Source organism: Diuraphis noxia, unplaced genomic scaffold, assembly GCF_037042655.1.
Source record: "Diuraphis noxia isolate RWA-SAM2 unplaced genomic scaffold, SU_Dnox_SAM2 contig0005, whole genome shotgun sequence".
Taxonomy (NCBI): Eukaryota; Metazoa; Arthropoda; class Insecta; order Hemiptera; family Aphididae; genus Diuraphis; species Diuraphis noxia.
The window spans coordinates 13978243-14105405 of record NW_028301715.1 but is presented as its reverse complement, the minus strand read 5'-3'; the positions used below and the strand labels follow the sequence as shown (position 1 = coordinate 14105405).

Sequence of the window (127163 nt, the reverse complement as noted above, 5' to 3'; positions counted from 1 at the left end):
CGCGCAATATTATTGTAGTGTCCAATAAAAAAAAAATAAAAAATAAACAAACCAACAGGACTAATTACGTTCTTAGTGGGTTTATATATCTGCACGATGGTAATTATCTCATTATTTTCCAATAATTTTAACGCGATAAATAAAATTGTCGGTACACCTACGCTTTCGTTATTAAACGAGTTCGTTCGGTGTCGTCTCGTTTATTTATTGTCGTGCGATCAATTATTATTCTATTCCGACACGTAGAGTACCCACGTATCCGACTGGTTCCTCAAATCACGACACAATTATTTATACATTTTGACGTCGAAAAACAAATTAACCGTACATAACATTATATATTTAACGAATTTTCCCTCTCACGCACACACAATCGTGCACACCATATCTAAATAAATCAACTCGCATTTAATAATATTGTATTATATCGCTGAAGGTATACCACCTTTATTTAAACTGCAGCAGCGCAGACTCCGATGAGTAGAATGAGTAAAACATGATTGATCGCTCTCGCATCGATCAGTTTTAAACAATATTATTGAATAATAATTTACACCCTTATAAGGAAACATGACCTATATTTGTTGTAGTTCCTCGACGGTGAAATTATGAACACGGTGCAAAGCTCAACGCACTATTCGCGTGTGTGCGTGTGTGGGTGTATCATAAGGGTTGTACTCAGATGTTTCGGATTTTGTGTCTGTATCAATTTCCAGCCTATGGCAAAGCAACCCTCGCGGTGTGCTCAGCAACGTACAATAATAACCATAAATACCTATGTCCTGTGTAACCAAAATATAAATATATAATATGTGTGTGTGTTTAGAACCATACGACCTCAGCTGTTATTGTTTATTATATATTTATATGTATAACAATAATAATATATGGGTATAATAGATATACTGCAGTATTATTATTATTATTACGGTATACTTGTATATTCACGTGGAGGAGACGGTTATTATAGACGTTCGACAATAATAATAATATGAATCTTTTGTGATTCTGGCACAGTCGTAAAAATGAAGCAGAAAAAAAAAGTGAAATAAAATAAATAAATAAATCAAGGCGGGTAGGTAGTTAAAACGCGAGCGTATAATAAAATACTATATACATATTATTATACGAGTATTACAGGTAAAATATAATAATAATATTATATGCATATTGATATTATTATCCGTCTGCACCACGTCCGTTATGTCATAAGGTCGTGTTCAAAAGCCAAAATATTTATCGCCAATTCGATTGTGTGTCAAGAATAAAGGCCAGCAGCAGCAGCTCTGTTCGACGGCGGCGTGTCTCATAAAACATCGGAAAACATAGAACCCGCCCCTCCACCTTGGAGGGACGATGGCGCGAGACATGTGCCGCTGACCTCGGCGGCCGCGCGTAACGACAATGTTTGGGAACCTTGGGATGTTGGGTTTTGTCGTAGCCCAATAAACGTCACCGGTATTACAAAAATCACAATATTTATCACTTAACGTTAAATTTTACGAGTGTATCGGTTTTTTTTTTTTTGGTTTTTTTTTTTGTTTAATTCCATCAGCGTACGTGTTATTATACTACGGGGCAGGCAATAACAGACTATAAAGATAAATTCAGTCAATATCACAAAAGCCCGGGAATACCATACCTTTTCTCCGACGGCGGCTGTCTTTCATTCCTATGCGTCGTCGTCCTCCCCGCGTACAACACTGCGCCGCACCGTGCCATTACTAAATAAGCCTTCGAATTTATTGGGCAATAAAATTCCGAAATTATTTATCGAACTGCAGTGCGGGGTAAAAGGATCGAAAATTGCAGCCACCGGCAGCTGTCTCCGCCCATCATTTCCTCGCAGCGAAAACGAGAAATTTTTATAATTCATGTTCCCATCGCTGGTTTAAAGACTTACTCCACCTGGAGCCAAACTATCATTGTGCACTGCAGCAGATGTCAGACAACTGAGCGCATTTAAAATTATCGGTCTGCAAGTGTCGGCTGGTAGGTATACATACCTATATTACGCGTTATCCGGACAGATTTCGACGTTAAATTATTATCGCTGCAGTCCTAGCTGTGAAAGAAAAATCCCGACAAAAAAACCTCGTCGCTGCTGCAGATGAGGTAAGTGTATACCTACCCATAAAATCTGCAGTTTTTACTCTCGAGATTTCGTTCTTACGAAAGTAAATGGAAAAATAAATTACGTAATGTTCGTTTACGAACAGGCGGTACCTACAATGCTGCAGCTATTATATCGTTGACAATTTAATTTAATTTTTTTTTTTCATTTCGCAATTAAAAACAATTGTTTTCAAGACGTATGCATAGCGGAAAGAAAGAAAAAGTTCTCAAAAACACACAAACCTGTTGGGAAGACTGATAATTTTTATTAATTTCTTTTTCCAACTTAGTACACCTGTGATACCGAAATATTATATACCTATATATAATAGTACGCAGTGGGTACCGAATACAACAATAATTTACCATCGAATTAGCGTTTACTACTAATTCGCACTAAGGCGTCAGTTGGGCGGTGGTGCAAATGTATCACTACCACATTTCAAATATATTGCGGTGCTAGTTTATAATTTTTCACCGCCAGAAAATCAGGAAAATCCGTATGTCAACTACAGTTTCTATTTTCAAAAGCCCATATTTTTTAGTAGAACAATAGTACCTATCTATAAAGTCATAACTTATAACCGTCGAACAACAGTTTTTTTTTTATACACTAATAATTAATTACAACTATTTGGGACACTTTTCGTCCGGAAAACGTCCAAAGTTGAAGTATCGGTGGGTTTCAAATTAAAATATTTCCCCGCACCACCAGAAAATGAGGCCAATATGTACACCTGCACTGCACACAACTCATACATTTTATAGGTATATTATTGTAGTAAATATGCAATTGGCCCGTAGAAATACAGTAGGTGTATTGCAAACAATACGAACGTTATTGTATTAAACTTTTTTATTTTTGTAAGCATATAGTACCTAACCTACGACGTATTTATTTGTTTAAAAGTCAACAGAGGAAATAACATCTATGTACCTATAGTTATCAGTGTTTTTCAGGGTATACGGTTCAAAGTGTTCAGCGAAGGACGAAATAATTTTATTGTTAACTTTAATACCATTTGGAATTTACTCGGAATGCGTTTACCAGCGGCGGCGCGTTTTTATGTACTTCAGACCAAAAGTAATATGGTTAAAAGATCTTATAATGAAAGCATCGCTCGTCATCAAATTTCCCGATAAGTGATTTCTGCGTCACTTCCTAGGCGTGTTCTTATTTCCGTTTACGCGATAGTAATTTGAAATATATTATTATATTATTTCAACAAAACCGTCGGAGATTCGTATTATCATCATCGCCGTATCGAAATCGTTTACTGGATCAGTAAAATACTAATATTATATAATGTCATAAAAATGGGAAATTGATATTTTTATCTAGACAGAAGCCTAAACAATTCAATCCCGTAGCGCCATTATGCCAGTGAACACAGTGATACACTGAAATAAAATATACTAAAATTACATTTCGTATGCAAATTAAAAAAATTAATGACCAGTTCCACCGATCCGCTATAATCTTGCACACATTTTGTAAATAATCTTAGAAATAATCAGCGTGGTTCACGATAGAAGAATCACCTGGTGTACAATATGTTATCCTGTAAATTTCAACATTTTACTAACTATATAATATTATGTAATAATAATAAATTATACGTGTTTGAATTATTCCTGTACAAATTTGAATTGGCATTTTGAAATGCTCGTTAACAAAAAAAGGAAAAAAAAGGAATGGAGTTTTCTGGTATTTTTATCGTAACCAACTTAACGAAAAATCTTTAAAAGACATTTATGATCAAAAATATATAAAAAAAAGTTAGATCAGAAACGTCAATGGTATTATGTATACTCATTATAGTACATAGTCTATGTAAATCAATTTCCAATTAACCCTATAGTAGGTACTGCTCGTTATGTCATAAGTATAACTGATATATTATGCTGGTAAAAATTAGTTTTAGCCAAATAAATTGTTCGCATAATATTTATAAGCTATTACGTAACCATGTATAGTTAACCATTTGAAAAAAAGTAAAATTTAGAAAAAAAAACATAAACATGTTTCAACAATTTTAAACCTATTATAGTATGATCTAAACAAACTTTTATTATAATAATGACGTTGTTACTTACACTAGAACTTAATTTAAATATTTTTTTATTATTTTTGATATCAGTAATGATTTACTTTTATATTTTATGTGTTTATCGTGAAAGATCATATAATATATTATAAATATAATAACTAATGAACTGCAATTATTCAGATTTTTTTATAACATCATCTCTGCCATACAATGAAATCGAATGTGTGATGGAATACTATAGTGAACACTTTCGCAGTATACGCTAATTTATTGTTCGAATATCTGTATTAAGATTTAAAATTCGAATCAAGTATCAACTGGTTTGGCGTTAAGGTACAGGGTATCCAGGCAATTCGTCTTGGTATCCGACTATAGAGTTACAAATTATGAAATCCATAAATAGATTATATTATGATTATGATTCCATAGCCTATTATATACGATACATTGGTTAAAAAATTCTTGAATGATATAATATATCATTTAATAATCAGATATTATCTGAAAATTATAAGTTCTACGTTGGTATACATCTATAAAATATGTATACATTTTAATTTGATATTATTATAAAGTTTAGTGCAAATTATCATAAACACAATTCAACAACATTGATTTTTATTATGAAATTCCATTCAACATCGGATATTTTTTTCTAACAAAAAATAAAAATAAAATTATATTTACAATAAGTACTCCTCTCGTCCTTAAACACATTTTTGTAATGATATGTATTATATTCCATCAAAGTCGACTAAATATTTATGTACCTATATGGTTTTCTAAACATACAATATAATATAGAACAATGATGAATTTCGTATTAGTTCCCACTTAAAATAAACGGTTGGAAAATGTAATATTAAAAAATAATAATATATTAAAGTCAATTATTATTAAATTTTAGGAATTAGCATAAATGCACCCTAAATTGAAATTAAAATACATTGTAGTATGAACTTTATAATGACCTAGTTGCTGGGTTTTAATATTTTATACTTTTAAATTCTAGTCGGAGTTGTTGTTTCTAAATAGAATTTTTTACAGCTATTTAAATATTTTTTGTTTAACTAAAGTATTAATTATTTTTTTATAAAAATGACACTTTCCTTGCCTTATTGTTTTGCATGTCAACAATGTACGTATTTGTAAATTGTAATACATATAATAGTAATTATAATAGTATACATATTATAGTATATATAATAAGTATATACATGTAAATTAGGTACAATCAATTATAATACAATTAACTATTATTTTTATTATTGTTGTTGTTATACACAAATATAACGATACTACAATAAAAAGAAATCCTTTTTCTTTATCTTAATTTGATTCTTTTCTTAGACTCCTGCCGAGAAACAATTTTCTTTAATTAAAGGGTTGTGTTTATTTTAATTACTCGCTATCTGTATAAAAATAATTATGCAACAAACGTTTCTTTTTTATGGTGTAATTAAGGTGCTCATAAAAAACAAATGCCACTTTAATAAATTGTTGTGTATTATCTATCGAATAGTATAATATTTTGAAACGAAATCAAACCATCTACATGAAACTTTTTATAAGCTATGTATATAAAATATACTATATTACAAATGTAAATAAATTGTGTTTGGCCGTATTTGAATAAAAAAAATTTTATATTCCATCGAGATCGTTGCATTTTAATTTTAAAGTTATTTGGTTTTTAATTATTTTTTTTTTCATAATATATTGATGAAATACATAATAATATATAAGTGGGTAAGGTTATCAACATTTAAAGTAATCAAATAAGTATATTTACATCATTCTTGTTTTATATTATAAGATCAACAGATATATACGCATGCATACGAGAATTGTGTTCTTTGAGAAGACTCTCGGGACTATTTTATCAGACTCGAATTTCGGTGTATTTACATTTTGTTTGTATATTGTATATACAATACGGTTTTTATTTAAAAAGTTTTACTCTACATCCTCTTTATTTCTTTTGCCCTTTTCTTATTGTTTAACCCTCACGTATTTCGGGATTCACAAAAGTTTCACTATTTCGCAAAAAAAAAAAAAAAATAATAATAATAATAAAACCGAATGAATATAATGTAAATAGGGAAACTATACAATAAGAGATGCGGAAATTTTATTTTTCGATCAAGTGAATTGTAATAACATTAATGTTTCTTATTTCGTATCAATTACATTACGGTACGACTGCAGCAGTGTATTTTGTAAAACGTTTGATTTTTAAACACTCATAGATTTATTGCAACATAATCGATCACGTAAAAGTTATTTACATAAATTAGTTTTAAAAAAACACAACACATTCCCATGTACATTATATTATGTATGTTTATTTTCTATGCTATGCTTATAACGTTCGAATATTAATAACAAAACAATATGTTTCATGTAAGGTGAAAAATATGTAAAATCATAACCCCTATAAACTTTAATCGACGCTTCTCTATAAGAGTGTAGAGGACATTTAGAATATTTAAATTTTATTTTTATCACTTAAAATGTGTCAACATGTCAATATATTATTATTGTTATTGAATCTTTTCACCAATTAAATTCAAATCAACGTGACCACAATCGTCGTGTTCAAAACATAAAAATTAATTCCGGCAAACAAAAATAATCGTTCTGTTTTCTAACCTTGACTTTTGATCGGCGCCATTGTAGATAGAAATAAATATACGACAGATACTATGTATCTGCAGTATACCTATATTATACCTATTATCTGTGGACGGTGTAGCGAATCATAAAAAAACGCAGATTATATACCTAATTACATTTTATGTATCAGCTTCTTAAAATCTTTAGAAAAAACCACAGCGTTGTTTTTTCAATACAATATTGAAATAACAAATCAATATAAAAGCGTTTAAGACATAACATTTACTAATGGCAGGTTTTGTGATCGTATAGTGTATAATATATTACACAATCAATAACCTGTGTAAACATCAAGCGAAGCGAACAAGTTGCGTTGGTAGGTTGATAGGTACAATCGAGTGATTTTTCTTCTTTCGACCAAGACATTTTGTGGTATCAAAAAAAAATGTAAAAAGTTTCGAGCACAGCACTTCATTTATGAATTTCCCAAAAGCTTCCAAGATAATCACCAATTGATCGGAGCGCCCGTTAAAAAAAAAAATAATAATAATAACGTAAAATACTAATATCTTCTTCGGTTTCGGGTAGATTAGACCGTCTCTACTCGGTATAGCAATGTTTTTGGACGTGATTTACTATCGCTTTTAAATTTAAAGACAACACACGCCCAACTCGCTCGCATCTAATTTGTTTAAATTCACATTAAAAAACATATACATATTATGTACATGATATTATAGTTATATATTATATTTAAATTGTGTTACCCACTTATGACCCAACTAGACGCGAGCATATATAGCACACGAGAGGGGTAATCGCTCACTGTCCCAATATTCTAATTTTGTTTTTCCATGTGGCGCGATTGTATATAAATATATGACACAAACACAATAACTCAACAAGTATGTTATGAAGCCATATGCTTACCACGATGTCTTTAATTATATATGAATAGCATATTATACATGCGTTTACAAGGTATCATTGTCTAATATTTGTTTAGTATAATTTTTTTTAATTATGAAAATAAACAATAACCCGAGAAAAACAATCATACTCAATACAAAACATAGAAAATATTATATTTTATTTAAGCCATATGCAAGCTTATCGTGTACGATATTTATAATATTTTGTTGTAAGAAATTTAATGTAGCTATTAACCTATTTTAATTTTTTTTACTTTTATAGGTGGTAGTAACAGCTACTACTCTCTAATTAAACATTCAATTATTTTGAAAGGTTTAAATTTTGTAAAAAGTTTATATAACTGCATTTTACATTAATGATACAAGGAAAAATAAAGGTAAAAATAATAATTTATACGCCAATACGCCATATTACTCTAACTGAGTGGACATACTCAACACGTAGATAGAATGCTATAATATAATACAAGGTGATTTTTTTATCATGAACCACTCATTATTTCAAAAAGTATCAATGTTTTTGAAAATATTTTTTTTACAAAGTTTCATGTTGTTAAAAAAACAACGTTTTTATTAAAAAATTATGTTTTTTAATATTTTTTATCCTTATCAATTTTTAAGTTTTTCACTTTTTTGAATGACAACCTAGCTAGAGTTTTAATTTCATATTCCAAAGCAGAATATTTTGCTAAGTATTTTGATACGTAAAAATCGAATTTTGGACGAGTAGTTTATGAGTTATAAGTATTTAAAGTTTAGATTGGCGGAGTGGAGTGTTACGGGGTTACCCGCAAAATGTTTGTCCACTACTCCGCTTGTCTAAACTTAAAATACTTATAACTCAAAAACTACTCGTCCAAAATTCGATTTTTACGTATCAAAATACTTAGAAAAATATTCTGCTTTATAAATGAAATATGAAATTAAAACTCTAGGTTGTCTTTCAAAAAAGTGAAAAACTTAAAAATGATAAGGATAAAAAATATTAAAAAACATAATTTTTCAATAAAAACGTTGTTTTTTTAACAACATGGAACTTTGTAAAACATTGATACTTTTTGAAATAATGAGTGGTTCATGATAAAAAAATCACCCTGTATATACCTACACATTTATATTTGGGGTGATGTGGGGTGAGTTTAAATTTAAAAGCAATGATAAATCGTCACATTTGATATACAATTCTGAACAACGCCAAGTTTACTAATTATATTTTTCTTATCAATCTCGTAGTAATCGTATTACATTTTTTGTCTGAAATAAAATTAAGAATGATCGTAGAACAAATTATGTGAAGCCAAGATATTTTTAAACACAGTTAAATTAATAAAAAAACGATTTTAACTTTGTATTCAAATCACATTTTTTCAAAATTAAAATTGTATACTTTTTTAAATAAATATAAATCATGGAAAATAATGAAAATATGAATTATGTTTGAAAAAAAAAATGTAGGTATCTACCTAAAGTTCAGAAAGACTTTCTTTGTGTTTTCATGATCAGAAAATATTTCTAAAATATGATTTTTAAACCGTACAATACACGGCACGATCAATATAATTAATATACTATTTTGAAAAATATTTTATTAAAAATTGTGTTTGTACTTAAAATCCATAGTTCACGTTCCGCAAAACATATCGCATAAACGATTATAATAGGTATCGGGATGATAAATAATCACAACATTTTAAATTAAGCGGCACAAACGATGAGATTGTCATTAGAAATAATAAAGAATGAATAATTATTAATTGATAAGAACTACGCACGGGTATATTATTGTTTACAATAATACTGCTACTGTAAAAGCAATAAACACACAGGATAATATCGACGCAAGAAATGTTACGATTAAATTCAGAAGAAAAATAAAAATAAAAAGATTTTCTTTTTTACGTTTTTGGCAAATAACAAATAATTCATTAAATCAATGAACAACTTAACTGGTTTTGTGACTGCATTTATATCTAACTGCTCACAACTTAAGAATTACTTGGCTCAGAACTTAGTTGCCAACAATAACCAAGTCCATCCGTGACTTTACTTTGTGTAAGTTTGTTAGGAAATAATGATTAGACTTGAAAATGCTGATCTACCCAATGATACCGATTTTCACGAAATTTGCAATAGGTCTATACCTATAGAGCTTTTCAATCACTTTATAATTTTTCGTTTGAAAATTCATAGAAGTAGTCACCTACCTTATTCCTTAAATATTTTTTCAACATTTGTCATTATAACCAATTTAATATAAAGGAACACCACTAATTTCGATGATGACACAATTCGTTGTAATAAGAAATCAAACACCAGCGACGGGTGACGGTGGGACACATAAAATTAGATAAGATGAATTAATTTAAAAACACATATAGAAAAAAAAAATCAAATTCCAGAATTACTTTTGCTGATCTACCGAAAAATTTCAAATTTAAACATTACCAATTTACTCAAAATTTAACTGTATAATCTTATTTAATAGATAATTTAATAGTATAACTGGTTGAAAATATTTAATCAAAATAATATGCGTTCCTTAATCGTAATAGAACGATCATCTATAAAACTCAGTGAGATATTTTACGTTGCAGTTTGACGGGAATTATTATTGTTTTATTATTATTTTTTTTTTTTTCGACCACGGGAGGGCCGCACTCGCGCGAAGGTCAATCCGAAACCGTTAAAAATGTCGTAAAACAAACGCCCCCCCCCCCCACCAGTATTCCGGCACTTCGCCGTCACTATATCGATGACCATTGTTATAATGTGTAATTTTTTTTTTTTTATTCTACCATCGTACACACACACACACACTACGTACATTCGTTTCTCCCCTTTCATCGGTGCAGCATAATATAAAAAACCATCGGCGACAGAAGCAGCAGCAGCAGCTAGCAGCAATATATAGCGAACAGCAGCTGTACTGGAGGCCAGGTGGTGCGTTTACATAATATTATTTTGTCTCTGCGGCTGAGCATTTACCGTCCGTTCAACCGACTGCACAAACACCGTCCGTGGCAGTGGCGGCGGCGGCCGTCAGTGGCGTCGGGGCCGACCAGTGGCGGCGGCTGCCCGCAGCGATCGGGTTAAGCGGCCCGCGAGAGAGCGCGTATTCTGTGCAGGGCAACAATACCACATCCGAACAACAATAACGATAATGTCAGACTTAATTACCGGATATTCTTATAACCGTTACATAATATTATAACAGACATCGTACAGGGCTCGCCTGCATGATACATAAGCATTTTACAATATAATATATTATTATAATAATCGCATAATTATACGACACATACGCTGCAGTAGTGTAGTTCTACTATTATAGTTATTGTTTATTATTATTGTATCGTTAACAATTAGACTGTGTGCGCCTATTTACGGTGTAATATTCTCGCGGACAATGATGTCTGGAGCCGATTCGGTTCATTATATTATTATAAATATTGTAATATATTCTTGACCGCCGCGTCGTTTATGTAGAATAATAAACTAATTGCGGGTATACGCGCGCTCGGCTGGCATGCGTTAATTTAGATTTTTTTTTTTTAATTTTTTAACGACGACGACCTCGTTTCCAACCCTCGTAGCGTTTACCTCCGTATTTCGTACGTACAAAACGCGAGTAAAAAGTAATGATGATGGGCTACGAAAATTATTGCACCCACCTATATACGGACACGACTGTGAAATTCGACGAGGGGAGGACTGTGTCACGAAACGGCCGGAACGACACCATGGATGTGTAACACGAACGATGATGAATAATATTATAATTAATCAGCGTTGAAAAACACAATACGATACGCAGCACGAGACCGAACAAATTATTGATATTATCATTATCGCACGGTAACGTTTCTTCCCAAAGTCAGCGCAGCTGCAAAAATGTTTCATTTCGAATCAAAAATATTAATAATAACATCGTGTACGGCAGTGTACCCAATGACTATTCTATGACACCTATAATGGAAACTATCGGTTTTTTAACCGTGTAGGGATCTAATTTTTGAGAAATGTCTAAACAATATGTCGGTGCCTATACGTCAGTGATACAATACACGACTCGTAATACATTCCCTGAAATTTACAATATGTCCACTAAAATAGTTATGGTTTACTATAAATCGAATGGCCTGTGTATAATATATATAATTATTAGATCGCGGATTTATATGCATTAAAAATCAATCAAATATGCATAAATACATATATGCACTAAAATGTTAAAATTTATTTTGATATTTTAGAAAAAAATTACCTTTTTTTTTTCTAATAAGTGAAACGTAATACATATTATTTGTCATATCTACTCGACTGTAGTGAATATAATATAGTTAATCATACGAATAATTTTCAATACCAAAATCTATCTGGAAGTTATCATCGTTATGGTAGTTTCCGTTTTCTCCATAACCGTTGAAACAAGCACAACACTAAATTAATATTATAATATTCTTATTATTATAACATATCATGAAGAATATTAAAATAAATTATATTATGTATTATTTAATATGAACTGTTTAGATTTTTTAATGCTCCGGTGGCGCAGTCTCAGTAAACCAGTAAAATATGTTGAAGATTTCTGCGAAACACTTATACTAAACTACCCGTACACATAACATTATATTTTTTATAACGATGCAGCTGAGGTTATAACAATCGGCTGCACGGGTCGAATAATTCTGTTAAGTAAATATAATATACAGGCCGCGAGCACTATACTGTTTAAAACGTTTTTTTATACAAATATTTGATCGGAGGTAATTTTTCTTTACGGTATCTAATCGGGTTGCAAAAATATTCTTTTCGTTTTCAAAATGAATTTATAGAAAGCAAACACCAAGTGATAACCAAGTAAATGTAATACATTTTTTTTTTTAAAACAAATCCTTTGTATGAGTACAATAATTATTATTATACGCACGCACACACACATATGCATATTATATTATAATATAATATATTAAATACGTAATATTATTTTTCCATAATATTGTTATACTACAAAAAGCTTATAAAAAAAAAAATTAATAATATTTTTATTTGTTTATTGGGGGTTGAGGCTTAGACAACAAGGGCCATTCGAGGAACTGTCGGGGAGACGTAACTGTCATTATATTGTGTATACACCGTGATGGTTTAACTTTATTATTCAAATAATTTTATTGATTTCATATACAGCGTACCGTATCAGTAATAATAATTATTGTTCTTTGTATGAATTATTTTGGACTCAACTTAATTATAAGAGTACATGTACATAATTTAACATGATAATATTGAAGTCTAGGCATTATTGTGTATACTTTTTGACAGAAGTATAACTCGTATAAAATTGGCTCGCTGCAGTATATCTGCAGGGTTGGCAAATTATTTGAACGCTACGTGCCAAAAATTACCTATTTTTTTTTTCGAGCGTGCCATGAACAATATTTTATATCACATTATGCCCAATATATATTTTATAATAAAAATATTTTAATTCTTTGCGTGCCCTCAAAATCTTTACGCGTGCCACCTCGAGCACCTGTGTGATAGATTTTCCATCCTTGCTATATATAGCTATATTATACTCTTCTTTTACGATGGTGTGCCACATTTATTGTATTGGCGACAAAGTGATTTTTTTTTCAGAATAACACGAATATAATATATTAGGTAATAACCTACCGATATATATATATTTCTTCTACTCATATCGCGTACATCAAATACCTACTTATAATAATTATGCGCGTATCTAATTATAGACCATGGAAATGGCAGCCATAAGAAAAACGCGAATACATTAATTTATAGGTTCTAATTTGAATAACGCGCGTATTGTTTGTTTGTTTTTTCATTTCAATTATTATTATCGATACTAACTTATTTCTCTGGAAACCATTATGCACTCAGTTAATGCATTACAAGCGCAATGATGGACATACGCAATATTAAATCCTGCAAAAAAAAATCATCATAATAATATTATAGCGCTTACAAGACAACAGACATCGACGACTTCCTATGAAATCTCTTTCTACGATCTTACGAAAAATTGTTCGTTGTAGACGTCTACTACGTAGGATATCATAATACCATCCCTCGCCGTATTATTATCATAACAAACAACAGAAGAACTCGGCGGAAAGAATTATTATATTCCGATACGTTAATATTTATTGTATAATAAAGCATTATTATTATACATGATGTATATAAGTATAGTGTCGCATATATACAAACTTCGTGCTATCGCGTGCCCGTCTGTATTGTGTGCGAGTTTTCAGTGCATACTTATTTTGTATTATATTATTAACTATATTGTACGAGTAGCTTTGTTATCAACACGAATTTCTCCGACTAAGATAATAATAATATGGGTATTGAATTTATTATATTATATTATATTATAATAGAGCGTGAGCGACGACCGATTTGAGAATAAACTGCACGGAAAGCGTTCAGCTGGCGCGACGAATGCATTGCACACACTGACAGGAAATGCGTTCAGTTGCTCATAATAATATAATGCTGGAATTCAATCAAAAATTATTATAAGAATTATTTATCAATGGGCGTTGGAAATTCAAAAACATACTAGGTATTACACTGAAACCTCCATTAATGGACACCTCTCAATAGCGGACACCTCCAAATAACGGATGGAATTTTGGGAACGGTGAAATGTGTACTCACTGTATTTCCCCTCTTAATAGCGGACACCTCCAAATAGCGGACGACGTTTAAGCGACCGAGAGTGTCCGGTATTTAGAGGTTTCGCTGTAATACCTATACAATGATAATTGACGTTTGTTCGCGTTATACACTTATCGTCAAAAGTGAATACTATAATATATATTATACTGTGGATATGTGCGCTGTACAAAAATCGTACATTACGAGTTTGGACGTTGCTTGATCAAAAATGTTTTTTTTTTTTTATTATTATTATTTATTGTGTATGAACGCACTCTGTTGATCTCTAAACGACCGTAATAATATTAGATATAGTACTCGAACCGAAAAGTATATTATCATCAAATGAATTCGCGCAACAGACTGCGCGTTTCTGCAGACAGTCCACTTAAAAATCCAGCAAACTATCAGCAAATGGATTTTCGTATAATAATGCTTTTTAATCCGCGGGATTGTTGTGCGCGCGCGTGTGTGTGTGTGTGTATAATATACTCGGCGAACCCATTAAACGAAATACGTTTTGTCGTATTCGAGGCGTATACACATAATAATAATATAATGTACACTATATACTATTATACGTCAATGGTCGATTTCACTCGGCACTCTTTCAAGAAAAATAAGCTTTCGCCTCCGCCAGTGCGTGCACAATCTATATAATATATACGACAGTCCGAATCGATTTCCGAAAACGGGTAAATTTAAAGCCGTCGGGTGTGACAGTAATAACACGCGGCTGCGTAATATAATAATGACAAGTTGCATATTTTCTTTTATTATTATTTATTTAATTGTGTCAATAATACACCAAGTATTCTTACAATTTTTTACAATTTATAATAATTATAATTATTATAATTGATGATGTGACTGTTTACAACAGCACTTATATTTACTACAGTATTTTAAAATTTTGGTCAGCTCATGATGAGAATCTGAGAGGTTTAGGTGTTTTCAATGGGTTCTAGTAGGACATTCTGAGGTAGCCGAGGTTTGAGTCTTAGATTGGCGGATCTTCTGCAGATTTTGTAGTGAAGCGCTCCGTCAACTTTGTGAAGTTTTTCGTGGACAATTTTAAATTGTTGTGTTATCCGGGTAAATAGGTGTGGTAGGTCCGTGTCGTTGTGTAGCTGTTTGTTTCTCAAGATGCATTTTGAAATATCACCAAAGTACATAGTTTAGATTATTATGTATACGTTTGAACTGTTAAACATCTGTTTGATTATGTTATATACTCGTAAAAATAACAATATAATATTCAGACGCCGTTGCAGCTGGAAAACCTGATTTGAATTTTTACGCTCGTATATAGTAAACCGTTTAATTAAAATATTAATTGTCTCAAACATTTTTATTTCTCTTACTGTTTTTTTTTCTTTCTTTAAACTTTTGTGCGATTTATCATGTTATCGTTTAAATATTATAATATACCTATTACTGCAGCGTCGTTTGCCGTATTAGAGGCAATTGATTTTATAGCTGTAATGTCGGGAATAAAATTATATTTTGACAGTGTGCAGACAACGATAAATATATTACGTACGAGACTGATTGAGTACAGTCGAAATGAAACTATATAATATAATATGTGAACCCAATATACCTGACCATATTATAACACGCATCGACGCTCCAGGATAATGGTCTATTATTAATTTTAATTTTACCTCGTCGCGACGTCTCGAAAAACGATGATTATATGAGCGCACAACAACTCGACGGCCGTGCGATAATTTTAAACACGAAACTTTTAGTAAACTTTCACCGCACTTATACTCTATAGTCGATAATAACAATATTGTTGAGATACTTTGGACGCATCGTATAAAATATGTTAAGCATTATAAATATTTGCGTTTTGTTTTCAAGTCCGAAACATAATAATATAACGGCTCGTTTGAACCAAAGAAAAATATTAACAGAGTATTATACTCATCTAATAAATAATATTAGTAATAACAATAGCGGCATGACTCGTTAAATCGATACACTTTTCCAACTTTTCGTTTTTCGTACACTAAATGATGATAAATCAAAACGTTTCAAGTACAATATTCCAATCTTTCAACTATAATATGGTATTTTATTATATTATAATAACAACAATAGGTATTTGAAATTCAATTTTTGTTTACATTATGACTTGAAATTAAATAAAATTTCATGTACAGAAACAAAGTCTGTTGATATGATGACGCTTACTAACTGGAATAATATAAATCACGTCTCTTATAATAAAACAAAATCCGATCCGTCAAGAATCTTCGAGTTATTTATTTTTTCCTAAAAAATAACTTATTCTACAAGATATGTTTTTTTTTTTTTAAATTGTTAGAATCGTAAGAGCTCACAAATGAAATAATTTTACGTTTAAAGCTTTATACATAGTAATCGAGAACCGAAATAACAAATGAAATATTTCGTTAACGTTACTTGGTTTATTATCTAAAAGATAATTCTACGCGGTATTGGAGAGGAAAGCTGATTTTATTCTTAAAAATTCAGTTGTACTAAATAGTTTTGAATAAAAATTTGAACTATGTATTTATCTTTGATTAATTTTTGTAGAATTTACATAAATACTGATGTATATATACTATCCTATGATTTATGATACAGATTAAATGAAGGTAATTTTATTTTAAAAAAAGGACGATGACAAGTTTGTTGCACTGCAGGGTTAGATTCGTCGAAGTGCGAAAGAAAAGATTGTCATATTTATTACATAACTCCAAGAGTTCTGAAGGTTTCCGTGAGATGTGCACTAATCAATAAAACGAAATAAAATGATATCATAGAGTTCGGGGAATGTTTTAGATTTCTTAAGTCATCGTAAGTTTGATTTTGTTTTGAATTTAATTATAGAGACGATTCGACTTGAACACAACGTCTTATAGCCTTATGATGCACAAGGAAAATGTCAATCTCGGCTGATGGAAAACTGGCAGTCGCGTTGATGTAAATAACGTTTAAAAATACTTAGAAATAATGAAAATTCGGATTTATAGTAATACAGTAGAACCTTATTAATCCGGACTAATAAGGGCTCTAGGTTGTCCGATTTAATGAAAGTCCGGATTAGAAAAAATAACCAAAAGACATGTATCTATTATAGATTTAAGAATATTATATTAAACTAATTACTATATATGATATATTGCAAAAATGCAACACAATATTAGATCCAGCAAAAACATTACATATCAACGTAATGCATGTAATCATAATTATTATATATTTAGGCACACTTTCATTATCTGAGTTGAAAAAACTGGTAGTCTTTTGTTGTCTTCCTTTCGCATTTATTTATCGTATTAATAATTCACGCAAATGTCTCAAATGTTCGTAATACACAGATATGTTTTCATCGTCGTTATCTCAACATATTTAAGGACAATATTTAGATGGTCTTTAATTTCACCAAGTTTTAGCTTAGACTTAATACTATCGTCTACTTCATCTTGTTCGTATATTCACCCGTTTCAGAGTTTTCTGCAGTGGTGAGGCTTTCAAAAATCTCATCTTCTGTTAAAATGTGATAACTATTATGTTTATTTTAATCTACGGCATATACTGCGTATTTTTCGTAATATTAGACAACTGTCCGGATTAAGCGAAGTCCGGACTAATGGGGTCCAGATTAATGAGGTTCTACTGTATATAATATGGAAATTCTCGTCGACGTCGCGTGTACCATCTCTTCTCTTGTACGCCGTCTTTAAACGTCTTATCGTTACGATATGTGCCTTGCCCACCCATTCACTCGCGGCTTAAATTTTCGTCACGCCACGTAGTCTGGTAATAATAATAATAATAATAATAATAATAATATAATGTAAGTTCACGCGCTGCGTATCTGCGGCGAAAACACTTTGCGGAGGAGAGCTGTACAAATCCGCGACAGCATTTGCGGCGCCCTCGAACGCTGTCGGGGTAGGAGAGAGGGGGCGAAAAAAAAATTACAATATAATAAATCGAATTTCAGCTGCACGCAAGTACATATACGGCGTGCATATTGTATACACGTTCGGGGGGTGGGGGGGAGGGATGAAAAAAAATAGGTATAATGTGTATACGCACATATATACACTCTGGCGCCGCCGCTGCAGCTTGTTTGTCGCGGCCTTTGAATTTCGGGCCGAGGGGGTGAACAAAAAAAAAAAAGAAAAAAAGTTGGCGCGCGGATATACGCTACACATGCGAGTAGACAACGAATAAAAAATAAAAACGTGCTGCGCGCCGCGAACACAATATAATGTTCCGCATAATACATATTATTATTATTGTATACGCGCGCGATAAAGGTGTGCGCGCGGCGTCCTCGGCTTTTGTGCAAAGGGTGCGCGCACCGGGCTTGGCGCGACGAACGATAGGGGTAGGTTGATAAGCTATTACGCATTATTATAATACCGCCGCCGTCGCCGCGCAGCCATCTGCGGCCCTGGTACTCTAAAAGGCTCGAGGGGTAGCAAAAACCTGAGCGAAACCTTTACCGCGCGCGCGCGCCGGTCTATCACAATATATGATATAATAATAACAATGCATACGTAATATTACATACGGAGAGGTTAGGTTAGGGTGCACCGCGCTACCGGTTTTCGACAAACACTCTCGCACCCTCCCCCCTCCCACCAAACCGGATGAAGCGATCGGATCCGAAATCACGACGACGACGACGACAATAGAGTAACGATTATGATTTATATTCCCCTTTTCTGCGATCACCCGTTTTTCTGTTATTGTATCCTTTAACTTGTATTGTATAATATTGTAGTACAAAAGCGATGAAATATTATATAATGCGTTTTTCACCTACCGCCGAAAGTGCATAATAATATCAGTCGAGTGCAGTACGAGTCTCGCGTGCGCCATTCGGACACAATACAATTAATATTATTATTTATTGTTATATAAGTAATTGTAACACATTTATACATACACTGACGTGTTTTCGCCGGCGGTGGTATATGTACCTACGTGTACGACCGGGGGCATGTTTAATTAGAGCAAATACTCACCCCGCGTGATGTAGACCCAACGGCGCCAGAATGAAGCCACGTGCCCAGTATAGTGAATTCAAGTGTGTGTGTGTGTCTGTGACCTTTTTTTTATGTATATATAACATTTTGACTGAATTTCCCTTTTCCCGATAAGCATTTGGGCACACACGCACTGTGTGTACGTGCAGAGTTTCGTGTAATGAGGATTTCTGTTTTTTCCGGTTGATGAAAAAATACATAAAATGCATTTTTTCCCCGCCGGTTTTTCACAGCCCATAGTCGTCGTGCATGTTTCATCGGCCGGAAATAGTAGTTCAAACAACTGAATAATTTCCGCGAATTCACACACTTTGTGCATGATTAACGCACCTTTTCCGCGACTTTGAAATTAACTTTTCGTGTACATATATATTACGCATAAGGACGGTCAAATTCCACAAATACAGGTCTAGGATTTCTTACGGGTAAAAATAAGTACGTTAAGAACACTTAATAATATTATAAAATAATAATACGAACTATTACTGCAGATTTATGTTTTTTCGTTTTATTTCTTCAAACGCTAAACACACGCATATATATATATATATATATATATATGATGTATGTATATACATGTTGTTATACACAATAACACGCATTGTCGATAGTCTCTATCTTGAACCGAGGTCGTTTTTTAGGCACACACGAAATATAATACATTAATGTCGTACCTATTTTACATAATATAATAATATATTTTATAATTTGATCCGACGAACGGACGTCGTCGACACCACTAAGAGTTGAGATTTTTTTTTTCTAGTTTATATTTTCATGCTGAACTCATTCATTGTGTACCGTCAAAGAATAACATGTGGTTTTGATCGGACGGTTATAATAATTATACAGCACTCTATATAATAGGCTCCGACTATTCTCAAATAGACATTCACAATACACGACGTACGGTGAACACGGCGCCATTAAATTATTATTTTGTTGTATCTACGTCTATTGTTTTCGGACGGTTTGGAAATCAAAAAATTACACGTATCGATATTATATCGTACAGCTGTTTATATACAGTTTAGGTACTTTGGACACGATCAAGATTACACAAACCTACGGACATCCTACCCGCTGCGCAATCTTCATTTCCGATCGCTATTATAATATCGACGTGTGCGTTACTAATAAAATGCATAATAATATCATATTAATGGCTGCAATCGAGCAAAAACATATTAAACAGTAGAATAATTAATATTTATTTACGGCATCACAATATAATATTGTAATATTATTATTATTATGATAATTATAATTATTATACGCATAACTCTTACACCGTATAGTAACAAAAAACCAATAAAGTATATTAAATCCAGTGGATTTCGCCGATGGCACTTTGAACCTATGAAATTAAAAATCTGCATATTGTTTTAATTCGTTCAGTTCAGTATTATGAAATAAACTATTGCCGCGCAACGCAATAATTAGATTCTTCGACGTTTTTGCAATCGAATGTGCAAAAACAATTGCTAAGAATCTTGATAACAATATTATGATTCATTAAATCAATAAAAATATTCAACCTAATAATATAAGATAAAATCAACAATAATTTTGATGTACATAAAGAACTAAATTGCATTTTAAAACTGCACTTACTTAACTATTTATTTATTCTTTTTATTTTTATTTCTATTATACTCTCATTTTTAATTGAATAAGTTATTATTAAAAATGTAAATATAATATATGTATTAATGTAAGGGCTTAGTTTTTGAAGTAAGAACATTTTAATTTCAGGACCAAAAAAAAAAAAAAACAATATTATTTAATATATTATATAAATTGTAATGTCTCTTTATAATAGTATATTTTGCATAACGTACATTTTTTGTATTTACTATAATGTATTCAGGTTTCTCTATTGTCTTCTATATATTTGTAGGATTGTCAAAACCACAACCAAAGAATACAATTTGAAAAGAATTCAATCATTCAGAATAAGGTCCTGAAAAGAAGAACGATTTTAATCAATATCGTCAGACGTCAGTTCGTATAGCACTATCACATATTGCACAAATTAATTTGATCTCTACATTTTACTTTTAAAACCTAACTATTAAGTCAACTAATACCCATTCCATATAAGCTATCCTAAGGTTATGCTATCTAATATTATTTTACATACAATGAATGTATTGTGTATTAAAATATTGTATTACTTCTTCGTTTTGAACAACTTTATTTGTTTAATAATAATTAATATGCATTGTATAACGAAGTATAAAACCAATTAAAAGTAAATTATTCATAATTGAAATTCATGTTTTTCATTGAAAACGTTGAACGAAAATTGTAAGAAACGATCCTAATGTTGTGTAAAAATACCAATTATACTTTCAAAACGTTTCTACTACTCTGCGTTTAGATAACTACAGTACATTCGATCATAATAAAAGTATATTCGACTTAAACAATTGAGCGCACTCACACTATAATTTCAATAATACAAGAATACATTTGTGACAAAATAAAACCGATAATTATGCTTTAACTTTGCAAAATAAATACAATTGAAATAAAAAATGTTTATTTTCTGTCGTATATAAAAATAAGTTGCAAATTACATAAAATTAAAAAAATAGTTAACCAAATTTATATTAACCAATAATTAAAAGTGAAGGACTCTATAAAAAAAAATATTTATTAAAACTGTAAATACCTACATATCCTTAAATTGTAAATATAGTGGCCATAGGTGTAGAGTTTACTTTAATTAATAAAAAAAAAAATAAAAAAAGCGAAGGACATACCTAATCACGTTTATCAATTATTTTATATGAAAATAATATAACCTTCTTAAATCTTAACATCTTGAGTTTTTAAACATGATATATATAAATATTAAAGTAATTATTTATAACTAATTACACGTAATCATACATCCATATATTTTAAACAAGATTACAAGTTTGACATAAGAAATACTTACTATAGTAATGAAAGTTATTCAATTATCAGTTTCCTAAACCTCTAAAATCAGCCGATATAAACACGTCATGTTTATTAATTTAGTCTGAATTATATCGTAGTTAAATATTATATTTAAGTTGCAATAAACGAAACGTAATATATTATGATTTTATTCATAAATACCTATAGAAAAAATGAAACTCGACACAAATGTACCTAAATTGCCTATACAAAAACGCCGCGTTACTTAATTTTATTGTTTTAATATTTTTTTTAAAGCATAATAAAATAATGAGTATGTGGCAACGTACACGAAGGTGATAGGTGTGTCCGTTATGATCCCTATCAGAATGAGTGAATTTACCGGTGCATTAGTTTATTACTAAATTAACTAATAAAAAAAACTATTATGAATGTTATTAATATGTCGATCGATTAAAAAATATTTATTTTTTTGTGATTTAATAGGTGGCATGATCGTCTAGGATTTTTCCTTAAAATCATGACACATTTCCGGATGTCTCGTGTTAAAATTTTCAAGCTAAAAAAATAATAGTATACTCATACGTCAAAATGAATACATAATTGATAATACACATAATATATTATTTCTTAAGAACATATTATATTCCAAATTTTTCATTAAACGTCAAGTATATTAGCTAGGGAATGGATGACCGTAAACCAAAGTCACTCCCACCCTAGTCAAAACCGGATGGAAAAAATATTTGAGTATTATGGGATTGGACAGTTTTTCAGTTTTTACGTTGGTTGCAAAAATATCGTTTAGTAATGCAACTGGCATCAAGTGTGCATAACATATTGCTTCACACGTTGCCAACAATTATATTGAGTTAAATGTATTCATTAATTTTTTATATTAGATTTTTACTCGTCTGATAATATTTTTATCGAATTCAATAATTTATTCCTGTTAAAAGTTTTTATATTACTGTTTTAATCAAGTTTACAGATGTTTTTTTAAACTTTTTTGAAAATTGTTTTTTGTTTGTGTACAATCTGATTAGTACAACGATTGTATCACAGTCTTATTATTTATATTGTGTTCGTAGCATTTATGAAACTAGGTTACATTTCCGTTTTATTATAGCACGATCATTTTTTTTAAACATTTGTTAATGAATAAAAATACTTCAATGCTATAATATAATATCGTCACAAAGGATTTATGTGGTGGTTTTAAAATATTTATTTATTTTAACATTTTCTTTTTTTTCAGTAATAAACAAAAACTGTTTTAAATGTTAATATTGAGGTGAATTTTTTATAGAATTTCTATCAACCATATTAAAAAAAAATATTTCTCAACTATGTAAATTATAAATGATTTTGTACCCTGAAATGGTGCAACGATTGTTTTATAAATGTTTAAATAACTTTTGCAGTTTAGATTTATGTATTTTATATACAACAAGTTTTTTCAATTTCAACACTTAAAGTTAAAACACCGTAGGACGTTCCGAGTATTTTCCGAAAAAATATATTCATGGCACATAATCTGAAAATTTCTGTTTGATTGCCAAGTTTTCAATTTAATTATCTAGCCATATAAATAGTAATGCGTTAACGAAAATAATGAAATAAATCAGCATTATAAATTGATATACATTTAATCTCGTTCCGACGTCAGTGTATATTCTATTACGCTGCAACAAACATTAAAATATATCTGTAAAAAATTTTAGATTTGAAATAAATATATTATTATTATTATAAGAGTTTTCTATATACTAACTAGAATTTCCAAAAATAATCTGTCGGAGAAAATTAAATAAAAATAACAAAAAAACAATACAAATACCAATTATTATTGTTAAAATAAAAATATTAAGATCGCGGTATTATTAAAATGGCACGCTAAATTATTTATAATTTATATAAATAAAAATGTATTTTATATTTATAATATAAGCAATTACACATTATAAACTTAGAACTCGGACAATACTATTAAACGATGCGATACCTACCTACTGAGTAGAGGAGGGAGGCTTAAGATTTCAGTTATTTCATGTATAACCGAATAGTTTACTTCTCGTATAGTCATAAATTATTATTTTGTTATTAGTTGGATTCACAGCGCCATATTTTTGCTATCAATTACTTTACTGTTTACCGTATTTCAATGTATTGTATAGGTAGGTACTTGAAACGAATGTTTGATATTATAATATAATATTGTACAATATTATAACACTGCTTTTGCCTTGGTATCCCTTGTAAGTATAATACAGTGTGATCTATATAGAAACAAGGAAACATAAAATACGTTTCTATATAATTTATTTAGGTATACCAAATTGTCTATGCTTAGTCATAACTCGTAGTGCCATTGTAGTATACGTTAATTCAGAGGTTCCCAACCAAGGCGCCGCGAACTTTATTTAGGGTTTTCGTGAAATGATTTGAAATATATTTTTTAAGAAAAACATAATTAAATATAAAAATATATATAGACAATGTCCTATGTCATCAATTGTTTTACAAAATTATGCACTGCTAAATAAAACCAAAGTAGGTTACCTGGGACAGTAGTTTTCAACTGGTACGCCACGAGAAATGTCTGATATTTGCAGCAAGTATTATGCTATTAAAAAATATTGAAAACAATACTTTATTTCATTACGTTTGTTTTGAGTGTGCCGCGAAAACTTGTGCAATATAATAGTGTGTCGTGAACCAAAAAAGTTTGAGAACCACTGCAACAAGGTGCCTCCGAATTTTTAGAAAATCCCTAAAAGTGTGCTGCCATGAATAAAAAAAATGTTGGAAACTTCTGCGTTAATGACATCAAATCCCCATTCAAACTTTTTATACGAATTGAAATCCGGAAATATCAATATACATATATAAAAAATATACATTCTTATTTTTTATCAATACATATAGCTGATTATCGGACATTTCTTACAATATTGTTTTGTCACGCCTACGATCCAATCTAATAATACGCAGTGATATTATTATACGTAATATTATAGTGGAAACTTTATGAAAAAAATACGAAGTAAAACTGCAGCTGTGATATGTTTACCGGTGGAATAAAATATATCACATTTTATTGACGACGGTGCCTCATTATAAACTCTGTGCATGTATAATAGTCGTTGAACGATACGCTCAATCGTTCTGTATAGTGTATAGAATAATATTATATTCTTTTATTAGGTACATATACGATATGTCATAACATATATATTAATACACGCGAGCATAATATATTTTATTCGTAAAAAATGAAGCGATAACAGATTTACAGATCGATGTGCACGATATCATAATAATATATTAAATCGTTATTTTGTATTTTTTTTTCAACAACTCTGTTCGGCTATTATTGGCGTCTCGTATAATATTATGCGTAGTCGTATGAGAATTCAGCGCACGTATGCGGTTTAAGTGCAATATTTTTCTAATATAAGAACTGTCCGCGTAATCACTCGTCTATATTTTATACTATATATATATTTACCAATCATTAATTATTGTTATTATTTTTTATCCGTTACCGCATTTATACTGGTTCTTTGAATCAATCAGTTTTTAATTAAAGGCGAACGTCAGTAAGTTTATAAACCATAAAGTACCTCATCACAGTCAACAAAGTATATATAATACGACAGGATATACGTAGAAAATTGTCAGCATATTAGATGGTTACGATGATATTATGTTCAACAAAGCTCGACAATAATTCGCTGCCGGGTACTTTTAATCGTGACACTATATATATATATATATATATGTTTATAAAATAATAAAATTACTCTCGTTTGTTTGAGCTGTGCAGAGAACTAAATTAGTGTGAAACTGCGTATAAAAATAAAAATTGAATAAATGATTTTAATTTACTCGTAATATATTATTTATATACCGGTATGGAACTCTTATTTAATCGTTTCATTTTTTTTCCAAACGATTTATTCGCATTAGTTTGTATACATAAGTTACTCGTATTTAGTTACGAGTGTAAATTATTTGAAATAAACAGTGATAAAGGGCAAAATTAATAGGTTTATTAACACACTAGCATTTTTTAATATATTAATATAGCTGTATAATAATTTTAACATTAACGAGAACAGACAACAGTTACAAATTTCTACACAAATATTATGTTCCAAACATTATAATATGACTATTACATTATTTACAAGGTATTATAGATTCTCGTGAAATCATAGATTAGTGTACTCGTATAAGGAATAAACTTAAATTGATGCTAAAGAAGTGTATGATGAAAAAAATTCAAACGAAAATTATTCTCCGATTTTAAGTTTGTTTTCATACGTAAAATGAATGATAGTGGTATAAAAATGGTTCGTTTAGAATTCAAAATGAAAAGTAACGAAATTTAATATTTTAAATATCTTTACAGTTCTTTACAAAATTTAACTTACTTGAAACTTGATGACCAGCACAATAGTATCATATTGTTACGTCACGTGTCGTCTAGACGTCTAGACTTCACTTAAATTATATTTTAAATAGATATACTTAAGTATACCTAGGATGAAAGCCATGAACACAGCGCTTAATAAAATCGTTAATTTAATAATACCTTCCAATTTATGGATATCATATATACTCGTATCAATAGTGTATACAATTTGAACCAATCGATAAATGTTATATGACCTATTTATATATATATATATATTAATAACGCAAATAATGTATTCAACAATTGTATTTTAAGTGATTAAAAATGATTTATTGAAGAAGAGATTAGCCTAGTATAGAAAAATTATCTTATATAGCTATTATAGTTTGAGAGGCTTCTCTGTATAATAACTAATAAATAATGGAATAATAACTAATTAATAATCTCTTTACAATAAAGACGAACTAAATAAAAAATAAAAACGGTGGAAAAACTGGAATACTTAAGCAACTTTAGTTTTTGAAAAATTGTCGCTGTTGTAATAAATTCAAAATGGAAAGACAGGCTAACGAATCTTCATTTACTTCGGAATTTAAATGTTACACATTCAATATATTATAATACGGTGTCCTACTCATCAAATTAAATTTATGCAATTTACAGTCACTGAATTGTTAAAAAAAACATTCATAATTTTTAATTTTTTTTTTCAATTCTTTGGCTTAATTTGAATTTATAATATTAACTTTTTCTTCGATTCAAATTAATTTAAATTACAATACTGTTTTTTTCTCGACTTCAGATAGAATCGAAAAATTGAAAGAAAATATTTTATGTTTTTTCGAAATAAATCAGTGATTTTATTATAATTCGCGTACATTTTTTTAATATTTTGATCAATCCTTTTTTCACCAAGACCTTGCCTCGAAGGTAGGTATTCGAAATTGAATTGAGTAAGGTGACAACTTCAGTTCTTGACAAGTACTTCAACTTGCACATCTGTGTGATTGATGAGATTTTACACAGTTCGTTAAAAAAAAAAAAAAAAACATTTCTCGACTTTTATGGTTTGTAGGTTTGTATACAATCAATATTCTGGTGATTTTTTTTTATTTTAACAAATGCCTCGGCAGCTATGGGCCATTGGCTACAAAAAAAATTACATAGTACTTATATAAGCAATAGATGAGTTACATTAAATATGGTAAGTACATTATATTTATAGTATATATTAAATTTTTTTATGAAGTTCTGTATCCCTTAGGAATTTGCGAACGTTGGTTGTATCGATGTTGAGGTTTTCAGCAAGATGGTGAGTAAGATTGAATTTTTGACGTTGTAATTCGTACTTTCTGCAGTCGGTGAGGATGTGTTTAACTGTCATGGGATATTCTGGTCATTTTTATAGCGCATTTATATATATTATGAAATATGAAGAGATAAATTATTTCGCACAAAATTTGAATTAAGCACACACCCCGAATGTTATTGAATTCTGTCGAATCGTGGCCGTGAAAATCGTTTTAACATTATATCACTGCGCAACGTCTGCACAAAACAAAAAAAAAAAAAAAAAAAATAGGAACAGTATTACAATTACTATAACAGGTACATTTACCGTGATAGGTAGGTACTATACTTGTATAGGTACATCGACGATAATTATTATTTATGTGAAAGTCGAAAACGTTATAAATCATTATTTCGTTTTTGACTCTGTTGCTGTAGAACAATACACTTAATTAATAACTACGCACTACCCATGTACTATTGTAACATTGTAACAATAATATAATAGCTGTACGACGTTTCGTATTCAACAGTGATAATAATAATAATAATAACACGTTTCGATGCATATTATATATATTTCGAACGGCACGTTGAAATTGATTAGTACAAGAGCTATTTATTTATTTATTTGTTTTTTAGTCTGATGGTAACGAATATAATATGCGTCGTATGATTTAACATTGTGTAATATTGTCCCGACTCCGACTACATTATATAAAATATCATAGAACTACGTCAGCTATACATTTATTATTATTGTTATTTACTTCAATATCATACACCTATAATTATATTGCCTAGCAAGTATTCGACGGACAACAAAAGAAGGTGATCGTATGGCTTTTGTTTTAGGCGGTTTTTTTTTTTTCATTTAATATCTCGTTGAAACTATCCTTTCGCCATTAAACAGCATATTAATATAATAATATGACATTTGCGTAAAACATTGTCAATATTGTATAAAATAATAATATATCGTCGTTATAAAATGCCCGAGATTAGACTCACTCGTTTCATTTCGTCTTGGCCTCGATGCTTCGGGATAGCAAAATAATCGTTATTAAATGAATTGATAATTAAATCGATTGTCGTGTAATATCGTTAAAAACGTATGCGCCTTTACATTATTTTAATGAGACAAGCGGCTGACGAGCAACAATAAAATAATAATAATATTGTTCTATAGTAAAACCGTAAAGTGTCCATTGAATGCTTTATAACCATATTTACGAGTAAAAAAACACAAAGCTGTTTCCGTTTCATAAAACGGACAACTGTTGGCGGAAAAGCCAACTTGGCCTGCATGATGGAACGGTGCAGTCGATATAGTTATCCTTACATTTCATATTATCCAAATGCTCATACCATATACATTTATGATATTATATAAACCGTACATAAGTCAACATCATGATATTATGGTCGAGAGAGACAGATTTTATGAAACTATTTTTTTCAATGACGTTATAAAATAACGAAAAATAGATGATTTTATGTAACTCGTGATATTTGTGATAAAAATTATTTACTCTTGAGTATTGAATATTGGCTTCGATTAAAGTCTTGCAGAAAACCGAAAACTGGTAGTAGGTCGTATTATACATATATGTTATGAGTCTATTTCTGGCAACTCTATTTAAAGTTACACGCTCAATCCCAAGTAAAGATTTTGACGGAGACGCGCTAACCAATGGCAAAATTATAAGTGGATAAGTTTGCCAAGTGAGACGTTGGGGACAATGATAAATCGAAAACCCCAAATTCAAGCCTGAATGGACAAACAATAAAAAGTAGTTTTACTATAGTCTTTCTGTTTTGTAATATTATTATTTTTATTGTCGACATCACGCGTGATTTACGCGTAAAACCACAATTTCTTAGGTTATTATATAGCCAAGCGATGATTGATGGACGTATTTAAGATTTCATAACAAAGTGTGCGTGTTTTCTTTTTTGTGATTGTGAAAGTATTTTGGTGCAGTAAAGTTGCTGCAGGAGAGGATTGGTTCTGATGGTTTCTAGTTTCAAAACATATAACGGTTATGGTTCGGTATCGTAATATAGATATAGGTATAGGTATTTCAGTACTTGTGGTATCCACATTTCCAGCACTGCTGTTGAAAATGTCACACTCGTTCCTTGGCAGAGACAAACTTTGAGCCGAACTACGTGATAACGTCTTGAACTTTGAATTTTGACGCCGAACAAAAGTCGTTCAAACTGCACGCTACGGCTGTACTCGACATTTTATACGGACAAAATTTCAACGGACTTGGAACTTACACTTTCAGTCGGGTTAGGTTACATAGAATCGACGACATTGAACCTATATATCAAATCCCTCGGCCGCAACAACGGTATAATATGATGGACTTGGGGCTGGGATCTTAATGCCTTAAAAAATCTAAAAAAAATGTGAAAATGATTTTAAAGACTCAAAAAATGCAATGAAATTATTATAGCTTAAACATTGGAAAAAAATTTAAAAATGATACTACTACAGTAGTGTATTTTTTTTTTTTTTTTGTTCTTTTATGTATGTAAAACTGTGTAATAAGATTAATAATTATAATTAGTATTTAACGGCGATTATATTAGTGGAAATGCCCAGCTATTATAAAATTTTTATCGGCAATAACTTGTCGAGCTATATAATTTACTGTTCGTACTGTCGGCAGTTTGTCAAAATTCACTTATTAATCGCAACAATTTGTTCGTTCATTTTATGAATAAACTGCGCAAAATGCTATTAAATTGTCAAAAAAATGCAAAAACATTACTATTTATAGGTTTAAAATGATCAAATATCGACCAAAACACATTTTATACTTACGGACCAACGTTTCAAAACGCCAGACAAAAAGATGCCTTTGCATCAGAATCCCAGCCCTCTTAATGATGGCAGTATGTATATACAGCTAGGTAATAAAATATTATAATGACACGTGCCAGGCTGGCCTCCTTTAACGCGTTGTTCGGGGTTTGAATGATTCGCCTAGAACGGTAGGTACAAAGCCTGATGCAGTGGTCGTGCCTGGGTAGGTCGCGTGGTATGAGTAGGTTAGCTTAATAACGCGCCTAAAACTACGACCGGACGACCATGGTGATTTTCTGGAGGGCGACTTCAGTGATGGCCCACGTCTAGTCCACGGTAAGTATATAATAGGCGTACGTGCTATTATTATTTGACGTTAAACGATCCGTATAATATTATATACTTATTGCACACATATTCGACGTACAGCGTGTTAAATATATATATAAATGTATGTATATACATAAGTACAGTATATAATGAAATAAAAAATATTTATACGTAAGGTTTTTTATGTACCTATTATTATTATATATATATATATATATATAAGTTCATTAAACGTATGTGTACGATACCTAACTACATTTTAATTACGGACGGCGGTGACCGTTTGACCGAACGTTTTTGGAGCTCGGCCTCGAAATTTGCGTTATTAAAAAACATTATCGTTGCCGCGCATTACACACACATAGGTTATATACGTAGGTATATCATTATTAAGGCAATAGAAACGAGCGTGTTTATATGTGTGCTCGATTCGTGTAGACAAAATAACATTTTTTTAAACAGTCCCCGTCGATGACGTTATATTGTATCGTTTCGCATAGGAAACACATTATTTAAATTTCAGAGTTTATTATATAATATATAATATAGTATGGAATTTTGTTAACCCTCTGCCACGCGTGTATTATATTCTTGTTGTGATTTGAATTCAAAAAACTTACTATTTTACTGTTATGTTGATATTAGCCATTAGGTACATACGTATATGCATTATTGCAGTGCGGTCCTTTGTTCGAAAGCACAGATATTGTTATTGACGTTTTTACGCCTTGTGGAGGAGATACTTTAATATTCAGTTTTGATAAAACAATGGCGGTCAATTCAAAATAACAGTACAAATCTTGTAGTTATCTTGATGACTTACATCCGTTTAAAGTTTATATATCGACCAACATTATGTGGTACCTGTACCTATCTCTGTGGAATTCAATCTCTTTTTAAATATACTAAGTGCTACTTATAGCACTTCCTTCGTTATGGATATATATGGATAGATTATAAATTGTTCGGTTTTCAAATGTCTAAAAACGAAAAGAGAAATACAAAACAACGTTATTCGAGAAACTAACGATAAAAATATATTAATTCGTGTGTGATATTATATGTTGGTGTCTACGTAGAATGGCGATGACCTCCAAAGCTCTAAATAACGAACAATAGACCCATATTATACTAAACTATACAACAATTAATATCGATTCGTGCCCAAAATTATTATCATTAACCTCTCGTTACCGGTTATATTGATTTGGAAATCGGACAGTTTAATTTTCAATTTTTCTGGTTGTGCGTATTACGCATATTTCTGTATTTTTTAATAAGTATTTTTTTTTTCAATTTCTCTACTTACCAATGTTGTACATCAACACCAATAAAATGGAATAAATCATCAGACGTTTCGTTTTAATACAGGGAATATGTTTTTACAATCACCGTTGAAAAACTAGACAACGGATAATAATCTTTCTTATTTTTTAATAATTGTGTCATCGCCTTTTTTCCTGGCATTTATAATAAACGCGTAGCTAGTTTTGTTGTGAATTAATACTGAATTTTTAATTGTGTTTAATCGATAAAAACATATCATTAATTTTTTTCCTATATGAGTACAAAAAAAACATTACCATTTGCATGGCTAAATCGCTTTAAGCGTATAACAAAAAAAATATATATATAATATATGTAAATACCCGAACGCGGTGGCTGTAGCACTTCAGTGTATTTTTTAACCGATGCTGCATAGGCACTTATTACTACATAATATACCCACATTTGTATAATAGGTAACCGAGATATTTTTTCTAAGTATTTTCTCGGTAGACATATATTTTTATGTCTGCGTGAATTTATCTTAATTATAAATGTATACCTACCTCAATTATTACGCTTAATCTGTTAATTCGTTCGCCACCACCACCGCCTAAAAAAAGGTCGTTAGCCCTTCCAAGAGACGAGTCGTAGGTACTTTAAACTTTACCACTGAATAATGTGCCTCGTTTATTATGTACAAGCGATTCCGAGGTTAAACTCTCCGACTAGCTCTCAATGACGAAAACAGAGCCTATGCAAAGACCACATTTTTCCATACCGTTAATAATTTAAGTAAAAATTATGTGTCAGATTTTATATATCTGACGCTCAATGTAGATGTGTTAACATTAGTACCACGACTTGCGCCCGTTAATAAAAATATATAGGGCGACTTATGAGTTATGGGTGAAGTGAATAACGAGTATTATTAATAACAATATAATATAAGCGTTTTATGATAAATAAAAAATGATAAAAAAATTAAGAAAATATGTGAATTATGTGATACTTACGTTACACACACCAAGCACAACTTCTGCCACACGCCTATTTCGTGAGATCGAATATATTACCAATTCACTCATCTAAACACATTTTTTGTTTTACTCAAATTCTTTTTTTTTTTGGGAGGGGGCGTAAAGATGTCAACACATCAATACAATTTATAAGCATCTGTAAATATTTAATTTTGTTTTTTTCTCAACTTTTCTATTCCTGTAATTGTATATAAGCTATAATAGCCCAAGATGTAGAAGCTTTTTATTTTATTCTAAAAAAAAATATCGTATTTTTAGTCAATATTTGTCGAAATTCGTAATGATAATATTAATATAATTTCATTATAAGTCTAATATACACAGTGTACCAAACATGATCATGATAATATATTACTATATTGTTTACGCGTAGGTAAGATATAAACACAGAACTCTTGAAAATCCCTCGGGGTCGACGGAAACAGTAATAATGATTATAATATTATAATATTATCATATTATCCGGTAGTCCGCAGTGGCGGTGTCGATGGTCGTGATGTGATGATCGTCAGCTGCTTCGAATAATTAATATATCGTAGTGGTGCTTGTCGATTAAATATTATTTTATGGGTTTAATATTATTAGCATTGTACACATTGTGTCGTCGCGTCGTATTATATTTTATAATAATATATTATGTAATAATAATATGAAATCTGCCAGTGATCCTAACCGAAAACATGGTGGACCGTGCCGCGGGAACTTTGTTCTAGCCGAAAATTGCTCACCTCAGAATTTCCCCCTCCCGAACTTAAAATAAAATTTATCATGTATAATACGCATCATTATGCCGACAGGGTGCGGGTCTATCTACATTTCAGCACAGTAGCCCGAATAAGGAATCTGTACTAGTTACATTTTCTCTTTTTAAATGGATCGTTTTCACACGAAAAAAAAGACTGCAGGGTCATCCGTCATCGTGGCGTTTAATATGGATATGTCTTCGAGTCATTGTATAAATTGAAGAATGTTGTGCGATAAATTTCACTCAATGATGCGCACTTATCGCTTATAGAAGATAAAATGTTGCCTGCAGCCTTGCACAACACTAACACTACTCACACACACAATTGGTTTTTTTGCGATTCAAACAATAACATTATTAACGCTGTAACGTCTTAGAAGGGTTGTGTTATTCGTCGAAATTGCATTTTGAAAATAAAATTATTTGGAAACATAATATTATTATAATATTTCACACGACAATGTACCCGCATTTCACATTTAATTTCGTGTGCAATTTGTTGAAAGAAAATTTAACGGCAATCCGATATCTGATACACATAATATGACATATGGTACACATAAAAGAGGGGTTTCATTATAATAGTACCTATATTATACAGTCCAGACCACATCACAATAACGATGATTATAATCTAAATGCATTTTCGACGCATTGTACTTTATTTTTATTTTTTTTATTAATATATTATACTTACGTTCATGAAATAACGAGCGTCGACTACTGCGAAGGGGAGAAAACAATACAGTTTACAATATTATAGTTGGTCTGTTTTGTTTACTGTCATTAGAGGCGTACCGGCGGCGGTCGGCGTCCTGAACAAAAATTCAAGGCCAAAATCAAGGCGTGTACAATAACAATATAGTAATATTTTATAATATTATGATCATTATATGCAGAACATCTGTACTGACCACGGAAATAGGTCCAATTTTGCAAATTTACTAATAAAAAAAACATAATCCGGGCTGCAGTGAGGACCATTAAACAAAATTTGCGCCCCTTCGACCAATTACGCTAAAAATAAACGATTTGATCACATTTGAAATGAGAATTGTGACTTTCGAATAACTGCAACCCTGGCAAATTCCTTCTTGTCTAGCTAAGGCTCTGAACATAATAGTATATAATATATATACTATAAGATGATAAATCGGGACGAGAAACGGCGAACGGAAAAGTGTCCGTGATGACTTAACTCGATTGAAAATTCTAAAATGCTCAATGCGAGTGGAGGTTTCACTGATAATAACAAAACGTGATAATATCGATTTGCCACGAGTAAGGTTTGACAATATTATAATATAATTGACGACGTACCCGCCGGTTAGGTTATCGAAATCGAATTACGAACGTCTCGAGGATGAGTCGTTATGTTATTTGTGTTGCATGACGCCGCCGTGGCGATGACCTAGGGCGGTGATTCATAACCGTAAAATGAATCATCAAGAGTGCTATATTGTACGCGATTTTATTTGTTTTTTTTTAAATTTGTTTTTTGTGCTCTGAACGACTCTGCGGAAACGACGCGATCGAAAGTTTTTGTTTTCGTTTCTGCAAAAAGAGGAAAAACAAAAGTGAAAGCGAAAAAGAAATAATGAATTCACAAGTCGTTTTGTTGTTCACCGCTCTACATCACGCCCGCCATCACTGTACTATGTTACGATTAAATTATATACACGACCGCATTGATGGTCTTTAATTTCTCATCCACACCCGGTGACCCCGTGCCACCACCACCTCCATCGAAATCACTCAAGTGCGGAGAGGAGTTCGACTTAACTCCAAAGGTATATTATGATAATATATTAGTAATAATAACGACGACGACGACAACAGTATAATATACCTATCCGTGTTTTTAGATTATTAGCGCGGCGGCGCGCCTGTACCTGACTTGTGACTTGTGGTGATTTTTCAACCTCCCCCCCTCCCCCCGCAGAACACCGTATAACGTTGATTTATTCCCAAAAACGTGCTGCCCCGTTGTGGGGGGGGGGGGGGGTTGAGGAAGACGCGAGAAAAATAGTCGCTATAAAACCACCCCCCTCCCACGGGAGACGCCTACAGTGACGACTACCACCTCCACCGCGCTGTATGTTGTATAAAATAGGTATGCGTGTCGCGCCGCGGTGTACGATGTACATCAATCGCGTCTTCCGCGATAGTGTTTTCGCCGGTTTTCAATATCCATCGCCGACGACGCACATAATACAATATATACATAGCGGTGTACCGTGTCGGCTGTCGGTCGATTTATATTTGGCGAGGGGTATAGTGTGGTTATAGTAGTGGTACAAGTGTTAAGCGTATTTGAAGTCGACGACTTGAACGCAATAATACTGCTGCAGATCTCTATTACACCATCGTTAGATTCGATTTTTTTGAACATTTAATAATCCCACCGTCCGCGAAATTCTCATATTATTCCCATGCCTCTAAGGGTGATATTCTAAAACCATATTATTTACTACACGCCACAAACGACTGTTCTGAAACACTATTAAACGCATGCCCAAACCACGTGTAACCTGCAAGATTCAAGTTGATAAATCCCTCGTGCGCAAAATCCATATTAATATTGGAACATATAGGTAGGTACATTTAAAAACTAATGTGCAAGCTATAATGTGCTGTATGTGGGTGTGGCATAATGACTCTGTTGCAATTTTAACGAAAAACGTAACGTGAACAACCTCCATAGTCTCCGGTCCCAAAACACTGACCACATGTCCGAACAGCTATCCGAATTGTTCACCCCTGCAGTTGCTATTATGCACTTTTAAATGATATTTTTAATTTTAAGGGTGTCGTATCAGTATACAATAATATTCAACGGCCGGTTGTCAAATAAAACGAAATTGTTTTAAACCGATGTGAAGCGGGACATTATAAAATGTAATATATATATCGTCCTAAAAGTGGTACAATATAATACAGTGATGATTTTGTAATAATTTTGAATCGACGACTTTCAATAATGAAATAAATTCGTTATCATACAGTATTATAACAATTGTCGCTTTTTTATTTTTTTTTTGAACAATTTATGACTGCTTCGAGTGTTACATTTGACTTACATCACTATAACGCTATAGATACACAAGAAAGTTCATTTGGATTTTTTATGTTTATTTATATTTTATATTCCCAATCGATTCGTTTCATACGGCGCTTTATGAGAGTTGAATCTTTTTTTCATATATACATGTATTATTTTATAGATACGATAGTGACGTAGGCATACTATAATATAATATCATACCAGAAAATCTGTTTAGGTTAGATTTATAATTCAAAAGAGTTGTACTAACATCATTATTATTTTTTATATTTTATATAAACTGTTCATTTTTCCGCTAGATGATTTCGGCAAGACGGCAGCAGTAAAACATGAAAACACTCTTGTCTCGCCTTTGCTCATCAACAGCCAACTTACTGGAAGTCCACATTTCGCTGAACATAGTTTTATCATGGCCCAAACGATTTTATTTTGAATATGTTGCGATGAAAGAATTTATTGTTTTGAAAACATCATTCGAGGATTCGACGCCGAACGCTATTCTCAATCGGATGAAAATAAAAAATACATTTTGCATACATTATTTACCGTCATGATTATTAATTTTTTATGTCCCAGTATTTAATTTTTAGCGTTATTTGTATTTATTTTTGACTGACGATAAAATAACGTTGGCATATAAAAAATCGTGTGTCAACAATCATGTTGAATATTGGTACCTACAATAATTTCATTTCCATGGAAATTATAATCTTCTGTAAACAATCAAACATTTAAAAGCCATCGAATACCATAAAAAATACGGTCTCCACTCCGAAGAAAATAAAAACATTTTTATAAAGTTTTTTTTTTTGCTTTTTATTTACCAAACCCTACTAAAAAACCAATAACAATTTTGGTAGAAATAATTATTATATTTTACAATATTATACTGATAAATATAATATTTTTATTTATAGCCTGTTAATCAAAATATCAAAAATTTTAGAACTTTTATACCGTTCTTAAATTGATTTTTTTCCATTTATTATGCAATACGAGAAATGTTTTGTGTATAAGTTGTATTGACTAGAGTTTAACCACATTTTTCGCGGTATCTCCAAAAAGCACAAAAGTTGGTAACATTTTTATGGAAATTTAAATAGCTTTTTGCAGATTTCATCATACATTTTAGTGAAAAAAGTTACTAGCAATCGATTAATTGTTTTTATCAGATAGGTAACAAATCATTTTCATAAAACAAAAAACATTTCACAAATATTTAGTAAGTTGACATAATTAATTAATTTAATGAAAAAAAAAAAATAAAAAAAAAAAATGAAATAGGTTTTTCAATATATTATGCATGTGGAGGTACGTAGACCACAAAGTGTTTATTGTAAATTTCATATTTTTTAAATTAATTGTTGACAATATTTCGATTGTTCAAATATAATTAGAAGTTTTGTGATAGCACGACACATTCTTCGTAATCAAAAATCAATAAACCAAAATTGTGAAAATGTAAAATTTATATTTCAAATAGAAAAATAATAAAAATCTAATTAAAAATCATAATATATGCAACAATATACAAATCGTAAAAGTTTAAAATCAATATGTTATTTTAAATTTAAATCAGAAAAAGCAAATATCAATGAGTGAATTTGAAATTATAATTATTATTCTTCGTTTTGATTCAAGCCCCACTCACAAATAGATACCTTGTCGGAAGGTCGAAAGTCCACCTTGCAAGGGAATAGCGAATAGCGAATAAAGATATAAATTGATAAGTATTTTTTTTCCGAATTCTTAATAAATGACAAAACGTTTGTTTATTTGACTGTTATTTCCAACCATTTATAAGAATTTATGCAATTCTTGTCAACTAAATGTTCTGCTAGTATAAAAAATTGTCTCAGCAGGATGCTATTATTATAATAAAATATTACCTTTTAAATTAACGCGTAAAAATGCGAGTAGGATACTAAGGTTCGTTTTTAATGGAAATCAAAGACTAGGGTGGCCGACCCCAAATAGTTGGGAGAGAAGGTGAAGGAAAAGAAGAAGAAAAATAATTAGGCTGTTCAATTATTATTTCGGTAAATTTATCAACGAAAGTCGAAGATCAACAAACCGCGTTCACCGTGGCGTGATAAAAGTGTCAAAACTGAAAAATAAAATAAAATGCCATTTACAATTTTATAAGTTTAATATTATTGGTTAGAATATGATAAACAAACAAGCATATAATATTATAATCATATCAATTATTGTGAATAATCCATCATCATGGACATGACAACTTTTAATATACCTATTTAGATTATACACCACAGAGTTTATATCATTGTAATAACGATAAGTATTATCTTTTATGTTTATCATTATTGTTTTATCCATATTATTATATTGATAAAAACTATTGTTGTTTTACAATAGAAATTGAATCATTGGTTCAGGTGAATATTGATTGTAATTTGTTACTATACCAATTATAGGTTTGTCTTTAAACTGCGAACTCTCGAATTTAACTACCACTGTACCCATTGTTATAAAACATGCAATAATTTAATTATTTATTTATCGAAGGGCGTCGACGTTGATTAACCGGCCCTTTGTATTTTTGTCAAAATTAAAATTTCCCGTTTATGATAAAACTACAACTATTGAAATGCATAAACATTAATTAGAAGTGTTCCCGCCAAAGTGCTTTGAATGATAAATTGCTTATATTACATTTCCTCTAAATATAAATGTATTATTTTTATAATATCACAACGTATAATTATTTCTCGTTAAAATAATATTATACACTTCATTATGATAAGGGATCGATTTTTCGATGAAAAGTATTTCTACACAGCTATATATCGATACATGAATTGTATATCGGGTACCTACTCAAGTCGAATAATATTTTTTACTCTAACCTTCGATTTTAACACGTTTTCGCGAAATGTTTACTTGAGCGATAAAATAATTAAAATCGGTGGCTTGGCGATGCGCGATCGTACGCTCAATCTGCGGAAACGCACTGAGCGTACGTACCGGCCGCAGTTGCTAGCTCCCGGATGGGTGACCACCCGGGGTTTTAACAACATATCCTTGCCACACATACACAAACACGTGTTACAACCCTACCCACTTAAAAACCTACACACAAATATACAAAAATAACCCCTACCGTACCACCCCACACCCAATGGCCTATGTTGCCGCGGGCTCCCCTGAAAAAAAAAATTAAAATCGATTGATTTGAATTATCAGTCTCTGAAAAAAAATTCAATACTTTTGACGTGAGAACATATGGCATTATCTGCGTTTGCGGGGAATATAATAATTCTTAAATAATCTACATGAGTGCACGCATTTAAAGTTTTCACGACATGAGTTTGAAAAATAAAAATAAAAGTCCTAGATGTAAATTGATATCAAAATCAATCATCCGGGTCAGTTATTTCAAAACGGTAAGTACACGATAAATCGCCGAACATTATAGTCTATTATGTTATACTATATATATATTTATAGCCTTTAGAGATTTCGTATATATATAAGAGTATATAAATATATATCTAAAGTTCTTTTTCTCAGACACTTGTCGTTATTTATCGTGAAAATAAATGAGGATTTACACTACTGCGAATCCTCCGTGAAAACTTTATCAGAATTCTCTACTGTAATTCACGGGAAAACGTCGGTAACTTATATTAGGCGTCCTGTTGCAGTTATGCACTCGCTCCACTCGTTCTAGGAGGCTAATATTTAATTACCGTCCCATGTAGCAATCGAAACGGAAATCTGCAAATTAGTTTTTACTTTTTAGTAAAGAAAACTGCAAACATGACAACATGAACTATCACTGTCTCGCACGACTCGTTTATGCATAATATTATTAAGACTTGAAAATGTCACCATCACAGTATGGGGCGGTAAACCAAACCGTAAAGATTTCCGAAACTTCATCACATTTTAAAAGAGGTGATGACAATATTAATAACATTTATTCGTAAAAGTGGATAAACTATTTATATAACCGGCCGTTCTAGAGCCCAACCCGTGAAAAAATGCTCGTTACAGTCACCCATTTCCGGATTCCGCCGCCGACGTCGGACGCGTTCTTGAATTCTCCAATGGACCTCTATATTATAACTTACTATATTCGTTCGTCAAACGCATTAAAAAAATATTTTCCATTCTATAACTTTGAACGAAAGTCAGCGGTTATTGGTCCGTGCGCTGCTGTCAGCCAGTCTGCAGTTTTCCTATTACCTATGTATTATCATAAAAAAAGAAAGAAAAAGAAAAAGAAAGGCGAATAACGGATAAATAAATCGGAACAACCGTTACAATTATGGAACTCCATCGAATACAATACACGATGGTAATATAATATTATTACGGAATTAACGTATAAGTGGAAATTACGTGCTATTTCATCCACGGGGTATATACACACAAACGTTTTCTATATATACACTTATTAGGGCGATGGTCGTTTGATAATGGCGCGATGTCCGTCTGGCGAAAACCAAAAAGAAAAACGGTCTTCGTAAATATATATATATATATATATGATATGGTGCATTGTATTATATGTGTTATTATTACGAGGGTGGTGTGATGGCTATGAAGAGGATTAAAGGATTTGATGTCGAGAGGAGATAATATAAAATTAATAGGACGAAATGACATAAAGTACCTCTGCTCGCGTCTATCTGCCAAAATCGATATACTTTCATTATTATTTATTATTGCTATTATTACTAGTTACTGCTGTACCATAACACATAGTCCACAACATAAGTATTTTACTTTCAAAGGAAACGGACGACGACCCAGTATTAAACTGTTTGTGCGCACGCTTTATGACTGTAATGTTGTATAATACGTACTTGTAGATTACTATATATGAATGGAATGTTATTAGATTGCTACATTATTATTACTTCAACTACTACTACAACTACAACTGAAACTGCTACTTTTTTCCCCTATAGCCAGACTCGAGGGAGGACTGCCTTTGGTTTGCTTTCCCACCGAACCGCCATCTTTTATTTATATAAATAATGTGATTTATACTGTTATGGTACTTATACTGAACATTAAAACGTCTGTACACTGCACCTGCAAGAATCTCGATGTATGGCATTGAATCCGTTAGCACCTTCGCCCGCCGCCTTTGACCGCTCGACCTTGACCAACGTTCTTCTTCCTTTTTAGCACCCGAGATTAGTGTAACACACTGTTTCACAGCTTCCCTGCAGTTTCTGTGAACACTGACGCTGCTGCTACTACTATTAAGCTCAGAATGAAACTAAGATTGGGGCAGGAGACTGATTCCTCGGACACTAACTTCTATTAGATATTTTCCAGGATACAACTTCAATTGAAACTAGGTCACTATAGGATTATAGTTGCAAAATACACAATTCAATTTATACATGTGCGATATACATATTATTTATTATTTCATACGTCATAATATGATATTGACAGAATATTTTTATTCTACTTATGAGATAGCATGTATAAATTTTGAATACTTAAGCAAAAAAAAAATAAACAACACGCTAGTCGATGTATTTCCTCTATAACGAAAATCTATGAATCTTAAATATGTTTATGTTAACAAGGTAATCACGTTTTAACGTGACAGCGAAAACCTTTAAAAAAATCTGTCAGAAATATAAAACGCGTGAATCCAGCCCAAAACTATATTTTTAATATGTCTATTGAATAATATAATAATTACGGAACAATTAAAAAATATCAAATAATATAATATGTTATGTATAAAAAAACATATGACTAAGTTTATGTTACATTTTTGATATGAAGTTAAGAATTATATGTCTTTAAGAATTACGATAATACTATTTAAACATATTATTGTGATACATAGTATAATTTTTTGCATTAATAAATAAATATAAAGAAAAATATTATTAATATTATTATCAATAATTGATCGTTATAATACGGTATACTATAAGTTTATTATTTATAGGAAGTTGAGTTCTTTTTAGCGATGTCGCGATGTTTTTGATAACTTCCTGTGGTTGTCGAATGCACATGAACACACTCTCGACCAAGTTATAAATGCGCCCCTAACTGTATTATATTATACATTTTCCGATTTTCCGATTTTCTTAACGTTGCACTTATTATGTGTAATATTGTATAGACATATATACAGTAAAGTATGTATAATTTAGAGGTATAGGTATCGTTAAATAAGCGTCTGCGCGAAATCAAATGCGTACCAAGTCATCTTTGACGAATCTGCACAACTGCGGAAACAAGCGTAATCTGAATCGGAAAGGAACTCATCCGTCAAGATTAACTTATCGAACAGGCGAGCGCTGCGTATACGGCGTGGCATGTAGTGTCGACGATGACAATATTCATCATAAATTCATAACGTACTGCACGTATCGCATACCATATAGAATAGAGCACGCTGTACAACATGTACGTATAACGAATATACATTGTGTGTGCGACGTTTATAATATTATATGACATTGTTTTGTCTGTTAACTTGGGTAGCACCGAAAATTCAAAGGTTGGTTTATAATTATAGTACCGTGCGATTCTGTTGTTGCGCACACAGCAGATGACGATTTTTGTTGAGACTGACCTATACTATACCTATATATACCGCGAATATTAGCACGTGATATATTCGAGCACGCTGTATAATATAACGAACATTCGCGTGTGCAGCATGCAACGTTTATAATATTGTATGATATTATTACGGGGAACTTTTCGATTGGCAGATGTTTTTCGTCGCGACAATAATAGGCGATAGGCCGCCGACGGACACGTGCAAAAGCACGCACAGTATATAATATAATATATATGTGTATACAACAATCGCGCATATAAGCTTTTCGGGGGCCTACTCCTCAGACTATTATTATTTTTTTTTTCTCTAGGCTGGCTTTTGAAAACTGGCGAAATGGGGTGGGGAAGAGGTGTTGGTGGTGAAGGGTCATACACGCGCGCGAAATTTTATCATTATTACATATTATTATATCCGGCCATAATATTAGCATCACAATGGATGCGACGAGCGAGCCTCCCTCGTCTAGCTCCAGTATTTATAATAATACGTATATATATATATATATAATATATATAATGACATTCTAAAATATAGTACGATGAAGATTTTTTTTTGCCAATCAAACACGCGACCTGTGTTGCTGTACATCTGCAGCCGGCCAGCGTGCGTTTAATATATAAATTGTATAATAGTAATAATATAATATATACGCTTTTGGATACGCACGCGGTCCTATAATATTATATCCTTTGTCCGCCGCCGCGGTCCTTTTTTTCGGTTCAATAATTATTAGGGTGAACCCGAGCTAAGGATTATGAATACATGCGACCACCACGCACACTACGCGTCGTCGTCGCAGAGGTTCGCCAATAATATTATATTTTTTAATAATAATCAAAAAACAAAAACCGACGGTTCCCAACCTCTTTAGTTGAGCGGACCACCAATAATGTAAAAAAAAAACATTGAGGCCCACTTACCTAATATGCAGGTATGAAATATAAATTATAAACACGCACAAATAAGACGATAGAAGAACTATAGGCGTGCGTAAAAATCATACAAAAATTTCGACGTTGATTCTGATTAAAATGTTCAGACCCTCGGCATAGACACTTGGCATAGACACTTGGCATAGACACTTGACCAGCGTCCGCGGCCCAGTTCCACATTGCTCGCGGCCCACGAGTGGGCTCAGACCATGGGTGAGAAACCGCTGGTCTATCTTCTCGTATTCGTCCGGAAACTTTTATGCACCAGTCCGCCACCACCACCGACGACGACGACGACAACGGTCGTGTTCCTTTGTACGTCGATATCACAACATATTTATTATTATCCATAATGATATAAGACATCGCACTTAACGTCGTTTCCGCCGAAGCTTATCGTCACATCATCGCATACTCTTTGCGCATTTTAATTCGTCCGAAGATATACGTGCCACGAGCGACACGATGAGTAGTACATTGACTCGCAGTGGCGTAATATAATAAATTATATAAAAAAATTGTATTATAATAATATAATATACAATATATACACCGCGGGATGCTCACCGGACGATTTGTGACGATGATGTGGATTATTCGTCGTATTGTGAGCAGTTCCATCGATAATCTGGACGTCCGACCGACCGACTGCGATGATCTGTGAACGTTGAGTCTCCTGCTGAAAAAAACCTAACCCAACCCAACCGTTATGGCTTTACTCGATGAATATAATAACGTATTTTTTACGTGTGAGCACTCGTCATTATATGAAGTGCATAGGTGTGCGCAGGCCTCTTTTTCAGGATATGCAGAAGGCTGACAATAGCGCGCCCTGAAAGTTATTTTAAGCTCGTAAATTCTGATAATATGTATACACAATTCACAAATATTGAAAAAACCTACTGTTTAATTAAAAAAATATTGCAATAAATACCATTATATAATACAAGAAGTATGTATTTTGCAAATACTTGGTAGTTGATAACTGATAACTGGATGTTTCAATTTTCCAGAGTCGATGTTCGCCCCTCACAGAACTTCAGGGTATGCAGCTGCATACCCCCTGCGCACGCCTATGATGAAGTGCAATCGCCTGTTAACTGCCGCGCTGCACAATACAACGGCCATTGTGTTGGGAATTTGCGAGACCATTACATGTTGGTGGGGGAGGTGGTGGATAGCCGGAATATGGCGAGAGATCATATGCATTGACTCGACAATACGCGATCGACACCATTCGTAATATTATGGTATACATATAATTATTTTGTTTTTTATTTTCACGTCCTCGCGATAACTTTTGATTTTTGTCTGGCTCGTTTTCTAAGCATACGTTTAGCTCCGAACGATGTCACGTGTCGGACGAATCTCGGATTTCTAAATACGCGCACGCTGACCGATTTTATCAATTTGGTGTAGGTCAGTGGCATACCTGTGCCTTTTTTTTTATTATAATTGCAAAATTTTTTATGATTATAAATTATAATATAATCTGAAAATGTATTATAAATTATTGTTAAATACTTGAATTATGTAATACATTGAAAAATATTTATTATTTACATTATTTAAGCTGAACTATAAATTTGCATTATGACATCAAAAAACTTCTCAGGGTGGGGGGGGGGGGACAAATGCCGATGTTGACCCCCACATGTACGCCACTAGTGTAGGTAGTAAAATTCGGGAATATGCACATGATCAAAAATCACGGACTAGGCAGCTCGTACAAAATATCTGATGATGGTAAACATTACTGCAGTATTACTTGTTAGAATATACAAACAAACCATACGATATCAATTTTCGATTTCAATTCACGTTGACAAAACTATATACAATATTATCTGAAAACAATGATTTATTAATTTAAAAATATAACGGTTAATAAGTTGATAAAAGGTTGGATTTGAATTCATTAATATAAATCGTGTATATTTTTAATATTTCCATATTGCTTAGAAATAATAACATTATCAACTCATACTTTCGGAGGAAACAAATCAAAATAAATACCAATATTATAAGTATGCATGATTGTTGTAATGTTAAAAATAATATTTATTTTAATACAATAAACTTTTAATGTACAGTCGTAATAAAATTAGGCAAGTATGCCAACAGTGGGCGAGGAAATTATAATAGTTTAGAAATATAAAAAATATTTCATTCAACTAAAAAAATATTGAAATCTAATACATTAAAAATTCAAAGTAAAATCATATTAATCTAATAAATTATTTATGTAATATATATTTTATAGATAAATCCAAAAACACATAAAAAAATAATTAAAACTACATCGGCATAATTTAATAATTTACTTCCATCAAATTTATAAAAAATTGCATTATAAATGTATTATGTAAATTTAGGCCCGGTGTTGCTAGGTGGTTGGCCTCAGACCTCAGCTACAAATGTGTTTCACCACTCAAGTATTTAGCGAATAATTCTCACCCCCACATACACATGTTCCTCGACCAACCGTAAACCACCTACAAAAAAATGCTCATGGCCATAGTTTCTGATGCTCGAGATAAATATTTAAAAAAAAATATTTATACAATTCCAAATGATCTAAAAACAAAAATATTATTTATTTATTTATTTATTTATTCGTTTACAATGTAATTATATATTCAAAAATAACAATTCATACTCAATTAAATGATTATGAGTATTGAGTATGTTTGTCACCGATACTATACAAAAAAATAGTTTCCATTATCACAAACTCGGTATCATATCTATTAATGGTAATTAATTAAACATACTGATACTGTTAAAATACAATATACATATTCACTATGTATGAATATTAATTGTTTAATAATAAAATTTCTTAAAACTTATAAGAGATACCGAAAAAATACAGAAATGTACCTAAATTGCCTATTTTTCTCGCCGTGTCACCAAAATAATGTTATTAAAGTGCATTAACATAATACAACTTATTCGAATTTATTATAATTGTTGGTACTTTCGAGTGGATTTATAATTTTTTTCGATTAGTTAAATTTTTATAAAATTTACGGAGTATCCAGAGGTTGATACAAATTTATTTTTTCCATATGAAAATCATCTTTTTTACAGTAAATACATAAGGGATTTTTTTTTTTAAATTATTTATGTATCTAAGTTAAAATTCGATCGAATTGTTTCTGAGTTATTAAAAGTGTATTGTATACTTAGAATAATAATCCCTAAAAATGGTTTAACAAACACATAAAATATTTGTAATATCGTGGGATTTATAGTATTATTGTTATAGTGGGATGATTTTTACTAATTATAAAATGTTGATAGATTAATGTAAAATTGATAATATTTTATAAAAAGACTTAGGAACTAAAATCTTTCGAATTTTAATTTAGATATTTACATCAACATTGAATAAAAATCATTCGATTCTGAATTTGTATGAAAAAAAAAAATGGTTTTCATTTGAAAAAGATATGACTATAAGATATTACGTTGTTTGAAAATTTTTAAAACCGAATTCATGCATAGATACACGTATTATTACAAAAAATTAAAATAATATGATTTAATATTTATCTGCGTTATGTTTTGTCATTGACCAGTTGGAGTTATTGTTAACGGTTAGTTCTATAACTTTAGTTTTTTGACGTTAATAAAACTATTGGCAGACGTTAACGACGTATATCAGTTCTATTTTTATATAATCTATCCGTATGCATTTACGTACAATCATCGGAGCTGGAAACATCGTCTAGCCGTTTCGTAGTCTTTCTATGAAATCCGAATATTTCACGTGGTCGTTGTGTAAGACTAGAGATTTTAATAGACATAATAGACAACCTACACAATCATCCTACAAATGTTATCTGGATGAAAAATACTAAAGACCTTAAAAGTCAATCAAAAATTTCGTCATGGGAAATTTTAGATGAAATTACAATACAACTTAAATTTATTGAAAACATTGTTTTTTATTTTTTTTTTATTCACACAAATTTGTATACACGGTAAGCCCCATTTTTAATTTTTTGTCTAGGAGGAAGGGTAGTTGCGCCATCTTTCCACCAAAAAATATACTAAACCTATACTATTATTGTAAAGAGGTGAAGTTTGTGAGGTTGTTGGAGGTAATCTCTGCATCTACGATACCGATTTTGAAAATTCTTTTATTAATAGAAAGCCACATTAGTGGTTGAAAGGGTTATAATATTATAAGAGATAAGATTTTTAACAGGCTACGAAGTGCACGGATTCAGCTATAGTAATAATTTATGTGTAAATATAATGCAAGTAGGACAAGTATATACGTCTTTATTGTTTCATTGTATTATTGCATCTATACAGTACTGCGCAACGCAAATTATTCATTTTAATCAACTAATATTGCAAAATCAGCTTGTTAATTTTTTTCAGTTGTAGTAATTGAATATTGAATTCAAATTCGAATCAAACACACGTTGTACGAAAGGTAAACGTGGTTAACAAGAACTCAAGAGTACTATACGTAAATATTAGTTTACCGTGGTGAATCGTTTTAATTGGTTTTCACACGTGTTTACAGAAATACAAATTATATAAGATCTGAAACTATACAGAGTGAATCCCAATAGTTTTACGAATCGTGAAAAAAAATTCCCAATAAAAAATAAACTCAAATATATTAGATATTATATTATAGAACCATACATAGTATACCTATACAGTGTGATCACGGTTTAAGGTAACACTAAATATTTCGGCCGGATGAACTTGTGTCGAAACAAATTTTTAGGGGAACCTAGGAGGTACTGAAATACATATTTTGTGAAATTTTGGTTACACCTATTTTAGCATACTATTTGGATTGTCCAATTGTTTTCATGTTGATTTGACTTACTTCGGTCTCAGTTAAAAATTGAATGAATGGCAGCCATTATTCAATTTTTGAAAAAAAAAATGTTTTCTTATGTAGGTAATTTATTAATTTTAGGTTCATGTATGTAGTTTTAATTTTTTTCATTAAATATTTCTATGCAAAAATTTTCATTTCGTTTATGAAAACTATGTTTTTAATTTTTATGATTAATTAATACGACCTCAAATTAAAAAAATGTTTCGTATCGAATATAGTATTATGATTGAATTTATTAGCTGAAGTACCCAAGTTAAGGTTAAATAAAGATAAGCCAATAACAATGATAATATCCATTGTGTTTTTATATAATTAAATAAAAAAAAGTAATCTCAAACTACAATCACTTATTGTCCCAATGACAATAGGTTCATTCAGTCGGCCTTACTAGTTACTATTACCTTTAGGTCACCATAACGAACAATATAAACGTTATGGTATATTACATGATTTCGTGTCGTCTCCATCTCACCGAGTCCTAAATGAAACGTGACCTGTGACTGTTACCAAGTCACAGATTTCACCTCAGAACATAATATAAGAACGGAAGATGATTTGTGTAAGCGACTGCAGTGGGCCGCACATCATCTCATCATCGTGTCACTGTGTAGGCCCTAGATTAAAGTTTCGGCTTGAGACATTTGACTTATAGTTTTATTATACGATACAATACACGAATGGTTAGGCACAGTTAACAGCCACGGCGAGATGAGGCCAAGTGTCAATCGTAAACAGTCATTGAATATAATATAATATAATATTATGCAACGTCTTGTCGTATTATATACATTCGCACCTCAGACCACTTGAGCTGTCGTCGTCTTGTCGAATTTCGAGACTAGATGTGTAACAAAAAGTTATATAATTTTTCGAATAATATATACAATATTTTTAATATTATTTGTATCAAAAGACTTCGAAGGCTTAAGTCATTATCCCTCCAGTTGTACAATATGGCTTATTATTTCCACTCGTATCGTTAGTGTTTTTTAAATTTATATAATTTTAACGATAATAACGGTAATACCTATTAATGCTTTAACCGTTGCCAGTCATATACTGGTGGTCGGATGGGGTCGCTCAGAACCCATTGGGTATAATGGGCACATTCAGAGTTCAGATTATCATCACCTTCTGCAATGCACGAAACCTCAAAAGGGGGAATCGATACTGGTTGTTTTTATACCGTTTGTATTTAAATTTGTAATGACGAAGACACCTTTTTTAACTATTTTTTTTTCATTTCAGTGCGATAAGTGTTGTGTTCTGATTATAAATTATCAAATCTTTAACGTCAGTTTTAAGGAAACGATAAGAATAGACATTTGAAAAAAAAAAGGGCTGTTCGATCTCAACTAATGAACTTCATAACGAATTAAAAAAAGTTTTCACTAATTTTGGAATTATTTTAACATTTCATTTTTTTTCCAATTCATTAAAATATAAAATGTATAATACCATTTGACCATTGAATAAACTTATTTGCTATATGACGAAGAAAAATTGTTCTGTTTAAATTTTGGCGTTCCCATTAAAAAAAGAAATTCATATGGCGCCACTGACCGTCTCCTAGCCGCAGCTTATACCCAACCTAACTATTATCATTCACGCGATAGCTGTATATTATAATGCAGTATGTAGTATGTATATAATGTATATAATGTATATTATACTATTATTTTGGAGATATCGTACGAAATGTTCGAAATTTCAGTAATTCGCGTGCAGTGACAATTCTTTAAACGTAATAGGTACAAAATAATAATATATAACATTATTAAATCACACTGTGGTCGGCTCGTGTCGTCGGACCCTGTGGTGATAACGAGACATAATAATAATTCGGCCGAGTTCGGAAAACATCATATAAACTGCCGACATAAATATATAATTTTAACGACACCGTTCGTTTGCGATACGTCGTTATTGGTAGTATAATATAGCGTAAATGGGTAATGTTATGTACACCTATACACTGCGTACCAAAAGTACCATCGTATCACCCCAATCATATCAAATCGATGTTTATAATGTGTAGTGTTTAAAATAATTATTTAGAACCGAACGGTTTGGGGGATATTCATCAGGTGTCGAATGTCGATTAATGAACCGCATTTAAAATATTTAATACTGACGTGTTGTGGTCTCTCACTTATATTGAGTGACGAGCTGCAAGTCTCTTGGAACACTCTGTATAAATGCCGTATTATATTATAACCTCATAACGTAATGAGGCGTGAAAAAAAAATATGTTAACTATTTTAATGGACGGCGTTCGCTGTGCTGGGTTCAAATGTGCACTGCACGAATATACATTCGGAATACACGCGAATTCGATTTATCCGTAAATGTGGGTCAATTCGGACTTCCCGTGATGAAAAAACCATCGCCACTTGCTATTATAGGTTATGGAATATATTACCATTATCAATCAGAGAATATCGTTAAAAATCGAACGTTTATGATCTAGTAATAATATGATGGTAGTATTACCAATAGGGCATAACCTTTTTTTCTGTTATTAAATATTTTTTGAAACTCTCATGTTTCCAACAAATAATTGATTAATAAATATTATTTTAGTGTACAAGTGTTGTGTATATTATATGTGTAACACCCCATCATTTATCAAAAGTATTTTAGCATTATTATGTCAAACGTATTTATAATTTTTTAATAAATAAAACTATAATAGTAAATCACAAACAATATTTTTTTAGATTTTACTATACGCACACATCACTAACGATACGTTTGATGGACGGTTAATAAGGAAAAATGGTTTTTTACTTTATTAAATGGGTTTTGCATAGCGCCATAGGCGGATATCGGGGGGACTTGGACCAGGATATCGGGGGGACCAGAATTTAAACGTCAAAATAAAAAATTATGTGTTTCAATATTTGATATTTCTAATTTTTATTTTATTTTGTTGAGGTACGACTATACGAGAATGATCTGGAATATTCACGGCTTATCGTTGTTGGGAAAACCATATTTTGGGATGGAACCCGATTGAGCACAGTTTACCTTTTTCATTACCCTATTGAGCATAGATACAATTAAACAATAGAAATCCAAAATATAACACGATTGAGCATAGAAATACGTACAACGTTGCCATTTCACACAGAAAAATAAAAATTTAAAAAAAAAATTGAAATTTTTACAGGAATTATTTTATAATAATGATCAAGCTATTAATTAGTGTATAAAAATATAAAATTAAATTATTTTACAAATATATACAATATACATAATTTATGTCCAATACAGATTAGTCTTAAAGTTAATAATAAAATAATAATTACATAATATAATAAACAATAGTTCATTTTTTTATAAATATATATAATATAATTCAAGTCCTATACGGATTAGTCTAAAAGTTAATTTACCTATTGATGTAATAAATTGAGTATAATTTTTTTTTAAATAAAAGTGTGTGTAAAAAAACGTTAATAATAAAATAATAAATAAAAGTTCATTTGTTCTATAAATATATATATATAATTCATCTCCTATACAAAAAGTTACTTATATTTTGCCATTTTGGCAATACAAAAGCCCACTTCTATATGACTATATTATATTATGTAGATAACAAATAATATCCAATCTTACAGTCGTACAGATAATCTTAATTGGCGTAATCGACAATGCATGAGTGTACCTATTTTGATTTTACGATTACGTCGATCCTAATTTCCTACACGACTCGTATATTATTTATCGATTAAACTCGTGCCGCTTTTCAAAATATGGGAAACCACGATTGAAAATAATCACCACGACTAGTAAAGCACACAGATTGACAAATATTTCCATTTCATAGTACTAGTATTTCAAAATACGCGTGTAGTCTAGCTGGTTGTAGTCGGACAAAAAAATTGGCAACGTTGCATTTATTTGACTGTGCTCAATCGGGTTGTTAAAAAATATGGACCGTGCTCAATCGGGTTTTTTCAAAATAGGGACTGTGCTCAATCGTGTTTCACCGCATATTTTGTAGGTATAATATATTGATAATCGCGAATATTCTAGAACTTGTTTTCCGATACCTGTAAAATTATAAATATGCAAGCTGCAGACCGCCACAGCATTAGTGTCGATTACGTTTTTGGAGCGTATACGGTGATCACCTTAATTTTTTTTTTTTGTGTTTTTAATACCTACGCGTGGTTTTCCGTAAGTGACGTGCTAAATAAATAAACAATATAGTTTTATATTATTTGTGTGAATTGTGTATTTATCTGAATTAATCAATTAATTTTAAATTTTAAATCGTAATTAATTCAATAATGGCTAAAAGAATGTTTGATGTCTTTAATATTAAAAAACAAAAATGAGTTGTTACTAATTCCTCGTCAACAACAACACTAGAATCTGAAAATGAAGATTTAAATATTGGTTTAGACATTGATATAACTACACAAAACAGTGTTAAAATATTGTAGATAAAAATGGCATTTCCTACTTGGGAACTTTATTAACAGGCCCTATGCGACTAATTTTAACAGTAAGTACAAATGTAGGTAAACACTAAGCATTGTTTAAGTTATTATATTATATTTAAATTAAGTATATTGCAGTCATATCCACTAAATAAATTTGGTACACAAAATCGCGCTTTCAATCATAAGCATTACAAAACATATGAATGGCTTGAATATAGTATATCAAAAGATTCAATTTTTTGCTTTGCTTGTAGAAATTTTAGTACTGGAAATAGTGTCAATTTTGAAAATAGCTTTCTAGTTGGTTTTAGAAATTGGAAAAAAGCAAGTGCTTTGTATTTATGCTTTATTTATAATTTTTCAATTATAATTATTAATATAAGTATTATATTATAATTTATAGTTGAGTGTTTGTAGTGGATCTAAAGGTGGGAATAAAAGTAAACTCAATAAATTGGATGCACATGCTAAAAGTAATTTACATCTTATATTTATGGTTAAATGGTCAGAATATCAGAAAACAAAAGAAACTGGTAGTGTTTATTCTCAAATATCTTCTCAGTATTCGTTGATGGTTGAAAGTAATAACAAATATATGAAAATGTTAGTTGATATTGTTTTATTTATAAGTTGTCAAGGAATTGGTTTAAGGGGACACGACGAGACAAAAGATTCTTTAAATCAAGGTATTGAACCAACAGGAAAGTCTTTTCTTTGTAGATCATTATAAAGTAAGTATTGTATCGGTTTCTGAAAATTAATTTTTACTTACCTATGCTCTAGTTTTCTAGTTTTATTAAAAGTGAACCTGTACTTTGTATATTTTTCAGGATTTGATGAATGTACCTAAAGATGTATTACAGTCAGAAATAGAAGTGGCAAAGAATTGTATATTGCAGTCTACTGATGAAAATTATATAACTTTAAATTATGTGAAAAAGGTTTTAACAAAACAGATTTTCCCTAATTTATTTAAACTATTTCAAGTTGCTTTAACAATTCCTATAAGTTCCTCCACTTGTGAAAGGAGTTTTTCGGCCATGCGTAGAATAAAAACTTGGCTTCGAACTTCTATACTGCAGGAAAGGTTCAACAACACCTCAATATTATATATTGAAAAATAAATTTTTAAATCTATTAATACTGAAACAATTGTTAATATATTTGCACAAAAAATAGATATAATAAATACAATAAAAATAAAAATTATTTAGTAGCTATTCAATATTTTATTTTTTATTTTTTGTTCCTATTACCTATATATATATTTGGTGCCTCGGCTAAAATCAAGTAGGAGTAGCCACTACAGTTAGTAGGTGGAAGCGTCGGAAGTGACTAAAAATATTTGTTTTGTTTCCGCTAATGAATAAGACAAAAATGTTAGCCCCCCCCCCCCCCACAGATGAAACCAAATATCCGCCTATGCATAGCGCATTTTAACGACATTTTCAATAAAATCAATCTATATTTGAATATTATTTTTAGATATTTTATAGGTGGGAACATGTCGTTATTATTGCAGTTGTTAATTTTTTTGTCAAATTACGTTATTACCGTATTAGTTACCTAATTAATAAAAACGTATCGACACATATCGGTTATTTCTTTTGCTCTTGGAGTGATTTTAGAGCTAAAAAAAAAAAAAACTAGTAATAAGATTGAAAGAAAGTAATGTTCAGGTCAATATTATTATAAATGCAGTTTTAAACATATTGATTATAAATTGTATTTTATTTTATTACACAGTTGTTTGAGTTTGAGACGCAATATTATGTGTTTTTAAAGTAAAATAACATTTTGCCATCTGAAAAATGCATAATATGTGAAAATATTGTTTACTCTATTATGGAGTAAACAACATTATAAATAATATTATAGAACATATTATGGTTATTTTTAGTCGAAAATACTCTCACCGTAAGTAAAATATAATGGAATTCGTGTTCTGAATCACACATTTTTTTTAAATTTATTCGATTATAATTATTTCGTTATTAAAACTCATATACGAATCTAAGTTAGGTACCTAGTCAGTAGTCTTGTTCTTAACAGGTTGGACCAGAGAGAAGATATTGCCACCTGGCATCCAGCACTCGACGTTATTGGTGACCGATTCATCGAGGGATTCTGAATGAAAGAGAATCGATAAGTGTGCATCGACCGCCGTTGAGCAAATATCGATCGATCACAGACTGCTCTGGCATTTGTGTTATCCCACAGGCCGTATCCATTTTCCTCCAAAAACGAGATACCGTTTTCCTCCACTGACCATTTTCCTCCAAAAAAATTAAAAATAATTCTTGACCATTTTCCTCCACTTTCCATTTTCCTCCAATAAATAATAAAGTAGGTAATATATCGCTTTTTCAGACATTTTTAAATTAAAATAAATGTAATATGAAACAAAAAAACTATAGTGACTAGTCGACGTACAGCTCGCTACTAAAAATATAGTCTTATTGATGCGAGTATATCGTATACATTCGCGGTGTGTCTGTCTCACTCAATGTGTGTAATCATAATAATCAGTGACAACTTTACTGATACACAATATAACAATATATAAGTTTATACGTATATATGCCCGTATGGAGTATGTACGTATCTTTATTAGATAGCCGATACCAGAGTGTAATCATTAACCGATAAGCGCAAAATGTGATCCTAGCTTTACTCTATATTTATAAAACAGAACGCAATATACTAATACTACAACAAAAATATTTGCTAAAATATTGGAGGAAAATAGACACAACTTAAGTCGAAAATAATGTGGAGGAAAATGGAAACCAACCCTTTTTTTTTGTGGAGGAAAATGGTCATTGGAGGAAAATGGTATCTCGTTTTTGGAGGAAAACGGAACCGCCCGCCCGCCCATCCCACACAGGTACTTGGATTGAAAATTACTCTTGGAAAAAAACTGCTTAGCAATAATCGCATTGAAACACCACTTGCGTGTCGTTTATACGAATTTTTATCGCCCGAAATCTAAAAACTATAGTTGCAGTTTAGAATTTTATTTAAATTTCCACGACCGCTTTATATAATTATTAGAAAAGTGTAATATTATGTTTTCGTCGATATTACATACAACCGTTTTACGTTTCGTAAAATAATAATAATATTAGCCATCATAAATATTTAATGTTGACAAGCCACAAGCGTACTTGTGTTTTCAAAAATTAACGATAAATAAAGTTGCTATATATCATGCGGGGTGATTTAACCGTAAATTGTATTTGTCGATCGTTAAAAAAAAAAAACTACTCGTCGGCGGTTGCTTATATTACAAACATTTTCGTGCAAATTCAAACAGTATTTTTAGCACGCGGAAAGTTTCGATCGAACTAAATAAACATACACACTCGTGATGACTACTGCGCCTACTGTCGTTTATTCAGAGCTTATTAATCGCCACTATTACAACTTGAATTTTGACTGGTTTTTTTTTTTTTAAATTTATTTCGCGGGTGTGAGTGCACGCAGGCATTAACCATTATTTCCACTCGAAATGTGTAGACGGAAAAATTGATAAAAATAAAGATTAGTAAAAAAAATCATAGAAATTATTGACCTACTATGATATTATGTTATCTTGACGCTGTCGGAGATTACCACGTCCGAACGCACTAATATTCGCCAGACACGAATCGAATATAATATAACGTCACATACCGGACACGATATCCGGATTTCCGGCCGAATTAGACAAATCGCACACACGAGAATAACCAACGGCGTATTAGTTTTGAGCTTTTCGCAGCCAGGTCTATGCTATATATATATATGTTAACGTAATAATACACTGAGCGTTTAATCGATACACTGTGATATTGTAATCCAGCCAACCCTCAGTGATCGAGAGCCACACCGTAACACTCAAATATGTTTCAATGTAGCGTATATTGCGTACTTATAATATACATATGTATAAGTGAATAATAAATTGGGTTATAATATTATTTGACGTTTGGAACGCTTCATAATATTTTGTTATATCAATCGTGCAACGCCATTTTGCTCGTATAACTGGACGTATAGCTGGACGTATCGCTGCAAAAGACGGTTTGTACAAGATTCCTGATTTTTGTTTTTATTGTTTTTTTCGGCCAAACAGTCGTCTGAAAAGCAATAAATTGATATCGTAAACTACCAGACACAAATACAATATATATTTCATATATAAATATTAAGTGCTGGTGCGTTATTAGTACTTCGCGAATAGGTGAAGGCAGCACATGTTTTTGACTTTTTTACCTGATTTGTAATAGCTTCTTTGGAGGTATGAAGTTTGTAGTGGACGTTTCTATTAATTGGACTTTGATTTAACCCAACACTACGAGTACACAATATGTATAAAACAATACGTCGGGAATGTAAAAAAATTTGATATATTATATACAAAATATAATAAAATATGAGTGTTGTATTATATTTTATGAAAGTAGAATAGTTTTTTTACGAGCTGTTGGCCCTTTAACAATTCATCTCGACTGTTGTTTACGTACCTATATTGTTCTTAAACCGTACGACTTGTACTTATCAATTTGAGTCGACAAATGAATATAATAAATAGTAAAATCTGTTTTTGATTTTATTATTCAAAGTCCATCGAAAATCTTTCATATTATGTAATAAAATATAATAATATTACGATCCGGTCTACAAATTGATTTCGGAAAATCTCCATTGTCACATATTATTGTACATTTGTACATGCAAGTTTGTAACGGAGCTACCGAAGACGATACTCCGTCACTTTTAATAATTTATGTAATTATCCTGTTTATTTCATATACAAATTTATTTATAACTTGCAGGGGGGGGAGGGGGGATTTGACTGCTCACGTTCCCTTGACTACCTGTATTAGTACTCGGGTATGAGGCGGTCTTACATAATCGGGTATTTGCTTTTATATATACATTGTCGGGACGGCCCGGGTGGCTATGATCAGCCCGCTCGAGAAAGTGGCGTCGATCAATAGTCCCGGGTGGGAAGCGTGGCCTAGGCAGGCGCGCTTGGGGGGACTATCTACGTGTCGTTCGTGGCCCTGATAAGGGCCGTTTAAATTTCCGCCGAGTGTACGGAGTGTGGTTCTCTGAATCCTCTTCGAAGCACTCCGGGATGGTTCTGGCTCGGCTCCTTGGATGATCGTTGGTGGTCAGGAGTTCGTATCGTCTCTGCGTACTGCGTGTCAGGATAGCCACAACACACTGTCCCAATCCGTCGGCGATGTTGGCGGCGCGAGTCGTATCGACGTGAGGTGTCCGTGAACGCCGTTGCTACTGTGGTTGATATGACCGGGTCACAATTACGTCGGTACGGCTTAGCCCGGAAACGGGCTGTTTTCATATGGTACGGTCGATGTCGGCAGCTGGCTGTATCGCCGTCCGGTGATCTGGATTGCACTGGTCCTGCTCGAAGTCAGTCTTCACTAGCGGCGGCCGGTTTTGGTGTTGCGGACGTGGCGGTGTTTATCTTCGGCGTTGGTTGTTCTCCTTTGATCCTTCAGTAGACGGCAGAGTATGTTGATTTCCTGAGGTCTTGGTGTTTTGATGATTGAAGGAGTACTGGTGATTAGTTGCTTTGCTTTGCTTGCTTTGCTTTGAGGGGGGTGGCTATGCCGTTATTTTTGGTAAAATGCATCCGTATATATACACCTTTCCGCTCTGGGTGCTGTTCTCATTGTCGGAGATTCTATGTTTTTGACGAGTGAAAGTGACATCGATCCTATAACCTGTTACGCGTCATCGATGTCATTTTCAATCGATATACTCGTCGAAAATCGTATTGTTTCTACCATATCGCATATTTGTTTGTGTTATGTTGTCTTGTCATACGTATTGAATTAGTGGCCGTGAGAACGGCCGTTTTAAGTGTGGTTGTCTGTGCCGTATCAAGTTATAATTAGTTTATCTGCCTTTGCACAATGTGCTTCCAATGTCCAAAGCACTATATGAAAAAAAACGTATACAATAATCCCATCACATATTATGACTCATACATACTAATTGCAAAAATAATTATTCATTTTATGTGTAGGAGATCGAACGAACTTTCAAACAACAATTTTTCTATTATTGAAACATCGAAAATCGGAGAACTTTGAAAAATATATTTGCTAATTTAGTTATTTCTATAAGTTATAATAGCATTATGGAGTGAGCCATTTTTCCACGCCATGTTTCATATGAAAATATTATAATGCATATAATGTAGTACTCCGGAGTAGTTTTTGTTCGCGTAATATTATACAGTACTTTGAATAGGAATAACTATAATAATTCCTACCTACTTTGAGTAGGATAACATGAAAGATATAGGTCACGCAAATACGCAAAAGTTGAAACACAGAGAACAAAAAAAAAAAATGCTGAAATAACAGCATAGTTTTAAACGCACGTATCACTCTTATAAAATATTTTAATAATATTTATGTGTGTCGTTAACGTATTAATTAGTTATTATTATGATATTTTTTTAACGAATCACCAAGAATATTTATATGAAACCGGAAATGTGGTCTTATAATAAATGTCACGTTTGTTTTACCTAAATATGTTGTTTTCGACGAGTTGTGTGGGTATGTGACCCATAATGGTTACAAAACAATTTATAATGTTAATTTATCACGACGTCCTTTTTTCGTGCTATATAGGTACCGCGCAAAACTTTTATTTTAAATAGTATTATAGTGTTCCAAATGGATCTCTGCGTTTGAGTAGACGATTTATTTGACGTCAGGTAACTTTCTTATTGCATAATGTATCAAACGTTCATGAATACGGCGTTACTATTATAATCATTGTTAACTTCATTTAACTTCATAACTTATTTAATTTTTAGATTCTGAGCGAGGCGGTGAATGTACTATAATCATAAAATGATGCGTGTTTTTTTGTGTCTGTGTACACGATGAGTTGTTGAAATAATGCTTCGATTTTCAACTTCAATAGTATTTTAGGTTGGAAAGTGAATCTAGTTGGTGAATTGCGAAGATGCACAGAAATTTTTTATTTCCCAGTAGTTTTCAAAAGCACCTGGAGAAAAAAATCAAGGAAAAATGAGAATTTCTACGCAAAATCAATTTTCGAGAAAATCAAATTTTGATATTGGTGTAACTTTAAGGCAAATTTACCGTAGACACATAAAATTGTCACTGAATGTTTATACTGACATTTTCTATACTTGATAAAATTTTCAAAATATTTCAAAAATGTTTAAGTTATTTATAGACATTTGAGATTTTCCGCTTTTTTAGTTTTTTATTCTATAAATGTGAATACAATTTTATTCATTGGGTCAAAAAACTTGAAAATTTAATACAAGGTTCACCATAAGTTGATATAATAGCAGTTAGAAAATGTTAAATATACATAAGTACGTTTTTTTATTTATAACAGCCTTAAGTTCAAATTTTGACAAAATTTATGTAATTGAAAATTCACAAATTATTTAATTGTTAAAAACTTATAAAACGTTTAATTTGTATAGCTAAGAATTGAAAATATAAAAAAAGGTTCCATGTAAGTAGTTAATTCTGCTGCAAAAAATCTAAAAACTATACAAACACAGTTTTTTTAAGTTCAAATTTTTATGAAATTACATATTAAATAACCAAGAATTACAATTTTAGACCTACTATATCATTACTTTGACGTGTACCTATACACTTTATGTGTTAAATGACTCACGAAGTTTGATAATCACTCCTATTTCATCATTGGGTTAAAAATTTTGTTTTTTGAAATACTTGAGAATTATTGCGACAGCCGACAGACAGTGTTTGAGTACAACACCGACGGAAAATTTTATTTTGGAAATGGAAAAACTCGAAAATACAAAGTAAATATGCACTCGTAATGAATTATAATGATATACGTATAAGTTATTCTTACCGAAACCCTTTTTATACCTTCGATGTCCCTTATCTCCGACCGTTCGAGTGTATGTTGTAATTATATTACGTGAACCTACATAATCATATAGCGCATTATATTTTATAATAAATAAATCAGAGTGGTTACTGGTTGGTTTACCACAAATTAACGACCGACTTTCCTAATACTTTTTGTTGTTTCGACATTACACACATTTTTCTCAGACCTACGTTTTCGTCAATTAATTGATCTTAATGTGTAATATTTGGTTAAAACTGTTCATCACAATTTTGCATAATCACATATACATTAACCAAAGAAACGAGAGAGAAATAACTTTAGACATTTTTTTCCACATTTAAAACTTTGAAACAAGCTCTCTCGATTATCGTTAAACTTTTACCTTTCAATTTTACTGTTTATTTTTATTGATCTATAAATACATTTTTCTTTTTAGAACTCGAGAATGAATACATGTGATATTGTTCAATTTCTATATGGTTCTAAATGAAAAATAAAAAAGGCAGTAAATACTCTGAATAAAAAATGTTTAAAACTTACCATATATCTACAACCTACAATAAATTTCATACAACCGTTTTTTTAAATTTATGTCGTGTAAATATTTAAATATTCTAAAAATATAGTGACCGACTTGGGACCTTTTAAAGTACCTTTAAATAATTGTTGATATTTAATATGCTATACGCATATAATTAAATTATTTTTATATAATTCACTAAAAAACATTTAATTTTTGTTTTAGGTTCATTAATCTCTGCTTGAATATTTAACAAATTGTTTTAATATTATAAATTAAAAATTAAAAACAGCACATGCTGTACAATACATTTTACGAACATAAAGCCAAAGGTTAAATAAAATCAGCTGGATTTTTCTTGATATGTAATGATATTTATAATTTTTGTATTTTATAATGTTTACTGATAACCATTTTTTCATAAATAAGTTTTCGCTGTAGAAATCTTTTTGATAAATTACAAAAGATCAAGTTCAGTCAATATAACAATAAGTATAATATTATATCGATAAAATGGAGTATAGATATCGATAAGTTCAATAAACAAATTTGAATTTTTATCTTAATAATGTCAATGTGATAGGTACATATTTTTATTAATTATTGTAAATAATACAAAATCAAAATATATTATATTCTTAGTCAGTGTAAGTTTATGTACTTCATGTACATACATTCATATTGCACTGCTTTTTAAGAATGAAAATGTTTTAAACCATTTATATCCATATTGATAGGTTTAGGGACAGTCAGTGTGAGTTTTTAAACTTTATCTATTCGTCTCGGCAATCAGATCAATTTTTCCGTTATTTTTAAAGTTGAAATATTTTTTTAAGATAATTTTTATTGAGATATTCGAAATAATAATTTGGGAATGAGCATGACGATTTGGCGGTGAATCACCCTGTATTGTGTGTCGATAGAAATCACGGCGGTCCAAGGTCACGTGGACAAATGAAAGCCGACGATAATAGTATAAAAACCTCACTCGTTTCAAATGTCACACGCGATCGTCTATACCACGGGGTGGTTTCTCATTTAATTTCGACTGCAATCGCGACGACGGCCATTAATGAGATTTGGCCGCCTCTGGTTCTCAATACAACACACACACGCGCGCGCGCGCGTGCTTATATATATATATACGACCCTTGACCATACAATATAATCTCTGGAGAAGATTTCGGTAGGGAACGAGCGGGCGTCGTCGTCATTTGTCAGAACGTCGAAACACCCTCAATTCTCATACACATATACAATATGGGCACGTCAAAACCAGAAATCCTCGACGGAGATCATAATATAATATCGTATTATATTATTATTAAATCCTACATTTATTGGTCACCGTCGCCGCGGTGCCATCAGCGTCATCTCTGCAAAGTCAGCTCAAATTGTATAAAATATAAATTATATAATATACGGCGCAAAACTATTGACAATAATTGTACGACACATATTAACTTATCGTTATTATTAAAATATTATGGACGCATGTAAACTCCGCCACAAGTACCTTTTTTTACTGTAAACTCCGCCAGAAAAAAAAATAGGTAAAATTGGGTTCATGTAAACTTCGCCACTGAAAAAAATCAGGTAAAATTGAGTTCATGTAAACTCCGCCAGTGAAGAAAATCAAATAAGTAGTATAAAATACTAGTATAAAATCAATATGATGTGTTATTAAAAAAAAAATTATAATATTATAATATCATATCATATCGTTCTCATTAATTATTTAAATCATAGCAAAAAATTATAATAAATAATCGTTATACCTAATAATATAAAATCATATTTTTCATAAAAATAATTAATAATGATGTGATACAATTTGCAAATATTCTAAGTCTTGTGTTTCTCTATTAGTTTATCTATTCATAGCATCCTGTAACACTGTCATTTTAGATTCTGAACGAAGTGATGAATGTATTGATTTTACAATGATGAGTGTGTTTTTTTTTTGTGTCTGTGTACAGCATAACTAGTCGAAATAATGCTTCAATTTCAAACTATGGGGGTGGTTTCCGATGTAAAAGTGAATATCCTTGGTGCATTATAGAGGTCAAAAGTAAACATTTTCCAAAAGTTTTCAAAAAAATCGAGAAAAACAAAAAAAAATGATAGAAAAACGGGAATTTTTACGCAAAACCAGTTTTCGACCAAATCGATATTTTTATATAGTTGTAATTCAAAAACTATTTTACCAGTAATTTAGATTGGCATTTAATTTTCAAAATATTTTGACTTTTTTTGATATATTTATAGACAACTAAAATTTTCAATTTTATTGAACATTTTTTTTTTTTGAAGTGTCGATAATTTTTTTTTGGCCCTATCAAAATACATGAAATTTTAATACAAAGTTTCTCATAAGTTATTCTTATAGTGATTAAAAAATTATAAGAATACATAGGCACAATTTTTTTTTATTAGCATTTTAAGTTCAAATATTGTCAAAAATTCGTCAAAACCATGAATATATTTTTTTTTATGTCTGTCATCTCGTTTTGGGGCAGTAAAAGTGCTTCGATTTTTGACTTCAGTACCTTATTCGATCAGAAAGTGAATCTAGTTGGTACTTTGGTGGTCAAAAGTAAAAACTTCTTATATATTTTCTAAATAATCGGGATAAACAAACTAAAAATTTAGTGAAAAACGGGAAATTTTACGCACAATCTGTTTTCGACAAAATCGATTTTGATTATATTGATGTAACTTTAAAACAAATGACCATTGATACACGAAATTTTCACCGAATGTTTTTATAAGGATATTCTATCCGCCATGAAATTTTCAAAAATTTTTTACTTATGTTGTACTATTCATAGGTATATACAATTTTCGATCATTATTAGTTTTTTTTTAAATTAATATCGATAAAAATTTATTTTTTGGGTAGAAAATATTGAAGATTTAATACAAGGCTCTTAATATATTGTTACAATAGCAATTGAAAAATAAAAGAAATTCATAGTCACATTTTTTTTTTTTACAAGCATTTAAATTTTAATTTTGACAACATACGTAAAAATCACGAAAATTCGCAAATTATTATAAGCTAGAAATTCATAAAAAATTTTCTTTTTAAATCTAAGATTTCAAAATTTAATACAAGATTCCTTACAAATTTGTCCATCTTTATCACAAAAAAAAAATGTCCACCGAAAATTCAAATTAAATTTTTATTAGCATTTAAATTTCAAATATTGACAAAAATTCGTCAAAACCATGAATATTTGCAAATTATTTTGTAGTTCAAAATTCATAATATTGTTTGTATTTATATCTAAGGTTATAAAATTTAACACCAAGTTTTCCATAAGTTTTGCTTCAAATAGCTATAGAGAAAATTTGAAGCGTCATTATAGGAAAAATGTTTTGAGCGTTTGAGTTTTAAATTTTATGAAATCGCGTAATGATAACGATTTATCCTCAAACCAGGTATATGTATATCTATGATAATATAAAGTATTATGAATTATGATAACTACATGCAATGTTTTTGGAAAAATTGATTAACCATGCCTTATTCAAAATGCGTCAAAATTTAAAAATAATTTATTTGTTTCAAAATAGATAAATATAATATATCCTAGACTGGCAAATCATCTTCGTTCAGAATCGTTTTTCATATACAATGATACATATCATTGCATTCAAATTTAATCCTATCCATTACAGCAGTAACCTACTGTACAGCAGAGCAACATCCTCGACTTACCCGCTTTTTTTTTTATGTTTGTTTTTGTGTCTGTGTACTGCATAACTAGTCGAAATAATGCTTCAATTTCAAACTTTGGGGGTGGTTTCCGATGTAAAAGTGAATATCCTTGGTGCATTATAGAAGTCAAAAACAAACATTTTCCAACAGTTTTCAAAAAAATAGAGAAAAACAAAAAAAAAAATAACAGAAAAGCTGGAATTTTTACGCAAAACCAGTTTTCGACCAAATCAATTTTTTTATATGGTTGTATTTCAAAAACTAATCACTGTAAATACTTGAAATTTTCACCAAATGTTAATGTTAGTGATATATATATATACAGTTTAATTTTCAAAAAATTTCAACTTTTTTTGAGTTATTTATAGACCATTGAAATTTTCGATTTTTTTGAGAATTGTTTTTTGAAGTGTCCGTTAAAAAATGTTAGACAACCAAAAAAACATGAAAATTTAATACAAGGTTCCTTATGAGTTTTTCTAATTGTAGCTAAAAAAATTAAAAATTCTTAGTCACAATTTTTTTTTATAAGCGTTTATATTTGCAAGTAATTTTGAAGATGAAAACTCATAAAATGTTTTGTGTTTATAACTAAGAATTAAAAATACAACACTAAGTTTTCCATAAGTTTTCCTTCAAATAGCTATAGAGAAAACTCGAAGCATCATTGTAGGAAAAATTTTAAGTAAGTTTGAATTTCAAATTTTTACGGAATAGTGTAACGATAACGATTTAACCTCTAACGATTTTAAATATTTGTTGTTATCAAAAATTATAAGTCGTAGATACTTGAAAATTTTACCAGTTATTTAGATCGGAAATTGAAAAATTGAAAATTGGTACAATGATTGTACCACAGATTATAATATATATGACGAAATGTTTTCATAGATATTAGAGAATAATAATTGCTGACATACCTATTTATTTTGTCTTGGATTAACCATTCCTTATGCAAAATGCGTCCTAATTGAAAAATAAAATATTTGTTTAAAATAGAATATTATGACAATATTTAAATATAATATATCCTAGACTGATAAATCATCTCCGTTCAGAATCGTTTTTCGTATACAATGATATACCTATCATTGCATTCAAATTTAATCCCATCCATTACAGTAACCTATACTGTACAGCAGAGCGAAATCCACGACTTACCCGCTTTTTTTTTATTTAATTATTTTCAAAAAAATTGAAGATAGCCATTTTGTAGAGTTTATTTTTCTAAAGATATCGATGTTTCAAAATTTTATTTTCATAATTTTCCTGATTTTTAATATTTTTTTTCGTTTTGAGAAAAGTTGCGAATTATTAATTAACACCGTAATGTTATCAAACATGTGACCCGCCGCGCCGCGCGCATTCCCATACATCCGGCCAAATACCTTCCGTGTTCCTAATAGTCATAGATTATAATCATATTTTATTTCTTCAAAACTAGAAAAAATATTAAAAATCAGGAAATTGATGAAAATAAAATTTTGAAACGTCAATATTTTCAGAAAAATAAACTCTACAACAAAATGGCTATCTTTAATATTTTTGTAAATAATTAAATAAAAAAAAAAACGGATAAGTCGTGGATGTCGCTCTGCTGTACAGTAAGTTACTGTAATGGATGGGATTAAATTTGAATGCAATGATAGGTATATCATTAGTATAAAAACTTTTGACATGTATAATGCACCAAGAATATTCACTTTCCCATCGGAAACCAACCCCAAAGTTTGAAATTGAAGCATTATTTCGACTAGTTATGCTGTACACAGACACAAAAAAAAACACACACACATCATTGTAAAATCAATACATTCATTACTCCGTTCAGAATCTAAAATATAAGTTAAAATATATATTACAATTATTATTTTTAAAATTATTAAATTGATAATATTTATTAGGTAAATTATTAAATATTCTAAAGAATTATATATTATACAGAATAAACTGAATAAAGGGTTAAATTGTATGGCAGTATTATAATATGATATAACTGATATTAGATTGATAACTTATAATCTACCTACTTAGTGTAGGAACTTACACATGTACCTTATTCTACCGAATCTATCGTGTAGGAACTAACATATGTATTTTGTTTACCTGCTAGGTCTCGTGTATAGGAACTTACATTCACCCAATAGTGATGCCCTGTTACTTTGAAACAGCTACGTAAATGCGTTTAAAATTTAAATTCTGAATAACTATAAACTCAAAAGTTGGATTACGTTTTAATTCTGAATAACGTTAAACTCAAAATTTGTATAACGTTTTCAAATTCAAGCCCTGGTTTGAATACTATAAAGCAATACCTACCTACTTTCATAAACTTTGAAGTATTTATATTATAATTTCAAAGCAAGTTATGAAAATATAATTGAGTGACAAATTTTACAGAAATCCCCAAGTAGCTGCTCATTATCCTTGGCCAAATGCTGAGCCCTCAATGCGCCAAGCTCGTAAGAAAACCGTTCCTCCTATACCAACAACTCTACGCGAATTAGGAGAGTTTTTAGATCTAAATAATGACCGGTTAGAACAATTAATTTGAATTATTAAGAATTGATAATTGATAAACTTTATATTTTGTTGGATAAATGTAACCAATAGATACCATTGCAGTAATCAACCATTTTATAAAGAATGGATAGTAGACAATCATGGGAAATTCAATATCATGTTTGCTTGTGATAATCTTATATATCTTCAGTAGTTCATGAAGGCAGTACCTCTTACTCCACATAGTAGACAGCTGTTTAAAATCCATCTAATTCTACAAAATCACGTGAGACATAATAATTATAATTTAAAATAATTACTTTAACTACCAAAATATAAAAATGTTTTACCTTAGTCCATTCCCGTTTGTTTTGTGTTAATGGAAACCAAGAGTGAGGCATCATATAAAAAAATATTGGAAAGATTTAGAGCGAAATACCCAAATGTAAGACCAACGTCCATCATTATTGATTTTGAAACTGGCCTTTGAAATGCATTTAATTTTATATACCCAGAAGCCATTGTGACATCATGTTGGTTGAAACTTAGATTATTTTAAATTTCAAAATTTTTAAATCCATATTATTTTAAAAATCCGATCTCAAGTAATAATAACGTACCTATTAAAAAAAATTTTGAATCCATATTATTTTAAAAATCCGGTCTCAAGAAATAAAAACGAATTAAATAAGTTTTTAAATGTCTTATCGCATTTTTAGGTTCATGCGACTGATGGACAAAAGATTGGTATGTTTTAGTCGAAAAAAACGGTCGGTATTAAGTCACCCTAATTTTTTTGTTCTGGCCTAACCTAACAGAAAAACATTGTATGATGGATTATAATTATAATAATACAAAATTGTTGTCAGGCATCATTCTATAAAATATATTGTTTATTGTTCGTTTATTTATTATTAGTAAAGAGACACAGTGATAGCGACCTAACTATGAATAATTGTCCTCATGTATATATAACTGTACGTAAATATTTAGTATTTCGAATAATTTATAATTGGAAATAATATTTTTTTGAATTCATTATAGATTTAGGAAGATTACATATTGTGTAAGGAAAATACTGGAGTTGAATTTGAACATAATAATAAGACACATACCATGTTTCAATTAAAAACATATTCTTGGAGAAAAACTAATTGTTGTGCTGCGTTACACAAAACACTAAATCCTTTTGTCATAGCCATTAATATGATGTATAAATATAGTTCCTAAAATTAAATATGTGCATTATATTTATTTCAAAACATTTTTAATGATTCGTAATGAACGTATATCTCAGTTTTTTATACATGCTGAAAGTATCGTATACTGATTACTCTTCGTATAATATCAATATATAAATATTATGGGTGTATGAGAAACTTTGTTTTTTTCGTTAGGTTTGGTTTAGGGTTTTTGTTTTTCATCATCATAACAATTTTATCACGTCGCTAATGCTTCCTGGTCCAATTTTCCGCCAAAATCGATTCAATGTTAGTCGTCGTCGACTCATGTTAAGTTTCAAAGTGGATTTAATTTACGATATTTCTTAACACCCTACACATTCAATGAATTTACTTTTTGATATACTTACGACCAAGTCGCTATTAGTGTTGACGATGCATGTGGCGGTGCCAGTGAATCCTGATAGGTTCACCCGAAAGTTACTAAAATAGAAATAATATAATTATTTATTTTTGATAGTTTTGTATTTATAATTGAATTCATGAACGTATTTATAGTTAACATTTAGGGAAAAGAGGCTGATATTTGACAATCTTTAACTATATTTTTTTATGTTACCGTCGTCTCAGGGTCCACCTTTTAAAAAATTAAAAAATCTTAATACATACTTAACTGACAGAATTCTTACTCAATGACAATGCGTCAAAACGTATAGTCTTAAACATAAACAAATTAATAACTTCAATGTGCACATGCGTATAAATTAACTGTCAAGTATATTAGGTAGGTACCTGCAGTATAAATCGTTAGTGCAATGGATAATGTCTATACTATACCTCACCAGTAAGTTGGATACATAATAATCGAAACTTTTCAAGATCTTGCACTAGGTAATAATATCAAAAAAAAAAATATTTTAAAAGACAATGGGAACTGGGAAGTTTCAAGTTACCATTAAAATAGTCGGACTGGGTTATTCCCATTTTAAATTTAATCCTAGCCATCGAGGATCCTCAACCCAGATATATTAAACAGTTTATCAAGTCTAATACTTAAACACAAGACATAATCCAAGAAATGGCAAGAATACTCTGGATATTGAAAAAAAGTATCTACTAACTAATCTAACCGCACTCATACAAAATCTTTTTTTCTAAGAAATTTTTTGAAGCTATTTCTCAATTTAATATTTTAATACTTAAGTAATTTAATTAAAATAATGATATAAATATTGAACCGTATTCCACATAAATGGTACTTATTATTATAAAAATGATTACTATAAGATATAAACGATGAGGCTTAAATATTCTCCGGGTGCTACGAAATCATTTCAGTTTAAATGATGTTTTTTAACGGCACCACATAAAGGCAGAGTCTGCAGTTTAACGGGGATTTACGAAACACGTGAAAAATAAACGTAGTTAGACTCGTCTCATTCCCATACGCGGTTTACAGTCCTAATCTCATGAGTTGAACTCAATGTCTCAAAAAGCATAACATATAGAATAGTAGGTACCTAAATAAATAATACCGACGGAGTTCGTTCAATTTAGTATATTAATATTAGTATTGTAAAATTATTTTAATAAATTAAATTATTTATTTTAATTATTTTAATATTTATTAATAATAATAAATAGCTATATCGATACAACTTGATCATTGTGATTGAAAGTGATAAGTGAGATCACTGATAGGAAAAACACAAGAAATTATGATATTAAAAAAATTAAGATAAATGATAGAACAATAAATACCTATGACAATCCTCAATTGGTATCAAATACATTCAACAACTTTTTTACTAATTTAGGCAAAAATCTATCCAATAATATTAAAAAATCGACTATGATGTATAAAGAAGATGTTTTTTCAGTTTCTTTTAGCCAATTTTTCACTGAAATTATTTGTGAATCTGAAGTTCTAAAGGTTATAATTTTAATAATCTATAATATATCCTAGACAGATAAACCGTCTTCGCTGAGAATCGTTTTTCGTATACAATGATATAATATCATTGGATTCAAATTTAATTCCATCCATTACAGTAACCCACTTGTGACCTACTGTACAGCAGAGCGACATCCACGACTTACCCGCCTTTTTTTTGTCTTTTCAACTACAATCAATTTTTAATATATAATTTAATAATTTTTTTCATTCTCGGATGAGCCGTGGCGCCCCTTAAACGAGCTCGCGGTGCACAGGTTATAAGCCGCCAACCTTTCCCCCCCCCGTTTAAACCGACAGCAGAGGAGGATCTGTATGAACACTACTACTCCTCTGCTGCTATCGTTTATTAATGTTTAATAAAAACGCACTAATACACATACTTAAGATATGAACCGCCGACCTAGACCAATGTATTTATTTTTTAATTTTCGCTAATTTTGAACGCGTCATAATCGTAATACATTAATATTATTATAGTATTGTAGGTCAGTGGTTCTCAACCGGTGTGCCGCGGCACAATACTGTACCGAGAGATCGACTAGGTGTGCCACGACAAGTTTCTGATATTTATAATTTATAATTAAGCTAGTAAAAATATTGAAAACAGTAATTTATTTCATTACATTTGTGTTGAGTGTGCCGCGAAAACTTGTGATGTATAATTATGTTGCCGTGAACCAAAAAAGCTTGAGAACCTCTGTTGTAGGTGCATGGTAATTTAAATAGTACAGAAAGAACAGCTGAGCATATATTTATTTATTTATTTATAAGACGGGTGGAAGCCCAATTTAGATATTAAAATAAAGTTAATATTTACATTATTAAGATTAAAAATGATATAGAACTAACGGCAATATATAAATACAACAAAAATTACAAATAAACTATAGAGTAGGTAAAAGAAATAGGGGTCAAGATTTGCATGTCTCATACAACGAGTAAGCGGTTCGTTAACCAGAGAGTCAGTGCCTAATGTCGGTATAGCGAAAATGGGCAACGTTTTACGAGTATGGCGTGCAGTCACCATGAAATGTTTATTTTGAAGGAGGGATGGTGATAGGATATTATACGTTCCTTCTTTGTGGACTGTATAGTGTATATTCGATATAGATGATTGAAACATGCGGTACATGACGGTGCCGAAAAGATGACATGAGTGAATCAGTAAAATCGTTTGTCGCTGCATGTTGACCCTTGGCTATATTATATATGTTACGCCGAATTTATGAAATTGCCGATTTCATGAAATCTGCAACGCTGTTGCCTGTCGGCAACTATACCACCAAATTCACATAATCGGCAAATTTTGATTGCTAATTTCATGAAATAGGCACACTTTTTTCTGCCGATTTCATGAATTCGGTAACACATTCCAAATATGAAATAGTGATACCTATATAAATAATCAAAATTTCACGCGTGTTCATTATTGGCATTACCAAGCCACTATCTTTATTCCCTATTATGACGATAATACGATGCCATCATATAGGTAAGTACAAACATTTTATCTTAGTTTGTATTGCTTTGATAAAAGTATAAATATAATATGAATATATAACTAAACATATTAATATAATTTCATAACTTTCGACTTTTTTTATTTTTTTTTACAACTTTTTACACATAATTTATTATTACAATATGATTTTATTATATTTCCAGTGTTTATGTACAATCATTATTTTAAGAATGATCTTGCCGATTTCACGCAACCGGCAGTATTATGCATTTAAAGTTGCCGATTTCACGTTGTCGGCAACAGCGATGCAGATTTCATGAAATCGGCAATTTCATAAATTCGGCGTAACAATACGGTGCCTATTAAACGAATAACAAATAATAGGTACCATTATTATCGTGACGTGATAATTAAATTAATAATAATAAAAATGAATATGGCGATAAATAATAAATAATAATATATAACACCAGAAACGCATCGTACGATGTCCGTTCGGAATAAAACTATTTACACAAATTCGCATAGCGGTGACAATATAAGTAATTAATTAAAACTGACGCTATTCATCACGGTTCGTACTAGCCCGAATAATTTTCATAGATCGTAGAGAACTTAGTTTAGAGTAGAGACGCATCGTTATAGTCCACTGACCACTGTGTTGAACGAACCAGTTATATATATAGTACAGCACTGTAACCGCACTATAATTAATACGAACGGAACAACTGTTACATAATAATTTACTATGGTGTCGAAAGTGTTAAAAATATCTCCATGCAGTATATTATATCTATAGGGTTCTGAATTTAAAAATTTAGATTACGAAAAATACATATTTCAATGAAATTAAGAAAAATATTTTCTTCGTTTAATACATATAATATTGTTATTTGGCCATGGTGATTATAATTAAACTAGATCAAGTCGTCAACCTTCAGATGGGATAATCCCAACCTCAATCGAAAAGACGAAACTTCTTCAAATCGTTTAAGAATCGGACACACTAGACTTACCCACGGATATCTCATGGCAAATGACGAACCCCCAGCTGAGAAGCCTGTGGTCAACGCCTCACCGTCAAACATATCCTGACCGAATGTCATATTTACGATCAGGAGCGAATGGACTTCAACTTGACCGAAACCCTTGACGAAACTCTCGGTTCATACCCAGATCAGAACAAAAAAATGGTGAAATTTCTAAAACTAACTAATTTAATTGACAAAATATAATTGTATAAAAGAACTTAATGCAAATAATTTAAATAGTAATTAAGAATTGTGAACTAATGGCCTATGTTTCCGAGTTGTATTTTTTTAAGATCAATAAAAAAAAAAAAAAAAAAAAAATGGCATTATATTTTTGGTTAATTTATTACCTGTCAATTGGATCCCCATAATTGGCTACTATTTATCAATATTTGATGCAATAAAATGAACCAACATTTAAAAATGTTGTCTTGCTGTATGCTTATGATTAGGGTTCGAGTTTTAACAACAAAATAATTTTATGAAACATTAAAATCCTAATTTATATATCGACGCAACAATAAAGTAGTACGAGCAAAATGGTTAGGTTAGCGCCGCAAAATGTCCGTAAATTATAAAATTTATTTTATTCTGCGTTCATCGGTGGACGTTTTTCAAACACGGCATTCTTCCCATCATTTGATAAGATAATATTGTAATATTTTTATATATGATAATGTCGAAAAACCACCACGACATTGGTGTAGCTAAATAGCCTATATCAAACGCCGTGTGGTCGTAATTTTACTATTTAAAAAATATTTTTATTAGATGTATGCGCAACTGAGAGAAATGAGATATGTCGATGACGATTCAAATATTTATAAACAAAAGTTTACTTAAAAATCTATACTCATTATGTAAGCAGACCAAAGAAATAATTAAATTAATATTAAATTCTTATACATAGCAAGAACCCGATATTAAACGATTTTCGATAGATTGTAAATCATACATCCTAAATTCCTATTATACGACAATATTGTGTATTTGTGGGTATAAAATAACCGAACAATCGAATCACCTTCCAGTAAACGAAATTTTATTAGATTATTAATTTCGATTTGATATTGCATCTTGTGAACTATACTTTTATTTTTTATTTGTAAAATAATGTCAATTTAGTAGTAGTTTTTTTTTTTATAAATACAGTTTTTCATTCAAAATATGTCTTGATATTAAAACATTTATTTCTGCAATATTAATTTTATAATTTTTCGTATCATTCTATTATTATGATAATTTACTGTAAAATTACGTATGACTTAATGCTTCCTCTTTCTAGTTCCTAGATGCCGAGCGTCGTAGCTGCATGCAATCACTTTAAAATTTAAATAAGTTCAACTTACTAAGACATTATTAATTGCTTCCTGATACAGCAGTTTAGGATATTACATATTTTTCTAGCATGATTTAACTCCAAGGAAATTCATTGATTGGATTTTTCATACGTCATCTCTTGGTAAGACTATTACATGCAGTTGTAGTATACCCATCACGTTTGTATTATGTCGTCAAAATAAAATATATCGATGGTGGCCGTTTTAAAACGCAATTGAAATTCGTCTAAAACCTCAGATGTATGTGGTATACCCGATACCTACGTTATGCAGCACGTGATGTGTAGGTATAGTAGGTACACAAACGATATAACAACTATGATACGTATATAAATATATATATAACTATAATTGCGTGCTCTGAATAATATGTATGAAAATAGAAATCTACGCCAAATCGATCAAAACGTATTTTCTCCTACGCGGATGAATAATTTTTAATTTGATCAAATGTGTTGTTTTTTTTTTTTTTGCCCCGATGTATAATATACACAGAATCCAAACAGATGACATAACGTACAATCAAAAAAAAAAAACAATTAGAAGCCAATCCAATTTATGTGGCTGCGGTAATGTTTTTAAATTGAATTGAACGCCCCGCTGCCGCCAAACTGTGACTGCCCGGTGCAGTTATTGGCTAATCCAGAGTGGGGGGAGGGGTTGCCTAACGTATCCCAGGCTTTTTCCAACGCCACCATTTGTATGAGACCTCCTGGAAATTGAATTTTTTTTTTTAAATACAAAATTGACGTGAACTACTACGTCCACCCACACTCTCTTCAAAATTGTGATTTTTCACTATTTTATTGTTGTATGCTGTTTTCGTGAATTTGTATACGTTCAATTTCAAACCCACATGATCAAAACTACCACCATTATATAAAGGGCGATTAAACTTAAGTAAATTAAGTTATTTACTTAACTAGTAAACTCTCCCGATTTTAATGGCATGTAAAGTCTCCCGATGGTAAACTCTCCCGGATTTAGTCCAATACTACCTGACGGGAACATGTAAACTCTCCCGGGTCTAGTTCAGTACTACCCGAAGAGAACATGTAAACTCTCCCGGGTCTAGTTCAGTACTACCGAAGCTACTAAGCTAGCTGGGGAGCATGGGGTATTATTCGTTTTACACAGTTAGAATTGGTTGAGCCATTATAGTCGATATCGTTTTAAATATATTTAACGGTAATTAAATATTTAAAAGACAAATACAGGTTAACACAAGATAAATACAGATTAAATACGGTAATACAATTATTCGTAATAAAAATTATAATCACAATCTCTGCAGTGCAACTAATTCATAGGGTACCTAGCAATAACATTTAAAATAACTCGGGAGAGTTTGCACATTTCTTTCAGGTAAACATAATATTGACCCGGGAGAGTTTACACATTTCTTTCAGGTTATCAAAATATTTACCCGGGAGAGTTTACTAGTTTTAAAAATCGGGACAGTTTACCAAACAATCGGGAGAGTTTACCACCACCCATTATAAAGGCTGAATGATACGCGTCAACTACTCTCACTCACTATCATCTATCGGTGGGGAGTGTGTAATTACATTTTTAAGAAAATTTAATATATCTGTTTAGCCATCCGGTGTACATATACATCAAAAATAATAAATAACATTCGCAACGTTCAAGTATACAATAATATGATAGCTCGCCGAGGTGAATGGCGTATAGAGAAATTGAGAACAGTATACCCCCCGAGCCCGACCTCTGAATCCCCTCACCTAACCACAACGTTTTTAATGTAATTAATTTACTTTGATATGTGTCATGCATATATTATTATTATGTAATACGGTCGGACTGATAATGAAATCGACAAAAAATAAACTGAGCGGGGACGATATTGATTTTACATACATTTAATATCATACGAGTAACTGTGTACCTATATTACGTATATTATAGTGACATATTGTATATATATATATATAAATTGTGAAAACGCTTTTCGAAGTGATATACATATAAAGTGCTCTAAAAGTTGCACGAAGCATATTTTGCAATTAAGCGAAATGGGGTAACGCAGTGTGCGCTTATATTGATACTATCCGCAACAAAACACGATACATTCATTAAAGCCGTTCGATCATTTACCGCGTTCATCGATATTCAAGTATCGAGAGAAAACCATAATTTTTCATCATAAATAAAAATGAAGTATTTACATATATAAGTTATACACATAAATATACAAGATTATATAAAACATATTTTATAACCGTTTTGAACTAAAGTAAACACCAACGATAATTATTTTTACGAATAAGCATTATTATTATCGTTGTATGTACTATAGTATAGCTATATAGTATATTATTATTTACATCCCATTGTTATGAAATGAATTATAATTAAGAACAAAAAAAATTAGAAGAATGGTGTTTTAATGAGAGCATCAGTTTTTTAAAAGTTGAAAGATAAAATAATATTTTGAGGATTCCACCGAAGGTAACAGAAAATATTTTTCAGGGTAATAATAATAAAATTTATGAAAATAAATGATAAATTGCAAGAGCTATATTAATTGTACGTTTATATTTAAAACACATTTAATAATTTTTTCGTGACGGCGTATCGAAAACTTAATAAAATTAATGTATTTTTTGACAAATTCATATAGATAGGTAGTTAAATTGCAATACTTTTGTGGTATGACTTTTCCGATTTTGGACTTACCGTTTTTATGTGTATTCTGATAAAAGTGTAAAACTAAACAATCAAATTATGATGAAAACAGCTATACCATTACATTATGCAGTACTTTTCGTTGTAAAACACGGTATATCGAATATCGTAGTGTTTTAATTTGATCAACAAAACAAACAATAACATTATACATACAATAATATGATACGTACATAAAATATTAAAAATTCCAATTTAAAAAAAAAAAAACTAACAAAAATCATTATAAAGTACATAAAAATTTAAATAAAACAATTAATAATACATATTTAAACATGAGTATACCCTCCTTTTATCCTTGTCTATTCGTATGGCGATTGCATTTAAAATAATATAATTATGAGTTATGATTTTAATCGATAGATACAACACCAACTGAATTGTGTAATATATACGAACCAAAAATATGTGTTGTCGTAGGGCAGATAATAATGACGATGTTGTTAGGCTGCCGGAAGCAATAGATGAGTAAACACGTTTATTTGTAGACGATAACATATTATATGGTCTCACACAAATGGCGTTGTATCCTATTCCAAACAAAAATAACATTAAAAAAAAAAAAAGAACTGTCATTAAGGAAATAACAACAATAGATACAGGTAGGTAGTAAAATATACTTATTATAACCCACGCATTTCAATTTTAACAATAACACAAACACTCAAAAACAAAGATAACTTTCAATTTTTGTATAAGTATACCTAACCTAACCTGCAACATAATGATCGTCGTATAAGAACCATTTTGTGAACGCCACGAGTCCTTCACTATAAAACCTAAACCTAAATCCACAATCGATTTCCGGAGCAGTCATTCGGAGGACATTTATTTTATTTTTAGACATAGTTAACTGGTAAAATAGGACAGATATTTTGAAAATTCGTATACTCGTTAGTCACACAATAAAAATATATGAACATCCTATAATAATCGATACAAGAAAGAAAAATGTAAAACAAAAAGATGTAGAATATAAAATTCAAATCGAAATGTACCTATACTTGGATCAAATATATATATAATTTATACAGAGTGATTATTTAAGCATGCTCACCCCCATTTTTGCCTTTAATAGTATATTTATTCAAATTCTAATTTTTATCATTTTTAAGTAGACTTAAAGACGATATTATCAAAGTTCTCATATTTTTTGTACTACTTAAGGAGTATCCTGAGGCGATACCAACATCTATTTTTCAAATAAAAATATTTATACATTTTATGCATCTAAATCAAAATTCAAGCTAGTAGTTTTTGAGTTGAGTAACTTTTGTATTTAAAAGACAATATGTCCATGGTAATGGTTAAATAGATGGGGGGGATAAGACGATTTGAAAAAGTTAGTAATTACTATTGATTTTATCAATAAAAATAATTTGTAAAAATGATATAAGTATAATAAATACTACATCTAATATTACTATTATAGTTTTTATTTTTATAAAACCTTTTTTAAGGATTATTTTCCTTGGTATAAACATTTTATTATCTCAGAAACTACTCATTAGAATTTTGATTTAGAAACGTCAAAATCCTCAAAACAAAAATTATCCACTAAATAATTTTCAGTAAAAAAGGGGGGTTCTGATTTGAAAAAAATAGAAGTTAGGATCGCCACAAGATAATACTCATTCAGCAGAACAAAATATATCGGGAATTTGAATAAAAGTAGTATTAAAAGGAAATATAGTGGTGAGAATGCTTAAAAAATCACCCTGTATATGTATATACGTGAGTGTTGTCACCTATCGACTCATAATTATTTGGAGGCTGCAGGTATGTAATAATGGAGTATATTTCAATCTTATAAATGCGATATAGTAAAGGATCGAGCGAACGATAACAGCCTCTTGATTACCACGTATTAGTAACCGAGGACACCTTTACTATTATTATATTATTCACTATACCACAATCGTATACTATATAGTATATTATAATATGCATAAAGTTTTATTATAAACCAACGCAATGATGTGAACTCGGCATATAAGGATGACTACCATTAATGATGAGCACAGATTCAATTTCTTATTTGGACGGAGTTATAAATAAATTACAATAACTTGTGTGTGCCCACTGTGCCCATATAAGAGACTACCCTTCACCACAACGCCTAAGAAATATTGATGCATATAACAAGGTGATTACATAAAACATCGGAACTTTTTGTAGAAACTTAATGCTGAAGCCTAATTTGAGTACTGAAGTGACATAAGTCAACACGACGTCAACAACCTACCGAAAAACAAAATTGTTTTTAAGAATGTGACGTAAATAAATGTTGCGTATATATTGTATGGGATAGAATAAAATACACATCTGATAGAAACTGTTGAAGTTATCGCACCTTAAATAATATATACGTTGAATCAATATAATTTTTTTTTTAAATAATAAAGTGTAAACAACAACCACCGAGGTGTGCATTAATGGGTGTCTGGGTGTGTCCACACGCTCATAGGTTTACACATTATATAATATTTATATTGCACTCCCTAAACAACTCTGTGCAAGCAATTGGACCGGAAATTAATGTAAGTGTGCGTAACGCACAAACTCGTGCATGTGTGTTTGAAAACGAATAAATGTAGTGTGCTTTAGATTAGAATATCATTATTATAAAAGTCATGTCCGGCAGCACAGTATTATATTATTATGCTACATAATTGTTGAGCATATATATATGATTATATAGACTAAGTGCCCTCTACGAATTTAAGATTTCCAAACAAATCACTGGACACAAGTAATATTATATACATATATTATACAGTGCAGTATATGTAGCAGCCGTATTTCCATATACCTGTAGGTACGTATACTACCACCGTGCAATAATTAACAGACGAAAATTAACAGAAAAACGCGACCCACCCAGCACACACGCACGAAACGGTTGCGCGTCTACGTTAGATAACAAACGTCATTATTTTGTAACTTCATAAATCATACAATACCTTTAAATAGTATCAATTCCACCATTTACATGCCGTTATAAGCGGGGCCGCCACCTGGTTCGGGCACCACCCAGTTGATGTTTTGTGTAGGATCTTTGATGTCACAAGTCTTGCAGTGGATGCAATTTTGAGCGTTTATTTGCAACCTATCGCCATTGCCATCCTCGGCTGGCACGTATTCGTACACACCTGAAAAACAAAACGAAAAACAATTTTATAAAAATCTCATATACCTATACATAATTGGTATACATACATATATTATAATAGTATATCGACAGTCGACACATATTATAAAAGATGCACTTCTACATATATGTATAGGATATTTCTTTTATCTTCTAGAAGAGTAAACAATTCTTTAATTTTTACTGTTATTACTTATTGTTATAGCTTATTCTTTTATCAAAACATTTAATTATGATTTTAATAATAAAATTAAAAAAACTATTCTAATAATATTATTTAATATTTGAGTAAACATAATCACTTTATGTAATATTGTAAAATGATTTAGCAACACATGCATATCGTATATTGTTAATAAATTATAACATTAAATACGTACCAACTTAATATATTTAATATAAAACTAATGTATTATACAATAAAATGAACAATATATGTATATAGAATGTTTCATCAAGGATTTGAGCCCATAATTATTTCCTTTAATAATTTATGTATTTAAATATACTGCTAAATTGAATTTCAGTTTAGACGCATCAATGTTTTCAAAAATTTGACAATTTATAAGAAAAAATTAGTTATCGCCAGAAAATACACATAAAATGGCATAGAACACTGTACTCATAGGTATTTTAAAATAATATTTTTAAGTACCTATACTAAAAAGTTACAAAAATCAAAATTTTAATAGATGCACAATTAAAGGAAAATGGGAGGAATATATAATTATGATTATGTATGTAGTCATATCAAAAACGAATGTGGTATACCGAATAGTTGATACTATTCCATAATTATTAATTATAATTCGATGGGAATACAAGAGTTGCATAAATATGTATATGGAATAAATATTCGAGGTAAAAATAGTAATAGTGTCTAAGTATCTATGCACCCTTTTTTCTACCATCAAAAACGGATTAGTTTGAAAAAAAAAATGTTGTTTCGTGTTAAATTTTCTTATTACAGTTTGTAAACAGAGCTTAAACGACAATCTGTTTTTTCGCTTACCTACCACTTAAATAAATACAGATATATTTATTACACCATTGTTTTATTTTCACTATAAAATGCATTATTTTTATTATTTAAAAATGTCAGTGTGAATAATAAAATATACTGAAGGCTTAAATGAATCATTTAACATAATTTTTTTAAACACATTTTACTATACTTTTTTCTTTGGATTACTACTTTTAATATTATAAATGTATTTGAATTTATCACAGTATAAAATTTAATAGACCTGCGATGGTTGATTACTTACATAAAGTTTAACTTCAACAACGTAGGTCCAGTTTCAAACACCAATTATAATATCATTGGAATAATACAAAAAGGTAAGAAAGTATAATATAGAAATGATAATTATAATTATATAATATTACATTTTATAGGAATGTTTGTATGACGTATGTATTTGATCATAACCATAAGTCAGAACAATTAACAAATTACAATGTACAACACCAATATTTTCATTATTGTTTTTTTTCGATTTATTTTTAATCTATGTTTTAATTAAACCAAATGTATTAACTTTTAAAAAACATTAAAAATGAAATATAATTTAAAACTATGTAATTTATAGAATATACATAATATGCTTTTGATAACGAAATATAATCTTATATAAGAATATTACACGAATATGGTGATATATGGTTTTCTCCATATAGATGCATATTATAGTATTATCAAATACGTATGTGATTTCGGTTACTTATTTAGTCGTGTCTACAAGTACCTATTTATAAAAAATTATTAGAACACAAAAAAAATATATATGAAGATCAAAACATGAAGATTTATCAAGACCAACAATTAGAATTTATGAATATCCTATAAAAATTGAAAATTATGGAATGGTTATACGCAAATTAAAACTCCTGCAATCAAATAATGTCAAGCGATTCGATATTATTTGGCCAAAATCGTATTAACCATTCGGTATTTTTAACTATGTTAAATGAAAATCATTCAGTAAAAAAACTAATTTAACCTTCGGATAACCGAAATAGGCAAAATATATTGTTTGTGCGCAATGCAGCACACACGTAGCTACTGTTTGAAGTAACTTTTAACATTTAATTAATTGTTTTATAGCGCACATTTGAACTAATATTATTTATACTTTGTAGGAATAAAAACTTAATGACGATATAAGTTAGGTTAGTTTAGAAATATTATTATACTAATTAGTAATTAATTGAATGGCGGTTACCAAAACTATCAGCCCCATTCATCACTAAAGGTCATTTTCAAAACGACGAAACTGTCAAATCGATTTTTATGATCAGTGGTTGGTTAATAAGTTATAGTCATACTTTTTTATTTCTATACAATTCAAAATAACGTATTCTAGATATACTTTTTAATTACCGAAAATAATAAATATTTTGTTTAGTTGTAATCACTGCAAATTATAAACACCTATAAGAATAAAAATAAATTACCTGACTAACGATGCATATTATATTATACCTACGGGGTAATGAATTGAAAAATGTGAATCACGTTTAGAGTGTTTACAATCATTGGAGTTTCAATGTTTTAAAATATAATTCAATATTTCAATCACAATAAGACAAACAGTAATGTTTGATTAACGCATATGTAATAATAACGAATATTTTTACGATTAACCAAAATTTCATTATTTTATAAATCAGATTTTAATATTATCACGTCGTTCAGAATAAAATCAGAATTTAAAAAAATCTGATCAGAAATATTATTTTAACCGTGTACGACCGGAACAGACAACAGTTTTGACGTAAAAGGGTTCTATAAATATAGGTTTTTTGCTCGGCTGAAGGGTCGGTGGTTGGAGTTGTTATATGAGTGAATAAAGCACCAACAAAGGTCATGTTGGAGAGCGGACGTTTCACAAAAACTTAAAACTAATAAATTATTATTACTAATAATGCTATTTTTTTATAATGTGAAAATTCATAATCTATAACGTAAAAAATAATGCGATGCGATAATAATATTGTATTCTCATGGATGATAAATTCACTTTACGTCGAGAGGACTTGTCATAATATACATAAATATACATGAATTATGAATAACCAAATTTTTAAAGGTTTTAAATAGGCAATTTCAAAGATTTTTTTAAATGGCATTCCTATATTATAATAATGTCAAGAGGTTTGAATTGGTGATTTTCTGTCTTTGTATATTAGAGATACATCATTGGAAATGTGTCATTTCCAATGATTTAAACCCATTTATATAAACGTATTATTTCATTTATTGATTAAGTGAAGGGAAAAGAATTCTGAGATATATTTGAATTTTTCATTAAGTCTACTTAAGATTGATATTCCCACACTTTTGATTTTATATCCCTAAATTCAATTAAATTAAACTAAAAAATAGAATTTAAAAATTTAATTCTAAGTTTAAATCAAAAAATCAAAAATGTGGGTTAGTAAGTAGACTAGATAAAAAATTTAAATTTTGTTTTCAGAATTCTTATCGTTTCACTAGATCAATCAGTATGCTGAAAATATAACAGTCTAAATTCCTATGTTACACGTGAGTTAGACCAAGACTGAAAATCTTAGCTTTCAATCCGATACGATATTAGTATATTATTAGTTATTAGTTATTACGTAATATAGGTACCGATTATACTGAACGGCTTTAGTTGCACACAACTATATTATAGATATAGGCTTCATAACTATTCCAATTGCATGCCAAGTGATTATTTTAAAAGTAAACACTCATAAAACGTAAATATTTGTTTGATAATAATGAGTGTTATTTTTCGGTTGAAATAATTTTATTTTCTCAAAATATCGTAATACTGTCAATCCAACATTAAGCGTATATAATATACCGATACTATAATAGTATACACTTATTTGAGAAAGGTCATCGGTATCATTTTTTTCTCCGTCTGACACTGCACGTTCAATATAGCATAGGTATCTCTCTCCGTATAAAATTGTTGAAATTAAGAAATCATAACAATTATAGAAAAAAATATTATTAGAGTTTTGTCAGAAGGTTTTTTAATCAAATATTTTATATTAATTACTTTCTTAAGACTGAAAAAATAAATACTAAAAGAAAAACTCCGATAACACATTGATAATATTATTCTTTATTACTGTTAGAAGGTACCTATATAGTTAAGTTTACTTAAATTTCAATAATGTAAACAATAATAATCATCAGTGATCAATATTATAAAACCACATGAACGCTCCAAACGATTCGATGTACACAATATACCATTAGTCCACCATCGAATTACTGCGATTCTGTTTAGTGATTAGTAATAATAATATAACTATGAACAGCGAGAATTAGACGAAATTCTAATCTAATTTGTGCATAATTTCGGCTTGACTGCGCCAACGCCATGCGGTCTTCGGCAGAGTGGAATTAACAGATTAAGTTACGGATGAGCTGGTGAAACGTTAATTCTGTTTTTGTAAGCCCTCGAACATAACATTATAATATATAGAAACGAGCAAGCTTAATTAAAACCAACGGCCGATCGTTCATTTGAACACACATATTATTACATTTTCGTATTTATTGTATATACATTATACACCAACTATAGAGTTCCAGTTTACCAGTTAATATTAAAATATCTGCACAACGGTATGAATATTATGTTTTCATGCATTATATACTTTTAGTGTTCCATTGCATATTATAATATGCAATTTATTTCAAACTCGTGTGAAGTACATATAGGTACACTAGCTGCAACTACCAGGCCTCGTTAATATTTTATGGAATTAAAACAATCACCCACAGAGGCCGGGTGCAAACACCCAGTTATTTAATTTTTTATAACAAGAGATCTATTTCTTCACGGTAATGTTTTTAATATACTCAATGTCAACCAAATGGAAATTCAATTTATATAGGTAAAAACAGCATATTTCATTTTAAATTACAGGAGTATGACATTTCTTAAACATTAAGGCACGCTACGATTTCAACAAATCGATTGTTAGTTGTTAATGAAATAATAAATGCACAATACATTATTTTATACTATATATAATATGATATAATGTTTTATTTCATTTGTAGCATATTATATAAATAAAACATTCAAGTATCTAATAAATAATGGACTTAATAATAAGTAATATCACGCTCACCGGTTATTTTTTTACTGTGAAAAATTCTTTAATGTTGTCGTAAATTATTTTCGATAAAATATATCTACTCAAAAAAATAAGAATATTTTATTATAAAAAAATTAATTTAACTTGTTATCGTGTTTTGAGTGAAATTCAATAAAATGATTACAATATATATATATATATTACTATATTAGGTATATTATTATGTACCTAAGTTTAAAAGCACGTTGATAATACATTATTTTTAACGACATTTATTGTCTCAGGGCGTGCTTATATAAATAGTATTACACAGGTTAATACAAGTATTACACAGCAATAATTTATAAAAAATTAAGTTAAAACTTATCACCAAGTCTAATTATCTAAGGATCGATATAGTTACCCATGTAACCCTACTAGTGTCTATATGTATGTATAAGAAATAGCATGACCGTTAATGTATAACAGTTTCTTTTCACCGGGGGAATATCAAGTCCTGGGTTTTCCCACAACATAAGCCAGTGTGAAAGTAAGCATATGCGTACTGCCTACCCTCCTATAATAACTACACAATAAATTAGAACCAATTTACTACTTGCACACGGTCTAGTAATAAGTAATAGTCGGAATTAAGGAAGCCAGATGCGAGGAGGTCATAATATATCCAGAAATTTCACCCCTTCGAGTACAGCGTCTCGCGATATGCGCAAAAAAAAGTACAATATATTGTACGCATTTGCATTTTTATGAATACGAAATTAACGAGATATCAAATTTTATAGGCTTAAGGCTCAAATACTGCAGACCCTCAAACTCGATACTTATACAATATTCGAGAACAGTAATCAGTTCAGACCCAACTATATATATATATATACAGAAACAGCATAATATGACGTGTACATAATATATAATTATAGTATTTTTATTTTTTATAGTAACAAGTAACGACAAAGTCACCGTCGCATAAACTTAAATTTAGAAGCAGATAAATACATGCGATTAATTTATGTATAATAATAAAAAAAATGTATATTTCTACGTTTGAGCAAACATTAGCCGTAGTCGCAGACAATTATCGACCATACATCAACATAAAGCAATTTTGAAACATTTATATAAAAAATCATGGTTTATAAACCTATACATCAGCGTTTCTTAAACTTTTTTATCCGTGGAGCCCTTTTTGACGTCCACTTTTATCGTGGAACCCCTACTTCTTTTTACCTTTTTAGTTTCTTTTAGGATTATTTGCAAATAAATTATAATATTAAGTAGAAGTATAGATTATTGAATATACAGAGTTAGCAGATAGATTATTCCATATTGCTTATACATTATTATTTAATATACAAGTATTATTTTCCATAATGGATATTTTAAAGTTATTTTCTTAAACATTTAAAAAAATTTACTTAAGCTTCCCGGAACCCAGAAGTGATCTACACGGAACCCTAAGGTTCCGCGGAACATAATTTAAGAAACGCTGCTATACATTATCTAATACGAATCAGTAATTTCAAATTTAAAAATAAAACGCGATAAAAACTTCCAAACACGGGAAGTTAACACGACGACACGGGTATACAGTCAACGGAGAATGAAACACGGTCGAGAGATTACCATTTACCACCATCGACACTTAACTTACAATATACCTAACCTATACACAAAGAAAAAGTTCACAAAAAATTACAAAAATTAAACATGCTATTAATACGGAATTATATATGTATAACGAATTAACGATTAAACCCCTTTGTTATTAAATTCACTACATGCAGGATACCTACATAGTGTGTATACTGTATACCTACACCTTACCTATATGATTATACCTACATGGCGACTGAATCGTATTAATGTATCATACATATTTATACGTAATATAAAGTAGCTAGTCTGGTTGGACGACAGTTTAAATATCGTATTATAATGGTACCAACTGTTTAATATATAATATACGCTGGTACAATCACACACGGTCGCTCAAACATGACATGTGTGTTATATAATAATATAATGATTGACAATGCATCCCTCGGCCCGATGTATATTAATAATAACAATAATAATAATACGTGTTTTTGGCACATCTGCTCAACTTTGACTATATAGGTACACTGTATAGCCCAGGGCCGCCACGCATGGGGTCACAGCAACCACCCCATCATCCTTCGCGCATACATTATAATATTAGTATATACCCTTCCATTATTTTTACGTCTCGTAAACGGTGTTAACACAAAACGCGCTCTCGACGGGGTTGCGATACGCGTGACGATGTGCAGCCAATTCGATTTTGTACAATGCGTGATGGCGCGAAATAAAATATTCGACACTTGTAAAATATCCCAAACAGAAAACACGACGGGCAATCTGTCGACGGGAAAACTGAAAACCGATCGTCGTCGCTATTATTATCATTATTATTAATGCTGTTGCCGGTTGTTTTGTGAGGGGTGCCGTTAGGTACGTTATTGCGCAAGGCGACTGGGCACTCGCCAGTAACAAACAGTAAGCTATATTATATGAGGCAAAAATCGTATACGGTTCGCGCGTGACTGCAGGCTGGAGTGGTGGTTGTGTAATTGACACTTTTCCGCACAGCGATCGAAAATTACCGACTAAAATTAATACTCAAAGTCCATAGGCGGAGGTTATTATCAGATTTTAGAGGGTTTTTTTTTTTTTTTTTAAACAAAGTTACAATTTAAATAAGCAAATATATTTACATTACCACGCACATCTATATATCGAAATTATAAATATTTTTGTTCCCAGTATCAAATATAATGTTTTCCTATTGTGCTGATACAATAATAAATTAAAATCACGAAATACCAAAACTGGCAGTTAATAACAATCAGATATAATAATATATCTATAAAGTAAAAAATCAAAATTGTGTAAACCTATTTCATTTTTAATGAATAACTGGATATCTGACATTTAATTAAATAAATGGCATATCATTTTTTAAAGATCAACATATTGTTCAATATTTAACAATTTAGATTAATATTTGTAAAACTTTTTTGGTGTGGATGGGGGGGAGGGGGGTATTATTAATGTTATCCTTATATTTTATATATACATATTATATCAATATATCATCAAAACTAGAAGTCTCGAAATAATACAAGGATATTTAAATATTTTACTTGAGAAATCTACGTACGCATGCAGGTGTGATGTTCTGTTAAGCAATATGACAGTTGAATGTTTTAAATAATACATAACACAACTCAGCACATCTCTTTCTATTAATAAATGAGGTTAAATATTAATGGATTAGAGGTAATTTTGCAAGGCAAAAAATTCTTAAATTATCTTAAAGCTTTTTTAACTATGGCATTATTTTTAAATCAAATTATTACAAAACATAATTATTTTTTTAAAACCAAATTATGATAGGTTTACAATATACTAATACTTAAATTACTCTGGAAAATTCATAATGCATATAAAGTACGTCTATCAAATGATTAAGTAAAATAATAATCCTCCTAATGTTTTGCCTAATAAAGTGAAAACACAGAAAACCATGAAGACCGTGTGAAAAACTATATAGTTCCTGCCATCTGTCGACCAATATTTGAACTACTTGTGAATAATAACGTAATATAATATAATATATTATGCTAATGTATAGTATTATAAAAATAATACATAGCAATAAAACATTTTTTTTTTTCGTTAAAAATGTTATTAGTTCTATAGCAAATGTACCATTCATTAAAAGATAACAATTAAAAAATAAGAATATTGAGATTTAACACTTAACAATTATAACTATTGTATAATGGTATATATCCAATAAAAATAATATTTATAGAAGTTATACAGTGCCCTATGATTTTGGATATCAATATATCTTTTAGTCTATCTAAAATTGGTAAAACTCTTATTTTGTTTTTGCCATACTTGTTATTGATTGCTAAACTAAATTATTTTTTTAATTACTTGCAGTACAACATCTGTCATGTCTTTCCTAACATGGGATTGGTTTGAAATTTGTGAATATATTTTATTTTTCCTTTATACCCAAGTTCAATGACAGTACAATTAGTAAGGTATAAAAATACAATTATTTTACAATTTAATAAAACAATATGAATGTATCACATCATATTGATAGCTCATATGCAATATACAAATTATAATTGTAAACTATGTCATGTCCAGGGATGTAGTGGAGGGTATGCGTGAGTATGCGGCGCATACCCACTTTTCATTTATTTAAAAGAGAGCATACTAAAGAAAATAACTTGAGACCGGAAGTATGCGCTGAAAAACATGCGTATACCCACTTCACAAAAATTGTTTTAAACTAGCTGACAGAACTATTATTAGATTATGTATTAGGTAAATAAATATACTTTATAATAATATTAATTACATTGTTAAAGTTATTATAATTTAAAATCAACTTAATAAAATAATAACTAATTATATGTTATTAATTTATATAAATGAAAGGAGGTGGAGGTGGAGGGGTTGATTCAGGCCATAGCCAGACCAAATTTTCTGGTGGGGCAAAGCAAACTTTAGGGGGGGCGTTATATATAAAACAATGTCTGTCTAATATTTTTAAGGGGGCAACGCCCTTTCCCACCGTGGCTACGGGGGCCTGGGTTGATGACAAAAGCTGCCACATATGCAGCATACTCACAAATAACTTTAGGACTACATGCCTGGTCATGTCAACTAATTACTAGTGAAAACTAGTTACAGTGGGAAGAGTTTTTAAATCTGTGTATTGATGAATAAAAAATAGTTTTACCTGCAGGACAAAATCTACCTTCTGGACCATCATACAGATTAAGGTTTACATTTACAGGAACAGAGTCGTCCAATAATGTTAAATGAGCAGGTTGGTCTCCTTCGTGGTTTGTGCCAGTTAACGCAACAGACGACAAAATATCAAAGCTTATTTTTCCATCAGGTTTTGGATACTCAATAACCGAAACTTCAGTCTTTTTTTTCAGTTTCTCATTATCAGGAACTGACATGTATTCAAAAATATTATATTAATAAAAAACAATTAAGTAAATAAATTATAATTTTAAAAACAGTTGTATGCATACCTCCATGGCTTAATGTCCAAGGTTCCTTTCCTTTAACGGCAAGTGTAAATCCAGAATAAGCCATACCTCCAAATAGTCCAAGCTTTGTGTGGAAAGATGGTCGAACATTTCTTACTTCTTTCAAATCTGACCAAATCCAACTGCTTTTTACTTTTTCTTCATAGTCCTTAGGTTCCAAACCTATGTAATATAACAAATATACTTATATTTTATATTTTTATATAGGTTGTATAATAATTAAAATATAACCTTTTCACAACTGAAAAATTGATTGAAATTCCTAAAAGCTATTGAATTTAAATCATAATATTTATCTAGGTCCAATCATATGCATCAGTATTTTAATAAATATTATAAACAATTATTATTTGAAAAAGTAGGTAGGTAATTAATAATTTTAAAATATGTATATATATATATATATATATATATATTATATAATTCAAATATTACCTACAAAATACATTAGCATTCATAGTATATATTTTTAGTTGTATGCTTTTATAAAATATGTGTTTAAAAAATTTAATGATATGAAGTACATTATAAACTATATTTAAAAGAGAAGATCAAATTAAAAAGTAATTATTGAGTATTGAACCCCGCCTTCTAACAAATTCCTGTATATGCTTATGAGTTATGATTTGTGAGTTACATTACACTGACATTAATATAATTTACCAGCAGTTTCACTTGTTTCAGACGTATTAAATATGGTGTCAAAAGTCGATTCAGCAGCAAGCATACCAGATTTCATTGCATAATGAGTACCTTTGATTTTTGGTACATTTAAAAATCCAGCCGTACAACCAATTAAAGCACCACCAGGAAAAGAGAGCTTAGGAATAGACTGAAAACCTCCTTCATTCAGAGCTCTAGCTCCATACGCAATCCTGTATAAAGAAAAATATTTTGTTTTTTTATTTATCGTTAATATATTATGTATTTATTGCTATTATATTATAAATAGGTAATTATGAACTAACCTTTTACCATCCTCAAACAAAGGTTGGACATGAGGGTGATGCTTAAATCTCTGAAACTCTCTAAAAGGAGATAAGTATGGATTACTATAATCAAGTCCGACAACAAAACCAACAGCAACAAGAGGTGTGGATTCATTCAAATGATAGATAAAGGAGCCACCATAAGTATTTTTGTCCTAAAAATAATCATATCAATTTTAATTCAAACATTTAAAAATATAAATACATATATTTATGTACTTTATTTAATCATATGGAAAATAGGTAACACAATTCAAACATGTGATGACATTAATATTTTAATGCTATAAAATAAATAATTAGTAAATTCAAGATAATGCAATTGTTTGTATATAATATATATAGCCTTGTTTTATTAAAACTTTATAATTTAATAACTAACTATTTTATACAGTTTGTTAAATACTTAATCATTTACAACTGCAAGTAACTATCAAATGAAATTATTCAACATTAAAAAACAACTATGTAATATAAAAGATAATACAAATCACAATAAATTGTAATATTTTTTTAATTTTAAAATAAAGTAACCACTTTGATAATAATATAGTATAAATACACTTTATCATTGACTAAGTCACTGTAATGATGGAATAAAAGATATGATGATAAATTTGAATTCAGTTATATTTAATAAATAATTGCATACAAAAATGATTCTAAGTGAAAACCGTCTGTTAGCCAATATTATTAAGAATAATTTGCTGTATTATATTTATATTGATATTATAATAATTAATTTAACTATTTACAAAAGATTTCACATTTTTATTATTTTTTGCAAAAACATTTCATTTATAATATTACATAATTATTATTCTTAACTTTTGAGTCAATACCTATCAGCTTATTGTAAAATGGTAAGGATAAATGTGTGATAGAAATGAACTGTAAAATAAAATTTATCTGAATAATTTTAAAATGGTGTTGAATATATAAATAAATGATAAAATTTTACAAATAAAAGTTTCAAATTCTGATGAAAAATTCCATCCAAATTTGAAATTTTGAATGTCTATAACAAAAAAATTGTATGCTTATAAGAATAAATCTTGATTATGTATCTTTAATATTATTATTATTATTATTAAATAGCTGTAATAACCACATAAAAGGTTACCTTGTATTAAATTTTTAAGAATTTTCAGTTTTGAGCGAGCAAAATTGTATTCATCGAAATTGATTTTAAAAAAAATGTTAAATGCCAATAAATAGCTAAAACAAAGTCAAATTATTTTGAAAATTTACTGTGTGTATAAATGTAAAATGTGTTTATATGAACATTCAATGAAAATTTCAAGTATCTACAATTATTCGTTTTTCAATTACGACAAAATATGAAAATCAATTTTGATAATTATCAAAAAAGAATTTGAACTTCCTTAACAAAAATGTTGTCTATGGATTTTCAAAATTATTTAATTTCTGTAAGAAAAGTGCATTAAGAAACTTGTATTAAACTATTAGCATAAAAAGAACCAAAATATTTTGAAAATTATATCATGTCCAGTAAATACTAAAGTGAATATTTGGTAAGAATTTTAAGCGTTTAAGAATGTTTATTTTCAATTTACAAAAAAAAAATCAATTCTGTCAAAAACTGGTTTATGCACAAAAAAAAATCTACACATTATAAAATCAATATATTAAATGATCTGTTTTTGAAACAATATCTATATATCTATAAATTAAATTTAAATAGATGGTAAATTATTGAAAAATAAATAGGTGCTTCATTAATCCCAATAATTCGAAAATATATAAATATAAAAATAAACGATTGATACCCATTTTACACCAATTCAATATACATATACTAAATAATGTCAATTTATATAAAATAATTAAATATTAATGTTAATATTATTAAATATTTTCATTTAACTGTTTAATATAAATTTATCTGATTAGTTGAAATGAAACACTTTTAAAAATAAAATGTCTAAAAACTCAACAACTTTAATTCAAACAATCCATTATAAATTCGAAAAGAAAAAAAGAAAAAACAACTTCACATATTTTATACAAACATACTATTCAATCTACAAAGTACTACTTTTAAAATAGGTAGGTTAAAATACTAAATATTTATTGATTTTGTAGTATTTTCTATTTTGTAATTTGAAAACATCAAGTGGTACAAGTTTTATTTGCCTAATGTTTATTTGCAATACTAATACTAAAATATTTATTTTAAAATGAATAATAAATTAATCATCAAGTACTGTTTTGAAGGACTATAACATTACAAAACTTACTAAAAATGCATAAACATCAATTTCAAAATGGTGTATTAGAAAAAAAGTCATCAATACTATTTTAAAATGGCTACGGATAATCAACCTCCATTTTTAAAAAACTCTAATAGTGATATTTTTTTCAATAAATATTTTAAACATTTCACTAAAGTAGTAGTTATATTATTTATAATTGCACTTCTCATTTACTACTGTTGGAAATTTAATTGGATCATATCTGAAAATGAAGATTCAAGAATGAGTAAACTTCTAAACATGACATATGTAACGTTAAATGTAATATTGATCATAGTATGTTTTTTCAATATTTTTATGGGCCATGATACTTATAAAAGTTTTACAAAAAACATTGCGTATGTAGATTATCTATCAAAAAACCTAGAATTGAGTTACAAAGATAGTGTAATTACATACATCAATTGCAAGACACTTTTACTTATTATTACAACAACAGTTAGTTACATAATACTTTATCACCTTGCATTAAATGAAAATGATTTTCCATCAGTTGATTTTACCGAAATAATTTGTATACCTATAGTTTGGATACTTATATTTCAAATAAATGCTAAATTAAATCAATTATCAAAACGATTCAACTATATAAAAAACATACTAGAAGCTTACATGGAAAAATCAAAGAGTGTTTATTGGATTCACTGGTATACAATCAGATCAAAGGAGATAACTGTTTTAAACCGTATGCATTTATTCACATACATATCATTTGTAGAAGTTTGTTCATATTACAATATTCAACTATTAGTATTGGTACCAAGAGTCATATTTTTTAATGTACTGCCAGTTCACTACAATATAGTGACAGCACTCGTGGCTGATGAACGTAATGTATCACATAAATGGTCTCAAATGTTCACTTTATCAATAATTATTCTAACAATGTGGCCAATTATTCACCTGGTGAAATGTACAAGCAATACCTTTGAACAAGTATGTAATACTATAAATAATAAAATATTCACATATTATGCTTTTTTTTACTAATTAAGTGACCATCACATCAACATTAGTTTTCTGTTGGGTGCATAATATAGCAAAAAATTATGCTTACTACAATTGCAATTTTGTGTTTCTGTTAAGAGCAAAGGAATCTATAAAAATTGTATAAAAAAAGCATTCTGTAGGTGGCAAAATAGCTTTTATAATATATTAACATTAAGATAAAAGTGTTTTAATTTGGCTTGATATTTAACCATTACTTACTAATTTAACAATATGAAAATATTAATATCCTACTGGCCAATTTATAGAATATACCTATCCTAATAACTAATTAAAATAGATAGAAGGTTTATTCAAAAATAAACCGGATTTATAATTGTGGAAGTATAGCTTACTTTTAAGCTATGCTACATAGATAAACAGACAGAGAAAACAAAATAATGTTAGTGTGGAGGCCCCTCTTGTAAATCATAAATAAATATCTTATATCTATGATTAAATTAAACCAAATTAATAAAAATTAATATGGAATATTTTCTCATAAAATAGATAAAAGCAATTCACTTAATTGTTCATACTTATAGGGAGCACAAATAATGCAGATAATTCATGAATTATTAGATATGGGACAAAAGCAAGATATCGAAGATGAAGTAAAACAAGAATATCTAATTTAATTTTTAGTATTTCATTAATAACTTATAAAAAGTTATAATGTTTTTTTAGCTATATTTATTTTCTGAACAAATATTAAAAAGACAACTACAATTTTCAGTAAGAGGATTTTTTATAATTAAACCTTCGCTAGTTGCTTCAGTATGTATGTTTTATTTTAAGTATCGTTATTATTTAATGCATTACTGGAGTATAAAATATTAACAGTTTAATAACATTGTAGATGATGGAGTTGATTATTACATACGTAATAATTCTTTTACAATTTCAAGATTCATTAAAGTCTATATCGCCAGCTCAATTTTTAGTTAAGCCAAGACGGAGCTAAAAGCAACTTACTAATGGCCAGCCAACAGTATGTTCTACTTTTCCAGGACTGTGATGTTCAGGTTTTACTTCCCATATTTCCTTAAGACCAATGCCATATGATTGTGGTGCACAATTTTCACGTAGATTAAATTTTTTAAATAACTGTTTGGTAAGATGACCATGACAACCTTCAGCAAATATGGTAGTTTTGGCATGCAATTCCATGCCGCGTTCAAAACTGTCCTACAAATAGAATTATATAATAATTTATACTTTAATTTGGATTGCAAATGGATAGTTTTTAAGAATTAAAAAAAAAAAATCAAATGTATATGTGGTAAGTAATCATTAGTTTGTGTGACTGTAGTGTAAAAGAAATAGTGGAATCCTGTAACACGCACATGAACAAATCACCACCTTGGTGTGCTCCGTGAAAGATAAAAAGTTTATGCTCATTAGTTTGTATTTTTTATTAATCCTACTAATAGATCTGATAATGTGACAAGACTTCTGAAAATTGATTTGAATTTATTAATATGTAGATTTAAATCGATCACTCCATATTTTTAGATATTTAAATTAAATTTTAAATAATTAATATTTAAACAAAACAGGAGTATAGATACAAAACTTTAAAAAGTGGCCTGATTGATTTCAAATAGGCATATTAATGAGTTCCAACTAGTTTTAAAATGTCTTATTGCATGATCAGGTCCGTAAGTATGATTGATAAAAGATTAATACATTTTGGTTGAAAAAATTTATGGTTCTCAATCTCCTTAAGCTATTGTTAATTAACAGATATTTAAATACTTTAGGTGATCCATTTTTGGCGATGCCAACATCACCAGTTGCAACTCCCTTCACTGAACCATCCTCATGATAAAGAACTTCTGCAGCTGGATATCCTGAATAAACTTCAACACCTAAGGATTCAGCTTGTTCACCAAGCCATTTTACTAAATGGCCCAATCTCACAATATAATTTCCATGGTTGTCCATTGGCATACCTGTTTTATACATATTTAGTAAATTTATATAGCACTAAAATAAACAAATAAATATTACACATCAAATATTTATTACCAGGTAAAATAGGTATAGGTATACGACTACTTTTAGTAAGATAACCAAATTTATCATCTTTCACTGGGGTAATTAATGGTGCACCCAAATCTTTCCAATCGGGAAACAGTTCATTTAAGGCAATTGGATCGATAACAGCACCGGATAGAATATGATTACCTGAAATTAATAACAGTACATACAATATTAATAGTTACTTTTTAAGTCAATAATAATTGAAATTTATAATATTTCAAGCAAATCAATTTTTTGCAAGCCTAGATTGCTATTAAGAAGGTCTAAGCGCAATACAGGCCCAGAAAGGCCAGTCAAGCATTCGAAAAAATCTCGAAAGGCCACTAACATTTGGATTGTTATAAGAAGTTTGCTGTAATGCCTACGTAAAGATTTTAATGACAGCTGTATTATACAGTCAACAAACGTGGTTCATTATTATTAAATATTATTAAAATTCATCCAATATAGGTTACTATAACAAATTACGGGCCAATTGGAAAATATTTATCAAAGGGCCAAGACTACCCAATCTTGCCCTGGCGCAATATTAGTTTTCTCTCTCAAACTCACGTGCAACATCAATAAAACACTTTCACCTAAAATAGTTAATTATGATCTTTAAGTAACCTTTAGGTAAAATCATATATTAAAAAAAATATAAAGGATAACATTTTTTATGGTATGACACATCAGTTTTATACTTTATTATTGTTTGACTTTATAATATTTATAAAATACAAAAACAATTTGTAAATTTGATTGATGTTTAAATTGTATTTACTGTTGAGACAATATTTAGACACAACAATATGTTATTTCCTCAAAAATATTATTCTCTCTATTGATTTTGTAGTGGATGATTCTGTGTAAAAGTGTGTTGTCTTTGTTGTGTGTGAGGGGGCAAGAGAGAAAACAAACACCTCACTTACATCTTCTTAACTACTTAATTCTTGTTTTGATCAATGAAAAAACATTAAATAATTTATCGGTTATTAGGATTAGAAATAGTAATTTACTGTTTCTATAAATTCTAATTAGTGGGTAACTATACTGCATATGAATTATGGGTTTATCCAGTATAAAATATTTATTTTTATATGTGTATATTATCTTTTAATTTAGGTTGTAAAAATACTTTATTATTATTTTAGGTTAATAACAAAAATGTTCTGAGTAAGTATTGCCAAAAACTGTATTAAATACATTTTTTAAATTTTAATTATTTCAAAAATATTACAAATATTACAAAATGTATAGTAATTAAATTCTCACCAACTTCTGAAGCTTTTTCCACTACACAAACCCTTAGTTCCTTGTCATTTTCAGCTGCTAATTGTTTTAACTTTATTGCAGCTGATAAACCAGCTGGTCCACCACCAACAATTACCACATCAGCTACATCCTCATAACGTTCCATTGATATATCTAAATAATATATAATTAAGTATGATTATAAATATATTCAACTAAAAACAAATCAAGTACCTTTCCATCTTTGGTCAGTTTCTCGTGAACATACGGTATAATGTGTTGTAATTTTTTGTGTAGCAGTTGAATACAGGCGAAAGCATGATGTTCCCACTTTACGAACTAAGAATGTTTTCATTCAAAAACATTGTAAATAGTTAAAAAATATATATTATTAATTATTATTTCTAATATTTCAATGACTTAAAATTAATAAACAAACTATTTATCAAAATGTAATTATAGAATATTGATTTAATTAATTCTCTTCCTTCACAAAATGAATCTATAGGCACATTAACTAAGTACTTTTGACTAACAATTCTCATTGTGAAATAAGCATAATATTACCTACATTGGTAATGCATTTATATCATTCAGCTATTGAACTATTTAAAATCATTTTTTATGTTGAAATATTGTGTTATGTTGATATTATTAGTGTTATATATTGTATGGGTGCATTATATTCATCGATATCATAACAGTAAAATATGCAAATGTAATATTCGAGAGTACAAAAGTTGGATTCATAGGTATATAAATAAAATGATGGTTAAAATATCTAAATAAATTTTAATAATAGTTTTAAATGTTTTGCAATTGACCTTGTACAGGTTTTTTTTTTTTAATACAACTAATAGGTACTTACATAATAAATTTGACGTTGTGGCCATCATATTGGGTATATTTTAGTCTATAATATTTTCTAAAAGAACACAGAAATCTCTGTGATAAATTCACTGACGATTAAACTCAAAACTTTACTGATGCCCGAACTGAACTTTGTCTACTTCCGTATTCGATTCTGCGAGACTATCAAGTATCGCTGTAGAATAGTTTCGATAATGAAAATGATAGACATTGCCCATTGGCCTCGTTTTGAAAAGGTATTTAATCACTTAACAACAATTTTTTATCAAGGTTTGTTTACTTCTTGGACACTTGTTTGTATTATGGAATTATCACCGAACAAAGAATTATTATCATTATATTGATTATAGGTCTATGATACTATCGTCAAATAAGTAAACACCGTCTGTATCCAAGGTGGCAAGCTGCTGGACCAGCTGCAGCAGCTGTTAGTGTTATATTAATATATTATTAATTATTATGCTTAGATCCTGTACTCGATCAAAGATTACACGATCCACGGTTTAAGATTGTATTTTACTAGTCTGCTATCTTAAATCGTGAGTCTGAACCTTAGATAATGCATAAAATATTATGGTAACGTCGTGGTCGGCGGAAGTCGGACGACAGCCAGCAAAAAGTCCCGAGCACCGGTCACCGAATGTTTACAGCGCTACCGGTGATTTTATTTGGAGTCAAATTTTGCATCTTCGTCCATGTCTATACAGATGGCGTTCTAAACTCTCGGTGCCCATTGCGACCCCCCTCGCTTGTCTTTTGTACAGTAAAGTTGTACAATATATCACTTGAAAGCAGCTGCTAGCAAAGAATATAAAACAAGTTTATATCACTGAATTGAAAAAAAAACACGAATGGATCTTTGCAGGAAAAAATTTTTGTGTCTGTATATAATATTGCCTACATTTCGCCCCTTTTGTGCAGCTATCAAAATGTGATGACTGATGACATAATTTTCATTATATTTTCATTATAAATTATATTATATTTTATTATAATTTATAATTAGATTTAATGGTTTTATATATTGCTAAATTGAAATTCAAATAGTTAAATAAATTTAATATAATACACCATTCGAATAAAAACACGATATTCACTTACGGTCGTCATTTAAAAGCTACCATTCAACAATTAAGAAATTCATTTTTTTTAACGCTATAAGAATGATCGTCATATAAATGAACATTTAAAATATTTTAATGAAGAAACGTGGTTGTTTTTCAATTTTTTTTTTTTTTTAATGTTAATTGTATTCATATCCTCAGTTTGCATAGGTTTTGATTAGTTTGTAAGTGATTCACTCATTTTATTGCAATGTTTTAAAATATGTTTTAGCTGATAGAGAAAAATTGGCAAGTAGCAATATTATTTTATATAATACTATAGTACCATCTATTATACTGGTTCCTATTAAATGATGTTCAAGATTCTGTGAAAGGAACAACATAGTAACGCTTACACTATGAGTGTTCAATTATAGGCAAAATAGTTAGTAAAATGTATTTATAATCTAATTTTGTATTTGAAATACTGGACGACAAGATGATTTTGCATTTTGAAATTTATTTAACTATTAATGCATTTAACTATTTTAATTTGAATTTAGCAATATATAAAATCATTAAATCTAATTATAATAAAATATAGTATTATAATTTATAATGAAAATGATGTTTTCACATTTTGATAGCTGCATAAAAGGGGCTAAATATAGGCAATATTATATACGGACACAAAAAAAATTTTCCTGCGAAGATCCATTCGTAAAAAAACACTTCATATAAGTACACTTTATCAGTATCAAGGAACAAAAATATCATATCCGTTCGGCTTGAACAAACAACAAGTTACATTATCATTGGCGCTGGCGTCTCGCAAATTCAGTTATGTTTAAATGCTTATTTTATTGTTCAATATCGTTCATGCTATGCTACCTGTAAAACCCGTCTTAGTCCGGGAAAAACTTACCAAACATGAAAAACATCGCTGTTAGGTGTATATCGGCGTTGCACGTTATAGTTAGTTTATTTTCAGACGTTTCAGTGAATGTATTTGAAATAGTTCGACTAAATGCTAATACTCAATACTCATAAACAATAATATTGATAATTATAAAATTAGTGTTCACAGTCACAACTCACAAGTATACTGACGAAAACGATTGACAGGGCGTTTCCGGCGAACGTCGGTCGTTTAACACGTTGCCCTGTTTTTAAATTTTTAATATTGAAATTATTTACGTTAATTTGTAACTTACAATTTCGGACAGTCATTATATTTGCAACGAAATGAGTAAACAATTATATATTTTTTTCTTTAATATAGAGTTTCCTGACAAATCAACTATACGCAGTTTATACCTTCAATCTTCAAAATAGGTACTAAATATTTTACTATAATAAATTATTACACTTAAATATAAATTGTTTGTTTTCAGACTCTTAGTCTAAGAACGTTATCATTTTTAGATGTTTTTGGAAGCGTTTCTATTAGAAAGTTTGACAAAACATAGGAATTATTCGTTTTCTTCTTCGCGTTTTTCGAAAACATATACAATACATTTACTTAAAAATTAAGTATAATATTTATTATTCAGTGATCACTTGGGGATAAATGTCAAAAGTACAAATCTAAATTAAATTAGGAATAAAAACAAAAAATAAAACAATTTGTGAGAGAAACACCATTTTATATAAGGTACTAGTGTACTACTAATATTAAAGTCTTAATAACTAAACAAATAAACAATACATAGTTAATTCAATAGCTTTTAAGTTGTAACTATCAACATTCACTGTAAATATTTTTTTGACTAATGTACCTACTAAAAAATGTTTATTTCTGAAAATTTAACACGAGAATTCTCATTGATTGAACTTACAGCAGCCTAAAAATAGTAAATACCAACAAAATTGGGTGCCTACACACACCAAAGAAAAATGTCAACTTAATACAATGCGTTTAATCAATGACGCCGCGTCGTTGTGATGATCGTACACCTATGGCTACGAAAGTCGATTCGTTAACGGTTATTTACTTATTAATTTTGTTGGTAAATGTCTATCATTACTATGTATAAGTAAGTATACGATTTTGAATAGAAGTATAAAACATAAAATTACAACTAGGCCGGTAAAATAATATAACGCGTACAGCCGTCGACCGCCGTACATAATGTATTTAGGTACGTTTGTACACTACAATCTACAAACACGCGTCTGTAATATTATTATATATTATATAAACATATACATATATATATATATATCGAAGTAATGGCGATTTCGTCGTCGTTTACGGGTCATGACGGAGGTCGTGGGATTAAAAACCGTAAAACAAAATGCAGGTACTACACACAAATGCATATACACATTAAACATATATTTTATATTATATTCGTATGTAATATTGTTATTATAGTTATTCGACCGGAGACGACGTTTATACGAACGCGTAGTATAGGTACACATATGCGTGACCTATAGAATGTATGAGAAAATAAAATCGAGAAGAAGAACACGAAAATCATGCGTATTATTGTGTAATAATAAACGATGCCTAAATGTCTTGTCGCTATATTGCGCCCATGGGCCATAATGAATACCTACATATAAACACCATATTTTAGTACATCATACAAATATTATTATATATTTATATAGTATACTATGGACAACTACGACTATGAACCGTGTGAATGTCATTAATATTGGCACCTTTTACCATTCATTATAAATACTAACTAATATTTTTTTTGGTATTTAATATTGATAATCAGTGCTATTACGCATTTGCTAATATACACTGACAAGCCTACCTAGTACCTATATCGATAATATTTACACTCGGTGTTGTAAATTTTATATCTTATACGTAACTCGTTAATAATTAAAAAAAATATATTTATATAAAATCAACATTTTTATAGTAATAAGTAATAACTAATAACATTTAAAATGATTTCAAAATTCAATTATAGATAAATTATAGCTGCAGACTTGTCTGAATACATCAATACCTAAGAATATTCATGACAAATTGGACACGCAGCGTAATTCTGAAAGTTACCAAAACGCTTAGGTACTGCAATATATATGCTACATTGCTACATGGATAAAATACTGCAATAACATAGTACTTAATCAAATAAAATTGATAAAATATCACTTCTATGCCCTCTTTGATAGATATTATTAAAAAAGTAACATAATCTAAGTTTGAATATTTATCGACAAACTGTCTAATCGTTTTATTTTAACTAAGAAAAAAGAAACGGAAAATTTAAAATTCAAAATAATATCTACTGACTAGTATTAGTAGCTAGTGATTTTTTTGTAACAGTTACTTCATAAACTTAAAACACAACGATATTCTTAAAAATGATATGAAATACGACTATTCACATCAATCGTCACTCGTCAGTCGTGACTTATAAAACGGTACTTAAAAATATTTTCATAGATACATGCCCTATCAATTATCGAATGGAATAAAAAAATTGACTCCGCTGTGTTCTTCACAGTGCACTAATACGAGTCTTTGCACTTGAAATTACACCGTTGTTGTCTGGACGTCAGCAGTAAGTCATCGGATCTATTAAAATAATATCCAATTATATATGGATACGGTTATTAAAATTTAAATATAGCTGGCCCAAACTATTTCCATATCGTTGGTTATGCAAGGCACGATTAACAAATTTAATTATTGTATCAAGACAGTAACAGTAGCTAATATATATATATATATATATATAGCTACTGACTTCCTTACTTGAAAATTATTGACATAAGTAATTATTAATTTATTAATCGAGATTAAAAAAGTAGATATAGACTCTAGATTGCCATACAAATATTAGAGACACCAACTATAAGAATTAGGAATTCTAAATGGAAACCTTTGTAGATTAAACTAGAATAGTATACAATATATTTTTTGTACGTCTAAACCCTAGCTAAAAATAGTTAGCTAAAATGTTGTTTAGTAAGTTGATACTTAGATAGATGTAGGTAGATATTATATTATAATTTATACTAGTTTATAAGCTAATTAATAAAGCTATATAACAATTTATTATTTTGAAAAGTAGAACGAAATCTGGAGAGGATAAACATTTAGTTTTAAATCACCCTTCATCTTTATATTCCTCTAATCTCTGTAGTCTGTATAGTTCTTTTATCTAAACGTTTAAAAATTATATTTAATTAATAAACCATTATTATAGACAATAGACATAATAACCTTGTACTTTCTTATAAGTGAATATAAACAATTTTATAAATATATTATATATTATTTATTTGAATTTTTCCTAAAATTTACTAAAATCATACCAGGCTTTACCTATTGCTTATAAATATCCAAATTTGATTAATTGTTTCGTTCGCAAGACTTTAGACCAGTAATTGCGAGATTTAGATGATTGACATTATAGAATCGTCAATGACTTCCCAAGTTCAAGAGTAAAATAGACCAGATCAATTTTTATTTTTTATTGATTAAAAGTGGGAAATGTGAATTTTGATTGAAAATAAAATGATAATATTAATAATTATATAAATATTATAATATAAGCACGAGTCATACAATTTTACGGAGACATTCCAAAAAATTGAAGAAAAAAAAAACTAGGTATGACCTACCTTTTAGAATATTATTATCCGCACTAGCTGTTGCACGGGTCTAATGGTCATGGCTCTCGTAAGTTTGATGTGCCATGGGAATGTCGAGGTTCGTCTGAACTCATCAGTAGGTACATAATGTAGTTGTAGAAATGTAAAATAGTTTTAAATAAATAACATTAAATTATATAACAAATTAAGAAGGGCGGTGATTAATTAAATGTTAAACTTCTAATATATTATTTAATAAATACAAAACGTAGATATTACCTACACACAAATTAAAAATACAAATGTTATACACATTAACCAAACATTCGTCTAAAAAATAACAATAGGTATACGTTTTTCTTTGTTTTTAATGAAAATAATTTTACCTTTTAAAGTTAAACCGTTGTGTGGTTGTAATAAATTAGTTGTAACTTGTAGGTATATATAAGTAAACGTCTTATTCCCACCATAAAATGATTAAAACTGCAGTTATAATTGGGCCGTCTGAAAATACATAATTAAATGATTTGTTTACATTAAGCCGCTAACATAATATATACTCGGAAACGGTTTTGAGCATTAGCAAAAATAGTCATTGCCCATTGGCTACCAATAATAATATTCTCTATAGTCGCTATAACCCACAGACTTCTATATAATATATATATATATATATTTATATACTGTATTATATAGAAGTCTGTGCTATAACCACATTAGCTGCCAGCGGTATTATCGGACATATTATGTGTAAAATATTTAATAGTCTTTGATTTTCTTGCGTATTGTATAATAATAAATTGTATTATGCAATGTTTTTCTTAAATATTTTAATAACTTTCAAATGGCATCAGTGTATCGCCATTTTTTTTGCTGAACTTTTAGGCTCATTGTATACATATTAGATATTATTATGCTATTTTAAGTTTTAATTTTCATGATTTGTGTTAAATTAGGTATGTACACAAAAAATAACCAAAATTTAAAGTTATATTTTTTTATCAATTATTAATTTTCTTTTAGAATATTTTATACTTAATTTATAGTATATTTTGCACAGTTTATTTAATGATTACCTTGCAGATAATTATATGAATTAATTTAACTTAACAAAAATAATGAGTCAAATGGCATTCTCTGTTTGAACTGCCTTACGTTACTATTTATTAAGACTAAGAGAATGTTAATTAAAGTGATCATCATCGTAATATGCATCTCTTATTTCTTTCTATATAGTTGCTATAATGCTATTGCAATAGAGCAATGAAATAATAAATAATAATTATAATAATAATAAAATAATACGTTATCAGTTAATTATGGACAATTATATTTATATATCAGTCACTAATAAGTAATAAGTATTAAGATTAAATGGTTAAATGTTAATTTTGATACTATATTTTAAACGTTTAAAATGCTTTGTGAATAATATTTTTATGAAAATTATCATTTTGATTATTTAAAATATCAAACGTATAAACCGACCTACTGCCTACTGAGAAGTATAACGTTTGAACTATAACTACTAAAATTATTTAATGCATGATGCGTTCTGTGTATTACAGTTAATTCCAAGTTCCAACCACTCTAAAACAAAGAACCGCTCTAAATATTATTTTCTTAATTTTTTTTTCGAATAAATTAAACAATTCCTCAATCGATTATTATTAGCTGCTTACTTTAAAGTTTAAATTCATCAAAAACGAAAGGCTTATAAATAATACATTTAAAAAAAAAAACAATAAAATTAAAAGTATCTTTTAAATTAAAATTTTTGTTCATTCATTCAAATTTTTAGCTATACGCGATACGCCCAATAGTCTATAAAGATCATAATAATTCTTCATACGTTCGTACACATACGTATAATATATTAATTTATTAGGAACGATGTTTTTATTTGTATCGATAGGATCTATACTATAAACTATACGTATATTTGATTTTTTAGTAACTACAAAATTATTTAGGTTTATTAAACAAAAATATTAATTTGTTAAAATACTTAATCGTTAAATAGTATTTAACTTAATTTCTAATATAATATAGTTTTGATTATTTCATAGCACACTATAGTACGAATTAGTACCTATTGTAACTTTATTTCTATCTCTTGTTTAAGACTACAATAATTTTATTATAGAATACGCCAATAAGAAATTAATTAATTATTTATTTAAAACAAAATAATGATTTTAATTACTTCTAAATGATGAATGAGGGTAAAAATAACGAATAACGAACGCCTGTGTAATTCTTTTATAATAACTAATAAGTAGGTACTCTCATTTTTATGATTATAATTTAATGATAAGTGATCGCAGATACTTGTTACTGTTAGGTTTGTTAACTTAAAAGTCTACATTTACGATTTGAATTAGTGGTCGTTCAAATGATGGTTGGTCATAGGTATGTATTTAAAAAAAAATAAAGTGCAATAAGGATGAGCTATTTGTTAATTTATAACATGTACGTACTCATCATTGAAATTAAAATTACGATATACTAATGAAAGTGTAAGCTGCATCAGGTAAAAATGAATCGTTCATATTTCCGATGAATTCAATCGCGCTGTACTTGTATAACATGCTTAACATATTTATTATGTAGCGTGGTCGCGTGTGCAAACAGCCGGTTGAATGCGACTAAGTCTTAACTTTACGGCTTAGTCATATTACTCATATTATACTTTTCAAGAAAAGAAACAAATAATATATCTCACATATTATATAGGTCATTTGACATATTCCATATTTTTGCGGTAGGTTGGCGGTTGGCGGTTGGCCACGCGTACAGAACACAGTTTTCTACAAGACGTCGAGCGACGGTGACTCGCCGACTCATTATGACCATCGAAATACCCAAAAATATCGTCTAAACTCTGTACCCTTTTGCCCGCGAACCGCGCCATCACCAGTCCATATTATTGTTATGATTTATTATGTTTTAAACCTATGCAAATACCTTGTATCATCGTACCAACACGGTTACTCAACCGGCCTGGGCACTGGCGTATCGACCCGAATTCAAACGGAACACAGCTGTTTAGCAGGCACCCTCATTATATTATTTTCCACGACCATGTGTTTTGGCGGGGCTTACACCGAACTGTCTACCGTCCGTTGTCGTCGTCGTCGTCGTCGTCGTCGCCGTCGCCGTCGCGGTCTGCGCGAAACACGATTTTACGGTCGTTACGATGAGCGCTGCAGTTGTTAGCGCCCGTTCGTCGCGGAAACGTTCGCAACTGACGCCGCACCGCAGGCACTCTGCAACAATAATATTAATAATATCGTTGAAAATAAAAACACCGTTTCAGTTTATTGACGACTCCGTAGCTCGTACTCATTGCCGATCGGGATACCGACGACATATCGTCGTGATCTTTATTCAACAATATTACACTTTTTTACATGTGGCGACACGAGAAAGACTATTATTATACGACTGCGCTGATGCCGCGGCCGTTGTTTTTCCGAGTGCGATGATATGACGACGGATACAACGTGAGTATTTGTGAATTTATATTTTATAAAAATAACGTCATGTGCCTATACCAATAATTCGTTGATAATCGACTATAAATAGGTTGCGATGCAGCCGTATCGATTGTATCTGAAGCACTGTTGTATCAGTCTGTATACTATATCACTATCATGTATATATAATATGGGAGGAGAGCCTGTGAGGGATGTAAAATAGCAGTGGCGCCAAGTGAATTTTTAAGAAATTTTTTCCCATATTTTGTCGTGTTTTCCCAAGAACCACCCCCGTCACTGCCGTCATAGAATATTGCTGCAACTAGACAGTAGCATAGCTAATATCTGCTTTAACAACCATAAGTCCTTTACCTGCGGTGCGCACCAACTAAGAGGTAAACGTGACTCGGGCTTATCTATTTAAAACACAATAATATAATACAAAGTGCTTGAAGAAGCGCCCCCGCCCCCCACTGATAAAATCTTATAATTGATATTGTTGTTTAGTAAACTGGATGGTTCTGAAACTCAGCTAACGCGATTGTTGTAAATTTTAACAATTTAATAGACCTACCACTTTTTTTTCATTGAGAATATATTGAATTCGAATCATTTGAACCCTGATTTCTATATGTTTATTATTGATACGTTTGTGATTCCAATTTTTTTTATGTCAATCTGTAGATCGTCTCGAGTTCGATATCGATTTTACTATTGTTTTGTACTCTTTCCTAATCCCAAATTATAAGCTGTGTTAAACAACTATATTTAGAGAAAGAGCTATAATAAAAATTCATCCGCGTTTGCAAGTCGTGGCTTTACCGCTACATATGCCCCGGAAGATTCCGTACAAATGCGCATACGTCCGGATTCGATTCAATCAAGTTGAAAATAACATTTGGTTTTATGAAATTTGACGTGTCTAATTTTTTTTTATATTATTATAAATTGATATTTCATTCAAATTTATTTAATAAAAATTTAACTTTTTTAACTTCATAAAAATAATAACTAACGATTACAAAATAATTAACTAGAGAATTAGGTATATCTGGGTTGTTAATCAAGACTATAACCTTATTGTTATGTAACTGACGGAAATAAAGTTATATTTAGAAGAAAATGTTTTTAAAAAAGTCATTCTAATTATGAGGAAAAAAATAATTGAAACACACTATTGTTGTGTTGATGCTTGAGGCTAGATAGTATATAGAGTGTCAACAATAAAGTGATAATTGTTACACAAAATCTAGTAACTGACTGTCGATAAGCGATGTTATTGCTAGGTACAAAACAGTATTGTAGTTTTGTTGATCAAATCAAATAACCAAATAATAGTTGGAAATTTTAAACAGTTTATTATTGGTACAAATAAAAATTCAGACATGAATTCTCGATAAACCTAACGAATTCTTTGTAGCTTTTAAAAAATATATTTGTGAATAGAATAAGAATATGGGCATATGGTTCAATCAATCAAATGTTTAAGTGTAGTATTAACAATCATACTAGGTATTCATGCTTAATTAAGAACCTTTAAGTGTAGACTTCATGATCATAGTTTACGATTTTAAATAAATAAGTAAAGTAAATATTATTTTTTTCTTTATTGCTAGCATCACATCTCTTAAAAGTTTTTGCGCCACCGCCACTTCCTTCCACTCATCTCGATTTTGTACTTTTTCTACCCAACTTCGTATCCCTATTAGTTTCTATAAGTCCTGTTTAATTCCATCTATTCACCGCTTCTTTATATGATATTATTATATTATAATAATCGAAAGTAATATTATGTACGTGAAAATTAAATTATAACGAAGATTTATTTTTCAAATGCAAAATAATCAAGGAAATTATGTTTTAAAATAAATAGTATGACATATGAGAAAAATCGCCTAACATATTGGCAAGATCACAAAACAAATGTTGCATTAAAATATTAAATCAAAACTTATATAATCCTTCTGACTTTTGCCCTACTTAAGTTTTACAGTTTTCATTAATTATTGTGTATAATAACTAAACTTATAAATAAAAATGTTATGATGTAGTTACCAATATAGTTATTGAGATAAGTTTATTTATTATATATATCATAATATGCGTGTGTGTGCATATACCTATATAGAATAAACTAGAGCGTGTACGTAACGTGAATAAAAAATTATATATGGTTAAAATAAAGTAAATTCGCATTATTTTATATTACGCATACATCCTATTTTTACATTACTACAATTCATGTCAAAAGTTAACCTAATTTATTTAACTACATTGGTTGGTTAAATAGATAATAATATGTAGGTGGTACACGGTGACAGCAGCATTTATTAAGACATATTATTTGATCATCGAAAAATTTATGATATAGATCAGAGGTTTCAAATTCCAACAAACCTAGATTCAGAATAAAATTTTTTGTATACCTATGAACTAAAGTTCTTTCTTTTTTCACTTTAATCGCTTGTAAGAAAAATTAAGTAAATCGATCAATCCGAGGAGCTTTAATAATATCTAATACGTAATAATATAATCGTGCCGGTATAGCTGCTTTTGAAATCCACGCGGCGCGTGGCGTTCGATTTCAGTATTTGATGTGCATTGACTAAAAAACTAAATATCTAGACAACTAGTTCGTTGAAAAAACTTCTGATAAAAATTTATCATGACTGTATTCTTATATATAACAACGATGGTGGTTTTTTTTTTATAATTTTGGGTATGACTGTATGAGTAAAATCATTACTTATCAGAAAACAAAAAATTTCTCATTTCATCTGTATTGACTTATTTTGTCATTAAGTCTTTTTCATTATTCATACGTAATGAAATAATATTAATGATAACAACACGTTGTTCGTAGAGGATATTATTTTTCCTACAAAATAACAAGATTATCGAAAAACGGCCAAATTTACTTGTACTCCCTTTTACCCTCGCGATAACTGTTTACATTATATTATAATATTATATAGTCTATAATGTTGACTCTGCGGGGCTCACGATGTTCGTCACGGAACATAGGGCGATCGTGTTGGTCGCGTCGTGGTGCGTTTTTTTTTCGGCGCCAATCATTGTTTCGGGTCGTCTGATATTATGAAACCATCAGGACTACGAAATGATAATATATTATACAGCGACATGGCATTATATTATAGACGAATAGGTATCACACTACCACCTTGCTGGCGTCGCTGCAGTGTTTTATAGTCGTATATATAGCTATACGTACACGCAGTATCGTCACTCGTCGCAGTTCATATTATAGCGTACCTACAGATAGCTATACGGTCCCGCGGGCGTTAGTGATTCGTAACACACGAAAAATTCGAGACGTGATACTATTCGTGGCCCGACCGGCAGTCCCGAATATAAAACGTGACCACCGCTCGCAAAGACGACGGCAAGTCGACGTCCGAATAGATCATTTTTTCCCCTCGTCGGCTTCTCGGGCTATTCTTTTCGCCGTATAGAGTCGCCTAGATATATCGTCATCGTCATCGTATATATACACTGTACAGTGTACACGACGTACAACTATATACAACATAATATAATGCATCGATATAATATTATGCGCACGTCTAAATAAATATATAATAATATTATACGTATTATAGCGATGCTCGTCATTTCGTACTCCTTCCTTTGGCCATTAAATAATATTGTGTGGCGGTGTACTGTGCGTTCAGTGGAGACGTCGTTGTCGACAGGCCGTCGCCATGCCGGTGCGTGCCGAACCGTGAAGTCAATGCCATGTCGGTAGTAGTATAGAGCCGTAAAAGACTCGCGCACGAATATAATAACAATAATGTTATATACTTATACATTGTACCTATATACCTTACCTTAGTTCGAAAACGAAAATAAATGACTGAACGAAATAGAGCAATGCGGCGCCGAAATTAGAGCGACGGTTTTCTGTCCGAACACAATGCCTAATTACAATAATAATATACAGGCGGGTTCAAAACACATGGAACGCACTTGTGCACCGCGCACTTTATAACATTATAATTTATAATACACAGAGCGATTGTCTTAAAATTTTTGGTTTCTGAACAGTCGCTATATATGGAATAATTTATGTTTAGACGCACCTAAACCATTTTAAATTTAAGCTAATTTAAAATTAACATTTTTTGTAGTCATGATCCCGTTCTTTTACCTAGAAATCGTCCCCTCCACTGTTCCGAAGCTTAGATTTTTTTAAATAAAGGAATATTAATATATACTTTAACTGAGCCGTAAATCTTATGAAATATAAATAAATGCTAGGTTATCATCGATGATTTTTATTCTAAATGGGTTTAAATCTGGATTTGTTTGTTCCGTTTCATTATCTACTTTAATGTTAGAATATAATTGATATATGTATATATTGTGTAACGACGATTTAAACTATTAAATAATTTATTTAATTCTACCCTGTCCTCGTGAAGAAGTATACATAGGTTATTCGTTCTTAATGAAAATCAAGTGTTAATTTATATTACTTATACAAAGTTATATTAAAAAAATTATTTTTCAGTTTCTTATTGAAACCTTTTATTTTTTTATATTTACTATCTAAATAACATTTCTTTATATAAAAATTGAAGATATTGGAATGGTTAGAATGGTTAGATACTTGGGTATAAAATACAGACAGGTAGTTGTAGTTTAAATTTTAAAGTTCAATTGTACCTACTCATCCACCCTTTCAGTGAATGATAAAACTCACCCTGAATTCACCCTACTCCAACGTTTAACTTTATGAAAATTAATATATTTTCAGTATAAACACTATAACATTCCGCTCGGAAAATAATAATAGAATAATATTACGTTATTTATATGTATATTTAAATATTTTTTATCATTATGTATTCATTATTGGTATATTGTATAGTTAACTTGTAAATTATAATATTAACCAGTTTAAAAAAGAATATCAACTAAAAAATGGCACAGCAGATAATCGCAAATTTGCGATGAAAGAATCGCCCTGTACATGTAAGGCGTTATTATTTAGATTATCGTTGCTCCTATAATATATTATTATCATGGCATTCTAATAAAACAATCATTTCGCGCGTTGCACCTGACCCGTATACATATGTCTGGTTCATACTTCTGAAGCAGGTGAATCGTGTATAATAATGTTAATGATGTATACTGTACCTATATGGCTATATACACTATATTATATTGGCAGCTTGCGTTTCGGTGTCGTTCGATGACGATTTTCCGTTCACGCCGTTTGTGTTTGTAGTGTTCTTATATTTACGTGATCTTCTTAATTTGTCATCGCTGCGTCGCCCAAATGGTGATTAAATTTTAAATATAACACAGAAATGTCCATGATTACAAATCACACCAATCACCAATAGTCATCTCGTAATATTGTGAAAACTACAAATTATTCTTTATTGGGTATTAATTGTCCAATTGTCCATTTTATTGTTAACACTCGCCCTTAGAATGTTTTGTCCGTTTTGAACTGTTATTGTTTTTGCTTTCATACCTATTCGACAAAACATAATTTTTATCATACAATAAGTATAGGTATATTAATTATATAATATATTATTTATCTTACCTATAGTCTATAACATAGTCGTCATTCGTTAAACATCAGCCTATTCAGCCTTACAAAAGACGATTAGTCTTCATGTTTTTTGCGCCAAACTCGGGCAAATGACGGATTCGTGTGATAGGTAAATTTAGCACAGAACTATATATAGTAACTGTACAGTGAATTATTTCAAGACGACTTTCATCATTAAACAACGTAACAACGAGCTTAAAAACATAACGACATATAGGTATACACTATACACCCAGACAATTGCCTCGAATTAGTAATTAATTATTTAAATTATTTTATAGAACATAATATCAAGAATAAACATAATATTATTATGGTTAAATCATTTTTTGTATTCGTGCCATAAAATTCTTCCTCGCCCGAAACATTTCTAACTATACTATTATAAACTATTGTATAATTTTAATGTAATATATGTATACAATAAAGTTGACAAGCAAATTGAGTCGATATATTATTATTTACTTCCAAAATATTGCTGATGCAATACTGCTTTTGCATTTAATATTATATCCAGTATGAATATGTACGATGAAACTTGAATTAAAGATCTAAGTTTGGTTGTGGTTAGATAACCAGTACGCGGTCTACCGAAAATAACATGTATTATAATTGTAACAAAAATATTATGCTTTTCCGACGTTATGATAAGTACCTACGTGTGCATTTTTTGTGGTCTACCGTAAAATATGTATGGGTATATTATACGTTAATACGTTATATTATTATTATATTATAATAAGTACATACAATTTTTAGGTTATGAATCGATACACTATCAGTATCATGTACATTTTTAGTTTATGCCTAGTTATAATATATTTCTATCTATGTAAGTTAAAAATGGATATATGCATCAACAATAACCAATATACCTTATATATTATATTTATTATAGGTAAGTACCTTATAGTTCGAATCTGCATAGTGTATATTAATATTTTTAATTTTAATTTTCACCATAACATTATGATATATAGGTTTTAGGTACTGAGAGCCCCTGCCCGCTGCTCGCTTCTCTCTCAAGCCCCCTGGGTTTTCTTCACTTTGAATCAAGGGACGACCGTTTTGAATTTTTAAATTTAATATTTGTTTAAAATATTTAAAAACAAAATATGTGGAAGATAAAATATAAAACACTATATTCGAATAATAGAGAGTTTTGAGTTTAAAGTATTTTTCATTAATATTAATAATTTTTTATTTATTTTTCAGTTGCCACGAAAATTAATCAATTTAGATATACATAGAAGATATAATTAACAACTTTTTATATAATAGTGAGATATAAAAATATTTATCAGTAATTTTGACAATATTGATATAATTATAATATAATATCTTGTAGAACGCCGCATAATCTATATGTACTCATTTGTGTATAAAGTATAAATATTATAATAATATAATGGGGTAGTAGTGGTAATACACAAAATGACGGAAGATGGCATATTATAATTACTGGCCAAAAATAAATTTTGTACCATGTTTATAAAACAAAAATATAAAATATTGGCTTGATGCCGTATTTACTATTTTGCATAAAACTCGTATGGAGTTAGTACATAGTACACACTACACACCTACCTATCTTTATAAATTTATAATATCGCATAATTTCTTCGTTTATTTATATAACGTGCATTATCGAAGTACTTTATGTATTATGTTTAAACACAATTATTTTGTCTTATTTATCAGTAAATGTATGATGTACTTATTATACAGTATATTTTAATAGAAACCAACAAAAACTGTTTCAAACGGTTAAAAGTTGAAACATAAGGTAATGAATTCAAATTATAATAATTAGTATTTATTTTTGGTTGGGGATGATGGTATAGAGTATATATTATTATAGAGATATGAGATATTATAAGATATATTAATATAGGTATATTATAGGTAATAAATAATAATATAGGTTCGCACTTTGTAAGATAACTTAACCGTCCACTGGTATATTAAGATAATACCTAGTTGGCTAGTTATTATAATTCTAAATGTTCCATACAAACGAAAACATAAAGTGGAGACGACAAAGTACTCAAATTTTGATTCTTTTAAATTCGTTATCGCTGTTATCTGGTTATCAGCTATAATATTTACAATATATACAGGCTACAGCCATGATGACAAATAACATTGATGGCACACACAGTTATAATAACTTTGTCCAATCGTCTCACACTCACACATCATAAATTTACTTATAAATAGAACGTTAATAATTTGAATTAATATTTCTGGGATTAGAAGGGGTTTAGATCGGTCCAAATCTTCTAGTTACGCCGATGTACCTAATTTAACTTATGGAATATTTAGTTTATGTAAATTTAAAATTGTACATGCCATAGAAATTAGATATACTTTAAAAGTAAGATTTTTTTCTTGTATGGGCTTATTTTTAGTGAAAATTTATCATTTTAAAATCAAAGAGGCTCTTAACTTAACATGGAAATTATTTGATTTTCACATAATAAACAATTAAGTTTTATTCTTTTATCGATTAAAATTAGATAATAATACTAGAATTTCATAATATTTACAAACATATTAAATAAAATATGAAATTACTGATATTAAATAATATATTGGTATAAATTATGTCTGCAATAGCTACAATAATAATACCATACTATCAATACAATTTAATTAGATTATTAACTACCTTTATAATTTATGACATTCTATAAAACGTATTAAATGGTTCTTTCTACTTCTTCAGTCGTATTTATAAATAATGCGTTGATAAAAATTATGAGTAATAAATTACCAATTAATTAGATAACAACTCTAAGGTACCTATGAATTATGTAGTACGTGTATGCTATCGTACTAAAGAAAAAAATAACGAAATCGATAGTCCTATACCTGTGACGTAGTGAGTTGTGACGGTATTTTAACATTTAGCCCATTTAGGTACCATATTAACCAAACACAACTTATACTAGTTAGTAATTACAACATGATGATTTTTATTTTTGAAATTAGAAGGCCGCATTAAGTGCATTAATAATATTATTATGATGTAACTAAAAAAACAAAATAATATTATCTTAGTTTTTACGTGAGATTTCTTCGGACTACTCGTCGGATCATAGAGTTATTGATGTTTTATATATTTTTTTACTAATGAAAAAATATTTCCAAATTTTATTATCGCCTGTCAGTAATCAGTAAATATATTGTATAATGTTCGTTTTCAATTAATACTCGACCTCGACCGTTTGATCATTGGCATACATTTTTAAATTTTAATAATTTAAATGTAGCTAGAACTGTTAATGATGCGTTCGAATTTCAAATCTATAAAAAACCAATTTGTATTTTAACTAAGTACCAACTAGTTTTTGTATGCTTCTAAAAATAATATGTAATTTCTTATTTACAGGTAATTGTCTAATGTCTTAAAAACTGGGTCATTATGAGTTGCGTCCCTTGTGTAGATCCCTGTAGTGCCGTGTCCAAAGACGACTTGGACAGATGGACAAACAGTCTGAAACACGTTTTGGCCAATCAGACGGCCATACAAATGTTCAAAGCCTATTTGCAAGCATGCCAATTGGACTCTGTGGACATTTTAGAGCTGTGGAAGATGTGCGACGGGCTGTTGCGCTATGTGCACCACAAAAAGATTGAAAAGTAAGCATGTCTGCACGTATCCATTCGATTTTTTGTCAATCACCTATATGCCCTACTAAACCTATAAAAATGCCTTAACAAGTAAAAAAAATTCCGTTCAAATTTTATATTAGTCGATCTAAATACTTTAACAAAACTCATAAAACTACAGTTTTTAAAGTACAAACTTACGTGGTTTTGAATTCAAAAAATTGGTTTTAAATTTTTAATCTATAAAGAATAATTCAAAAATTTGTCATGCTAGACATATAAGTAAAATTCAATTATTTGACTGATGAAAAATATTTTTGTTATATTTATTTGATTTGTACAACCTGTAAGAAAAATAATTACATTAAGCACAATGGTGGGATACATAATAACTCATTGTTGGCTTGATTGAAGAATTCAATAATAGCACTTCATGGTGGGGTTAGTAGTGGTTAGTGGACTAGTAAACTATAGTCGAATAGTGAAAAATATAAAAATGACAAACAATTAAACCTTAATTTTTCCCTTAATTGTTAAAAAAAAAGTAATTAAAAGTCACAAAATTTACGTTTTTATAATAATAAAAAAATTACAAGCTGTACAGAAAAATTACATTAAACAATATGATATTTACAACTTTACAAGAATAAAATAACATGTTGTGTTGAAAAAGTAACACAAATTACCTATTTAACGAAGATTCACAAAATTCAAAATAAAAATTAGTTTTATAGATTTTTACGTTGTTGAAACGCATTTTAAGCTAAGAAATTATATGGCCTATAACTTCCAAAAAAATAGACAAGTCATCAAAATCAGGCCATTATAATTTATTTATTATCAATGATGTCTAAGGTTTAAACATAACTAACAACTATAGGTAGTTATTTCCGATTAATTATTGATTCCATGCACACATTTTCGAGAATATTGCCTATATCAAACCCCTTAAAATTGGTTTATAGTTTGTAATGTTTGTATTATAATAGTAAAGTAATGTACTATACCTAATGGCTAATATAGTATTATAATGTTTAATCTATAAAGCTGCGTTTATCATTTAGCTGTTCCTCTATCTAATGCTGCAGAGAAAATGTATGCAACTCACACGTTACCAAAAGGAGGCTTTAAACATGCAATTTCAATACATTAAAAAAAAAAAAGTGAAATCTAACAAATAATATGTATTTATTTAAAAAGAATTCTTAAGAAAACAATGCAAATGTGTTGTACACTCATTTGCATTGATTTTTTATTGTAACATAAATATTAAAAGACCATCATTAAATTTTAATTACAAAATCCAATTTGTTATCAAAAGTGTAAGTTATTAACACTTATTCGACAGTGCGACACCCACTTAGTCTGTATTGATAATATAAATAACATTAATCATCTCACAGTCAAACTTAAATATTTAATTTTCAACACACCTGCTCTTAACACCAGATTATCATTTCATAGGAATAGGCATTACTTGTCACCAGCACTCTTTACCTAATCTAAAACGCTGATATTCATGATCGAAAATGCACTGTACTTCTTTGGTATATTTCATCGTTTAAGTTAGGTAGTCTAATATGTGATTCATTTATGGGAAAAAAATAAATACTACTTATAATTTTTTAAATTATAATATTTTAAACATATATTAGTACCGAAATTAGTATGTTTTTAATTTAGGTTTAGATAATAAATTGTTAACAATTTATTATTTTTATTGACTTTTATTTGAAAGTTTGGTAACGGTATGTGAATAATATCATGGAGTACATCCCGTGGCGGGGTGATAAGTTGTTCTTGTTTTATACGACGCGATAACAAACAAATATGTAGTCCATACCGCACTCATTTTAAATTTGCGCATTTATTTAAAAACATTTATGGATTAAATGAACACAAATACCTTTAAGTCTTAAAGCAACCACAGTTTTTTCACGACGGCACTGAATTAAGCATTTACGGAAATAGTGGATGGATCGCGGGTATTGATAAGTTATATAATTTGTACATTTGTAACATTTTCGTTTGGTATATTTCAGTGAAACGTCAAGAATTAAAAACGACTACATCGCCATAGTAGAGTGCGCCGGCGAAGTGGAGGGGCTGACGGAACACCAGTTGCGTAGGTTAGAGGAGACCAAGAGCAGTGGCCCTAAGAAGATTTTAGCCCGCGTTGAGAAACTTCGTCAGACAGCCTACGAACTGATGCAGCACGACTACGGATTGTTTAGGAAAAAGTTGTTAAAAGACCACAAAATCGCGAAAAAATAAAGTTTTTGGTTTAAAATATGTATCGAAATATTTTCACGTATGTTTAAGTATATTTTTCATGTTATATAATTTATTTGAAGTACAAAATACATGTTAATTTAATTTAGATATCATGTTGCGAAGAATCATTGAATTTCAGATTTTCAGCAGATCGTGATAAATTTAGGATAGAAAAGAAGGAAAAATATTATTTTTAAAATAATGATGATAACACAAGACCTTAATATATTTAGGTATATGGACATGAAAATGGAATATCCACCTCACAAAAAATTACTGATTAAAATGATATTTATATATAGGCATCTATATTTTTTTGTACATTCACATATTTACACTACGATTCCAAGAGCGTTCTTAAATACCCCTTCTGTTTATTTTTTATCCAAAAGATCTTTGGCTTCGTTTATTTTTGCTGCAATGTACGGTGAACCTCCCTTATCCGGATGATTGATCAACATGATTCGTTTGTGTGCTTCCTGTCCAAAAAATCAAAATTACATATTGTTATTTATTAATACACAGCTCTAACTAATAACATATTATTATAAAACTTATTATATATTCCCACGCATATGACAAGCAGAAAATTGTATAGCGGAAACAAGCTTACGTGTTTCAAAAATAAAACTTGGAATCGAGTACCACGCAATAAAAAACATAAAATATGTATTTGGCGCCGAAATTCTAATAATGTACAACAAAATATGTCATAACCATTACAATATTTTGATCAGTCTCCCAATCATATATAATAAATTGTTGTTTGAAATTCGTAAAATTGAACAATATATTATGTAAACTTTTTTTATAATTAATTGTATCGTTAAAGATAAATTATTTAAAGCACTTAGGTATGCTAGGAAGTTTTTTTCCGTCATATTTGTCACGAATTACGCATTAAAATTAATTTTTGTTTCATAATTATTGTAACTCTATAAGAAGTTGAATCCACATTTCATAAAATAATGATTTATTTCGTGTAATTACTAGGTAGGTATAATTGATTAAAAACAGAATCAATTTATTTAAGGCGCACGCACAGTGCCAATATAATTTTATATATTTTATCCACAATAATACACAACTGAAATAATGACCCTGCTCTCTTTAATTAATTAATCTCTTTAAATAGCAACCAAATTTTATTATTGTTTTTTTAACTTAGAAAAGATAAATTTCTACAGGTCAGATTGAACTCAGTTTTTTCAATATTTAAATTTTAAACAGAATTAAATGTCTTTAAAAATAAAATGATTTTGAGCTTTTTATAAATTATTTTATACCATCATTTGAAATTTAATTGAATAATCAGATCTTAATAAGAAGTTTTCTTTAACATAAAAAATATTTTTCAAAATCCAAAAATTACAAGGCCTGAGATTTTTTCTGTGAAAATAAAGTTTATTCTTATAATATAATACATACACCATATCAACCCCATCCCTTGCTCTTTAATAGGTATTAGACCGCAGATTAGTGGAAAGGTATTTAATTATTAAGTTACAACTAAAATGTAAAATATAATTAAATTTTTTTATAGAATTGAGGTAAGTTTTAAAAATTGATACCATGTCCCTTAAAATTTATCACATACTGTAACTATAGATATAGCGATTTATACTGAAGTTGACTAAACTAAATTTGCTCAGTGGAAGCTGAAAACAATTGGCATATTTTATGTGTGAACTTTGAAGAATACTTACTAAACGACAATATAATAAAAACATATTAAATAAAGTTAAATTTTTCTCTCAGAATATAATATGGTGGTATTTAATAAAATACCACTTGTATGTAAATTGTTGCATTTATTTTTAGACATAAAACCACAGAATTATAATATCCTGTGATGAAACAACTAAACAATTTAGCATAAAGACACAGATTTTCAATAAATTTTAATTATTTAATGGTGGGTTCATACGCTCAGTTATATTTATAAGTCAGCAGCTCGCATAATTATTTGGTAGTATGGACAAAGGCTTGAAATAAAGATTCAAACCGTGTAAATAACATATGCTAGTTTGAAAAACAAAACTGCAGTAACTAAAAACAGTCTTGTGCTACAAGAACAGATGAGTACATATTATTCATACTGAATAAGTAGAAGCTGAATTAATCGATATTAGCTCCAATCAGATTTGTACAGATGAGTTTTCAGAGTAAACTAAGAACAAAAACTAGAGTATTTATATGTAATGTTTTATATTTAACTTCTTTTATATTTTAATAAGAAGTTATTTTAGAAAAAAGTGTTTTATTTAATTTATTTGTTATAAATTAAATTTACCATTAATTTATCATTAATCCAGTTCAAAATTGTTACCTTCAAATATTATCGAAATCATGAACGTTCTTCATTTACAAAATTATGTATTTTTATTGTCTACAATAACAATAGAATAAAGATTATAGGCACATTAAATTACTTCAAAAACATTGTTTTACCATGACTTGCATAAAAAAAAATTTAATTGTCTAGATTAATACAATTAAATAAATTGATATTGATTTTTGAGGCATGAAATCAATCGTTAAAATCATTGGGATCAACTCACACTTTTCTATGAATGGCCAGCAATGTCAACCTATTGACAAGCTCATAAAATGTTTTGTTAAATTAGGAAATAATAAGTTACATAACTACATAAGTAAATGTAATGTTTGGTATTTTAAATGGTGTCTCAAGAATCAACGTAGGCATTGATACGGTACATAATATTTAAAATAATTGGTAAATATTTGAAAACATTTAACGAATACATAAACATAAGGCATCTATACTTGTTTTAGAAGATTTATGAGTGTTTCAGTTTAGCTGCCAAATTTTTATTTTAGGAATATTGGTCTGAATGTTGGAGTGAAGGTAAAATTCAACAAATTTTCAAATGGTTGATATTAAATAGTTACTATTTATCAACTATCACAAAATTCATAATATTGTACAATACCAAAAGCATAAATTATTTGAGACTAGAAAAAAGGTCCATCACAACTACCACTCCCTCACCATCTGAAAACACTAATAACACTTAAGTATATATTTCTGTGAAATTTAGTGACTCAATGGCAGCGCAAATAGGTTAAGTGATACACTATACTAAAACATGTATAACTATAGTGTTCCTATTACCTATAATAACTTAAAATAATATAAAATTGTTTTTATCTGATCCTATTATGTAATGTAATAATAAAATAATATTTTACATTGTTAATAGCATACCTTTTAGATAAGTATTTTTTTTAACTAATTAAAAAATATAGACATCCGAATGACAAAAAAATAAATAGCTACCTATAGTAATTCAGAATACCGATTTATCCAAAAAATAAATAAATAAAATATAGTAGTATTTAAATGTTTCATAATAGCAAGGCTGCTTATGTTTCAAATACTTATCGTACTTATATGGAAATCTATTATTTATATTAATTATGTAAGTAAGTAAAATAATCATAAGACATAGGTAGCATGAAAGCGGAAAATAATTTTATAACCTAGTAAGGATCTATAGATTTGTATAAGTATAAAATAAATATGTTAAGTTAAATACTCATGGCAGTAAAGATTTTATAGAACTATAATATAATTTAGCTAACCTTGATTTTATTTTTCGGAGCATTATTTGATACGTCAAGTATGAGCGTGGCTTCACGTTTGGACATGGTAGGTTCAAATCCACCTTTATGAAATTTACTACTTGACTAAAAGCAAAATGAAAAAAAAATTGTTTGTAACAACATCGATAAGGTCATAATGTCATGTTATATTACCAAAATTCCCGATTCGGATGTCATTGTTTTGAGAACTTCGCTCATCTGTTGAGCAACCTGTGGCGCAACTCTTAAGATTTGTCGACCAGCAAAACCAGCTACAGCCAGACCCAACCCAACGACAACAACACTGGCCTGTAAATGAAATGCACGTAAAATTAAACAGTACATTTCTAAATAAAACAAAAGTAAACATTTACCATCTGTCAATTTATTGCACAAAACGTGAAATATTGAAATAAATAGTAATATGTTGTTTTTTCTTCCTCAAATGTTCTAATGAATAAACAGTAAACACTAGTCAGAAACTGAGTTTGACGATTAGGATAAGTAAGGTCTAATAATTGTCATTCGCAGTTTCGCCTGAATGAGCGACAAGACTACAATTAAATTACTACAACTATTACTATATAGTCGAGTATAGAGTATCTAGAGATAGCTCTTATCAGTATCATACTATCACAGCCCATTGAACTATATATGATAACATATAGTTATCATATAGTTCAATGTCACAGCCACGGACTAAGATATAATGGACTGGCATCGAATTGGCTGGGGGAGTAGGAGGGACCGAGTATCAAATGTTATGTTCTCTTCACCTCTCCACCATCATACAAAAGTCCGAATGATTAGAACGCCATCTAGTGGTAATATTCTACAAATAGGCCGCGAGCAGCCAGCAGCGTAAAATTGGTTATTCTTTTGATGCACTGTTTTAGTGCTTTTAGCTTTAGCCTGTTAGTACTTTGTAGTTCCATTTTCCATTGTATTGTAAATATTTGTAATTTTAAATTTATAATTATTTTGAGATTAATTTTATCAATATAATGGGCGTGTAGATAGCGCTAAAATCATTCGAACTCAAATTCCCCCCACACTCCCGCGTCACGATACTTTTCGGCTCACAGATATTGTACTCGATGCCAGTCCATTATATCATTTATATCTTAGTCCGTAATCACAGCAGACTGCTAATAATGGCTTATCACAAACCCATAATAACTTATATTTAAATTATTTTTTATTTTTTTATTTTATCATTTTAATATTTTGTACCTACTTCATAATATAATTGAAAATGGAAAATATTTTGGATGAGTGTGCCATATCTTCAAGTGAGGAATCACAAATTTTTTCAGTTTAATTTAGTTCACTCCAGGGCAAGGATTAAAACAATTTGATTCAAAACACCTTAATAATATTTCAATAAAATTAACTATAGTTTAATTATTGAAAATTAAAAAAAAATACCTAGTTTTTAATAAATAAAAAAAACTTAGTTTATTTCTTGATTTTTAAACATGAAAAAAAAACGAGAAGGAAAGCCCCAAAGCCCATTGACAAATAGATTTCAAGAAGAAAAAAAAATTTTATAGTAGGAATACACACCGAAGACTGCAGTCTTTAATCAACAGATTATAAAACCGAAATACACATTGTGTATTATACACAATTTGCAATATTTAATTAAATTATGAACGATTAAAATAAGGCATCTGCTTATTAAAGTTATAAAAATGTATACGAAAAAATCAAGGGTTAAATTAATGAAAAAAAAATAACCGTGTGTGTCAGAGTTTGTACCTGACGCTCAAATATTGTGTTAACATCTGTTACGCTTTTTTTTTGGTCGGTTCAGGATTTTTGTGGGTTAATAATTTTTTTCAACAAAATTTAAAATTATAATATGTGTAAATTTATTTTTATTTATGTTTCAGGTAATAATGATGATAAAGATTCAGGTGATATATCTAATTGAGGTTCTGATAAATTTACCAAGCATGCAATAAGGGATTCGTGATAGCTGAAATAAGATACGTAAACTTGTGTTTTCAATGTATACAATCCCCGTTGGAAAACAGCATCAATGGTTGTCCCATGCTGTGTTGTGTGTTCAGTGTTAAGTTCTGTTTGAGTTCATCTGTAGTCCGAATTCGTTTTTTAAGAATTTAATCAGTGGCTGTGCTTTAGGATCGTTAAATTTTTTGTTGAAATCTCCACTCATAATCATTGGTAAATTAACATAGTTCTCCTCAAGAAGTGCTAAACGAGCTGCAGTAAATGGAAGAATTATGAAATGTATAAACTTCATGATGGCTTAGATTCGTTGATTTGGTGAGATGTAGACCACTACCGCAAGTACTTTCTGTCCATTCTTCAATTTAAGTTCAGTTGTGCATATGTCACCAATGGCTTCTATCGATACGCCCATGGCACTTGCTTGACGACTGTTGATGGTTATGTGTGGTGTGATTGTAATGTTGTTGTTATGGTTTTTATAAATTGCAACTCCACCATGAGAACGATTGATACGTTTGAACTGGATGCAGTAGTCGAAATTTATTACATCATTTTTGGGATTTCTTTATATTCTTTATTTTAGGCCTTGACTTTTTTTTGCACGTTGACGCTCCCGATATGATTTTACCCTTTCTAAGTTGGTTTTTGCCATTATTTGTTATTTATCGGTTAGAGAAGATTTAAATCGCGCAAGTCAGCCCGTGATGGGTCTTGCTACGACAAAGACGTGTAGAATACTGAATGC

General features: G+C 29.8%; 4 protein-coding genes, 1 long non-coding RNA gene and 1 pseudogene across 7 annotated transcripts; 3 read left to right on the top strand and 3 right to left on the bottom strand.

Moving 5' to 3' along the window:
- Positions 1 to 44865: 44865 nt before the first annotated feature.
- LOC149054945 (uncharacterized) lies at positions 44866 to 46253 on the bottom strand. Its single transcript, XR_016192159.1, has 2 exons — positions 45770 to 46253; positions 44866 to 45667 (listed from the first exon to the last, which is right to left on the bottom strand). It is a non-coding gene; the product is annotated as an uncharacterized LOC149054945 (long non-coding RNA).
- Positions 46254 to 54209: 7956 nt separating this feature from the next.
- On the top strand, positions 54210 to 55379 carry LOC149054944 (uncharacterized; annotated as a pseudogene).
- Positions 55380 to 78592: 23213 nt separating this feature from the next.
- Positions 78593 to 100525, bottom strand: Etf-QO (electron transfer flavoprotein-ubiquinone oxidoreductase). The gene is made up of 12 exons (XM_015508919.2): positions 100261 to 100525; positions 99627 to 99731; positions 99414 to 99566; positions 98145 to 98303; positions 97872 to 98068; positions 97089 to 97301; positions 92830 to 93005; positions 92525 to 92736; positions 91844 to 92023; positions 91540 to 91761; positions 81457 to 81645; positions 78593 to 79023 (listed from the first exon to the last, which is right to left on the bottom strand). Exons 1-11 carry the CDS (start codon positions 100286 to 100288, stop codon positions 81482 to 81484), a joined length of 1809 nt encoding a protein of 602 aa, XP_015364405.2. The 5' UTR covers positions 100289 to 100525; the 3' UTR covers positions 78593 to 79023; positions 81457 to 81481.
- Positions 95178 to 97094, top strand: LOC149054943 (putative gustatory receptor 28b). 2 transcript variants are annotated; one of them, XM_089228443.1, is made up of 4 exons: positions 95724 to 96062; positions 96659 to 96727; positions 96801 to 96890; positions 96973 to 97094. In XM_089228443.1, the coding sequence occupies exons 1-4, from the start codon at positions 95739 to 95741 to the stop codon at positions 97075 to 97077; spliced, it is 588 nt and encodes a 195-aa protein (XP_089084569.1). In that variant the 5' UTR covers positions 95724 to 95738; the 3' UTR covers positions 97078 to 97094. The 2 variants fall into 2 exon arrangements, with proteins under 2 accessions (XP_089084568.1, XP_089084569.1); XM_089228442.1 differs by lacking the exons at positions 96801 to 96890; positions 96973 to 97094 and having other exon boundaries at positions 95178 to 96062; positions 96659 to 96751.
- Positions 100526 to 109058: 8533 nt separating the features above from the next.
- On the top strand, positions 109059 to 120943 carry LOC107162142 (uncharacterized). Of its 2 annotated transcripts, XM_089228884.1 has the most exons (4): positions 109059 to 109383; positions 116162 to 116226; positions 118341 to 118591; positions 120604 to 120943. In XM_089228884.1, the coding sequence occupies exons 3-4, from the start codon at positions 118374 to 118376 to the stop codon at positions 120833 to 120835; spliced, it is 450 nt and encodes a 149-aa protein (XP_089085010.1). In that variant the 5' UTR covers positions 109059 to 109383; positions 116162 to 116226; positions 118341 to 118373; the 3' UTR covers positions 120836 to 120943. The 2 variants fall into 2 exon arrangements, with proteins under 2 accessions (XP_089085010.1, XP_015364406.2); XM_015508920.2 differs by lacking the exon at positions 116162 to 116226 and having other exon boundaries at positions 109066 to 109383.
- A 178-nt stretch (positions 120944 to 121121) lies between these two features.
- LOC107162143 (mitochondrial import inner membrane translocase subunit TIM14) lies at positions 121122 to 125025 on the bottom strand. Its single transcript, XM_015508921.2, has 4 exons — positions 124816 to 125025; positions 124616 to 124750; positions 124442 to 124546; positions 121122 to 121314 (listed from the first exon to the last, which is right to left on the bottom strand). The coding sequence occupies exons 1-4, from the start codon at positions 124816 to 124818 to the stop codon at positions 121210 to 121212; spliced, it is 348 nt and encodes a 115-aa protein (XP_015364407.1). The 5' UTR covers positions 124819 to 125025; the 3' UTR covers positions 121122 to 121209.
- Between the last annotated feature and the right edge of the window lie 2138 nt (positions 125026 to 127163).

Coding starts and splice junctions, on each gene's coding strand:
- LOC107162143 (XM_015508921.2), bottom strand. Junction 124,547..124,615: donor CATCCGAATCGGGAATTTTG/GTAATATAACAT, acceptor TTTTGCTTTTAG/TCAAGTAGTAAATTTCATAA. Junction 121,315..124,441: donor CTCCGAAAAATAAAATCAAG/GTTAGCTAAATT, acceptor TTTTTTGGACAG/GAAGCACACAAACGAATCAT.
- LOC107162142 (XM_089228884.1), top strand. CDS start 118,374: ATGAGTTGCGTCCCTTGTGTAGATCCCTGTAGTGCCGTGTCCAAAGAC. Junction 118,592..120,603: donor CACCACAAAAAGATTGAAAA/GTAAGCATGTCT, acceptor GGTATATTTCAG/TGAAACGTCAAGAATTAAAA.
- LOC149054943 (XM_089228442.1), top strand. CDS start 95,178: ATGGCTACGGATAATCAACCTCCATTTTTAAAAAACTCTAATAGTGAT. Junction 96,063..96,658: donor CAAGCAATACCTTTGAACAA/GTATGTAATACT, acceptor TCATACTTATAG/GGAGCACAAATAATGCAGAT.
- Etf-QO (XM_015508919.2), bottom strand. CDS start 100,288: ATGATGGCCACAACGTCAAATTTATTAT. Junction 99,567..99,626: donor AACTGACCAAAGATGGAAAG/GTACTTGATTTG, acceptor TATATTATTTAG/ATATATCAATGGAACGTTAT. Junction 98,304..99,413: donor GGAAAAAGCTTCAGAAGTTG/GTGAGAATTTAA, acceptor TATTAATTTCAG/GTAATCATATTCTATCCGGT.